General features: G+C 26.8%; 11 protein-coding genes and 1 long non-coding RNA gene across 35 annotated transcripts in view; 4 read left to right on the top strand and 8 right to left on the bottom strand.

The window, feature by feature from the left end:
• Positions 1 to 1,224: 1,224 nt before the first annotated feature.
• On the bottom strand, positions 1,225 to 4,569 carry LOC112686066. Of its 7 annotated transcripts, XR_003148858.1 has the most exons (7): positions 4,113 to 4,569; positions 3,770 to 3,952; positions 3,375 to 3,591; positions 3,089 to 3,282; positions 2,507 to 2,564; positions 2,313 to 2,442; positions 1,225 to 1,421 (listed from the first exon to the last, which is right to left on the bottom strand). It is a non-coding gene; the product is annotated as an uncharacterized LOC112686066 (long non-coding RNA). The 7 variants fall into 7 exon arrangements; XR_003148856.1 differs by having other exon boundaries at positions 2,313 to 2,564; XR_003148860.1 differs by lacking the exons at positions 1,225 to 1,421; positions 2,313 to 2,442; positions 2,507 to 2,564 and adding an exon at positions 2,636 to 3,004.
• Positions 4,570 to 9,209: 4,640 nt separating this feature from the next.
• On the bottom strand, positions 9,210 to 42,002 carry LOC112686116 (galactokinase-like). 4 transcript variants are annotated; one of them, XM_025558255.1, is made up of 9 exons: positions 41,925 to 42,002; positions 26,481 to 26,658; positions 17,973 to 18,168; positions 15,268 to 15,397; positions 15,056 to 15,181; positions 14,555 to 14,736; positions 14,318 to 14,474; positions 9,665 to 9,785; positions 9,210 to 9,563 (listed from the first exon to the last, which is right to left on the bottom strand). In XM_025558255.1, exons 2-9 carry the CDS (start codon positions 26,649 to 26,651, stop codon positions 9,450 to 9,452), a joined length of 1,197 nt encoding a protein of 398 aa, XP_025414040.1. In that variant the 5' UTR covers positions 26,652 to 26,658; positions 41,925 to 42,002; the 3' UTR covers positions 9,210 to 9,449. The 4 variants fall into 4 exon arrangements, with proteins under 4 accessions (XP_025414040.1, XP_025414041.1, XP_025414042.1 ...); XM_025558256.1 differs by lacking the exon at positions 41,925 to 42,002 and adding an exon at positions 30,537 to 30,557; XM_025558254.1 differs by lacking the exon at positions 41,925 to 42,002 and adding an exon at positions 30,677 to 30,995 and having other exon boundaries at positions 9,211 to 9,563.
• Positions 15,420 to 17,173, top strand: LOC112686118. Its single transcript, XM_025558258.1, has 2 exons — positions 15,420 to 16,486; positions 16,565 to 17,173. The coding sequence occupies exons 1-2, from the start codon at positions 16,322 to 16,324 to the stop codon at positions 17,114 to 17,116; spliced, it is 717 nt and encodes a 238-aa protein (XP_025414043.1). The 5' UTR covers positions 15,420 to 16,321; the 3' UTR covers positions 17,117 to 17,173.
• Positions 42,003 to 46,420: 4,418 nt separating the features above from the next.
• LOC112686114 (serine/threonine-protein kinase/endoribonuclease ire-1) lies at positions 46,421 to 55,192 on the top strand. Its single transcript, XM_025558251.1, has 19 exons — positions 46,421 to 46,518; positions 48,130 to 48,551; positions 48,643 to 48,769; positions 48,847 to 48,889; positions 48,954 to 49,099; positions 49,162 to 49,290; positions 49,369 to 49,479; positions 49,553 to 49,811; positions 50,718 to 50,920; positions 50,982 to 51,238; positions 51,303 to 51,496; positions 51,561 to 51,747; positions 51,825 to 51,924; positions 52,218 to 52,423; positions 52,494 to 52,618; positions 52,689 to 52,833; positions 52,894 to 53,088; positions 53,191 to 53,544; positions 55,113 to 55,192. The coding sequence occupies exons 2-18, from the start codon at positions 48,465 to 48,467 to the stop codon at positions 53,521 to 53,523; spliced, it is 2,847 nt and encodes a 948-aa protein (XP_025414036.1). The 5' UTR covers positions 46,421 to 46,518; positions 48,130 to 48,464; the 3' UTR covers positions 53,524 to 53,544; positions 55,113 to 55,192.
• On the bottom strand, positions 53,633 to 67,385 carry LOC112686115 (uncharacterized GMC-type oxidoreductase Mb1310-like). 2 transcript variants are annotated; one of them, XM_025558252.1, is made up of 9 exons: positions 67,012 to 67,385; positions 55,788 to 55,990; positions 55,492 to 55,666; positions 55,050 to 55,321; positions 54,785 to 54,955; positions 54,576 to 54,729; positions 54,357 to 54,517; positions 53,892 to 54,280; positions 53,633 to 53,821 (listed from the first exon to the last, which is right to left on the bottom strand). In XM_025558252.1, exons 1-9 carry the CDS (start codon positions 67,175 to 67,177, stop codon positions 53,635 to 53,637), a joined length of 1,878 nt encoding a protein of 625 aa, XP_025414037.1. In that variant the 5' UTR covers positions 67,178 to 67,385; the 3' UTR covers positions 53,633 to 53,634. The 2 variants fall into 2 exon arrangements, with proteins under 2 accessions (XP_025414037.1, XP_025414038.1); XM_025558253.1 differs by having other exon boundaries at positions 67,032 to 67,121.
• A 1,692-nt stretch (positions 67,386 to 69,077) lies between these two features.
• On the bottom strand, positions 69,078 to 93,724 carry LOC112686008. Of its 4 annotated transcripts, none has more exons than XM_025558103.1 (15): positions 80,161 to 80,357; positions 77,961 to 78,436; positions 74,398 to 74,568; positions 73,762 to 73,859; positions 73,442 to 73,696; positions 73,250 to 73,360; positions 71,991 to 72,092; positions 71,690 to 71,926; positions 70,749 to 70,946; positions 70,614 to 70,664; positions 70,270 to 70,520; positions 69,942 to 70,164; positions 69,768 to 69,855; positions 69,581 to 69,683; positions 69,078 to 69,508 (listed from the first exon to the last, which is right to left on the bottom strand). In XM_025558103.1, exons 2-15 carry the CDS (start codon positions 78,367 to 78,369, stop codon positions 69,394 to 69,396), a joined length of 2,412 nt encoding a protein of 803 aa, XP_025413888.1. In that variant the 5' UTR covers positions 78,370 to 78,436; positions 80,161 to 80,357; the 3' UTR covers positions 69,078 to 69,393. The 4 variants fall into 4 exon arrangements, with proteins under 4 accessions (XP_025413888.1, XP_025413890.1, XP_025413892.1 ...); XM_025558104.1 differs by lacking the exon at positions 80,161 to 80,357 and adding an exon at positions 93,038 to 93,724 and having other exon boundaries at positions 69,394 to 69,508; XM_025558105.1 differs by lacking the exon at positions 70,614 to 70,664 and having other exon boundaries at positions 69,084 to 69,508; positions 80,161 to 80,356.
• Positions 93,725 to 100,258: 6,534 nt separating this feature from the next.
• Positions 100,259 to 106,311, bottom strand: LOC112686178 (NAD-dependent protein deacetylase sirtuin-7). Its single transcript, XM_025558375.1, has 7 exons — positions 106,187 to 106,311; positions 105,313 to 105,410; positions 103,331 to 103,546; positions 102,659 to 102,830; positions 102,341 to 102,577; positions 101,951 to 102,071; positions 100,259 to 101,422 (listed from the first exon to the last, which is right to left on the bottom strand). The coding sequence occupies exons 1-7, from the start codon at positions 106,286 to 106,288 to the stop codon at positions 100,479 to 100,481; spliced, it is 1,890 nt and encodes a 629-aa protein (XP_025414160.1). The 5' UTR covers positions 106,289 to 106,311; the 3' UTR covers positions 100,259 to 100,478.
• A 1,086-nt stretch (positions 106,312 to 107,397) lies between these two features.
• Positions 107,398 to 110,938, top strand: LOC112686179. Of its 3 annotated transcripts, XM_025558377.1 has the most exons (7): positions 107,398 to 107,489; positions 107,838 to 107,992; positions 108,062 to 108,119; positions 108,195 to 108,311; positions 108,777 to 108,899; positions 109,960 to 110,092; positions 110,849 to 110,938. In XM_025558377.1, the coding sequence occupies exons 1-6, from the start codon at positions 107,450 to 107,452 to the stop codon at positions 110,088 to 110,090; spliced, it is 624 nt and encodes a 207-aa protein (XP_025414162.1). In that variant the 5' UTR covers positions 107,398 to 107,449; the 3' UTR covers positions 110,091 to 110,092; positions 110,849 to 110,938. The 3 variants fall into 3 exon arrangements, with proteins under 3 accessions (XP_025414162.1, XP_025414161.1, XP_025414163.1); XM_025558376.1 differs by lacking the exon at positions 110,849 to 110,938 and having other exon boundaries at positions 109,960 to 110,152; XM_025558378.1 differs by lacking the exons at positions 107,398 to 107,489; positions 110,849 to 110,938 and adding an exon at positions 107,615 to 107,774 and having other exon boundaries at positions 109,960 to 110,152.
• Positions 110,516 to 119,565, bottom strand: LOC112686177 (transmembrane protein 94). 2 transcript variants are annotated; one of them, XM_025558373.1, is made up of 24 exons: positions 119,286 to 119,565; positions 118,962 to 119,230; positions 118,406 to 118,599; positions 118,031 to 118,303; positions 117,773 to 117,967; positions 116,556 to 116,717; positions 116,324 to 116,492; positions 116,018 to 116,249; positions 115,862 to 115,955; positions 115,559 to 115,788; positions 115,205 to 115,428; positions 114,834 to 114,958; positions 114,356 to 114,525; positions 114,073 to 114,207; positions 113,885 to 114,007; positions 113,695 to 113,824; positions 113,429 to 113,637; positions 112,276 to 112,453; positions 112,070 to 112,190; positions 111,618 to 111,742; positions 111,242 to 111,506; positions 111,075 to 111,168; positions 110,834 to 110,995; positions 110,516 to 110,746 (listed from the first exon to the last, which is right to left on the bottom strand). In XM_025558373.1, the coding sequence occupies exons 1-24, from the start codon at positions 119,390 to 119,392 to the stop codon at positions 110,674 to 110,676; spliced, it is 4,059 nt and encodes a 1,352-aa protein (XP_025414158.1). In that variant the 5' UTR covers positions 119,393 to 119,565; the 3' UTR covers positions 110,516 to 110,673. The 2 variants fall into 2 exon arrangements, with proteins under 2 accessions (XP_025414158.1, XP_025414159.1); XM_025558374.1 differs by lacking the exon at positions 114,073 to 114,207.
• A 3,913-nt stretch (positions 119,566 to 123,478) lies between these two features.
• Positions 123,479 to 124,201, bottom strand: LOC112686027 (craniofacial development protein 2-like). The gene has a single exon (XM_025558129.1). It carries the CDS (start codon positions 124,199 to 124,201, stop codon positions 123,479 to 123,481), a length of 723 nt encoding a protein of 240 aa, XP_025413914.1.
• Positions 124,202 to 125,719: 1,518 nt separating this feature from the next.
• LOC112686062 (JNK-interacting protein 3) lies at positions 125,720 to 140,208 on the top strand. Of its 7 annotated transcripts, XM_025558174.1 has the most exons (26): positions 125,720 to 126,243; positions 126,583 to 126,703; positions 127,205 to 127,394; positions 127,467 to 127,623; positions 127,757 to 127,947; positions 128,010 to 128,104; positions 129,078 to 129,113; positions 129,295 to 129,333; positions 131,085 to 131,102; positions 131,182 to 131,296; positions 131,539 to 131,683; positions 131,787 to 131,968; positions 132,145 to 132,339; positions 132,746 to 132,980; positions 133,573 to 133,752; positions 133,820 to 133,997; positions 134,335 to 134,565; positions 134,661 to 134,774; positions 135,697 to 135,856; positions 135,940 to 136,159; positions 136,227 to 136,398; positions 136,463 to 136,576; positions 137,011 to 137,175; positions 137,454 to 137,585; positions 137,669 to 137,792; positions 139,793 to 139,880. In XM_025558174.1, exons 1-25 carry the CDS (start codon positions 125,950 to 125,952, stop codon positions 137,752 to 137,754), a joined length of 3,765 nt encoding a protein of 1,254 aa, XP_025413959.1. In that variant the 5' UTR covers positions 125,720 to 125,949; the 3' UTR covers positions 137,755 to 137,792; positions 139,793 to 139,880. The 7 variants fall into 7 exon arrangements, with proteins under 7 accessions (XP_025413959.1, XP_025413955.1, XP_025413956.1 ...); XM_025558170.1 differs by lacking the exon at positions 137,669 to 137,792 and having other exon boundaries at positions 139,793 to 140,208; XM_025558171.1 differs by lacking the exon at positions 137,669 to 137,792 and having other exon boundaries at positions 134,664 to 134,774; positions 139,793 to 140,208.
• A 1,624-nt stretch (positions 140,209 to 141,832) lies between these two features.
• The window catches only part of LOC112686133 (serine/threonine-protein phosphatase 6 regulatory subunit 3), an 8,677-nt gene continuing 6,330 nt past the window's right edge, over positions 141,833 to 144,179 (bottom strand). The window contains exons 12-17 of one of the 2 annotated variants that reach the window (XM_025558290.1): positions 143,465 to 143,666; positions 143,205 to 143,374; positions 142,902 to 143,141; positions 142,741 to 142,838; positions 142,372 to 142,605; positions 141,833 to 142,294 (exon numbers count right to left, since the gene is read on the bottom strand). In XM_025558290.1, the coding sequence (XP_025414075.1) occupies positions 142,101 to 142,294; positions 142,372 to 142,605; positions 142,741 to 142,838; positions 142,902 to 143,141; positions 143,205 to 143,374; positions 143,465 to 143,666 (1,138 nt within the window). In that variant the 3' untranslated portion in view covers positions 141,833 to 142,100. Of the gene's footprint in view, positions 142,310 to 142,371; positions 142,606 to 142,740; positions 142,839 to 142,901; positions 143,142 to 143,204; positions 143,375 to 143,464; positions 143,667 to 144,179 lie in introns of both variants that reach the window. The other variant, XM_025558288.1, reaches the window with a different exon arrangement.

Raw genomic sequence — 144,179 nt, forward strand, 5'->3', positions numbered from 1 at the left:
TTTTTTTGTTTTTTTTTTTATTTTTTCTTTCTACCTAAATCAAGATTCCTTCGTGAACCAAGGAAACCATTTTCATATTTTACTCTTAATGTTTAATGGTATATATAAAATAAAAATCATAATAGTTTAACATACATAAAATATCTTTAGGCTTTTAAATAATTTGATTAAAATAAACCAATAATAATACTCTTTATAAAAATTATAAACAAATTAAATTAATTTTAAATAATTGTCCAGTCTCATTTAATTTTAAAATTTTAATTCAATTTTTCTTGTTTCTTTTTAGAACTTGGATTTTTTTTTTTTTTTATATAATAATATAATACCACAGCTACAAATAAAAGATGTTTCAGTAAGCTATAAATAATTAAAAACCATTAAAAAAAAAACTAAGAATAGGTCCAGATTAAATGATTTGATTATACTGGATTCTAAGGAAGACATTTGATAACATCGAAATGAAAAAATGATTAAAATATCATTAAATGAAAGAAGAATTTCTGTATTATATTCTTTGTAATATTTGTTTTCTTTTTGAGATGCACAATCTAATAATGATTTGTATTCAATAATTGTTTGAATTTTTAATATATCAAATTTAATACATAATAATACTTATAATACTAATTTGGTACAAAAAATAGTTATTGTTTTATGATACCAATTAATCATTTAAATCATATATCAATTAAATCAAAGTATATATAGTCAAATAGACACTAAAATCGGTTTAGAACAAATACTCATAAAAGTATAAAGGCAATTTTATTATTGGTAAATGCAGTTTTAAATATTGAAAATTTTCTCTATGATTATGTTAATTATTTATCCTATGATACAGAAACATATTATTATACTGTTATTGTTTTATATCACACTAGCTGAATTACCCGGCTTTGACTATGTGTAGTTTTTGCTTTTTCTAAATTAAATTCTTAATTCTTATAATTTACTTAATTTAATCAAGTCCTAAAGAATAGTAGTAGCTAAATTAGGAATAAAAAATAATAATAATAGTAATAATAATATTCACAAATTATTATAATGATTCTATACTACTAAATCATTTTATAAATAAGAAAATATTTTTTAATAAATAAAATAACTTTTCCAATTTTTCCATTTAAATTATAAAAATCTATACTGCCATTTTTATTTTTGATATTTCAATTGTTTACATTATTAATATTATGTTAAATTAAGTTTTAAATTAAAATTATTGCATATGTATATTTTATTTTATGTTTACAATAGTTATTTAATCATATTAAAGTATAAGCGTACTAATGAATTAAGAGGAATTGACTGTGGACATGGAGAAACGTTCAGCCACTGATGGATCACTTCGCCGAATTAATACGCCAATATTTGCTAAAGGCCATTTCATTACACTAAGCACACTCTGCAGAGGAGCATTTCTGAAAAATATTATTTTTTAATATGTTAATTAATATAAATGGTGGTAGTGGATATAAAATAATGAAATGGTATTTTTTATCTGATAGGTATAAAAAATTAATACTTTAAGTAAATAATGAATATTAGGATACACTACTTTTGAAATTATTTTTTTTTAATTCTTAACCAAAATTTGGTTCTAACTGTATGGAACAGTTGGTTGTTACAGCATTACAAAACATAATGCTTCTTTATCAATAGAAGAAATCAATATCTAATAAAATTAATTAATAATTTCAATTATAGATATATTAAATATTTATTTTCTTCAAATTTAATTTAATAAAATTTACTATTGAATTAGCAAGCTCAAAACTCTATTTTTAAAACATTAGTTCAAAGTGACTTATAATGGCATCTAATATAGAATAATATGCACGAGAACACTAATATTGTTTATTGTAATTTGTTTTATTCGTGTAAAATCCTTGGTTATAAATGTAATTTCTTTCAACGTCAATTGTAACAGGAATATGAAAACTTTTAAGTATAATAGATCCTATTAATTGCAATTACACATAACAAATTCATAATAATAATTCAATGAATATCAAGTATATTTTGTATACTTTATAAAATAATTATGTTTAGAAAATTAAAAAGCATGAATCATATTACATGTAATCATATTACATGACAATATTATATTTGATAAGTTTTTTTACAATTGTACTTCCTTTTTTTTATAATTTCTTACTCAAAATATTTATTACTTTTGAGACTTCTTCAAAAACGAACAAATATAATACATACAATATATTCTATATTTTAAAAATATTTCTCATACGTATACTCATATATTATACATAATAAATTAATATAAAATGATTTGTAATATATTATTATATTACCTATGGCTTGAGCCCTTTCTTTAGTTGTATCTTTGTTTATTTTATTTTGTAAAAAATTTATTATTAAACCAAAACTATAATATACTGCTTTACAAATTTTAAATGACAAGACCACCATGTTTCACATAATCTAAAATTGGATAATGATTTTATTTACATGGATTTTTGCAAATCTTATAATAATTTATCTTTACTATATTGTGAAAAATGTATGTAGACTACTTCTAGAGCACTAAATAAAGTATTTGATTCCTGTAAATAATTATAAAAAAGAATAATTAGTAGGTACAAATAAATTGAAACATAATGTTAATAAAAATGTATAAAATATTAAATAAGTATTTATTATTATTTGTATATGCATCTTTATGGTTCTACAAGTATTTATTACAACCAAATTCAATTTATAGGCCATACAATGAATAAAGTGCTTCATGGTAAGTCTCTTATTCTTGTTTAAGCACCAGATTTGGATCTTGACATAACATTTGTAACATTATATGTTTAAACCACAAGAGGAATATGAAAATACAGAGTTTTTTAAAACAGAAAAAATGTATTTAAGGATATTAATATGTTTGGCTCCTCTTTCATTTGATACATTATAAATTCCAATAAATTGTTTACATACACTATAGCTATTAGGAATAATGTATTTTACATGTAGGGATACATTTTCTGTTTCATAAGATCTAATGAAAAAAAAAATTATGAAAATAAAATTACATAAAAATGTATTAATATCTCATTTCCAAGTAATAGCCTAACTTTCTAACCTTCCTTGGTCACACATAATGGAGTACATTTTACAGACTTTAATTTCACTAATAATAGTATTTATTTTCATATTTGAACAAACTTCAAGTATACTATTTTGAATGATCAAACTTGTATAGTTAATTGTTCTGTTAAAAAAATCTGAAAACTATATTGTTCTTGACAAATAATAAACACTGTTCTTTAATATTTCCTGTAAACAAGTAATTTACTATTTACAAACAGTGAATGTTATTAAAATAAATCTTAATAAATTATATAATATATAATAGTATAGATACCTACATATATAGAAACTGTTGATAACATTTCATCATGACCTCTTAGAGCAAGTCCTTATTTAGCACATATTATAAATACTTTCATATTTTGTCTATTTTTAAAACTTCATGCAGTTGATAATTGAGTAACTAGTCAATTTTGAACTGTTATAGCTCTTATACTGAGTAGTTAATTTTAAATGTTGAAAAGTTTTTTATTGTTTTAACAATCTCCCATTCAACTAAAAAATTAATTAATAAATTAAAATAAGAAAATTTAACATTTATATAGATTGAGATACACAATTCTTATTAACTAACGTATTTTCTTTCTGTATAACATTTTATTGTTATGCCTAAGATTTATGAACAATAATTACTTTTAATCTATATAATTAAATACTCAAATAAAAAACATACTTTTCTCCAATTATTATATCCAGTTTTGGTTAATTTTTCAGTTTATAAATTTTTTGCAAAATAAATACAATCCAAACAAAAAACAGCATTACAAGAGACATTATTTTCTAGCCGTTCAAATTCACTGTAATATTCAGCATTTGAACATCTATTACAAATTTCAAATTTTGTTAGTGTAAATTTCTAGAAAAAAAAATTGATTTAAAATTGTCTGTGTCAAACAAAATAATGTAACGTAGTATATTAAAACATTTTAATACATTATATTATTTATCAAGAAACAAGTACTTTCTTGTTTTATTCTTATTACACTTAATTTATTATTTATGTATTTTCTATTTACTTGAAGTTTAGGTTGATTGGGATCCGAATTAATATCACTCAAATCATCAAATTATGTATTCAAATTTAAAACATATTTTTTCATCATCGTCATTATATTCATACCGTTCTTGATTACCTACATATTTTCTTTGCTTTAGATTCATCACAAAGAACAGTCTTGTCAAATTTACTTTTTCGTGTACATGTACTTTGTATTATTTCATTTCTAATGTTAAAAATTGAAGACATACCTACTTAAAATCAATCTAACTACTTGTCATTTTATTAGTCAATGTAAGTAATTTCAGAAGAACAACTTTTACTCAAAAAGGGTACTGCGTCACTACAGGTAGGTATACTGATTTACGACATACGAGTGTTGACAATACTTTACATAGGTATCTAATATGTATTCACGTTGTATAAAATATAAAATTAAAACATATGAGACAATATTAAGATGATAAGATTTATCCGTTATAATTAAAGAATGATTAATAATAATAAAATTAGTTTATTGATAAGGGATAATGTCGATATTAGAAAAACGCGCGTAATTTAAATTGGGCCAATGAAAACACGATATTAAAGTGCTGCGCTGTGGCGTCCGTATAAATACAATAATATCCACAATTCTACTACTAAGGACTCAAGTGAATTTTGATAAATTTAACTGTCAAAAAAAAAAAAAAATTATTACTTTGCAAATTTTTATACAGTAAAATTTCTATCTGCATTTTTTATCAATGTTAAATGAAAAGTCTTAAAGCTTTTCATCAAAAAATATAATTGTGGAATGAAAAGTTGCAAAGTGTGTTGATGGAACAGGCCCCTGGGTTAACTAATACGCAACAGGTTCGCGAAAATATAAAAAATAAAAGAGAACATATTAAAATAAAGACATTGACTACAAAACGCGTGACAACTGGCTTGTGTATATTTTCGTGAAGCATCAAAATTTTCAAAAACATTTAACAGAAAAATATTTTATCCATGTAACGAGTAACAAATACATCCCTACATTGATACTTCTATTCTAGCACATGCTAAATGAAAATATTTAGAAACATTGAAAAATAATTAAATAGAAATGGACATTCAAATGAGGATGAATAGAAACCATTCAATCTACAACTGACTTCAATATTTCGTTGGTTAATATTTTTTTATAATTAAAATAAGTTGTTGTATATTTTAATAATATTTATATTTAAATAATATTTGTTGGCAGCAAACCACGACGCTAAATATGTAGTATTATTATTGTATACTATAACTCTAAAACTCTAGAAGAAAATAAGAGACTCGGTCTTTCTACCATCAATAACTTCCTCATATTGTAAAAACCACCATGCCCAATTTCTCATCAATTTTCATACAAATCATTACTGTTTTTTCTCTCTTTTTTTTCTAATTTGCAAATTTAAACTTTTAACTAATAATCTTTGTTGAATCCTATAACTCAAATGAATTATAGGTGTACTTATTATTTTTCTATGTACTGTATTCTTTTTTTTTTTTTGTTATTTCAAGAATTATTCTAAAATACACAGTTAAAATTATTTATTATTTTGATGTTAAGGTGACGCAGTGTTTTATTCTAATGGCTAAATGTGACATGAATGAGTAAAAGATGAGAATCACTATTGTAGAGTGTTATCTCCTGCTGTTTTATGGCGTTGGGAAAGTGGCGTCCCCATCTCCCAATGCATTACAATAGCTCCACAAGAGTCCTAATAGTCTTTTGTGGCTGGTCCTCCAGGTTAGGGGTTGATCAGAGGACTAAGACCCACCATCGTAAAGAATTATTGATCAAGAATTCATCAATTCACCTCGGAAAGTAATAGAATGAAGACTGGAAAACTAAAAATTGGTTCTACGCTATGGAACATGGTACAACCGCACATTACATCAACCAGTGACAGCTTTAGTATTAGTTAGGCATTTTAAAGAAAAAGGTTAGAGATTTAAGCTATACCAGATATAAAGTGAAGCAGACAAGGTTCTATAGAAATAGAATCCAATGATACTTTTTTGTAAATGTGACAATTGTAGACGAGAAGGCACTGTTTGTGATACATTATGGGTTTTTTTTTGTATTTTATAGTTTAAGAAAAAATATAATAATAATAATTTCATTACGTAAAATATCTTACAAATTTAAAAAAAACATAAATATAGACAAATAATATTCTCATCAATATCTAATTAATATTTAGAAAATAAAAAAATTTTAACTTTTCATACTTTAATAACATTTTACAACATTTATATTAAGTATATTTTTTTTTTATCATAACTAACTATTGTTTTATTTACACATCAAATATAAGATTGTCCAGCTACTAATATCCCTTTAATTTTCAAGCTTAGTATTTTAACGATTAAATTATAAATATTTGTACAAAATATGATTTATCCAATATTACATATTATTTATTATTGTACACTATATTAATTTCTTTTTAAAAACGAAATAATAGTTGAGTATTTTACTATATATGTTACTATTATATAATCATTGAGAATAGGATTCAGATTAATAGGTTTTTTTTTAGTTTTCGAAGATTTTATCAATGTAGAGATTTATTGAGGTGTTCTAGAGGAGTGAAAAGGTTTTATGTTAAGTTTTGAGTACATTATGAGTAGGATTATGGTTTTTAGTTCATCAATTCCCACTATTCTTAGTATAAACATATAATATTACACATTAAACATATTTTTTTGTTTTCATCTAAATCACGTTTTCTTCTGGAGACATGGTCCCTCTTTTATTTTTTATTATTAATTATATACAAACTTAAATTATTTAAAAGTATAAAAGTCATAAAAATGTAATTTACATTGCAATATTAAATTTTTTTAGTAAAATTTTTATATTTACGTATAATATCTATCTCATTATCAATGATGTGAAATTCAGCACATACCCTAGGTACGTGAAAATGGTTTTTACATAAATGATAAAATTATAATAATATATTAGCTATAGGAATTTTTAATTTGATTAAAAGAATTATCTATCAATGCTATTTCAACCTACAATATTATCTCTTGGATATATAAAAATATATCATATTGCATTAAAGTTTTTCAGTAGGTAGGTACACTTATATGTACTTAAATTTAAGGAATTTGACTGTATAAGAATATACCAACGATAATCAAAAATTAGATAAAAAATCAGTTGTAGAATTTTTTTATTCTACAACTGATTTTTCATCAATAAATGTCATTCGAAATACAACCGATACTATTTCGTTTAGTATTATTTGCACTGAATGACATTCAAAAATATTTTATTTGTTTGAAATTACATGTGTAATGCTACACATTAAGGAGCTAAGTTCCATGTATATATATATTTTTTCAATTCTTTCCTCCTTAAATACCAACTTTTTAATTTTAATAAGTTGGTTAAACATAAGTTAAATTATAAAATATATTATTTAATTTATTGAAACTGAATTAACACAGTCTTCAAAAATATATATATATATATCATTAACTTAGTGTTAGAACCACAGTACGTCTAAGCATTCGTAATGCAGATCGCACTCGTGAATCACCGGGAAATTATACTACCTAGTATTTTTATCGCACCTTAATCATCTTCGTATTTAAACGCATAGATAATAAAAATAAATACATTTTTTTTTTTTAAATCGTAGACACTGAAATTAAATTTTTAAAACATATGTATGCGAGATCGAAAATAAAACCTTGCAAAGCAAATTTATTGGATCTACTGTTTTAGAATCGGCAGGTCACGCAAAATAACCAATATCACTTGGGGAAGCAGCTACTTTTTGCAACACTTAATTGTTTATTGATTATTGATTATTTAATAGAGTTATTTATTTAAGCTGGGTAATTAAAAATTGTGTTTGATTAAAGTAATATTTAAATTAGACAGGTTAGATTTAATTATATAAAACAAATATGGCATTGATTTAAAAGGAAGGGGACAAATACTTTTATGGACAGGTTAGGTAAAAAATGCTTTGAGAATTCATCCCTACCCCAACAAAAATTATTCAATTTCGATTCAATTAATTCCAGTATTCTAAAACACCTAGTTTAAATAATATTTATTAAAATATAATTAATAATAATAAATTAATGGTGGTCAGCTACGGTAGCATGGCCAAGATATAACATGGTAACTAAATGAAAAACACAAATTACCATTTAGATAAATTTAAAAATAAAAACGATAAAAAATTGTCAAAAGTATCATATTTCTTGATTCTAAAGTATTTTACAAGGTAAAATAATAAGAAAAGTATTTTTCTAAAAACCGATAAAATAGTTGACTATACAATAGTTCCATAGTAAATTAATAAAATAAATGTAAACTGTTCAATAAATCACTTTTAAGATACATATAAAAAGATTTTAACCTCTTTAGGTAATTCAAGTATTTTTCCATAAACAATGAAATTAATTTCTCTTCAAAATTATTTGCTTTTACACTATAATTGAATAATAATTAATAAATAAAACTATTAGTTACATAAACATATTTAACTGCACTTACCTACTTGAAATTTTGATAAATTAAGTATAATTTTTAAAACTAAATTCATTCAGTTTCACCATTAATAACTCATGTAAATCTAAATCGCTATTTGTGCCAATGGTAATCGAAATTTTAAATAAGTGAATTTTTTTTTCGACGGTAAAATGTTTAAATGTCGAACATGATTAATTTTATGGCAGCGTATATCGTATATCCTACAATTAATACCTTTAATTTATTTAAGCTTGAAATACATTTTTGGGCCACTTACAGGCTTTTATACTTTTCCAACCACAAAAAATGTTAGAACTTCAAAAAAGTATTTAAAATAAATAAATAGATGGCACATTGCATTTAACACAATAATAGCATACTTGAGTGTTTAAAGAGATAATATTTTTATGGTGCTGATAGTCGAAAAATAAATAATTTAAATATATTTCTCTTTAACATTATTTGAAACTTCAGTAAACAAAATATAATTATAAGGCTGAAAGGTGAATTCACAAAAACTAATACACAAGTATTAAACATCTTATTGAAAATAATAAATACTTATGATCAATAGGCATTATTATAATAATTGATACAATAATTTGAAATGTTTGGCTTATATTACTGATGTTCACTTTATCGTGTATACCAACTAAAAACATTTTTACTTATATTTAATATTAAAATACAGTTCTTATTTATGTATCTCGTAAAAAACACGTATAAACATAAAACAATTAACAATAAATTTACAAATTAAATACATGAGCAATAATAATTCAATATAAAATTGCATGGTAAAAAAATAAAACTTTAAACGGTTATAAATAAGAACATGGTCTATAATCTAACAATTTTCGCTCCACATGACGGCAATACCGTATAGAACTTAGGGTTTCTTTTGTACTCCGAATTAATTATAGTAACAACAGAGTTAACGGCATTCCGGTCCACCTGAAAATTACAAAATAATCATAATAATAATAACAATGATAATTATATACAGTATGTACACGTAATTTTACGCAATAAAAAAAATATATAATTGTCCTAACCAATGTCACTGTGCATCCGCCGAAACCTCCTCCAGTCATACGAGACCCAAGGACACCTGGCACTTTTCTGGCCAACTCTACTAACTGATCCAATTCTTGGCAAGACACTTCAAAATCATCTCTGTAAGTTAGTTTTTAATTTTATGATTAAACAAGTTATTTATTTTGTTTTAAATGATTTGCAGTAAATAATGTGCTGCTTAATAAATATAAAACATTAATACAGTAACGTATATAAATTTTCATTTTGGAGGGCGCCGATCACGTGTTTGATTTTTGAGGGAATGGAATGAGGAAGCATACTATTACGACAAAAATTACTTGAACACAATAAAACTTCTCGACTGTCTTTACACTATCAGAGAAATAAGAAACTCAATTTTTTTAATGATTTATAATTTTAAAAAGAAATATAAAAACTACATTTTAATAAACAATTTTTTTTTATTAGAGTCACCCAAAATTCACCATTACCTTTACATTCACCATATTTTTTTTATAAAAATAAACATATTTTATAAATATCAAATTTTTCGCATTATAAATTATCGCATAAGCAACATTCTCAGTGTCGTGACCAATTTTCGGAATAACCCTCAGCCTAAAGACATATTCATGTCAACAGGACCGGATTAAGCACGAAGCTTAGGAGCCCGGGCTCCAGGCCCTAAAATATTTAAGGCCCCAAAGGGGCCTTTTATCATAAACCCAGTTCAAAATCTTTTAAGTTTAAATTTTATTTTGGTTATACATTTTTTTAATTTTCGTACTTGTATTATTTGTATTTGTAATTGAGATCTCTAATAAAATAAATAAATACAGATGAAATTATTGTGGAGTTCCAAAAAGAGAAGAGAAAATAAGAGAATAAAGTTAATTTTAAAATATTATAATTATATTTTTACATTTAAAGAATAATATTGTATATTTGCATATAACGAAAATTGATAAATATTAAAAATTGTTAAAGATATTTCTGTATAATCAATTACTTTGTATCATTTTTTTTAAGAAATAAAATTTTGTTATCGGTAATAAATATTATAAGGATTAAGAGCCCTTTGACTTCTAGACTCCAGGCCCGATAAACTGTTAATCCGGTCCTGCATGTCAAAAATAACAATTTTTTAACAATGGTGTTTTTCATTTTGAGGAGGGGCTCCCCCAATAAATATGCCCCTGCATTAATACAAGTATAGTCTGATGACAGTGTTTCTTTCAGAAAATTATCTCCGGGAGAAGCATTAGAAAAAAATCGGGGTTCACTTTTTTTTTTTATATATATATTTTTAAATAAGATGTTCCTAGCCTTGGCTATCTACATCTATTGATGATTACAATAGGGGTTCACTTATATTACATCAAGAAAAAATGTATTTTTTGATAGTACTCGAATTACTTTTGTCTGATAATTATAATTACGAAAAATATAATTAAATACACACATTTTAATAAGCTTAATACACACATATATTATTATTATATATCAACATTATTTTTTAAATACATTGTGTATTAAGTTAAAAATACAAACAACAAAAATATTCAAAAACAAAATCTTTTAATCTTACTTTTATTTTTTACATTTTTAAAGGAACTGAATTTGGTGATTTTTTTAAGCTGCGTATAAATCTACCATTTAGTTTATTGTCTAACAATATAATCTATGCGATGACCAATTACTGATTTCCACCGGGAAAAATAACTGAAAAAATAATAAAGTATGGTATTGACTTATATCTAATGACTGTAGGTCATTCACCGTGGTATTATATTTTTCTAATATTTTATATATCTTTACTATTTTCCAAATTTTTCCCGGGCGGGTTTTGAAGATTTTTCAATGGACTCAACTCCCTTCCCATAGAAATTCCTGAAAGAAACACTGTCTGATAGTCATAGACACGATTAATAAAATCATAAGAGTATAAATGTTAATCCATTTCGTAAATTTAATTAAATATTTAACAGCCAACCAATCATGTGAACCAATAAGGTTATATTGCAATGTTCTTTGTCACGCATTTCTCAGTAATGCATACAATTCAATTTTGTTAATACCTTATATTATTAACTATAAGCTGTTGTCATTGTAAAGGTAATTTCTTATTAATTTTAAATTTTATTTATTATTCCTAATTTCAATGTTTACTGAAACTCATGTTTCCATTATAAAAATTGAACATTACAATGTTTAATAACACTTAAAAATGAGTAATTAATTAACAATAAGAGATAATGTTTTTGAGTGTTACAAATTGATTCATAGAGTTCGATAAGAAATAATATGATTTCGTTTGTAATAACTAAATTGTTGTTATTCAATAAAATATTGTTATGCATCTGTAAATTAAAAGTATTTATCGAACGATTTGACTATGCGAGGATGGATTCGATGAGGATAGAATTGCTCGTTGGGTATTTATTCAGTTAACGAATGCACTTTACTCTGAAAAATCTTAATTCAATCAATAAACATAGCAACAAAATCTGGGATCATCTAAATGTATTTGAAAATATAGTTTATTTTTAAAAAAAACCCGAAATTGCAAGAATATTATCCATTTCACAAATAAAAATATTAATTATATGATCAATAATTGTCGATACTTAATTAAAATTATTTTTAATGGCATGTAAAAAATTTTATTTTGAACGATTTCTAAACTAGAAATGGAATTAACTTAACTCTAATTATCTCTTGCCTAATCACTGAAATTTACAATTACAACTATACATAATCGTTAAATTAAAAACAAAAAATTTGACCATTTCAACAATACGAATTATAAATAAAATAAAAAGTGAATAAGTGTATGAGATATAATAAAATCCATGATTTTTTTATTTATATATAAATAAATAAACAAATAATTTATATATAAAAATAAATAAATAAATAATTAAATAAATGCTTATGCTGTAGTGTTATTATATTTATAAAGTACGACCGATTTATAATTAAAAATTCATCACCAAGTACATACAAATACAATAAAATCTCGACCTCATGCTAAGAAATTGTTTAATTATTTATATATTTATCTATGTATAAATTATTTATTTATTTATTTACATATTAATTTACGAGTATTAACCATTTACTCATTTTAAATTTTATTTATTTTTTTATAATTTTTTATTAGTTATAAAATAATTTATTAATTTATAAAAAAATATATATAAAAAAATATAATAAAAAAATAATTATAATAATATTATAATTATAATATTACTTTAATTTTATAAATAGAAGTATTCGGAACGAATTTTTTTCGCGTGTTTACTTTTACTTTTCCATCAGCTAACTTTTTTAACTAATTCTAGCATTCATTCTCAATGAATTGAGCAAAAAAATAATGATTATAATATTATAACTGAAAAAGTATCATTTGATTGAAGCTAATAATTTTTCACGTAAACCATGGTTAAAAAAAACTATTTAAAAATTTAACTCAGGATTCTGTAAAATAATGTTAGTTTATTTTATACGAAATAAAACCGTTTTATAAACAGGTGTTGTATACAAATACATTTTAATCATTAGATAAAAAATTGTATATTATAGTTCTAACAATACAATATAAACTAGGTCAAAACAAATGTGGTTTTTACAAAAACTCGTTTGTACTTAAGTATGAGTGAGAAAGTTTACACACACCAATAGCACCTCCTGATATTATTATGCACAGCTTTAAAACTATCAATCAATAGAAAATCTATTAACAATACACGCAAAAAATCTGACGTTTAATAGGTAAAACTATATAGGCTTAAAAACTATTATAATCACGATCGTACAGAATAAAAAGAAAATATTGTAATATTTTACATAGGGAATATAACGATCTTGTTTTTATAGATATAAAATAAAATAAACCTAATATTAATTATTTTATTTCAATAAAATAAAATATAAAATGTAATCGATAATTTGCAAAATAGTTTGCTCTAATTTCAGAGTATAAAAGCATTTAAAAAACTGTAACATTGAGGTAAAATTATTTTTAATAAATTATAATATGTGCGCTAGTGTCATTGTCTTTTTTTTAACGAATGACCTTGTATTGCCTGCCGATATTTAACGAACAATAAAAACCGTTACAATGAAAAAAAAATCTGTACATTTAGGTTGATATTGTTAACAAAATACACAGTATAAGCAACATTCCAATAGAGTAAAAAAATTATAATAACGATACATTTAATTATTCATTAAGTATGAACTTTATAAGTTTATATAAATAAGAATAAAAAGCGTATAGGTATTAATGCGAAAAAAATTCAAAATATACCATAGACAACAGTGATGCATACGACTAAACCATTTTTCTTTGGAAATTACCGTAGAATAAACAACTACCAACATTTATCTCCCATTTATTAATCTCTTAAGACCAACCACCCGCTTTAAATGATATAATTTCATAGATAATATTCGAAGTACGTTGTATACATTTTTTTTCTTGTAATTACCTACTTACACATGTATACTTGAATATTGTCATAATGCGAAATAATTAAATAAATATTTCTAACTATAATAGAAGCACATTGTTTACACTTGAACAATATAAAATCGTCAATTAAAACAATTAAAGAATAAAAATCGACACGGCGTCGCGATAACATATACGAAAATGAATAAATTACCTCAGAGAATTATGGCTAGCGTTCATAAGTTCGCCAAACGTTTTATAATCTCCACGTTTTAGTACCTCAGCAGCAGTTATGGTTCGCTCGATTTCTGTTATAACATGCCTGGCCCGTTTGTAGATTATTTCATTCATTTTCCCGTTGGAATGCGCTTCTATTTCAAAAACAATCAACATCAATAATTACTAGTATTCTAAGAATATGCATTTTATCATAACATTAGTTCTACATTACTGTTCAAGGTTTCCATCGTGGCTGATCTGAGACTTTCAACGTTTATCAAGTCACTGGCTTCTTCGCACTGGTATCGTCTCAACTGGTATTGGCTATTACTAAGCTCGTGATGAACATTCGAATTTGTTATCAAAAAAATGTAATTGGATTCAGTCAATGGAACGGGATCATATTCTAATGATCTGTAAAAAACAGTTACATAAACTAAATTAAAATTGGTAAAATAAAAATCAATTAACAAAACATTAACCAAGCAACAACATATTAAAATATAATATGCTGTAAAAAAAAACTATCAGCTTAATTGTACACCATTACACGTAAATATCAGAAAACAGAAAAAATCCTTTCGGATCAGTATTATATCAAAATGGTCTTTTTTCATATTGAGAGTGGGGGAAGGAATAAAATTGGATAAACTAATTATCTTACATAATAAATTGGCTGCGGTTAAAACTGTATAAAATATAGTACGTTAAGAAATACATAATATGCACTGACTTGCAGTCTATGAGTAAAGCATGACCTTCTATTCCCATGACAGAAATAAATTGATCCATTATACCACAAGGGACTCCGGCGAACATGTGTTCTGCTTTTTGACATACCATAGCTTTATGCACCAATCTGAAACATATGAGCGCACATTATTGTAATTTATGTTGGTAACCACCGCACGTCGATATCATATGCGATCAAAAAGTTTTCATTACTGATTTGTTTTATTTCCGGTAATAGCTTCGATGAACGAATAGGTGGCTACTTCTAGGGAAGCACTGCTGGACAGCCCACCACCCAATGGTACACTGGACAAAATTACGGCATCGAAACCTACCACTATACCTAAAATACACAAGCGGAAAATGTTCATAATAACAATACGTATACATTTTATTGTACACAAAATTATTTTACACGTAATAGTAAATATAATCCAACGTGCATATATTGTCATTATTAGGGTTCGGGACTTGTTGCATTTGTATATTGTTTGATAACAATTGCAGAATAGTCTGAATAATATATACATTTGTTTTAAATCATAACGGATCGAAATACAAAAATTTTAATTGCATGTTTTCGCATATTTCGCCGTTTTCTGAACGAAACGCATATTTTTTGACCAATGTTGGCAATTTAATTGTTCTTCATAGCATATTTACGCAGTTTTCGTTCGATGTTAAGCAGATATATTTTAAAGGTTAACATTATTATTTTTTTTTTTTTTACTTTCATGCATTGGTCAATAGAATGAGTCAGGATAGGGCAACAAGTAAAATACCTAATTGTTCCTGCGTGTTCTATCAGTTACCGTATATCATTTAGAGAATTTTAAAGGAAAATAAGGGTACTTTCCTGTTATACGAGACTACCCTGTTTTTCGATCACATCACAATCCTGTTATCTAAGACTACAAAAATGATACTTTCCTGTTATACGAGACTACGGCTATTATCGCGACTACCACCCAAGACTACCTCCGTTATCGCGACCGGGATAATGTGGCATAATTTTAAACCGGTTTATTTTAGCAAATTTTAGGGAATTTTAGGCCTATCTCAATTCTCAAATGATATAAACGATATTCATAAACTACAATTATATTTATTATATTATATATATATCATTACGTATATTATCACCTTTTTATAAAAGTAGACTGTTCTGCAGTCATTTCGCTGTAGTCGTCTCGTCTGTCTCGTATTCTCGTTAGTTACGTTTGTTGTATTTTTCTAATTTTTTTATTAATTAATTAATTAATACGATATGGACATGTGGTCTCTACCTCAAAGTGAAGAGGATACAGTAAAGCTGCTTCAGGAACACGGTATTTTACTTACGCAAAGACAATGCAAGAATGGTCATGACGCTAAATTATACTTCGGAAAATTGATATTTTGGAAGTGTAATATTAAAAATTGTCAAAAAAAAGTAAGTGTCCCAAATAACACTTGGTTTGAGCACAGTCGTCTTCCATTTGTTACTGTTTTGCGGTTTATTTTTGCTTAGAGTCAAGAGTTAACTTCAATAAAATGGTATGAACAACATTTGAAAATAAATAATAATACAGTAATAGATTGGAATAACTATTTGAGGGAAGTTTGTGTTCTAAATATTGAGGCAAGGAACCAAGGAAAAATTGGAGGACGCGGAAAAATTGTCGAAATAGACGAAAGCTTATTTTCCAAGCGCAAAAATAATACAGGCAGAATTCTTCCACAACAGTGGATTTTTGGAGGTCTATGTTGTGAAACTAAGGAATGTTTTTTGATCCAGGTTCCTGATCGGACCATGTCTACTCTCCTAAATGAAATATTATTAAATATAAAAAAGGGAACAAAAATGTATTCTGATTGTTGGCGGGCATACAACTCTAGTGAACTTGAAACAGCGTGTTTTAAACATTTTACAGTAAACCACAGCAAAAACTTTGTAGATCCCCAAAGTGGAGCACATACTCAAAATGTAGAACGTCTATGGGGATCAGCAAAATGGGGGAATAAAAAACATCGTGGAACTGCGCGTCATCATCTAAAATCATATTTAGCTGAATTCATGTGAAGACAAAATGCAAAAGAATTTAAATTCATCGAAATTTTAAAAACAATAAAAATTCATTTTTTTAATTGTATTTTGTATTTAAATTTTTTCTTTATTTAATTTTTTAAAATTTGGCACTTTGTAAAATTTAAGTAAAATACATTATGAATAACTACTATGTATTTAAATTTTTTCTTTATTTCATTTTTTTTCCCCACAATACATATTATTAAAAAATAATTCAGGAAAGTACCATTTTAAGTAGTTTATGATAACAGGATTGTGATGTGTGACGAATATTTAAAGGTAGTCGCCATAACGGAGGTAGTCTTGGGTGGTAGTCGTGATAACAGCCGTAGTCTCGTATAACAGAAAAGTACCAAAATAAATATTCAGTTTGTATTTTTCATTGTAGGAGAAGATGAAGAAAATGAAATTGAACATACAAATAATATAATGTTTTAAGTGTTATCGTTGTATAAAAAATGCTGATTAAAAAAATGGTCTAAATTTAAACGAATAAATCAAATTTTTTAATTGTCATTAAAAAAATATTCAGTTGCATGTTTTTGCGCATATTTCGGTTATTTTAAGTGCATATTTCCTAAAATGTATGTGCAATAAGTCCCGAACCCTAGTCATTATTAATATACATAACGGTGTAATCAATGACTAAATATGGATGTACCGAAAGCATCAAACATTATAATATTGTCTATCAATTTTTCGAGGGAAAATAAAAAAAACTCGCACGAATGAATAATTCGTAATGGTCACTAATTTATCTACTATCGACTCATTGTTCGCTAACGACCAAACTAATTAAACAATGTATTATACTTATTCAAATAAATAGTACGTGCCTATGGGTACGCACTTTGGAAGCATGCGATCACTCCTTTGACGTAGTTGGCCCATTTAGGTGTGCCCACGTACAGTGGTTTGACGGTAGGAATTTTGAATTCGGTTTTGTTTGAATCCTTGATTTCCTCGAGACTGCTACATTCAGTAACCACACGACAAATGTCGGTGTTGTTGGCTCGGCCTAACACAATCGTCACCATCGGCAATGCCTACACATAAATACAGTATCACTTGTATGAATTATGACCGTCATAAACAAACATCCTAAGAAATATAGAAAAACTCTGCGTACTATAGGTATAATTTAATGAAAAACAGTCTGAAATGCATTGAGCAAAAAAAGAGTATTATCATTAGAAAAATTATATATGAAAACCGAATATCATAAAATTTAAGATTAAGATGGTTTATATAAGATGTTAGAGATTCACACTAAACATCAATTTATTATATTTTAGTTCAGAGGTCTCCGAACTACGGTCGCCAACCAATTTCAACCGGTACTCCAAAGAACGACAAATAATTTAAAAATATGTGTCATATCCAAAATCATTGTCATGTGTAAACTATCACCTGTATCATAATTAACGAGTTAAACGATTACATTTTAAAGAAACATTGAGAGAAGTTAGTCATATTGACAACATTTTTTTAGCCCGGATTCGCCTAAAATATAATTTCTCAACTTAAATCCAATGCCAACAACGATTTCCTGACCTTGATGCAAAATCTAAATAAATATTTTTTAAAATCCATTTAGTAGTGATATAAAATAATTGTCTCCTACTCTCTCCTACTTGCCTTCTTGCTTGCCTCCAAATGGAAACTATTGATTTGCAATTTAATGACGGGATGTACATCACGAAGAAACTTTTTGATTTTTATAAACAATTATTCTAGAAATACCAATATTCAAATTAAAAAAAATTGCAATCGAATATCTATAAAAAGCTATGGAGAAAAACGATGATAATCAATATTCCTAAACTTTTTAATAGTTAATAGTAGTTTAGTAGGTAGTAACTGTTTAATAGTTTTATAGTTTCAAAACTCAAAAAACTAAAAAATAAAGTATGAAATAGTTCAAAAAATAATAGGTGGTAATACAGCTAATTTTTGATAAAATAAAAAAACAAATTAAATTTACTTTTCAAAAAAAATGGCAAGATGATATGATTACAAGATTTTTTGATTTTTTGACTTTTATTGTTTTTTCCCCATATATACTCATATATGTATATCTAAATATTTATTTGAGTAAACAAACATTTTTTTTTAATGAAATTTAACAAATCAAAATATAGATCAGCCATGTCTGACAAACATTTTGAATCAGTTTAGAAAATTGAAACCAGTAACATATAACTTATAATATATTTATAAGTGTATATACTTAAAATTAAAAATTATATTTATTCATACATTTTTGACTCACTAAGAGCTTTTGATATTTTATGTGGCTCTCAAATAAGAAACTATTTTTTTTATTTTTAATTAAAATATATTTAAGAATTACATTTTAAGTCACTAAAAATAACTAATTATTTTTAAAGTATATATATTTAATTTTTTTTTACTAATTAGTTTACAATGTTTTACACTCTTGACATAATTGTTACAATGTATTTGGTTGGAAACAATCAAAGAAATAACAAACCAACAACGATATCAACACATAGTGAAACCAGTGACGCAAAACGAAGCTGCAGTCACCAACTCAAAATAAATTCACAACACATCGTGTATAGTAATCCAATATTCAGTTAATAGTATTAATGCTTCGAACCTGTAAATATATATACTTATAATCAGAATTAAAACTGATTTCTAAAGTTAAAAGAATATAGAACAAAAAACCAAAACTAAGCAAAAACTTTACTCGCGGTTACATTAAATTACTTGGTTAGTTCAATTTAACTTTTTCTGAGTTATTTATACTATTCACCATTGTAGTAATTATAACACTATAGAAAAAAAAAAGTCGAAAGTACATTTAACAATTTCCATTAAATTAAAACTTACTCGTGGAATAGTAGGGTCGACAAAATACCAACAGAATTGTGGTTCCTTCAATAGAAATATCAAGTTTCAAAAAAATCTCAAAGTAGGAGTATCATTCAAAAGAGATGAAAAATTAACAAGTTTTCCGACGTTACAGAAAAATTTAAATCTGTATTCTGTGTTTTGTTTGTAAACTTTGGAATTTAAAAAGTTTTATCTTCGCAATAGATAAAATAAATCTACTATAATATTTAACCTAATTACTATTATAATCTACTAATTAATGTATTGGTTTGTTTTCTTTGACTTCTAACTAAAATTATAAATATTGAAATATTTGTTAGTTTTCGTTCAAAAATTAGCTGAACATTCAAAATCATATTTAAAAACAAATTATCATACATAATATAAAAATAAAAACAATAATTCTCTTTTTTTTATATTATATAAATTATTACATCTAAATTTAATATTAAATAAAATGTTAATTTTTACTGAAATATTTTAAAGTCAATTTTTGAATGCATTTTGACTTGAACCTAATGTTTTAGATATTGAACGAAAAGAAGAATAAACCTTAATTTAATAGAAAACTATAAAAGATTTTTCAAACTTTAAAATTATCTGTTTAACTGATTTTTTTAGTATTTTAATTAGTAATTACTTTACCAAACATACTATTTGAGCATTTTTGATGTTTATTTAATATTTACATTTTGTTATAAAGTTATGTTTAGTTTCTAAGCATAAAAGTATATTACAAGATATACTATTCTTGTTATTGTAATAATGATATAAAATTAATTATAAGACACTACAACACACTATTGTTATCATTGTTTTATTTATTTTTTTGATATGTATATATTTATACACAAATAAACAAATGTAACTCATATAAACTCGTCGACAAGGATTTTGTTTATAAGAGTCGTTTGAAAATTACAGACTAGTACGACTGCACAAGTTAAGTAAACATTTTAGTTAGGTGATAAACGGTCTACACACGTTTAATCTTCAGTTCAAATTTAACTGAAAGTGTATGTATTTAGGCAAGTTGAAACGAAACATGAGACTGACTACACACTACTAATATTGTCCATACTATTATAAAACTAAAATCTAAAAAAAATAATATAAAAACGAATCAAAATGGATCAAAAATTGATTCGAAAAACAAAGTACTTTCTCGCACGTATATTCCATACAAGAGTTACGTTTAGAACTAGACATAGATACAATATTTAATGCATTCAATATTTTAATATAAATTAATTAAATAGTATTTTATCCAAAATGCTTAACTCTGTGTAATATTAATAAATAAGGATATACAGAACGTGATCATGGTCGTTCGCGCCAATTCGAAAAATCAAGCGTGACCATTTTCGTTCATGTCGTGCTTAAGATTAAACGAGCCTTCAGTTTTCGCATACACACGTTAAAACTTGCTAAAACGTACAAGCTACCTTTTTCTGTCAAATTTGAATGTAAAGTTTATACATAATATAATAGGTTATACATAGGTAATATAATATAATGGTTTATAACCTTAATCCAATTATCAATTTATAATAATTTAAAATACTTCGATGAGGTAAAAGAAATTAATAATCATATCTATATCACAAATCATTACATCAAAATTATTTGTATTAACTCTCCTATTGTTAAGAAACTATAATAAAATACTATATTCTATGGATGACATAAATGCAAATTAGACATTTTGAAAATAATCAATAATAATTATTATTATAATATATGATAATGTATAAATTTAATATAATTACAATTAAATTATAAAAACTTTATCTGTCGTATAGTTTACTACTGACATTTTTCGATATATATATATATCAATTAATATATATCAATTAAAACTTGTAGATAACTTTTTTAATATTAAAAACAACAAGTTATAAAAAAACCGATTACTGTACAATAACAAAACAAAACAATTTATAAATTTGTGTTTTATTGGTATTAACAGTAAGTGTTAACAAGTTTGTTTGGTTTGTTTGAAAAACATTAATTTATTTTTTATAGAATTGTAATATATTTTCCTAAAAATCTAAAATGCCTTTTAATATATATTTATTTTAAAAATTCAAACATTTTTTAAAAATTATATAGGTAAGCCAAACTGCTGTTATACACTAACGTGTTTAAATGTAATATAGTTGAAATTTATAAAAAATTTTAATATAAACAGATTCGAAAAAATATGGAATAAAAAAAAATATTTTGTAAGTACGTATTATCTACGCGACTATACAGGATGTAACATTCATACGATAAGGTATTTAACTTACTTATTTACCTACATTTATCAGGTTTTTATACATACTTTCAAGTATATTTAAGTCATAAACAGCTCTCGGTGTTAGAAAAAAGGAAAGGTGGCAATGATAAAATATAATAAAAAACTGTAATAAACTATAAACAGTTATTCGAAGATACACACACAAAATACAATAAATACCGATAAACCAACTATTCATGTTTTTGAACGATAAAATAATTATGTGCCGAAGACTTGTACCCCGTGAAACTTTCTACTAATCTTAAACATTATAAACCAAATACTCAATACCTACAAATATGTTTCTGATAAACATTAAACGAACACTTTTTTTTTTTTAAATAAATTAGCTGACTTTGTAGATTACTTTGATAAATATTTAATTGATGCTATTTAATGAGTTCGTTTCTCATTATAAATACAAAGTAAAGCAAGAAAATACTTTGAAGTTTGAATCTGCATTGAAGTATATATAGTATATATATATATATATATATATGTGTGTATTAGATTAAGCATTACGTGAAAATTAATTAATATAGTTTATGATTTGAATAAAGGAAAATAATATTTGATTTGTAATACCTATCTAACCCAAACCTATATGTTCATTTATAAAACTGTATTGTTGTATTTATTTACTATAATATAAATAATATCAGAAATATAAAAAAATAATTGCTATATTATTTTTCACTTATTATTAATATTACATTTATATTATGTTATGGGTAACTTTTATTATAACAATAAATTTACTATTAACTACACAACACTTGAATTTCTAATAACATATTTAATATATAAAAAACACAATTTTTATAAAGTATTTGTTTTTGTTATTATTATTATCGTTATTATAAAAAGGAAACGTATACAATCTGTGTACACAATTTTATGCAGGTAAAATACCTAAAACTTAAAAGTCAATAAGTTTTAATTTAAACCATATCCTATAAAATACACTTCCAATTGCACAACAGTATTATCCAAGTTTATACTAGGTCATACGTTTTATTTATTCATAACGAATACAGTCAAAAGTTAAAAAAAAAACTAAGTATTAATAATGAACGATTGGGCATAACATTACAATCTATTCTATTTCTGAAGTATACTGACAGTGTAATAAAATTTAAGCATTTTTAAAAAGTTGTATATGATACATATATATATATATATAATTATATACTATAAAATCGTAAGTCTCCGTATAATCAATTAAACTTTAAGTGAGTAAAAAATAAATGGTTGAACAGTTCCAAATTTAATATTTTGTGTTATGGTTATATCACAACATATATTATATAAAATCTAAAAATAATTGTCCAAGAGAAGTTCTTAAAAAGAACAATATCACATAACACTTCTTTAGATATATATAAAAGGTAAAAGGTATAATTTATTATATAGGTAATAAGCAGGGCTCGGGAGTTAAAGCATTTGCTTATTTTTATGAATTGACTTAAAATGTAGCAGAGTGCTATAAAAGTGTATGTCAAGTTATTGACACGTACAATTATGAAATTTGAAAGTGCTTTTTTTTGTTTTTTTTTCAGCAATTTTTAAAAAAAATGCTTATTTCCAGTTTTTCTGATTATTTTTGTTTATTTGATCAGTTTTTTTACGTTTTTATAGTTTTCAGTTACAAAGTTGTTTTTGATAGAATTAAAATTAAAATTAATTCTAATCTACGTTATCACGTAGTTCGTCGTCATCTAAGGCATCGATGTAGGGTCAACATAGATATTCCAACGCTGAAAATAGAACTGAGTGTCAAACGTCAGAATGATCAAGAACAGAGAAAACAGTTTACATTTTATTTTTCAGAAAAATCCCTTAGAAAATCTATAAAATCCTTTGTCTTGAAAATGAAGATTTATTTTTATTTTGTTTAATTTTTTTAATTAGAATTTTATAGTTTTTTTTTTAAATAAATATTTTTGCTTAATTTATAATTTTTTAAATACTTATTTTAGTGCTTATAATTTTTAAGGGCTTATTTTAATAATTGTACGTGCTATAAGTCCCGAGCCCTGATAATAATTAATAAAAAATATATATAACACAAATGTCTAAAAATCACCTTTTTTTTTTTTTTTTTGTAAAATCGTTTAAAATAAATTATAATTTATATGGATAGATTAACAAAAATACAACTAAACAACTAAAAATCACCTTCTTAACCATAACTATGTTTATTATGATGGTATTTATTTATTTTTTAAAATTATAAAAATTAATATTTCAATGAAATATAATGTATACTAAACTGAACAATATCAATACTCAAACTTCAATAATTAAAACAAATATCTCATATAATTTTATATTTAAACCTAAAATATGACGAATTAAAAATGTATACGAATACATCCAAAAAAAATTAGTATCGAAGTAAAATCAAAAAAACGTGAAATTTTCAAAATTCTCTATAAGTTACAATGATTACTAAAAAATTATAAAAATTAATTGTTTGCGATAAAATGAAGAAAATAAAAAAATTAGTCGATATTTCAAATTTATCGAATTCATATTTTCAGATTTAAAATAGAATATATCAAAGTGAGTTATTTTGCCGTAAATAATAAAATAAAATTATTTTGGTTAATTTGCATTCGTTATTCGAAAACTACCTAGAAATTCTAAGTATTAAGAGCATGAAAATAGATTTTATACAATAACCATAGCCAGGATTTTTATATGGGAGGGACTAAACAGTTTTTAGGGCAGATTAGGTAAGAAATTCTTTGAAAGGTCACCCATAACCTTCTCCCCAATATCAAATTTAAAAAATGTATTCTCAACATTTTAAAATAGTTTTACTAATGTTTATAAAAATATAATTAATTACAATAATAAATTAACGATGGTCAGCTGCGGTAGTATCGCCACGACATAACATGGTATAAAAAACTATAGTGCTTATAAAATGTGAATCACCACTATGTTCACGATAACCACCAAAAAAATAGTAAACACGATATAAGTACGACTATGTTTGTACACTAATGTATTTATTAATGACAAACACCCGACATTCGTCAACATTTAGTTACTACCAAAATTTTAAAATATTTAAGTATTAAATAGTAGTATACCAGTTTAGAAAAACTACCTATAAGGAGGGCTATAGGCTCTTCTTTTGGCTACGCCATTGCTATATTTTCACGGTTAAAGAGAAATTTAACTCAACAGCTAATAAAGATTACCGTACAAATACTCCAAAGCGTTATCGCAAAAATTTTAATAGGAGGAAGGGTATTGCACTGGCTTTGAAGATTCTGAGAGAAGCGTAACGTAAAAAAAAAAAAGGAAATGAAGGCGAGATTAAAAATGAATAATACAAATATTTTCGACGAAAATGATATCGATAAGATGATAATGGGTATAATTAGGTTATAATTATATAAATTAATATATATATATATATATATATATATATATATATATATAATTTTATAATAATAATAATCATTTATATAAATAAGTATATAATTTCTTATTTTGTGCGGTTAATATTATTTAATTCAAAAGGCAAAATAGTTTTCTCAGAAAATGTGGCATTGAATCAGAATTTCTTTCTCGAAGAGCCTTTACCGTAACATGAAACATACGGTATTATATATTATATTGATCGATTCAATATTAAATAAAAATTGTTTAACGATTAGAATTTAAGCCATTACGACTACGTCGCCGATAGTTTTATAATGTATTCTTTAAATACAATACTCTAATCGTATAAAATGGCTCACGTCACGTGTGTCATATGATTAATTTATAAGTAGCGCCTCACTCTATTAGTTATACTAAGTAATTATTAGTTATTAACTAAGTTATATTAGGTAATCTTAAATACTTCATTTAATATCATAAGTATGACTGACTAGATACTATATTAATTAACTAAAATAGTCTTAAAAATAGTTTAAATTATTGTTATTCGAAACTTCTAAAAAAAAATTAAACACGAGTTCTAAACAATACTAATTATTATTATGCATACCTAAAATATGGTATTAATCGTTTAAACAATAAAATAAATATATAGCTGAGTATAGAAGCTAGTATACAATATAATAATAAAAATAAAATAATATTCGCCACACAAGCGTATGACATATTATGTCAAAAATTACTCAGTTCTTATTATACTTTAAAGGCCACTTTAATCTCTACTTAAGTTTCTTAACATATAAAATATTTACTCACCATGGGTAACACGAATCCATCGTTATAGTCTGTGTGTTCTCCAATTAAATTTACTCGTCCGGGTCCAATGCCCAATTTATCAGGTTTTCCACTATCTGGGAAATGTTTCACAAAGAAATCGAATCCTCTTTCTAATAGCTCGTCTGTTGTTTCTGTTTTAATTATTGACATATTGAATCTAAAAAAAAAATATAATTTACATTTAATACAGAGGGATTTTTTATTCGATAAAATAACAAATGCAAGATACAATTATATTAACATTTGAAAACTAACCAAATGTAAGTAATAAGTAACAAACCAAATGTACACCATGTAATATACAAAAACAAATATTAAGATTAATTATTTCGTTGGTTGATGGTTGGTTGGGTGCACTGGGAACGGATGAACTATAATTGACAAACTCCTAAACTGTCTTTTTTATAATTTTTATTGATATAATATATTAGCTTCGACAAATGATACTTTATAATTTGATAATAGAAAATAATATTTTATGAAAATATTTCTTAATTAAATTACTTAAATCAATAGATCAATTAAATCACATTGTTTTCAAAAATAAATCGTAATTTAAATTTAAAGCATGTTCACTTGTACTTGTCTACATAACAGTAACTAACCATTTATCATTTCTATAACAGACAATTGAAATTTTTTTACTGAATAAAATATTTTGATATACGTCATAAGTCGCTATTTGTGGTCTTAATTTATTACCCTGACGTAGCTGAGATTCACATGACGCATTAATATTTTATGTTCTTCCTTATATAAACATAATAATAATATGACCTAAGTTATTTTCAAATTTAAATTTAAGAAAATCATCTAAATATTGTTTAAAATTAAGATATTTAACAACTATAATTTTGTTCAGTACATTCGTTTTAACCGAATAAGTAATGTTGTATATTTTAATAATAATAAAATTATCGCATAATTCTTGTAATTCAATGTACAACATTACAACGGGTAAACATTTTACGAAAAAAAACTATGAAAATTTATTATTTTTTTCTATTTCTACTACGCTTTGTGAACATCAACTTCTGTAAGTACATACCTAAATCGTGTAATTTAGACGATACTTATGATATTAATAAAGAACTTATATTATAACTATAAAGTATAAACTTCCAAGCGTATATAAATTGCTTATAAATAGGGTACTTCAACCCTTTAATTAATTGGAGACTTAAAATATATTTTACGTATTTATCGTAACATAAATACAATGACGTCAAACCCAATATTGAGGTAAAGAATCGGTGAGATCCATAACGCAAAATCGCTATTTTAAAACTAATTGTATTGGGTTTCATTAAAAAAATATTGTTCCTAAAGTTTAATGAATATTTATTAGGAACATAACACATACGATAATATATAGTAACAACAAAGCTACAACAGAACTACAGTAATATAGGAATGGAACCTTTTTCAGATGTATTTCTTATATTTTTATAAGCTTGGCACTACAACTGGATTAATAAACGAATAAAAGAAAACAAATTATAAACACAGACCAATTGTTTACAACCAGAATAGAATATATTTATTCCCATAAAAATCGTTATTTCAAGCTCAGGTGGCATTTTTTTAATGAACACCGATTACCAATAACTAATGGCGTAGCCAGGATTTTTAAATGAGAGGAGCTAAACTCTTTCACGGGCAGGTTAGATAAGAAATCTTTGAGATTTCACCTATAACCTCCACCACCACCACCAAATTTAAAAAAGTATTTTCAGCATTTTAAAATAATTTTAACAATATTTATTTAAATATAAAAAATTGACGGTTGTCAACTGCGATAGCATCGCCACGACATAACATGGTATATAAACTATAGTGATAATACAATTTAAGTGTTAAACGAGAGTTGCCATAACGTTCACGATAATCACCAAAATGATAGTAGTAATCACGGTAAAGTCTTACGCTTATGTATTTACCAATGACCAACACCCGTTATTCGTCAAAATTTAGTTAATACTAAAGTTTTAAAATATTTACATATCAAATAATAATATACTAGTTTAGTACATATACATAAAAAAGACTCATAGGGGGTATAGCCCCCTTAGCCATCCTAACTACGTCACTGCCTATAACTATATTTTAAATATTTTTAATTATTTCACTTTGAATTAAAGGGAAAATTAATTCCCGTTGCAAGCGTTATTAATTAATTTATTAAACACTAACAAAATAACATCTCGATATATTAATATATCTAAATCGTATATTTTTATCAGCAATTTCTAATCCACGAATAAAATGCTAAAAAGTTACAGGATGCAGGACATAATCAAAATTCCTGTACCTAATGACAGGCCGGCATGGCACGCGTTCACTGTGGTAAAATTTTAAGAATACTAAACACGATATTATTCATGTAACAAAGGAACAAATATGTAAATTGTGTGCAAAGCGGCTATTAGTTATCAGAGTTGTATACATACGAAACTGATCTCTACCTGAAATAATAAGGTACTTAAACAGTGACAACGTTAATGTTTTAATTAAAATTACAATTAGATATTCTGTAATAGAACTTTATATGGTAAAAAGTATATAATTTTGATGATAATTACATTTGCATTTTTTTCCGAAACGAATATAAATCATATGCGTGAACACAATATTTTTTTCAATGCAAAAAGTTTTAACTATCAGGAATTTTGCATAGGCCCACTAAAACTTGAAGTGACAGACATATTATTCATGTTATAGTTAACAACAATGACAACAAACTTTAAAATTATTTTCAAAAGTAAATAAAATAACTATCACGATAATGACTATCAATCGTACTATACAAACTATTGTTACCAGTAATAAGCAGTAGGTATATACATTATATTATACTGTTATGTAACTTATTTAATTTTAGAAACGAGTTAGGTAAGGTATTTTTGTGATTAAACTGAAAAACGATTAGGTAGAAACCTACCTACATTAGTGTTATACAGGTTAGAGCTGCCTACATACCTATTTAAATTTTTATTTAACAGAGGTTTAAAACTAAATTTAAATGGATAAAACGCCATTAATGCCTACAACTCACAATTTTCTGTTTGTTACATCATTTTGCTATAATATAAAATTATAATCACTATATTGTTTTAGAAAATATAAGATTAAAAATAACTGCAGAGCCGTTGATAACAAATTAATCATAACTATTATTGATATTATTTACCATAATCGAATTTAAAATTTTGAAAAACGTTTGACGTAGTCTTAATTGACTATAAATAATTAACATCATCAAATCATGTAAGATCACAGGAATCATATTTGTGGATTTAATGATAATCATATTTCCTTAATATTAAAAACTGAATGATCATAATTTGAAAAACCTACAAGCCCGGAAACATATATTCAAAAAAAAATCCAATGAATTCGATTTATATCAACCTACTACAGGAGTTGTTTCCAAATTGCTAAATTCCAATAATATAACCATCGTTTTATACTAACTATCCTATACTTCAATGTATAAACAATAATAGGTACCAATAATTACAGATGCCATCCCGCTGTACACAGGAGCGCCTAGCACACGTTGCTAAGTTTTATAAAAGATAAAAGGCCTAAACTACGAATCCACCGTCATACTAAATAGTATAGTAGGTGAGAATAATTAATTCAACAAAACCGTGTAAAAACTAACGTTTGTGTTTATATTTGTGTATACGAAAATAGAATGCAGAGGTGCCCCGATGTTACGTGATGTGAGACACAAATTCACATTTGAATAATTCAAAATAATATGTAAACACACATATATATATATAAATATATTTGTTAGGTATATGTGTATAAAATAACGTGAGCAGTGGGTGTATATTGTGGCGGTCCGGAGAGGAGGTAAAAACGACGAGACATAATTTCAATTCTACAACACGCTGTTGATTATTACTTATATATGTTACAAAACACGTTGAAATCAACGAGGCGACCGCTGTGTTCGCACAACGCTTTTTTTCATTTTTGAATAACGATTAAAAAAACCACGTTAGTCTCATAACCGACCACTACCTGTCCTCGACCGAGACACTCCTGTTGCCACCGGTACCGGAAGTCCAAAACCACGTACTAACCCCTATAAGTCGTCAAAACGGGAAATTCGTGAAAATAAGTTATGTTGTATGACGAACGATCGTAACGTACTGACTTACCGTGTGCAAGTAAACGACGATGACAACCGTTGCGGGTGGACGCGTACAAGACGAGACGCTGGAATTTCACGACGGCGGCAAAACGGATGCGAAAAAACTGTAGTGGAAAACGACGAAAAAAAGACAGGGGAGGAAAAAGAGAAATAACAGAACGGGAGAGAGTGAGGAAAAAGAGGAAAAAAACTTAAGGAAAAGGGACGTAAACAGTTGACAGATTTCGCAACGCGAACGGTCAACGGACGAACATGCCGGTCGCGCGGGCAAACCAGACTGAAAACTCCTCGGAAACCGTAGTGATACGATAAAACCGACGGGGAAAGAGTGAGAGAGAAAAAGAAAAAAGCGTACGCACACACGGTTTTATTAGACTGCCGGCCTGCGTGCGTTCCCCCCCACCCTATACTCGCGTACACGAACGTACACGTACTCACGTACGCACACACGCGCGCGCCGCACGGACGACTCTGGGCGCGCTCTCAACACACACACACGCACGCCACTGATAATGGTGAAACATAATTATCGGAGATACGACGACGCGTACACGATAATAATAATAATATATTATATATCCGTATGCGTCGTCCGTCGTCGCGCACAGTGTACGCTCACATAACAAAATTTTCGTTAAAATAATTATAACGTTAAACACGTTTTGTAATGCGTCACGATCGTGTAGGGAGGTGTTCTCTCGCACGCCGACGATAATCGTTAACGATGACCAGTAGAAAAATTGCCGATGACCATACGATTTCGCGACTACCCGTCCGGGTGTTGCCGTTGCGCGCGTTGCAAATTAATAATCGACATGGTCGTGGGGAGATTAGGTTACTCCGGTACATCGTTGAGATGTCACGTTTCCGGAATTACACGCGTAGTCGACGAACAATTTACCTCTTTCGGTGTAAAAGTACCCGTCCGCGGAAAAAGACGCGGTTTGTCGTACACAAATAATACACTTGGGCCGGTAAAACAATGCTACGGAACGAGTTACGACTCGGCCGAATATCACGAAAAATCAAAAACGAAAGAAAATAGCCACTGGATCCCCGCCGTAAATGATCGTGATGTCGTCATCCCCGCACCGTTACACAACGGAAAAAAACGTTCATCGCACTCGAGTAGGTTCATAATAATATATTTATTTGGAAAAGTGGGAAAAGTGCAAATTACAAATTTACAAAGCGTCATTCGACAGAGAAATTATCTTGAAACCTAATTGCACGTTTTCATACACATTGTCCACATTGTATGATTCTGACCGCTTTCGATATTCGACTTTCAACACTTCGGTATGCGGAACAAATAATTATACAGAAAATCCGACACAGTTGATGAGTTTATGCACTGGTGTAACGATTAGTACAGAAATAATAATAATAATAATAATATTACATACTCTAAAGACGATTATAACCTAACCGTATTTATTTTTCTTTGCGATTATTATTCTGATGTATACGTGCGTACGCGGGACACTTCTGGACACAGCAAAATCAGGAGGGATATACCAGTACGTATATGAGTATATTTATATTTTTTCGCGTTCCGAACAAGAAGCACTCGCAGCGCGCGTTCCCTTCTCACGCGGATCTGAAAACAGCAGCGACATGTGCGTGCGTACACGAATTTTTGGGGCACCGGACCGTTTGTTGATAATAAATTACAATATACGTATACGAGACCTTGCACGAGTTCACCGGAACTATGATGGTTGGTGGAGGAGACACGAAAAGTCGGGATCCCCTTCCTCTTGGGCAGAGATGAAATATCTCGCAATACGTACGCGGAATGCACCGACAACGGTTTCTCACGTATTCTGCACCGCACACGAGAATACGTCTACTACGCGCGCGCCTATTCGATTTTTCGTTTTCTTTATGTGATATGTAGTACCTACGTATATTATATTCAGTCCGGAGATTTGAACGGAATTTCGTTTAAAAGACAACGCACCACAAATAATCATGTGGATTTCCATCGATGTTCCATTATTATCATGAGTCACGGTCGTGGCGATGGCCGACCCTGCGGAAAGGGGGAATCGCTGCGGGCTCCTCAGTCGAATGTTTTTACAACAACGTTGAAATTGAAAACGCGGTGTATAATATACGCTACGTATGCAGCGGCATGTAGAGAAACTTTTAATTTGTACACAAGACCATTTTGGTAGGAACCTACATATACTTAAAAGTTATGTGTGGTAATTGGTCGAAGTAGTAAACGAGGTATACGAGAACAACACGCGACGACCGGCAACCTTTTCCTACGTGAAATATAATTAGAAAAATATCGTAAAAATAAATGACTTATTATTATTTAACTCTTATGTTTTGAAATGTCGTTCCTCCGTTGGGGTTCAAACCTTGAAAAAGAAGACCACGTGCTGGGTACAAAATAAAATAATAACTTTATTGTTTTTATACTTACTACTGCTATATAGACCACACTCGACTGTTTCCATACGCGAAAAGGTGTTTATTTTATTTTTTCAAAATAAAACAAGTGTATTATTGCACCAGTCAAAAACTTGCCTTTCCATAAGCACTATTATATTAACTATATACTAATTTAAATGCCTGTCATTGCTCGAGGAATGTTTTACTATTTTAGATGAAAACAATTACTATAAATTAAATTATTTCAATGTAATAAAAAAATATAAGTTGAAAAAAGTTCAAATTGTATTTACTATTTATATTTATTTCTATTTTTATATTTAATTATTTATACTTATTAATTTGCTATAATTTACTACAGTTAGTAATTATTGAAATCAACATATTAAACAAACAAAATTATTTCCTAAATAACCACAAAATGAAAAAATTTATACATCCCAGCCCAAAGCTCAAAACTGTTTCAACTCTTAAAAAATGTAAATAATAAATTTCCGATCATTTCTTAGTGATCCTATACATAGAAATAAGTACATTCCCTCAACATTTCAAATGAATCGGTATGGTTGGTCTGACTGCTTGCTGATCAGTAAGTTATTGAATGGTATTTGAACTATGTATTATACCTATATATATATTTAAATTGAATATAATATAATCAATCGCTAAGTATAAAGTTTTGTTTTTATACTTAAACTACAGTTTGTTGGCAATTATTATTTTATTAACAAACTTGTTTTCTAATGTAATGCGATTACTTTCGCGTTGCAGAACGATGTAATTGATTATTAACTAAAATAATATTTTATATAAATGTCTATACTTACGATGTTAGCTATAAGCAAATAAAGGTATTTTAATTATACACGTTTATACATATGAATAATTTTTTCTCATAAATATGAGTATTGGTTTTCGTCCGATCTCGTGAGGAGGTGTTCGAATGAGAAAGACATAGATTGAAAACGATTAGGAAGAAAACCGATCAATTTATCAAATGTAATATCAATATCAGCACATCAAATTGTTTTTGATTCGCTTCTACATTACTGGAGAGTCCTACAAGAACTGAGTCTACTGGCTAAGTCTACTATACTGAAAAATCGCGACTCGCTGGTTTTTATTTTTAGGCAATAAATGAACCTGTTTATTACACACGTTCACGTCGTAACAAAGAACACATATTATAGTATAATTGCTTATTACTCGCGACATAATAACGACACATACTCCATCGTCGATGTTTAGGATTTAAAAAAAAAACTGGATTATAATTTGTTTGTTCAATAATTTTTTTACTCGAACCCTCTAGATGTTCAATACTATCTTAATATCTTATCATTATTCTAATCGCCACAATGCCAGACCATTAACATTCATCACTTTTTGTATTATTGTATTACTATAAAAAGTGTGTTCTTCTTATATGCTTGGTTTTCAAAGATTATAAAACCTATTATTGAGTCATATTGCGGTGTAACATAGTGAGTAATCACGGTCGCCGACTGGTCCGCTTCAGTTAACTATGCACTCCTTCAGTAACTAAATTCATGGATGGTGACCCATCCCAGAATTTAGCGAAATATATATAAGAAAATCACCCGCGAACTGAGGCCATGTCAGTTTTCAACTACCTTCATACTCAGTATGCACTTGTATCTACTGCTACAAAAAAATTGTGTTTCTTACATACTACAATTTTTTTTAAGGAACTGTTGGCTATTGTTCATAATATATAGAAAATAAAAATATTTTTAACGATTCATAATAATATTTGTACTAAAAAATTAAAATAGGACAGAGGATAAAAAACATTTAATTCAGCCCATAAAATATGTATACAACAAAAATTATATAGATGGTATACCAATGTCAACTAGATAATGGATTACCACGTATCATATATAAGTATCATATGTACTCGTAGGTACAATTGTAAAAATAAACGAATTTCATTCGATATCTTGTGATTTCCTTCATGATATGACAGTAAAATATTCATCGATTTAAAACTTAATGATAATTTTATTTAAATGTAATTTTAATTAATCGTATATAGATTGCACATATAAATTTCCTAACAAGGCTGGATTATTGATATAATATGTTAAATGTTTTTTAATTGTACTGTTATCACTCACTTAATTTATGTACTTCACATGTATTTTGTAAATTGCCGTTTGGCGTAAATAAAAAAATAAAATAACATTAAAGGGTTATTACTTTTAGTGAGGCCCTTTCACCCAAAACAATTTCATTTTTTTATTCAGATTTTGTAATTTGTAATAAATATTAATTAAAATAAGTAAAGTATATTTGTATATTGTAGTATAGTCACAATTAATTATAAAACACTACTCTATACTTGTTAGCTAATGATTATAAAACCCATTGGACCCCATTCAAGATATGGCCCGGGTATATATCCCCCCCTTGATTCAACTCTGTTGCCTAACATAACCAATAAATCATCAGTGCAAAAAAATAATATCAGGTACCTATTCTGTGCGCCATGTTGTAGTTTAAAACATTATTGGAGATATATATATATATATAATTTAAAATTAATAATTAATAATAAAATAAGCTACCCCAAAATATAAATACACATTATAGTTACTAACATAAACGAATACTACCCAGGATTAGATAAATAAATATACGTGTATAAGTAATCGTCTAATGTATACATTTTATAATAATATATTCGTTATTATAATCATTATCGAATAAAATATAATACTCGTATTCTGTAATTTACGTTTGGCCCATTCAAATCTATAATTCGTATAACGCATTAATTTATAATGTAACCATTTATACCCATTATTATAAAAAGCTTTTTATAAATTATAATATAGAAAAAATTCAAATGTCAATAATTTATTATTTACTATTCAAAGGTGACTATTGAATGGTTTTTATGTATGTGGTATTTAGGTCTTAATGAAACCTAAATAGTAACCAAATTTAATCATAGTATTTAAATTCGTTTTACTTAGGTACATAATTGCAATCTTAAAATTGTATTAGTTCTTATTTACCTAACAGTATTATTATTTACCTTATTTACCTACCTAACAGTAGTGTTTGCTTTTAAGTGCGAATATAAATGTTGATAATTTTAACTAAATTTAAATGCATTATTTTTGAAAATAATGAGTTGTTTTCAGTTAAATCAAAAACATAGGGAGGGGTCATAAGTTTTTATACGCCATTAATTGTAAATATTTTTTGTTCTAAACATTCGTATAATGCATTTGACTTATAGAAGTGTAAAGCTGTATATTTAATACTTTTCATTTATACTTACAAATAACTTCATTAATAGCTTTATGTTATTTCAAATAATATTTACTAGTGATATATTGAACACCAGTATAACAGTATAACAATTATTGATTTAAGTTTTATTATCACATCATCATCGTCATTGTGTTTATAAACTAAATAAATTAAAAAACAAAACAAATTAATTAAAATATATGTGTTCTTGTTTTATTTTAATATAGCTAGCTAAATGTTTATTGTATTTATTTATTTTACTTGTCAACTAGTAAAAATGATTATGATAATAACATTGTACTATTACGAATTATGATATGGCGATTGACAATGATCGACAGACGCTGATTAAAAACAACCATTTTCATTTAGTGTATAATAATAATTTCCAGTTCCGCAATAAATTTATTAATATATGTTAATCACCTACTATGAATTTAAAAATTATGAAATGTTTATGGCATAAAATTAGGTTACCGTGCCAAAGGCAGATATGTTTGATCTCTGATGATTGTCTTTTAATATGAATTCTAATATTCAATAATATGTACTTCTGCATTTACTGTTTCTGACATAAACAATCGTGATTTACATGTTCTAAATACATACATATACATCATATAATACATAACATGATAATTTATATCATAATGGTTTTGTTTTAACATATTGATACATATTTTTATGAGCTTATTTGCTCATATTTCTGCATTTTTTTTTAGATTTTGAGCATTTTATCCTAAACGTAAAAATATAATTTCATGCATTTTTTTTAAATGTTAATATCCGGTTTATATTTATACAGACATTAAAGATAATTTAATAATATTTTTTAAAATTATTTAATCTATTTAATCTGGAACGTTTTCATGATTGAATAGCCCCGTTATTAGTAGTTTATATTTTATCTGTAAAATTATTAAATACTACTTATCAATTTTATTATTAAGCATTAGTTGAAATTATTTCAAAATTATTCAAATACATTTTCCGGTCATCAGTTAATTTATCAATTATCGGAAATTATAAGCAAATTATTGTAACATAAATCACACATGTACAGTAGAATAATTCACATACAAAAATAATTATTCATCAAATAATATGACTAGTCATGTACATATAAAAGATATGTTGTTTTTTTTTCATTTGGTTCCATGAAACATATCGAATTCATATATATTTCTGTGAACATTTATAAACAATACCTACTTATAATAATTATAAGTATAACATATAGAATACAATGTCTATACGTAATGGAGTTTCGTCAAAACGTTTCACCGTGTACCTACTTAAAACTGGCGTGTTGGTACTTCATACACTCTGATTTTTGGTTGCTACATTTACATATTGTTATAAATTAATATGATTGTCATTTGTCACAACCAGTTTTAAAACAATGTATATATGGGACTAAGATCGTACCTGGGGGGTTTTAGGGGTTTAAATCCTCCCCCTAACATTTTTTTGGGTTATATTATGTCAACTAATATGCAATAAACATTGTACGTTTTCGTCACATAAATAAATATAATATTCTTGTGTTTTTTGTAGTGTATTTGAATACTCAACGCATATTCTAACTGTAACCAACAATTTTCTAAATATTAGAAACTTTACCAATAATTACGGAACACCGAAAAACTTTTTAAACACAAAAAAAGAATAAAAAATAACTTAAGAAATGCAACCGGAGAAGACTAATTGACTAGCCTGGCATAACTCAGGATACATAGGAATATTGTTGTAGGTCCAAAAAAAAGTTATAATTCATTTTTCAAATTACAATCAAAGAAATATAGAGTTTTTTACATAAACCATTTTTCAAATTAAATGTATAGAATTAAGATTTATAATTTTAAAATGCAGTAATAAATATTTTTAGATGTCAATTTCATTAAAAAAATATTAGTACCTACTACAATATTATGAAATTGATAATGTATTAAATTATTACCTACTCCCATCACATTATGCATTGTAATAGAAATAATCGATTATAAATGTATTTGAAAAAAAACTTAATAGTCGAGCCATAATGTCCTCATGGTAAAGAAAATTAAAATAAAAAATAAACCTCCCCGAAATTAATTTTCAGTTACGGCCCTGTATGGGACCAATTATAATTGGTATCCGTGTAATGTTATAAATATGTACAGTGTATATTATACATACTATAAGATTTTTGGTCGAATGTAGAATAAATAAAATATTAGTTCACGCGTTAACAAAACATAAACAGGCTACAGGTGTTTGGAAACTAATTACGCGGTGCTTAATATGATATATTACAAAAATCGGGCAAACTATGTCGTGTATCTATTCAGCAATAATATATGTATATAGTGTATACAAATGCATACGTACAAGTGTATATACACGCCGTATACTGCAGCAGTGTATGTATATAATATCGTTTTACTTTGATTTTGCCATTAAATACATAATGTTTTATGCACGGATATAATATTAGAATTGTTAATTATTACACCGATGAAATAATACTCGTCCTCAGTATAGGTACCTATTATTATTGCGTGTACCGGTGCATATAATATTTTAGTACCACTCTGTGAGTATATGTACAGCTTAATACGTAAACAAATAAGAAATCTCTACGATTTCATCTAATATACATCGTATACATATAGTTATAGTTACTGTGAGGATATAAGGATATATATTTAATATTAGATATATCGTACGCTAACAGCGTTTGAGTTGTAAATTACCAATAATAATAACATAATAATTATATTATATATATACCACACACCATACGCACTAAACAAGGTTTTACACTCGACGACAACAGACGCGACAACTGTCATTAAATTTATTTTTCAGTTAAAAAAAATCTATTTGAATGGTATTTAATATTTATGTAAATAATATTTAGGCAATTTATAATAAATTTAATATTTTTTTAATATCATTCAATACAAGGCTTTTATTTTGTGAAACAAAAACATATAACCTACTTCTTCAAGAGATTGCCTTATAATTTAATCGGATTTCTATAGGTAACAAATACCAGTAAACGATAACGACAGCAAATATGTATATATATATACGTTTTATTGGCATACTAACACCTGCAGCTACTATACTATACTAAACGTATACGTTTGCACACAGATTTTTTTTCCCCCGGTTAATTTCCTCGTTATTTGAATATCATTAGTCACAAGGCACCACAATAATATTTCATCTCAAAGATGTTGTTAAACAAGCAATTCAATATTCGTATTTATTTATTTTATGTACAAGGTTACAAAAATATAATAAATATATAACATATGTGTGCAATATATACATACATATATAACATAGATTCGTTCTATAATATAATTATATTATATGCGATTATTTAAAACGTTATACCTCAGATAAAGTGAATCATATGACGTATTGTACTACGTATTTGTATATTTTTTGTGATTCTTGGTCTTGAAATTTTAAACAATTTTAACTAAAATATAGAAGGTGCGGATCTAGAAATGAAAAAAAAATGAGGCTATAGTAAAGTGAGTTACTGCCATAATTCGTTGCGTAAATCAATTTGTACGAAATCTTTCTCACATCTAATTTTTTAAATATTTTAAGTACCTACGTCCGATATGGTTCTACTTTATATCTAAGGGGGGGGGCTTCAACTCCATAACCTTCCCCCTTGTATCCGTTCCTGGAGTATAGTATTTACTTTTCTGCATCAGTGCTGTAGTTACGTGGAGCAATGCATATAAAACCCTGCACAAGTGTTTTTACTTAATACATTACATAGGCAAATAATAAAACAATAATAGTATTAAGTGTATATTCAATAAACACGTAATAGGTTACGATACTAACGTTATTGTAAACGTCTTCATTGACTTATCCAATTACAACAGGTTCCAGTGAACAAGTAAGTTGAAACTGTTAAACAGAATTTGCATTCTATTACAGCTTCAAACTGTCTCAACTCATTAGTTGATATTTGAATTAATTGTGAATAAGATATTTTCGATGAAATATACATAAATGATGTTGTAACAATATGGTCTTCGACCAAACAAGAATAATAAAAAGCTTAATTTTAATATTTGTATTAATTGTTTACACTATTTTATACTTTTTATTATTATTTCAATGCTAATAATCTAATTTAATATTTATATTCAAGTAAGGTATACTGGTTAAGTATGTATAGAAAATTTAAAATTATTAATTATCATTATTGGCTGTAATATTTTTTATTACCATCTTTATCGCACTCGTATATTAAATAGCTTTTTATTTAACTTTAGTAAATTATAATACTATATATGCTATAGTTGGATTGATATAATTAATTATTATTTATATTTTTAAATATTATTAAAAATTATAGGAATATGTATTAATAATAATAATAAATTAATAATATATATATAAACAAAACTTATAATCATTATAATTAACTCGAACTAAACCAAACTATTAAAATGTACTATCAAACTAAAATTATAACTCAACATTTTTTTTCTTTCACAAAAAGATTGTGGCTATAACATTTTTACTTACATTGGGTATATTATTATTTAGGTAATACACCTAAAAATATATAATAATTGATAATACGTATTAATTAAAATCGAATACAATTATTTATTATGATTCTTGCATTATAATTACTATAAAGTAGAGAAAATTAATTTTAGATATTGTTTGATTAAGTATTTTTCGCGTTCAAATTTCGAACTTACTTAAATGGTAAATAGTTCGGTTCAATTTAATTTCATTCGGAGTTCAAATTACGAACAATTCGACCCATCATTAATAATTTTATATAAATACATAGATTATATGAATATCTTATTTTATAAAGTTATGGCATAAGTAATCTACGGTATCCTATGAACATTTTTGGTTTAGGTATATAATATTGCTACAGTTATATTAATTATTAATTATAAAATACAATAATACAATATCAAGGACAATCAATATTGGTAAATATGTAATAATAATGTATAATAATAAAAATGGTAATAGATATTTGATAAAGTTTCATATTTATCAGAATAAATATTGAATTATATATTACTGATTATAACACATACCGTATCGATTTCAAGGAAACATACATTTATGTCATTTCATTTATACTAAGTATACGCATAAGCATATATGACATATACGTAAAAGCACAATCAAACTGCATTTTTTTACATTTTTAAATTTAATATTTGGTATAGCGATGAGAATATGACACGCTGTGTAGGTAGACCAGAGGTTTCCAACCAGAGTACCGCGAAATTATTTGAAATACATATTTATTTTTTTAAATGCCTTCATAATATAGCACTTTGAGTAATAAAACAGACTATACTCAATATCTATAGTATAAAACCTATTGTGTATAATTAATTAGGTATATACAATATAATTTAATGTATTAATTATATAATACATATAATTTTTACATAGTAATACTGCGATAATCAATATATTTTAATTTCTATACTGGTTCGATTGCTATCGATTTGATGTAAACTGTAATTTATAGTAGTCAAAGATAATAACGTGAATCATCTTACCGTATTCGTACATATTTACCGCATCCTATATGACTGTACCTATTGTCATAAACCGGTTCTCCAGTTTTTAGTGATCAGATAGTCAAGAGAACAAAATATTACTGAATTCTTTTTAAGTGTCTGAAAACCAGATATTTTATTATATTACGTAATCAGTATACCCCTTCTAATGACAATTATTTTCCTTAATAACAAGGTTTATGCATAAATCATCCATAATATATTGTAGGCGTCTACCAAATAGCGTTCTTGTTTTAGAATACGTGAAGGTCAAAAAATGATTGTAATAAATAGGGTTCGGGACTTATTGCATTTGCATTTTTTTTAATTATGACTGTAGAATAATCTGAGTAAAATATACATTTGTTTTAAGACAAAACGGATTGAAATATGAAAATTTGTATTTTGCCATTTTTGCAATTTAATAACAATTATTTAGAACATATTTATTCATTTTTATGTTTTAAGTGAAGTAAATTTCTTGTAATGTTAACTTTTTTTTTAGATTTTTTTATAATAACAAACTTATTTTCTTTGTGGGAAATGAAGATGAAAAAATTTAATTCGATCATATAAATTAATATCATAGTTTTAGACTTGTAGAGTTTTTGTTGTCTGAAAAAAACTAAACAAAAAAATTGTCTAAATTTAAAATTTACTAAGTCAAATTAAAAAATTATTTGGAATTGCTATTATAAAAAAATTCAGTTGAATATTTTTGCATAAATTTCGGTTTTTTTTTAAATATATTTATACATAGATATTTCCTAAAATTTGTTTGCAATAAGTCCCGAACCATAATAATAAACATCAAATTTTCATATTTGATCAGTTTACTTAGCTTAATAACATTTTAATAGACTTGAATTTTGTCCTATAACTATAAAGTATAAATCATTGGTTTTATAATAGACTAAATACTTGAATACTCAATATTTAAAAAGAAAATTTGAAGGAGGGGATGGTCGACTTTTTTCACTATCTAATTTACCGGGTTTGAGTTTGAACTTGTTTCCGACCAATAATTTAAAGACCTCACTTTTGAATGGAGCTCTGGAAAAATGACGCCCCTATCAGTTTTTCTAAGTTCTAATCAAGTTTTCTCTATGAATGAAACGTCGTTATGTATTGTCAATTTGAATAACAACGTTTTAAATTACATACATATGTACAATCAATAACCCTGAATTACATTTAATTTCAACAAAGGATATGTAATACAACTGAGAAATCAAGTATTCATCATTCACATTTTTATCACGAATAAAATTTACTAGAAATATTTTTTTTCTTTTTACAACAAACTTTCAAGAAAATGTAGTTCCAAATAACCAATCTTGAAATAATTCATACACCACTGGGAATCACCTTAATATAAGCTCAGATTAAATCTGTGTTAATGGTTTCCTGTGAAAATATAATTTTTCCATCGTTATCGTTATAAAAAAATTTTTTTCTAATATTAATTTTAATTAATAAATACATTTTTAAGAAAATATTATCCAAGACCTAGAAAAACATCAACCTTCCCAATTTTAAATATAAAAAACTTACAAAATGTATTTTACTCACTAGTCAATCCGTGGCTTACTTACGTACTACTTATAAGTATAAGTAGTAAGTACTATAGTAAGTACATATTAATGCTATTATGCTGAACCATTAAGTAATCAATGGCAAATTACGATTAGTACCCAAATAATAGCACAATTTACATTAGATACAGATTATTAATTGTCAATATCAAGTATATAATAGACTTGTAGAAAACTTCGCGATCAAACCAATTTAATTTTTCTGATGGTAAATTAAGTCTAGTGAACATAACCGCATGGTTATTTAAACATGTGTAGACACTACTTTTATCATTAATAGCTGAACCAGTTTCTACTTCTACTAAGAAGATAGATATCAAAATGTTAAAGTTGCCATATGTATCCTGTATGTTCACCATCTGCATACCATCTGACTATCGTGCGTTCAAAAAATTTCAAAAAACTTGAAATCCTTAGATTTTACTGCCATCGACACATTTCTTACAGTTTGATCATCTCGTTAAACAATAATATATGACGTAAGTCATATCACTTGTTGAACCACATTATTCAGTAAGTCGTAAGTTACATATTGGTCTACAGCCATAGTTTTTTACGTAAACTCAAATTTAACTTGGTAATTTAATCTATTATTATACAATAAGACATACTAATTACTATTATTCAAATAGGTCGTCATCGAGAGGAATAATGGTTCTTAATTAGTTACAAATTACAATCACATTGAAATCAAACTAAATTAAGATTGAAATGGTTAGTAAAATACAATGTTTTAAAAAAAAACTTTAAATAAAAACTGAGCATCAAAATAATTATTGGCCAACGTTAACGTTTTTGATATGTATACAATGAATCGGAAAGTTGAAAAATTCGAAATAGCTGACTAAAAGTGTAGAAATTTCAGTGGTAAATATTGTTTGGAAGAAATATAAAACTCTCAACTAAAAAGAACATCATAATAATATGTAATACGTAGGTACACTGTTGAGTAAACCTAGTGCAACTGTTTTCTAGATAGATACACTTGGTGGATCAATGCACAGTACTTCTCGTGTCCACCTGAATATGTTATAGTTATATTTATAAATAAACAATGAACAAGTTATAACAATTATCATAAACGCGAAAAACATTTGGATCCCAATCACGCAATCGCGATTACTTGGCTAAATATTTATATAATTAATTGAACATATTTTACGCTGAGACTAGCCAGTGGTAAATATTATATATGAGGCACCACAGTTGCCAGCCGGGATCAACCGTAACCGAACAGGCCCTGCTCAAGAGATAAGCGACATAAGTCTTCGCCTAAGGCGGCATTTAATATTTTTAAACTATGGATAATTTTTAAAAAAATATTAAATTTACTAATATCTACTCATATCAAATTATGTGTAGTAAAAAATAAGACTCAAAAAAACTGTTTTGTTTTATTTACTCGTAAATTAGAAGTGGTTTATTTGTACAAATGTATTAATCTAATAAATAGTTAATTTTACATAAATAAATATAATCATATACAGTAATATAATATATTACTCAGAAGTAAGTCTATTTTAATATTGTTTATGTAAAAACAATATTTGATATATTTACATGCAAGGGGCGGTAAAACTTAAGTTTGCTCATAGGCGGACATTTGGTTGAATTTTGGGGGGGGGGGGGTATAATAATTCAATGTAAAATAATCCGCGGGGCTTCGCTCCCATACCTCCTTTGAGTGCACAAGTAAGACTTATTACTATTGAAAATATAGATATGTTTAAATTGTGTTAAAAAAAACACTAAATAACATATATTTAAAAATAATTAATATTTTATTTTAATGATAAATATTTATTTGTATCAGCAAATATATTCAAAATATCATCGCTTTTTATATTTTTCGATTTAATATTTTCAATATATAGTATTGAAAGATCGCTGAACATTAGCCAAATTTTTATTTTTTTCATTGAAACTTCTTTTGTAAGTAGCCGAACCAATTGGTATTGTTAATGCTATTGTAAATACTTATTTTTAATTATTTCTTATTTTACGATTTTCAAAAAAGTAAACAGATAATTATAAAAACGACGAATAAAAATTCTAACAAAGATTCGATTTTGGGGGGCTATTACAATATTTGGGGGGGGGGGGCTAAGCCCAGGGCTCGGCAAATGCATATTTTTCTTGGTTCATCCTAGAATATCCAAAGTAAGAAACAAATATGTTTCTCACTACTCGGATATCATACACAAAATTTAATTTTGCTATATTTTTCATATTTACGGGTTTCATTGCTATTTTGCTAATTTTGGGTTTATAGCAGGGGCGCCATTTGGGGGGGAACAGGGTATACTTTGGCTCCCCTATTTATTTCTGTGTCTAATTGGCCTGGATTAAAATTTACAATGTGCCGACGGCGCACAGGCCTGTGGTCTTATGCGTAAACATTAAAATATATTGTAAAAATAAAATATAATATTATTATGTAGGTAAATACATAATATTAATTATTTTTAGTTTTTTATTAGATCATAGCTTGCACTATGCGTCTATGCATGATCATTGATCAAAGCTATTTCCAACTTTTCAGATTATGTTTTTATCATTGCCCGTTGGTACGTATAAATGCGGTATAATAAAATATAGTATAAATATAGATTATATAAAAGTATAATAGATGTTATTACAGACGGTTATACGTTTTAACAATAATAATATTATCTAACTACGTCTGTCGACTGATTACCAGAAAAAACATTCTTAAGATAGCTCAAAAATGAAATGTAAGGTTATATTGATTCTAATAAATTGAAGTTTTCATATTATGTTAACGTAATTTACGTAAAAATGTTTAGTGTTGTCATTAAATTTAGTTATCGACTATTTATTTAATTATTTTAATTTTGCCATGAATTTCCAAAACAAAAAAAATAGAAAATGTGAAGCTGCTCGTTTACGTGACGAAAACAAAAAAAAATGATTGTACATCATCCAAATCTTACAGTATAGAACAAATGTTTACAAAAAAAACGCAGTCAACAATTACAGTAAGTAAATTTTCAAATTTCAATGCAAAAATATGTTTTTACTAGCTGGTAATTACAACCAAATAACAATTATTAAAGCAGATAAATTATTAATGAATAATTTGAATTCGTTAAAATATAACCTTCAAGAGTTAAGCCCCATACAAGTGACTTACACACAAACGATATCTGTATTTACTATTTTTTTTTTTTTTTTTAAAGTGGCCTGCTTAAATTTTGGCACCCCTATTATAAAATTCAAATGACGCCACTGGTTTATAGTGATATTCTCGGGTATATTTTCACATAATGTAGGAAATAATCATATTTTGTTGATAATAATTGTATTTACTTGATTACGTTTTTAAAAATATTTCAATTATTAGAAATAAATAGACTTCATCAAATATTATACTATGTTTTCATTGACAATTTGATGTATTATTTCATTGACAATTTGATGTATTAATAGTTAGTGATGTCATTGTTATTCCCTTATTATATCATTGCATTAGATTATCAAACATTTTAATAATCTAGGATAATTTCCAAGGTAAATATATAAGATAATTAATAAGTACATTTTTACAAATTAATTAATTTACCATTTTTGTTAACATTTTATAATTCAATCAGTACAGACTGTGTCTAATGAGCCTAACAATTTGTAAAATTACATTTTTTCAAGTTAAATGCATGTTTTTTGATTTTTCGTGTTCTTTATAGCGCATATTTTAGAATTTTTAAGTGCATATTTAAGAGCTAAAAAGTAATATTTTTAGTGCTACAACTTTGGAACATAAGCGGAAATTTGATGAAATTTGTGGGGGGCCTGAGCATTATTTACTTATTATACCTATAGATACCACTGTGCGTAATTATTTATTTCAACAAGGCAATTTACGAAGTTAGACAATTTGATATTTTTAATCAACAATTTAAACAAAAAAACAATTAGGTGCCTTATCTTAAACATTTTTGGAGTAGGTATTTTAAACAGAAATTATTAATTAATTAAATTAAACAACCTATACGGGTATTATTACATATTATTAATATTACATTAATTTCGATCGTTCCAAGTCATGACAAGAAGTTTGTAAAATCTTACAAATTTGATTTAATTTTTATCATATAATATTTTTTTTTTTAATTCAGTTATTAGAAATGTATTATAAAGTTATAATAATTATTGTATTTTTAGTCACTTACAAATTTTTAGGGCTTAGTCCCCTCAAGCCCCCCCCGCCCAATTTCCGCCTATGCTTTCGAGCCCTGGTAATAACATAACTATGTTATAACAATTAAACATCGTAGAATTGGACTGGCAATAAAAAAAAAAAATCATTATTACCTTTGGACAGTGGTGGTCGTAGACAATGACAATCAAATAAACCAAACAATAATTTTTGGTTTGTATTCATTTTCAATCAACCGCTGAAACTCGAAATGACGACCGCGAACGCGTTTCATTTCGGCACAATATGCCTATATTTATTTTATATAGTAAACGAAACCGTAAGCGCGAGACGTTTGATTTGGCACCACTGGCCCGCACTCCACTCCGATCATCAGGTCGCGTTATCAATACAGAGTATATGAACATTTATTTTTGTGTTATCACCGCGATAGCTGCGTACACTATAGTTGTTGGTCTTATCTCCTCGTTGTGCACCCCTTTCGTTGGATGTTTCGCCCGCACAACGTGATTCGCGCCGTTGCAGTCTGTTTACCGTCGTCCGCTTATCATATCGTTATGCGAACGACAACTGATTCGGTGATACCGACTGGCTTTCGACACTGACCAGATTTATTTTCCAACGGCGATTACTCGAATTTGGACGATCTCAGTGCGCGTGACCGACCGAATGCGCTGAACGGCCCGACACAACTATGCACACGCGACCGTTGATCAGACCTGCGGATCACGAGAGACGACTTACTAACGAACAACAGGTGATACAATTATGGCATCAACCGTATTGCGAACGCTGCTGGTACTGTTGACCGCCATTGGCTTGTTGTGTAGTTCCCATGATCAAGACCGTGCAAAGGTTTGTTCTACATTATGTGTGTAATCGCATTGGCTATTTTGACACAAAATCCTTAGATAGTGTGCATTAGTGTTTTGGTTTTTGTTTTCAGGAAGTCAGCAGTTTGGCCAAAGTCAGTCTATTACAGTATGAAGGTATCATATTCTTGTCTACATTGGATGGCTCATTTATCGCCGTAGACCAAAGAACTGGAAAAACTTTATGGAATTTTCTTGATGGTACATAATCAATTTAATATTTATACAATAATCGCTACAATTGAAATAAAAACACTGATATTTTTTTTCTGAAATAGATCCTCCGGTCAAAGTACCATCTAATATAAAAGATGCTCTTACGTGAGTATTTTTTTTCTTTTGATCTAATGTATAGAATTAAGTATATACTTTACTCTTTTTACAGACCACTATTTGTGCCCGATCCCAGAGATGGTTCCCTTTATTTAATACATAATAAAGATAAAGTAGGAGTTAAGAAACTGGATGTTACTATTCCTCAGTTAGTTGCTAACTCTCCATGTAGAAGTTCAGATGGAATTTTATTTTCTGGTATCTATTTTATTGCCTATCATTATATAAATAAACTAATTTTTAATTATTTGTATTGTTAGGCAAGAAAATTGATAGTTGGTATTTTATTGATTGGAATACTGGAGAGAAACATCCGTTCATGAATTTCGAAAATAAAGGAGAAATATGTACAGCAATTGCTTCAAAATCCATCTTATTAAGTAAATCTGGTATGTGTTAACATTAAATATTATAATTATATTTATTTTATGTATGTAATTCATTTAAATTGTTTGAATATTTATTAGAATATAGTGTCATGATGGTTGACAGTTTAAATAATGACCAACGCCAATGGAATGTAACATTTTTTAGTTACAACTCTAAAACCATGACAGAAGAACAAATTTATAATCATGGTATTAAGATTTTTAATATTGGTTGAAATTGAAATATTGTCATTATAATATTATCTGATATTGTTTATTTTAGGTATGAAATATTTTGCTGGTAGTTCATCTGGTAATTTTGCAGTTTTTCTTAATCCAAAAGAAAAGTTTAATGAATCTCCAATAAACTACCATAACTTACTTTGGGAAAGAGAATTTGATTCACCAATTGTTGGGGTTTATCAACATGATGGCGAGAGTCTTCTATCATTACCATTGACTAATATTGCTAAAGATTCTATTAAACACTTGATCTCTAACATTGCATTAACATCAAAGGATCCAAATTCTGTTAGTTATTTGTAAGTAAATTATACATTATTAAAGTAACAAAAACATTTAAATTTTATTATTATACTTTAAAATTCATTATTACCATTAATAACTTAACTTGTTCATTAAAATGGTACTTGTATGGATATTAAAAATTACCAAAAAGTTATAAATCTTCAATATCATTATAGCAATATTCACAATAAAATAGGTTATATCAAGAGGTAATAAAAATAATAATTATAATCAGAGGAATTAAAAAAGTACTATTACACTAATTATTGATGGTTTATAATTTTAAAAAAACCATTTAAATACTTATTTTGTTACAAGATCAAAACCAGAAGAAAAAATATTTTCTAGCTTAATAGTTTTCACTTCATAGTGCAGTGTTGTACACTTCACCAAGTGTACAAAATACTAAATACCCTATAAATCATCCAATTTTAGAATTATACTCCATGCTACGATAAAATGTATTTGATGTGCTCAATAAGTCAACTGATGTTGAAGAATAATCAGCTAACATTTACATTCTCTCATGGCACAAGGTCTAGTACAGTGGTGGCCAAACTTTTTTTTCCTTGGGTCATAAAAAACAACTTTTTTTTTATCGCGGGCCATAAAAAAATGCTTTCTAAATTTTTTTTTATGTAAATGCAAAATATTACAGTTATACAAATAAGTGCTGTAATATAGAAGACTTTCGCAGGCCAGATATTAAATGATGACGGGCCGGAGTTGGCCTGCGGGCCGTAGTTTGGTCACCACTGGTCTAGTACATTATAACAAATTAACTATAGTATAGATGTTTCAAGTGTGTGTCCTATTTTTTTAATTTGGTTTTATGGTTTTTGTTAAATATTGTTAATAATATTTAATTATTCAATATTTAAAATTTTTAAATATATATTTATATTTGTATTTTTTTACAGCCATACACTTTATATTGGTCATCATATTAATACAGGCTTATATGCTATACCAGCCATTGCGGACACGGGTGAAGTTAATCCATTAGTAGATAGAGGATTAATTGTTCTCTTGGATAAAACTTCATTTTCAGTATTACCATACTATAGTGGTAATGATTACAATGTAGAGCCTGAAAATGTTGAAAACCACACTATCTTATTGGGTAATACAAATAAAAAATTATTCTGTTTTTCCAAGTGTTTCTTACATTATAAATCATTCAGGACATTACCAGCTGAATCAAGAATTAAATACTGGTATACCGAGAATAACAGGAAATACTGATTCAATAATTTACTATCACAACATGAGTGGATATAACTACAGTAATAAACAAACAAGTACAATATCAACTCAGACACCTCAGTATTTAGACACCTGGTTTATTGTCCAAATGCTTGGAGATGATGCTGGAATTAAACTATTTATGATAATGATAACATTATTAATGAGTTTAATGTTCTGGTATCTCCGAAAAGAAGTAAGCCAAAATTTAGTCAAGTTCTGTTTTATTTGTTTTTGTAATAATCATGTCTTGTTTCAAGATGAAAGGTTTAAAGAATAAATCAAATAACAGTTACAATAGCTCTCAGGGAAGTTCAAGAGGTTCAAATAATTCTAATATTAGTTTATCACAAACAGTTGAAGAATTATCTGATGGTAGTTTTTCAATTGGCAAGATAATGTTCCGTACTGATGAAATTTTAGGAAAAGGATGTGAAGGAACATTTGTGTTTAAGTAATTCATTTAATTTATACTTTATAAATTGAATTTTAATAATTTATTTTTACCATTTCAATAGAGGAGAATTTGAACGTAGGCCTGTGGCTGTTAAAAGATTATTACCCGAATGCTTTATTGCTGGAGAAAGAGAAGTTCATATTCTTCGAGAATCTGATTACCATCCAAATGTGGTTCGTTACTACTGTACTGAACAAGATAAACAATTTCGATATATTGCACTTGAACTATGTGCTGCAACTCTTCAAGTCAGTTGATGCTTAATATTTTTATCAAAAATTAATTTGATATTAATTAATTAAAAAATATTTTAAATATTTTATAGGATTATGTAGAAAAAAGAGAATTGAGAAATGAAATTAGCCCAAGGGAAATTTTATCCCATTCAATTAAAGGTCTGCAGCACCTTCATTCACTCGGAATAGGTAATAAAATTGATTATGTTTAAAAATAATATTTATAAATCTATTATACATTTTATTTTATAAATAATCTTGTTTTGGTGCACAATTTCCTCAAAAAATGATTAATGTAGTTTATTATTTTGGTGTAACTAAATTCATATTACATAATTATGATTTATATACAAATATTTGTTGAATTATACAAAATAAACTAATATTAAATGGAAAAGTATCCAAATTCAAGTTGCATGGGTTAAACTACATTGTATTGAATTTCACAGTTATTAAATATATTAATTTATTTAATTTATTAGTTCACAGGGATATTAAACCCCATAACGTCTTATTGTCAATACCAACACGTGGAAGTGGTAGTTATAGTAGTGTCCGAGCACTAATAAGTGATTTTGGTTTATGTAAAAAGTTACAGGGTGGAAAAATATCATTTTCTAAACGATCAGGTGTTACTGGAACTGATGGTTGGATAGCACCTGAAGTGTTTGCCAATAACGCATCTATTGTAAGAATATACATTATTTAATCTATTGATCAAATTATCGCTTTTTATGCATAATTATTTTTCTATGTAGACTAAATCAATTGACATTTTCTCGATGGGCTGTTTATTTTACTATGTCCTCAGCGAAGGAGAACATCCATTTGGTGAATCATTGTGGCGCCAAGCTAAAATATTAGACAATCGTCAAGCACCTTGGTAAAAACTAAAAAAAAAATAATTATTAAATATAACATATATATGTAAACTAAAATGTAAATGTATGTAGTCTTGATGCATTAAATGGAAATGAAATTTGGAAACGTTTGATATTTGTGATGATTAGTCGAAATCCAGAAGATAGACCTACTGCTTCAGCTGTTCGATATTATCCAGCATTTTGGGATAGTTCTACATTACTATCCTTCCTTCAGGTGTTTATTTTTTATAAATATATTCGCTTGTTGAAAAATTCCATCTATCAAAATTTTTAGGATGTTAGTGATCGTGTTGAAAAAGAAAACGCTACGAGTTCGGTAATGCTAGAACTAGAAAAAGGAGGAGAAGGAGTTATTGGAAAAGAAGGCTGGCATGATCAAATTGATCAAGAAATAACTTCAGAATTAAGGAAGTACCGAACATATAGATCCAACAGTATTAGGGACCTATTAAGAGCTTTTCGAAATAAAGTTAGTTATATGAAATAATGATTTATAAAGATAAGATAAAAGTTTATTTTTATTTAAATTTGATGATTTACCATTAAATTATTAATTTTTTTTTTTTTTTAGAAACATCATTTTCGAGAATTATCAGAAGATACTCAAAAGTTATTAGGCGATATTCCAGATACATTCTTAGAATATTGGACTTCAAAATTTCCATTATTAGTTTATCACACTTGGACATCTATGTATTGTTTATCAGATGAAATCACATTTGTGAAATACTTTACAAGATGTTATAAATTTCCTCGTACAGAATTTACTAATGTACCTGCCTGGATATATGAAGAACAACCATCCGCATTTAGTAGTTTACATAAAGTACCAAAGCGACCAAATACTGGGATGAGTTGGCGACACAAAAAACGTGGAAAGACTATAGAAACTTCAGAACATTAATTTTTTCACATTAAAATAAAGGTAAAAATAAAATTATTCAAGCCTGAATATATTTTAATACATACTTAATATATTTAAAATAATATATAATTAAAAAGATTAAATTAAAATTTATTTTAAAACTACACCATAAAATAAGTCTAACATTTTACATTTTTGAGTTCTTTCATAACCATGTTTTTTTATGAGATCAGCACCTTTTTCTGCAATCATCGCTACAACAGCATTTGTATTTCCACTTGGCATAGATGGCATTATTGATGCATCAATCACATACAATTTATTTAATTTATGAACTCTTAAAAAAAAAAAATTAAATTAATATTAATTAAATTAAAATAATTGAACAAGAATACGTTTATACATACTTCAATGAATGGTCTACTACACTTTGTTCATTAATATCTCCCATTTTACATGTCCCAACAGGATGATAAGATGTCAACGTTATATGCCTTACGTAACACTCCCAATAAAGTTTTGATCCAAAGTTGTAATTTTTACAGCCAGGAATATGTTTTGTGTTAAATGTTGCATCAAATTTTGATAATGCTTTTGTTTCTACAAATTTTTTCACTAGCTTCATTCCTTGAATTAATGAATCAACATCTTTTGATTTTTGTAAATAGTTTGGTTGAATAACAATATCATAATTCTTATTTAACTTAACATAACCACGGCTTTGGGGATGCAATAACACAGGTGCTAATGTAATGACTTGCTTTCCTACAAGTGATTGAAAGTATTCATTCCATAACTAAAATTATATAAAAAAATTCAATATAGTATTTGCTGTTTATTTTATTTAAAAAAAATGTATTATCTTTGCATACTTCATTCTTTAAATTCACATGATTAAAATATGCAGCACCTGCATCAGACGATGCACCAAAGGGTAAAAGCATTAATTGTAAATCTGGGGATGATACATTATTATTGTTTTTATCTAATTGTAACAAACCAACTACTTCACATCCTGGATGTGTCCATACACCTAATAATGTTTACCATAAATTAATACTATAAAAAAAAACTCATTAGTTTTATCTTACCAGTGCCTTTATAAAAATATCTATAAACATTTATTGGTGATATAAAATCTTTAAAAGATAGTCCTAGTGATTTTCCTATAGTTATCATGTCTAATCCTGTAATAATGTGATCTTGTAAATTTTCTCCCACTGCTAAATCAGCAATCACAGGGATCTATTAATATAAATAATAATTAACACTTATTAAAAAAAATCAAAATTTCAATTACCTGTAATGATCTAAGTTGGTTTGCTGGTCCTACACCACTTAATATAAGTATTTTTGGTGTATTCAATGCTCCTGCTGAAATGACAACTGATTTTAATGCATAAACATTAAATATTTTATTGAATTTACTATATTCCACACCATTTGCTTCATAATTATTTTTAAACAACACCTACTTTAAGAAAATAATATTTAAGAAATAACAGTGTAATATTACTGATTAAATACAAAACAAAATTTTAAATTAAGTTTATCTTCATAATTACCTTTGAAACGTATGCATTTGTAAGGACAGTTAAGTTTTTTTTCTTCTTTGATTTTAAATATAGATGTTCAGCACTTAATCTAGTACCTGCTCTTATTGCGACTGGTGTCAATGAAAAACTACCACTGTTTTGTCTAGAAATTTGAAAATTATCGGTGTTCATACTTAATGAAGTATTATAGCCCAACTCATTAGCTGCTTCAAGTATGGCTGCTGCAATTGGTGTCACGTGTGTTGGTTGATGACTGAAGAATTTTTTTTTATTGGGTGATCCTGGTTGTATATTATTTTATTTTTAATGGTTTTATATATTTATTTTATAAACTTTTATGTTATGGATATTTTTCATTTGTACACATTTGTTTGTATAAAATCAAAACTCTTATTGATAAGTTACTTGTCAACTTTAATGTTATATATTTTTTTAACATAAATATACCTACTATTACATGTACCAGTCTTTTCATACTTATTGAAGTAATAAAGAACATCCTCTCTGGACCAATCTTGACCAGATTGCCACGATAAATAATCAGTAGGAATATATCCTCTAAAATGAATATTGAAATTGATGCGACTACTGCCTCCCAAAACTTTTCCTGAGGGCCAGTGACTAGACTTGAGAAACCAAAAATAATTAACAATTTTTTAATTTTTTAATTGAACAAAAAAACATTAATCGATGGATGGAAAGATTTTAAATTAAATTTTATAAATACAACTTATAGGTATTCTATACATTATTTTTCATAGCAAGACATGCATTGAACTGTGGCTCCGTTCGATGTTGCCAATCGATTGGTGACTTTTGAAGCATTGATGTAGCAAGTGGTATGTCATGAAATACTGATACTTTGGGTCCAGCTTCAATTAATAAAACGGTATGGGCTTTGTTTTCTGCTAAACGTGAAGCTACAGCAATACCTGCTGTTCCGCCTCCAACTAAAAATATATATAAGTTATGCATATTCTTAGTACAATAGTGCAAATACAGTATTTGCTGCATTGTGAATTAAATCTATATAGGAAATTGAATAGAAAATCATCATTGAATAGAAAAGAAGAAAAAACATCACATTTGTAAAAAAAAAAATCTAAGTTAATTTTCCTTGGCAGTATTAATTTCTCCGCTCTGTATAAGCCTAAAAAAAACCATAAGGGATTGAACTTAACCGTTATCATTGCTTTCCATATTCTCACTATAAATAATTATATAAAAGTATAAAATTAATATAAATTAAGAAAAATATTTCAATAATAGCCAAAAGTCTTGTTCAAACAGTTTAAGTGATGAAGCCCCTAACATACTACTAGTAATCGAATGTAACTGGACAAGGTTTTGATTACCGAAATTAATTTAACTGTGATAGTTTGAGCAGTGGTTCCAAACTTTTTTATTCTACGTACCCTTGCAGATAAACAATATACGTAATGACTAGAGCTCGGATGTTTATGACTTAGCATATTTTTTTCGTGCAACCAGAATTATAACCTAATATGATATAAATTCGAGTCATGAAATCTTGATTACAAATATGCAAACTTATTTTGCATATTTGAAATTTTTGAGCATATAAATGCATATACTTATCGATTGTTTCTAGTTTAAATAGCATACATTTTATAAAGTATAAGTATAATAATAAAAACTGTCCATTTTATTATAAATTATCAATCATTACCGTTAATTGTGTTATTTTCAGTCTACAAAAACTTCTTGTTGGATCGTCGAAGGTCCTTCAAGTTTGAAAATATCAGCAAAATTATTATTGTACAGTGTAATACTGATACTTAAAGTGCTTAACCTATGTAAAATTTAACTTTAATAGATCGAAAACTAATCAATACGTTTTTTCATATTTATAAGCTGTGTTTTTTGTAATACAGTATTTTAAATACAAATTCAAAAGAGTAAATACATTGAATTAATGTTAACTATATTTTTGCATATATTTGATGAAAAAATAGGTATATTTAATATATTTTATGGCATATAATAGCATATTTTGACATTTTATAATGCATATTTTTATGAAATTTTGGTCACTAACATCCGAGTTCTAGTAATGACTAGGTATTATTTCTTTCAATTATTATAATAATTTGTAAACTTTGTGCTTACTCCCTAACACAGCAATATATACACGTCCCGCAGGTTGAAAGAAACTGACCCAGAGTGAAGTCTATAGTTACTTCACTGTTATAAAATATAGATTATAATGCATTATAGTGCATTTTTACTCAAATATAAAAAACAAAAAAATGTTGATTTCAGTACACAAATGTTGAATATTATTATGAATGAACGTATCACAAAAATTTAAAAAAATTAGGTTTCTTATTTTCATACTTAAATTTAATATAGTTCGTTCGTTTAAGTATATCTCAAAAATAATAAACTTTCAAAAAATAAAATAAATAAAATAGTAAATGATTAATACTCGTAAATAAAATCGTGATTGAATACGAACAAATAAAAAATGAATTATATATACATATAAAATATAAATATAAATAATTAAAAAATAAATTCTTTATATTCAGTCGCGATTTTATGAACTGTATATATCTGATGATATATTTTTAATTCGAAATCAGTCATACAATAGAAATAATACTCCAAGCTAAGCATTTATTTATTTATTTTTATATATAAACTATTTATTTATAGATTAAAAACATTCAATTACATTTATGATTTAAAATTGGTAAAATTGTAAATACTTTCGTAAAATCTTATAATTTTTTTTTCGTAGCCATTTTAAAACGGAATTTGATAAAGTATTTTCGTTAGTATATATTTTAGCAAAATTGCAATATTTGAATATAACTTTGATATGTTCGATTAGATAATATAAAGAGTCGTAACAATAAATCGCAATCATAATATATATCTTTTGATTAATAGCAGTGGCGTATTCATGGGGAGGTTTGGGGATCTGAACCTCCCCATGAGCTTGAGATGGTAAATTAACTTTTACATGAAACACGGTTTTTTCTTTAACATTTTTATATTATAGAATTTTAACTAGGAAATCATATTAATAGTTTGTATAAACATTATAAACGTATTATAAACACGCTGAACACACACACACACACAAGTCATAATATTATGATCATATTTAGATACTTTACTACTACTTTGATCATTTTTGCTTGGGAAAATATTATTTAGGTTTTCTACAACGGTTGATTCTAAATCGGTCGTCTGGTCCCAATAACAGACATAAAGCGATAAATAGTCTATATTCAAAGTTTATTTTGGGTATACCTATTGCATTCGCGGCTCGTCGATCATTTAATAAAAGCACCTTATTGTGTAAAACTAATAATCGTTGCCCGTTGGTGTCTCACTGTTTTACTTACTACTCGTTTATTCGTTTATATTTGATATTTATATTCCATTAAATTTGTTTTATTTTAATTTCACATCATTATAAGACGCCTAAACTTTCCATTATGGTAAGATATTTTTAAAATTTAATTTTTAGTATACCTAAGTGATTGGACAGTAAATATTCTAATATCTAATATTTATGTTCCTATATTAGTTCCTAGTTCCTAAATTATTATTATTATTATTATTATTTTATTTATTGTTATAGGCAAATTCTCTAACAAATAAGCAGATTAGAAAAATTAATTATTTTTTTTTTACCCGAGTCAAAAAAACTTATGTTAACTAGACTTAAAAATACCAAGATCAATACAAATAGTAGTCAAAATAATAGTGATAAGATTAAATATACATAAATTTGCTGAACCCACCTCCCCATAAAAAGTTCCTGACCACGCCACTGATTAATAGTAATTAATAGTTTTTTAAAATGTAAAAATAATCGGAATAATAATAATTTATTTTAAAATATTAATTAATCAAGAGATTAACAGCTGTGCTTTTCATACGTACAATTTGCCGCCATAGTAGCTATTTGATATTTTAATTACTCGAGATTTGTATTTAATTTTATATACCTATATAAAAGATTACAGTTAAAATATTAAAATAATTTTCTTTTTTGTTGGATAAAATTAATTTTGCCAATTAAAACTTGTTTGTGTGTACTTATTTACCGGATTTTTTTTTTTTTTTTTTAAGAAAAGTCGAAAGGTCGAGTCATATGTTGTTTTTATGTTCTAACCTATGAAGCGATAAAAAAGAAAAAAATAGGAAAAAAGTAAATATTTAATGCGTAGATGTGTGAATAATATTTTTTAAGATCCTATATCTGCCAAGTGCAGGTTATAAATCATTGCATAACGTCCCTTGTAGAATCCATTTAAGTAGTGAATCTTCTACGCCTCACATACAAAATTAACAAATCGATAAGATACATACTATAGATACATTATATTTTGTTATGAATTACAATTGTTTTTGAAAAAATAAAACCATATGAAAATTATGGGACTTTCGGGACTGAAACATATTCAATAAAATATTAGCAGAATAAGACAATTATTTAATCCTCTATAGAGGTAATAATCATAATAATAAAATATATATATATATTATATACCTATAATATAACAAAGTAGATGAACACAACCGAGAACCCTGTTAATGTTTTTGCTGAAGCCCTCTAAAATTGTAAAACCCACACTGACGTTGCCCACATAAATATATAATCTACAGAAAAGAAAATATACACACAAAGAAAAATAATTAATACCATGTTATATAACACAGCGGTTCCCAAACTTTTACGACCATAGAACCCTTAAGAAATAGTTTGTTTTTCGTTGAACTCCATTATCTCCAACTACAATTTAACCCCTATTTTTCAATTATTTATTGAAAAACCAATACTTCAAAAAATGTTTTAAAAATAATTTGTGGTTATTGTTTAAGTAGGAAAATTACTGCTCTACTACTCTACTCACGTACATCTTGTGAAACCTTAGGTTCCGCGGAATACACTTTGGGAATCACTAATATAACATATGTTAATAATATATTATAACATGAGGACGAAAGTTAAAATATATACTTGATGGAAAAAAATTATGTTAAATACTGATTTTTCTTTTAAAGATCATGTTAGAAAAGGATTCACGTGAAAAAAAAAGAACAACTTCTATGGAAATTTGACAAATAGCTACAGCCGCGTTATTGCACAATAAAGATCTAAGACTCAAAATTGTTATTTATTTAGAGCAAAGCAAAAATTAATTGATTTCACTACCTATAGCATTTATTTTATTTTTATTTTTTATTACAATAATATATCAGCTCAAATAATGAATTACTCAGCTCACAGTCGAATTTATTTTAGTAAATACACGTTTCCTATCAATGTACGAAATTGTTGTATAGAATTCGTCAGGTATTTCAAAGATAAAATGAATGCAAAATTTGTGGCATGTAGATCGGGTGGGCAAAGTGGGCTCACGGCTAAAAAGGGGCCTCAACATTTTTTTAACTATTCGTAATAAAAGCATTACATATTGAAAATATTATATAATATTTTTATTTGAATATTTTATTTTATTTGAATAGTTATTTTATAATTTATGGTTTAATTACAAACAAGTAACGTTATTTTATTATTGGAACTCAATTTTTTTTTATATATATATAAGCAACCCATTTTAGTTAATGTCCACGAACATTCTTTTTCTTTTTATGCTACTGTATAGAATGTAGAAGTGCTGATAACATTGTAACATAGCAAAATTATTATCCAATATAGAATTAATCCTAAACTATGAGTAGTTTAAATAAAGTCTAAAAATTTAATTCAACAATTATAAACTTGAAAAAAATAATTGATGAAAACAAGATGGATAAATTAATTTTACATACTGTACAGCAGATACAATACAATTGAAATTAATCTATTGAATCCGCTACCCCTACATGTAACAATTAGGTAACGGAGGAAAAATATTTTGGACAACTATGCAAGAAAAAGTCCCCAGAAATGTTCATTATAGTGCAATCGAAAAGATGATACATCCAAATACAATGGGCGCATCCCTCCTTTTTATATAAAAAGTAACCATGCTTCAGGCCATTTAGAACCGGGGTCACCAACCAATCAATCTTTCTATGAATATGAGTCGATGATAACGAATATTAATTAAAATAATATCAATTGATCTTAACCGCCGTTCATAACTTTATCTTCAATTTGGACTGTTTTATTGTACTCTCCGTCGTGGTCTTCCAAATAGTTTATTAATATAATTTATCAGTTGTAACTCGATCATCGGATTAGTAGTATGCAACGCGTCTCCGTACATTTAAACAAATTTATGTAGTTTTAATTTTAATTTTTTTACAAATAAAAAATATGATGTACCTAAATGGGCGTTACAATTTTTTTTTTATAAAATTGTAAATGTTTATTTATTATACAGAGATACTCTTTCAATTTTCAAACGTGAAAACTTAGAAAGGCATTAATAAACAAAACATGCTAACAAAATTCTAGTTTATAACAAGGGTAGCTAAAAATAATGAAAAAACTGAACAATGAGTAGTCGGCTTTTAAAAATTAAAATTAATTTGGATAAAATGTAATTATTGTTTCATTCAAAGTAGAGAAGAAAATTAATTTCATGAATTTAGATTTACAAATAAAAGAAACAAATTATAAATATGTAATCAGATGCTCAAGCGTTTTTTTTAGTAAATTGGCAAATTAGGAAAATAAATTACAGAGTAGTGATCTCTAATACTGACTTTAAAATAATTAAGACACTATAGATATAGTTTTAAATTTTTATACCCAATTTAAATTAAATTAATTTTCCGGGGCTATTAAGATTAAAGTAAATGTAATTGGAAATAACTTGATTTAGATAAAATTATTTTAGAACTGGAAATATTAACATAACAAAATGATTCAATATTTATGGTTACTTCAGAATTTTATAAGCATGCATGTCTTCCAAAATATTCAAATCTAAACTGAAATTGTTATTTTCAAAAACTATAAAAATCACATTCTGCGTGACGAATATATTCTAAAACCACTTAGCCATAAGCTATGTCTTATATAAATTATAAATCTATAACTAGATGCTGTTTATTATAATACTGCTGTAAGTATGAGTTTTTAGATAGTACAGGGCTGAAGGTATACAACCACCACAATCTCTTTTGTCATCTTTTGTACTGAACGATTATGATTTCGATTATAATACTACAATGTATTAGTACTTAAAAGCTGACTTGGACACAGCCGTCAACCGTAATTTACAACTCATGATATACATATCTCCCAAAACAATAGATTGTTAACTTGTTTCGATGACGACGTCAAATTCAAAGGCTATTGTGGGGTTAAGCTTCCCTCCTCTTTTTTAAATATGTCATGTCACAATCGTATAAGTTTATGACAAATTTGATTCCGTAGAAAATACTAGATAAACTGAAAAAAAACCGGAATAAGACTGTTATAGCCGTTTTTTAGCAATGTAGGGACATTTAAAAACAAAAGTACAATTATTATTTCACATTACTTAAAAAAATTCAAATTGTAACAAATATTTGGAATTCGAAACGATACTTTTAGATCTATCTCTTTGTTCAAAAAATGTATCAACGACAATATTTTACCAAGGAAATATAATAATAAATTATCTTGTAGCAGCCTGTCACTGTACGTCAATAACTTATTGATCAAATGTATCGCTAAAGAAGTAATCGATATAAATATATAAATACAAATAGCATTTAAATTTTGAATTGAACATTATTCAATATTATTTTTAAATTATAATTTATTATTTAAGCCTGGCGATCAAATATTTAGTATAGATGTGTTAAAACGTAAAGACGTAAATTATATTTTTCAAAGTCTTCGTTGGTGGGAGGCCTTGGACTCGTGGTCCCACGTGCTCTTAGTGTAAAGATGACATTGGACTTTGTAAATTAACCAACATAGTTGTACATATATATATCTTTAATTTTGCATTATCACGGTATAATTTAATACTAATAACACATAGGTATGTTACGTATACTACGATGAACTTGAAATGTCATCGTTAATGGTCAATTCGCCATTTCATTCCAAACACTTATTTAAGAATGTACGAATTTCTAAAGCCGCCTAAGCCAAATCTTTTCGAGAAAGAAGCAGCACGCATTCCCAAGTGCGCACGATCACGCGCGAGTATGAACGTTCTCGTTCAGCATGGGGGGAGGGCAGTGGCATCGAACTATAGAACTCCACTCGAAGTGAACATTCGTAGCAAGAATACTGAACAGTCGTGGCTCCAGAGATATGCTATGGCTAGAGTCATGCATGGGGGGGGGGCATATTTTTGAGGATTAACATAAAATAGAAAATATATAATTACAATTTTTCTTGTATGACTGTACAACTATAATACATATTAATTCGTTCATAAAAATCACGAAAATCCGCAGTCTACCACTGCATGTCACAGGACGACAGAGGCAGCTCCAGAACCTTGGTAAAGGGGGGGAGGGGAAGTTATAATTTTACAAAATCTCATAACAAAAAGAAAACAACAATTTTTACAACACAAATTCAAGTCGTCTATTTTTAAAATTGGCAAAAATATCAATAATATGAACTATTTGATCCAGAATATCTACTTTATGATATAAATTAATTAGACATAATGCTGATAGTCTATCTTCAGTCATCATTGAACGAAGCCAGGTTTTTAGTCTCCGAAGTGTGAAGAAACTACTTTCAACCGTCATACCTCATGGCTCTATATACTCGTACTAGTGCGTGTCGTATGATAGTACATATCATATGCATTTTTTGTTAACAATATATATTTTTTTATAAATGCGGTACGGGCTTGGGGGCCCTAGGTCTCCCCTGGAGCCACCCCTGTAAGGCGATAAGAATCCAGAACTTGTACGGTAATCGTATAAACGATTTTCGTTATTCTTGTACGTTTTTTCCTCGAAAATAGTCCGGTACAAGTACTCGTTATATTTTATCTCGACAGTCGGCACATTGCACAGATGTGTAAACTTCTTTTTAATTTGACGATTTTATTTTATTTTTTTGACGGTTAAAATATTATTTTTCTCAAGGGCGACATATTTTAATTTGCCCCCAGGCAGCACTTGTCCAGTGGCGGTTCTTGAGAAATCACATGGGAGGGGTCGAAAACATTTTGCATATACTTACAATTTGCATACATATCCCATTTATTTTTCCCTATTGCTTGATACATGAGAAGTAATTTTAAGTTCTATAAACTTTATACCAAAATGGCATAACACAAAAATATAGGAATCAATAAAAAAATAAAATAAAAATTAATTTTTTATTCAAACTTCATTAACAGTCAAACTTCTATAAGAGCAAACATTTTTGTAAACAGTAAACAGTTTTGACAAAAAATTATCGACAAAACGTTTGGTAAACTGATCGTTCATATTTTTAGTTTTTACACGACTCAAAGAAGGGGCGGTCCACCAACGCTCCCTCCCCGGGTACAACCACCACTGTACTTGTCATGAGCCCCCGCCGATGTGTGAATCAATTCTCAACGGTTTTTAGATTGGACTGCAGTTGTGCGACGACCGTAAACGACGGTTAAAACCATAATATTTTTTAACGCGTGCGAGAACTGTAACACGGCTCACAAGCGGGACGTTTCAAGTATAAAATAGTCTACATCAGCGGTTCTCAAACTTTTTTTTCTCGCGTACCACTTGAGTATATTATCAATCAGTCACGTACCATTAATGATTAAAAATAGAACCATACAAACTTCACATAGTAAAATACATTTATTTTAAACAAAAAGGCAGTAAAATACTAAAATAAAATTATTATTTATTTATTAATAAACAAATTTATTAGTGTTTTTAAATTAATATATGAATTAAATATTGAATTTTTAATTTCCGTTCTACTACTACCTGGCCTTTCGCGTACCACCATGTAGTCTTCAGGCACGGATCTAGAACTCAAATTGGGGAGGGTCATTTTTTCGAAAGTACAAAAAGATAATACATAATTACAAAAAAATAAAAGTAAATTTTTAATTCAAATTAGAACTTTATGAATATATGAAATTTTCAATTTTTAAAATTGAACAACAAAGTTTAATCTTCTTTATTTTATTTTTCCAAATTTAGAAATAATATTATCAACATTTATGCGTATATTCTTGTAAATATTGAACAAAGCGTTCCTTTCCCATGTTTAAACGAAGCCATGAAAGCTACATGAAAGCTTAAACTTTAAAACGCCCGAGAGTAGAGAATGATCGCATGTATAGTATTTTTTAACAAGTTATTAGAACCTAAATTAGCGATCAGCTTTACTATAGCAAGTATATAGTACAATATTATATAAACATACGGGTAACGAATTGGGAGTAACCGAATTGGTTCCCGTTTGAAAACGGTATTCTATTAGATACAGCCGAATTGGTTCCCTTTTTATAGAGGTTAGGCGAGCCAGAGCATCGAGAGCAAAAAACAAAATTTTAAAAACTATATGTATGACATATAGACACAATTATTATATCGATAAAACAGAGTATGGAAATATAATAGATATAATATAGATTACTAGATAATAACAAATTACTAGCAAACAGGAAAGAAATAACAAATATTTGGAAAATTGTATGACTGAGTACATTAATGAGAAGATTACGAGAATTTAATATTTAAAGAAAATTAGCTTCAAATTTGCAAATCACTGGTTTTAAAATGTATTTATTATATTTTATTGTTTTTATTTCGTACACCTGAGTGATGACTAGTTGACTTCCAAATCAACGATTTAAATTTGTATATTTTTATCATTTTTTTTTTTTTTAACATGCTTTAACGCATATTAACCAAGCCTACTTTAAAGTTGACAGTCCTAAGCCTGTAAAATTGAGAAGGGAAATGTGCGTAGTTAAACGGAAACCAATTCGGCTATAGCTAATAAAATACCTTTTTCAGACGAGAACCAATTTGGCACGTAGGGTTGGAGCTCGGGAACCAATTCGGTACCAGCCAACGGATTGACAGTAATCTTATCTAAGATAAGTCATCTTAGATAAGTTATCTTTCCGTCGAAGGTCAAGCACTCAAAAATTTCCGCATATTTACTATTATGTTTATATTTATTCGCCAACAATATTATAGTCTATCAGTCAGTTTATACTCACCAGTGGCGTACATACGGGGAAGGTTTCCAAGTTCAAACCTCCCCCCAGGGCCAAAAAAAAAAAAATTGTTTTATTTTTGATGACGTGTAATATATTCGTAGTTTCATTATTACGCTTTGAACATAAAATATACAACTATACAAATATTATGATAATTAAATAATTTTATTGATAGGTGTTTGAAAAGTTTTGTTAACTATGCTGTTTTTATATTCCAATAGCTATTAATTTACTTTAATGTAAAAGTAAACTGTAAATTGGTAAAAAAGTTGTATAAAATAATAACTGTTTATAGCAGTTATTTATCTTATTTATCTGTACAACGAAAAAAAAAAGGTAATGATTATGTTAACCCCCCCCCCTAGAGCAACATCGAATGTACGCCACTGATACTCACTGTTAATATTCTTAGAAGTTGGATGGAAATTATGATTTTATGAACAAGTGGTGATCTAGTTTAAATGTACATGAATAAAATACGATGTTGTATAACATTTTTATTGCAAGAAAAAATCTAATCGAAAAAAAAAAAAATGAAAAACGCATCTTAAGCATATTTTAATTTTTAAATAAACACGAAGGATCTAATCTTGATGTTTTTCTGGGGAGGGGGAGTCATGACCCCCATGACCCTCCGCCTGGTAGTGTCTCACGTACCATTAGTGGTACGCGTACCACAGTTTGAGAACCGCTGGTCTACATGCGTGTCGAGAAGCGCGCCTGAACACACAACACAGACGTTCGGGGTACTCGGAAACCGTCGCACAACGTTCTTTTGCCGACGGTTCGGCGGGATTCTCGAAACAACGGTCCAGGGAACGCGCGGGGCGAGAGATATTTACCGACGATGTGATCGAAATACCGGTGGTTTTCGACGCGCTGCTGCTGTTCCGCCGGCAAGTACTCGTCCATGAACACGTTTAGGGAATACTCGGTGTACACGTAGAACGCGAAAACGTTGGCCAGCGCGGCGTAGAGCACGTACATCAGCTGCGAGCACGCGCACATGGTCCCGCCGAGGGTCACGTCCGACCCGAACGCGCGGTGCCCGGGAAACGTTCTGGACCGGAGCGAGTGCGGGACGTTTGGTGCGCGGGACACGGGGACGGCGCGACGGGCATGGCGACCCGACCGGGATTGACTGTCCGGCCGGCCGCCCGGTGCGAGTGGCGCCCGTGAAAAAACCTAACCGTTCACGGCAGCGTTGTACGGGTGCGAGGTTTATAGATAATAGACAATATTATCAATAAGGTTTGTAGATAATAGGTGATATTATCTGTAAACCTTGGTACGGGTGTACGTGCGATTAATGCGTTTTGCGTTGTCCGTTACGTAATCTCTTATCTGACGTTTATCGACGAATACCGTCCGTGTGCGAGACCCGGAGGTCACGCGCCATCTGGCGGACACATAACAAGGAAATAAACGCTACGATCACGACGTAGAGAAGGTGACACCGTTAGTACCGCGGAATAGATTTAATCTATTCTGTGTTTGTACTGCAATGTACATATATATATATATATATATATAGTATACCTATAATATTATTTTTTAATTACATATAAAATAGTCTTGTCACAGTGTTTGATACCGAACTCCTCTGAAACATCTCGACCGACTTTCATGACATTTTCTGTGTATATTTGGTAGGCCTGAGGATATCTCCTACACTATTTTTCAAACCTATAGGGGTTTAGGGCGGCCCACCCCAAACATATACATTAAATACTTATAACATAGGTAGAGTCGTTAATCTAAAATCCATGGAAACTGCAAATTGTAAATATCACACATTATTACATTATTTATTTAAAATTTAGATACTAATAGTATCAGATAATGATTTAAAACAAAACTACTAATTGTATGAGGAGAAACACATATATGTTAATTCGTCCAGGATGCCAATGACTCTACTGCCAGTAGAGTCTGACTCCACTGTATGATACATAAACACATTTTATTTAAAATGTCAAGTGATAATAATAAAATATTTTGCTTCCTTTTAATATTATTTCAACTCCAACAAAACTATACATCATAAGTTACAAAAAATAAATACAAAAAATATTATTCAAGATTGTTTATTAATATACATAATAAATTGTGGTATAAAAATCTACCAGTATATAAATATAATAAAATTGTTATTTTCAGTTTATATTATAAACCTACTGCCATAATATACAAATGTTTAGATTCTAAATATTATTTAATCATTAAATAACATCTTACAAACTCAAAAATGTCCGTGTGCACTGGACATTACTTTTTTCAGTGTATTTTAATAAGAGCTAATAGCTGCATTTTTAAATTTAGATACAATACAAAAATTATTACTTTAATTCCAAAGGAATGAAAATGCCCATAAAGAAATTTAAAATCAAATTCACATTAGGCGAAACATTTCACTCAAATTTAATAATAAAAATTAATAATAACTTTTTCATAATTATAAATAAATAGCTCGTCAAAGTATGATCAAATGACTTATATTTGTATTAATATTAACTTAAATATTATCCATGGGTGTAAGATAATATTATTTAAATAATAAAAATCTTTATGGTTTCAAAATTAATAACTCTGCACCTGTCTCTAATCAGTCAAATATTTTGTCTCAAAAGTAGTTTATACAATATTTAATTTTAAAATAATGCTGAATACAATTATTCAAAAATCTTTTCAAAGTATCTACTTATAAACAATAAGTTAGAAACCTACTATAATATTTTTATATAACTTCGGTAAAGTTTTAGAAATCATAAAAACAAGATAAATTTTAGATTTATTAAAATTATAAAACAGGAAGACGTTCAAGGTGATATGTCTACACTATATTAGTAAAAAACATAATATTTTAGTTGCATAAAATTTTTATAAAATTCAATACCTATTCAAATTTCAAAAGCCTTTTAAAATCAAACAGATAACAATATTTAAAGGTGAGTTAGATAGGCTTAAATCTAAAACTAATTTAAGGGCAAGAGTGTATATAATTAATATTGGTGTTTTCTATTTCATAGTTAAATAGATACATTTACAGATTTAATAAGAAACAAATAAGAATATAAAATATGCTTGTTTTGAATTTTAAAATTCACAGAAACAAAAAAGGAACATAAAAGTTATCTCTTTTTTCGTTTAAATGAAAAAAAAAACAATGGTTGACAATTAGGAGTAAATAAAATCAACATTATCCCTACAAATAATTAATTTATCTAATCATTGAGACCTTGTCTTTTTTCTTCTTCTAACATGGCATCTAATTCATCAGTTAAATTGGCCAGCATATTTCCAATGTCATTAAGAACATCTGCTGGTTCTTTCTTTCCACTGTATTAATAAAAAAAATGGCTATTTACACATAACGAATATATTTAATTTAACTAATAAATATTTTCTTACCTGGGAGGCATAAGAGAAAACTGACTAGTTGTCGAGTGCATTGAATAACTTGTAGTTGTATGCATAGAATGAGATCCTTCAGCAGACATGGGTTGAATTAGTTCTAAAATTGTATACAATTAAAAATATATAAGTTCATTGTTAATACTTGAATAAAAAAACCAAATTAAATTAACATATAACTGACCATTAGTAGATCTGATGGTTCTCTGTTTAATAGTACCAGCATTTTCATTAGCAAATGGAATAGTATCTGATTCAGTACTTGAATTTGACTATAAATATATTTAATTAATTTTACACGACTATTTAGTGAATCAATAACTATGTAATGTATGATTTGAAATAAAAAGTAATTTACTTTAAAACTTGCATTTGAACCAATATGATCCTCTAAGTTATGTTTAGTAGACATATTATCTGTTGTCCATTTGCTTAAAGATTTAGATTGTAATGCTGGAATACAATGTAGATCAGCAACAACAGTTATTTGATGACATTTTAAATTATCTTCACAAGACTGTTGACGTTTGGGTGGTGATGGTGGTCTACGTTTTAATGTATTTAATCCTGAACAGTCTTCTCTATAAATTGGAAAAACACAACACATAAAACATTTTTTAAAATTAAAAAATAAAAAGTTATTAAAGTTATGTTTTTTTTTTTTTTAGTTTTTTATGTGATCTTACACATTTGGCTGAGAAAGTAAAGCGGGAATCTTAGCCACTAGTCTTGGCTTAACTAATCCTCTAGGTCTTGGTAATGTACCACCACATTCATGAAGAATAGTCGTTTCATTTGTGGGTGTTAAATCACCATCTTCAAAACTTTTTTGCTGATGTCTCCATTGAGGAGGACCAACAAAACTACTAGTTCCTCCATTAGTCGAAGTATTTTCATGTAAACTTTCCAGAGATTTACCACGGTGTGTTCCTCTAAGCTAAAATAATGAGTCACATTATTTTAAAAAATATTAACTTAAATTGTAAATTTATAAATAAATTCAAGATGGGAAAATGATAATTTTTTTTACCGATTCCTGAAATTCGAGTGTCCAGTTCGAATCCGGAGAAGGTCTGAGGGACTTGATAAATTAACAAAAGCTCAGAAGTTGATAAAAAGCAACAAGACATGATAGCAAAATATAATTTATAAAATAGATGTATACCTTGATGGGGACAATATCTGTTTGACAGTAAAGTTGTTTGCTACTCTCTAATTCCCAAGGTTGATGAAAGCTGTGATATGTGGCGTGCACACGTGGCAAATCAAGTTCAACGCTGCCAGTACCGGAACTTATGTTTGTAATACTTGTTCCACATCCAGAACTGCTGCTTACAATGCTTAATGGCGACTCGATGCAGGCCTTTTGGATGCAATATATGGTTTAAATAAAAGAGTGAATGCAAATTAAAAGCATTACAAAAATAAAAATTAGGCATGAAAAATGAAGTAAACATACAATTGAACACACCATGCATTTACAAGACAAAAAATTCAAAGAAACGAGCAATAATTTGTAGTACTTACAATCCCTATTTTCATAACTCATAGTGCCACACTGTTTACTATATAAATAAAATTAAAAAGTTTGGCCACTAAAAATGATATAAAAACAAGGGAAAAATTGAAGGGTAATTTAAAACAAAAAAGGGTAAATGCAATGCAGTATGTTTATGACATTTTATACAAGACAAATCACAATATCAGTTTTTTTTAATAAAAAAAAAATTAAGAGGAATTATACTTTATTAAAAATATTTTTTTAGTTAAAATAAATAAAATATCATCAAATACCAAGACATCAACTGTAAATGAATTTGCATTGTGCGTAATATTTCATATAATTAGAGGAAATATGATAAAATAGTGTTTTAGTTAGAAAAATTTAAAGTATTTTAATTTACTTCTTTAATAAAATAAAAATAATTTGAATACATTTAGCTAACTGCTAAATTAAAAAATACTATAAGATAACATGAAAAACATTTTTAAACCAAAATAAAAAAAAAATACTTCTAAATATCAATATAAATATATTATTATTTAAAAAATGTGACTTTTTCCAAATTGATTTTAACACTTCATAAATATATATCTTGTACTCACTTGAGTTTGAATAATATAAGGAGAATGAGGTACAAATGATTTGCCAGCTTTGATATCTTTAACTCGTTTGATTGCTAGTATTAAACGTTTTTGATGTCCTAGTTTAACTATTCCAATATCTTCTAAATCTTCCCAAGTTAACTGAGTTACATCATCTATTGTAGAATATCCCTGAGCTTCTAATGCTGATCCATATTCTTCAAGTCGTAGTAATCTAAGCCATTCATCCAATGATCCCTAAGAACATACATTTACAATATTATTGATAAAATATAATAGGTATGTAAAATAAACTACTTACAGGAATATAATCCAACAGCCCATCAGATATATTTAATAAGCCAATTTCTGCTTTTAATTTTTTCCTATGATTTGGTTTTTTAACACCAATAGCTGTTAAATCCTATAAACACAAGTAATATTAGTTATAAACAATAAATTAATGATTAATCACGAGTTGTACTATAAAGTTTATTAATAAAAAATGACAGTTCAAAAGTTTTATTTTCTAACATATATATATTTTTTTTAAAATAAGTATTTTTAGTAAATAATATCATTTTAAATATATAAAATAAATGAATGCTTCAATTATCTTAAGTATTTAATTGGGTTATTAATTTATCAACAAAATATATGTATAAACATGTAAACTAGATACTAATTGTGTTACTATATTTTATAAAAAATAGTCAATAGATAATAGTAATTTAACCTTTTAATTATTAGTCGGGTTTTAAGATTATTTTATGCTTAGTTATTGTTTTACAGATTTTTTTTATACCAATCTAAACCTTTAAATAATTAAAATAATATTAGTCAACTAGACCTAATGAACAATTTTAAATACTTAATTCAAATGATGATTAAATAATACTATTAAAATATAAATTATTTCTATTAAATGAAAATTTATTATTCCCATAATTAAATAACATGAGTCATCCTAAACTTTTACAACCATTTATTTAATTAAATATTGAAAACATAATTGATTAAAAAAAAAAAAAATTAAAACCAGTTATTTATAAGTTATAAAATTAATTTTGAATACACATTCAATTATACATAATTTCATTTATTTATAATATAAAATTGTTGTCAAAAGTTAAATATTTATGTTTACCATTTTTATTCTAATTCTGAATCAATTAAATAATAGAGGTAGATTAAATATAGAATTTTTTTTGTATAAAATATATTATGAGTTCGAACCATTCAGAAGTAAAAAAAAAAAAATTAAAAGATGCATCAACCAATCAGTATATTTTACATTTTAATTTGCAACTTTATATAGTTATTGGAAGGTGTTGTGTCACATATTCACCTGCATTTAGACAATTTATAAAAAATAAACTTCAAATTTTATTTATGGATTTAGGTTTAATAATAGCTAATAAAATAATTATTTTGTTATACTATCAATATAGTTTAGAAAAAAGAATTTTCGTGTTTGATAGTATAGATATTTACAGATTTATAGGTTTATTTATTTAGTTTTAACAGATGTTAATAAGTAATTATTAATGACTAATTTTTAATCAATATATAATAACTTACTTCTGGTGTCATTTTCGAAACTGTTCTCATATCATATCCAGCTGATAAAAACAATGGTAAATACTCTTCTAAATGAAGATCAACTAACCAGCTATACATTATATCTTTATCCTGTGAATAAATTTAATAAAATGCAATATAAATATGAAGAAGTCATTAAAAATTATGTATGTAAATATCAAATAAACTAACAGGAACTCCTTGATTGAGAAGTCTTTCGACTCTAGTAGATGGACTAAGTTCTGGAGGCCAATGAGAGTTTCCTCTAAGATGACACCCTGAAGCGCGACCACTATCTAAACTAGCTGTTGAGTGACGAGATCCAGAACCAGAACCAGAAGAACCAGGACTATCACGACCAGGACTTTGGGTCATATCAATTCCTTGATCTTCCTGAAGTGAAAGTTGGTGGTAATACATTTTCATATTTCCACCGGAATGATGATACTAAACAAAATAATAAATAAATAAATAAATGATAATTCAGGATAAAAATTGTTAATTTTATTTACCGAAGTTGAACCAGGGAATATAAAAGCAGGATGATTAAATTGTGATGATGGCGATTTATTTCCAATAGGGCAGTAAGTATCTGTTGCATCATAAATATCTAAATTTTCAAAATTATTTTCATAAACATTAAAATAGAATAAATAATAATATTAAATAATGTAACTTATGGAATCAAAAGAGAGCTAATCCTTAAAATGTAAGTATATATTTTATATTACCATAATACTAAGTGAAATATATTAAACTTTTTTTCAAATACAATTATGTTCAAAGATTATTCCAGTATTTATTTTTTTGTTAGGTTTTGATGCCTAAATATAATTTTAAAGGTATTCAATTTTGAAGGATTTAAATTTATAATTAAAATTGAATAGTTAAACAGTTTTTAATTTAATTTGAATTTAAAACTTAAGTAGGATTTAATACATGAACAGTTGAAAGTAAAATATAGGTATACTACAAACATTAAAACAAATAAATACAATGTAAAATGAGTTACATCAATTAGCTTACAAAAATGTAAAATATTAAGCTATATTTTATTAATCTATAATATTTTTATCCATCAATAATAGTGCTTCAATAATTCTATTATTCTAGAAATAAAAATAATAATAAATTTAGAATAATTTTACCTGGTTTGATACAAGTATTTGGATCAAGAAATGCATCATCACTAGAACTACTATATCCAGTAGATCCGAAACTACTGCCTGAATGTCGGCATGCAATTGAATCTGGAATGGCTGGCGGAGGGACTTTCTTGACTTGAGGAACATTCTTCTGGGTTTTATTCATACTGCTAACTGAAATATCATATAAGTTTAGAATTATATAAAACATTTTATAGTAATATATGTTTTATAATGATGTATTTCACACAAACATATAGTCATAAAAGATTTTAAAAAGGTTCAGCATTCTATTACACAATGGCTCAGATTTTACAAAAGCTAACTACTACTTATTTGAAACTCAAGCGTCTGTCAGGGGGTTAGTGTTGTCGACATGTAGAGCCTTGTAGAAGGGAGTCAAAAGCTTTTGGGAGGGTAGTTGAAGGATGTAAAAAATCACTATCCACATGCGGAACAACCTCAGTTTATTTATATGAATATACAATACAATGATTTCACCATATAAAAATAATAATTTTGTTCATTACTATTAATTTTTCTAAAAAAAAAACTATAATTTTGATATTTATTACATACAATAAATTTAAATACTTTGATAGATATTCATTTTTTTGTTACCTACACTTATACTAATTAATTTTACTTAAAATAAAACAAGTCCATAAGTTCAAGTAAATATTTGTACGATTAAACACATTGTATACGATGTAAATATAAACAGTATCTAATTTGATAGAAATAAAAACATACATATGTTCAACACTATCAACTTAAGTCCACTGGAAGTATTTATATTTATAAAGCCATTTTATTTTTGAAAATAATCGTAAATATAATTTATAAATTCTATAAAAGTAATAAATTGGTTGAAATGTATAATTAAGATAAATGGATAAATCTATATTTTTGAAAATAACACTTTAAAGAATATGTGTAATGCCCTTGATTTGATTTTCAGAATAGATTTGAATACATGCAGATTGCAACTATACTATATACAAAACCTGTTTTCTTAAATTGGAAATATGCGTGGTTGCGAATATAACTAAGATGTAGGTGTTGCATATTTGAAAAAAAAAAAGAAACATCTGTTGGAAGTAATATAATAATAATATTTCTGCCGATACATTTTTTTATAATGAAGTACATTAAACTGTAATATACTAAATGTACAATAAAAATAAACTGTTTCAAACTACAGGCGTAATATTGAAAAAAAACTTTTATTAATAAAATAAACTAAGAAATCAGCATAGGTTAACACTTTTCATAGGGTGATTCATTGTTATATTACGTTAATATAACTAAAAATAAAATATTAAGTACTTTAACATTCTGGTAACCATAAATGATAAGAGACAAGATCTGAAAACTTAAGTTCACAGCCAATAGCCGTACTAAATAATATCCTGTAAATAACATTAAACTAAACAGATGTTTATTTTGGTTTCAAAAAGGAGGGTGACATGTAGAGTAAGTTGAAGCTCAATAAAATTAGCCACTTCTTTAACTCTGACATTTACGGAAACTTCACATGAACATCCATTAGTATTTGAATTAATAATAATATGTTATTTTATATAATTTAAGCCAACAAGTTTTTATGTGAAATACGAAGTATTTTTTATTTTTTTATAAATACGAAGTTATAGTCTATATGAGAACCTTGTTAAAATTATAACCATAACATAAAATTAAAAATTGTTTTAGTATGAACCTTATAAAACTAACAAATTTAATTTAAATAGTCTTTTAATGCTTTATATTATCATAATAAAATATATACTTAGTCATGTAATATTTTATAAATTAATAGAATAATCCTGCAGATGTATACATTTTATAATTATTTATATAAGTTAAGTACCTACTGTAAATTAACTATCAGTTATTAGGTACTATCATCAGTACCAGCAAAAAGTAACGGTCAAATATGATTCACGATTATATGCACACTTCGTTATTAACATCTAATCATAATAACTACTTTTTGAAATAATTAATTGTAGATTTTTAATTATATACCTTAATGGCAACACTATTATTATATTGATACATTATTAAAATACACTAATGAATTCTTACGAAAACATTTCATTGCAAATGAATTATCTTTTTAAACTATTATTTTTACCGTAGATATAAAAATGAATACATAATTTCCGATAAACTGTTTGCTACAGTCAATATTTGAAAACTAGAAAATATACTTGAGAACTTAAAATAAACTTGAATTAAAAAAAAATAAACACATAAATATGAAAACCCTTTTTCGTATTTAGATAATAATAATATTTATTTATTTATATTCTGAATATTAGGCTAAGTTCTAGATCACTAATATTCACGGTTAAAATTTAGAGGTAGTTCCCCAATTTGATCAGCTATTCTTGATAGTCGCGTTTAAATAAGCACGAATATCAATAGAATCACTAGAATGTTCTATTAATGTTAATATAACATAAGGATAATTATAATTAATTTAAAAGATTAAAAACCATAAGTTTTGATAAACTATTAAATAATTTAAATGATGTCAATCAACTATTATCGTTAATCGGAATTATTTCATCAGTAATATTTAATAGCTGCTATATATGTACATCGTAATTATAATAGATAGGTAGGGTTCAATTTTCGAAAAACGTAAAAATAACGATTTCGTGTATTTTCGATTCATATATATGTATGAAATATCATACGTATTAAACCACATATATTCTAAATACGAGTATAAGTATATTTATAATTATTATAATAGTAAGAAAAACGGGGAAAAAACCAAAACAAATCACAAATATTAATGTACTTAATTAAATATACTATACGAGGGAAAATAGGAGCAAAATAACAAAATTATGTTTAATAACCAAATTTTAAAGCATAACAGTCGATACTTTTCATTTCCATATTATATTACATTTAGAATATTTTTCTAACTCGTAATGTTACGTGTTTGTTTTTTAACGACGACTCGACGCCATCGTTGTTTTATCGATTGCCGATGATCCGAAGTCGCGTACGTTTAAAATAATGCGTACATAGTATTGTACCGTATCACAATTAAATTGCTTGCGGTCGTCGGTACGAGGGGAGAGACTCGGAGAAGACGGAAACACGAGTACATTATGTTTGGACAATGGGTGCATGCGACTAAATACAATAATACGAATGTATTATTATGCACATACAGCTTGTATTTTTCGTATAATATGATCGAACTATAATTTTTTTGTTTTCAGTCACAGGTCTTGTCAAGTGTATTTTTAATTCATTCGTTTTAAATATATAGGTACGTGCCGCCGTACGACATAGGTATATAATATTATACTTAGATATCGTACGTGTACCGATATACATTACATAATATAACATAAGACATTACGTTCGTTAAATATTCAACTGATTTTAATATTTGTTACACTGTTAATAATACACACGCGCACATTATACGCGTTTGACCGGGAGCGAGGACCGACGATGTTTACTCACTCATTCCGTTGTTCTATTCTCGTACAGTATTTTTTTTTAATTTTTTTTTTTTACTAATATCGTCCACTTACTGTTCAACAGATTTTTCCAACTTCCGCTCAGCACTCTCAAATACTTGGTAAACCCTTTGGGTTCCGCCGGCTCGCGGTACGAGCCGTGCATGGACGGAGACCCGGCTAGGTTGCCGTCGGATCGGCTTCTGAACATGGACGACGCGAACGGTCGTTTGCTCCGGACCGAATCGTCCACGTACTCGGTCCCGACCAGCACGATGTCGTTGTCGTCGAATAGACTGTCGAAACTTTCGTACGTGGTATCCATGGCGGTGTCCTTCTTGCCACCGTTGCGACGTACGGACGGGAATTTCCGCATGAACCCGAAGGTAGTGGATTTCCTGTCCTCCGAAGTCGAACGATCTAATATCCGTTTACCGGGCGGCAACGGCGGATGAGCCCATAAGCTGTTCGGTAAATCAGACATGACGACGATGGGATCGTTAGACGACGATCAAAAACGTTCAAACGCACATCCGTTTTCGGCTCGTTAACTACAACGTACATACACGTATAAACAATACGAGGCCAAGTAACACAAGAAGAGCGTCGTAACAGTAGTAGTAGCAGTAATTATTAAACGTAATCGTCCAAAAGCACTACGCCAATGCCTATCATTAGTATACACCATAAAACAGTATAGGCGGTTAAAAAGCATGTGCTCCGATAGTGGCACAAGGGCGATCCCGCGCGACCGTTTTCATCGAAAACAAAACACTCACTCTCTCTACTAATGCAATATTACAATATAATAGTATATTATTAACAATGCATCGCTCCGTATCGAAACGTTTACTACTGTACAGATAAAGTTGTGAGAGATAAGTTGTTCGGATGCTAGGTATAGTAAACTTTGAGTAGGTAATTTATGAAAACAAACACAGATCAACATCGTTAGAGCTATAACGTTACGGTTTAATAGTTCTGTTTTTTTTTTTTTTTTATGTATTTCACAATATTAAAGAAGAAATACAAAACCTGTAATTGCGAGTTTTAATTTTTAAAAGAAACTTGTGTAAAGTTGCCAAGTAAATATTATGTAAGCATAATATTACTAAACATGGTGGTTAACAAGTGCATACCATAGAATAAATTTACTAAAAATATATAATTACCAATAAGAATGTTTAGTACAGGAAATTTTAAAAAATACTTCATAAAATCGAACGATATAATCAATATATACATTTTTCAATTTCAATGGTATTGAACTTGTCACTTGGATTATTTTTCTTAGAAAAAACAAGTATGGCCAAGATGAATGATGGGTTTAAAGATAATGTTGTTCCGTTTGTTTTACTCCAGGTTGTTGCATTCCTTTCCTATTACGGAGTGGAATGTTTTGACACGAAATCACGTAAGAATAATCTTTAACACCCGCACGCATGTACGAAATTAACATTAACTGCTCGAAGTATTGAACAGCTAACAACAGCCAATCGTTTTTACAAACAAATGAAAACCAATGACATTGAAAAACATACTCAGTTTTATGCAATATATTGACTTATGTACTATTGATAAATAGCTAGTTTGACATTCTGAATTGAACATTTAAGCATAACAACAAATTTAGAAAATAAAAAACTACAATTTTGCTAAATACCTAAAAATAATTAGTTGTGTGGTTTCAACAATTCAAAAATAAAACAGTTAATTTAATAAAAGAAACAATTGAAAAATCCGTCAACATTAACTATACAATTTATCAATACGATAAAGGAACCTGAATTAAGGACATTACGAAGGGTCGTATTTTTGGGGACAAAAACGGCAGAATTCGAAGGGTCATGTTATTTTCCCGCCTTTATGTATTAAAAACATATTGTTATTTGTTACCATTAAACCAAACCAGATGTTAACTGAAATTGGTTCTGAATATATTGCAATACTTTAAGAATTACTGAATTGTACATTAAAACAAACAATTAAATATATATAACAAAACTGGGCTATAGATGAATAAAAATTATTTATCATAGATTAGAAAGCCGAAAAATATTAAAACAATTAAGCCATTGGATAAGAGAGAAAATAAGGTAAACATTTGAATAAAACCAATAAATGTAGTTAATTAAACATCTATTAGAACAGACAATTAGTATAATATTTATTTTGTATAGTAATATAGATTATAAATAGAAAATATAACTAGATTATAAATCAATTAAATGCGTATTAACTAATCAAAATATCACAGAAAATGCTCAACACTTACGTTTTTAAAACAATAAAAAAATAATGCACTCCTACAAAAAAAAAAAAGTTAAAAACTGACAAAAACAGTCCTTTGAGCACTGACCGTACACTAAATCCATATTATACAGATTAAACGTAAAATAAAAAGGAACGACCCACCATAAACGAACAACAACCTACAGACAGAAGACAACTGGTCTCTACTAACAGGCTGCGAAGCCCACGCGGACACTGAACGGGAACAACCAGCGACATCTACATCTATAACTCTATATAATAATAAAATACGCAATTATAATAATATATTAAAAAGTACATAAAGTAGTCTTTTTATATTTAAACGAAACAAAATTTAAACAATACAATTATGGAAAAAACTAATTAATACAGAACAAATTAATTAACAATTGTATAGAAACACAGTTTTAAAAATATATATTTTAAGATTTTATTTGTAAATAAAATTTTTTTATAATTATGTTTTTTTATTATTCAGACTATAGTTACGATATTGTCTGTGCGTAATATTAATATGGCTTTATTTGCATAACTGTCTATGCATACAATTAAGATTTACCATATGTTTTGAATAATAAATAGATTAAGTTATACATATCATACTGATAATGATTTGATTTTTACAAGTTTGTGATCAAATTTACATTCAGTAAAAAAAGTACAAACGTTAGGTAAGAGCGATAGAACCTTGTTCTTACCGGTTAAACTTTGGTTATAAATCGATATTCGCACTTTTACCGCACCAAGCATACATAACAATATTGAATAAATAATACGTCATACAAGTGGAGATATTTTTTAAGTGTTAATATATGTTTTGAAGTACCTACAAACAGTTGAAAACTGCAACGCGAACATTTTACTAGGAACGATGAATAGCATATCACAGAATTCAAAAATTAATTATAATAATAACGAACTCAAAGTGATTTCGAAATTTAAGTTTATTTCTGTATATGTAAATGCACACATAACGGATGAAAGTAGCTTATATGCTATAGCGCCAGGTACAATATAAATGTGGGCAGCTCAGGAATTTCACAACACACCATATGGTCGTCATCCTGATTCTCCCCTTCTCTTCCCCTCGTTCTATGATTTAGGTTTAACGAATTATGCGTACTTTAGGCAAAACAATGACCTTGTTGTTTGAAAACAAAGATGATCATAAATGTTTTTTTAAGTTTATCATTGACATAGTAAAAAAAAATAAACTCACTTCAAGAGATAGACGATTAAAATAAATAAGTGGATAATTAAAAAAAAAATGTAACATAATAAATTAAATACATAATAATAAATTTGTATACAACCAAATGTAAATGCATCGTAACTTGAAATAAAATACAGCCTGTAAATAACGCGTAATGTGCGTAAAAATTGGACTATCGTATTTTCGGCGAATTTTATAAGTGAAAATAAGGAACCTAGTGATGGGTAATCGATAAGTATATTATTTACACATTATTCTACTGATTAGCTTCACTTTCACGTCTCTATTATTGTACCACCAGGACATTCTTTTTGGTCATGGTCAATTTTCTTTTTAACAACTGTTGTTAATAATGATTATTAAATTTATATTCTTAACAGTAAGAGTTGCGGAGTATCAAAAGGTTCTAATGCATAATAAATACGAATATACGATAGTACAATACAAACAATGACAATTCATGGCACATTAATATAGCAATAGAGACAATAATAAACTTGAAAATATACTTGCTGAAATAATATAACATATAGTAGATTTACTTACTATAGACAATTAACAATATTTTAACCACAATATTATTATTGAGCTCCGTTGATAAAAATCAATTTTTTTTTAATATTTTGAGAAGCTCTATTTTGTAAAAAAAATAAATGAAATATAAAGTGTTTACTCGTTATATAATGTGTTAAAAAAGGAACTCGTGTCACCAGTAAATAATATTATTAAGTAAATATTTTACGTTATTCTGTTGAATACGAAAATAATAATTTATACAATATATGGTCTATTAAAAACAAACCATTTTCATCGTACAACGAGTAAGATAAACACTAGAGATAATACAACAACTACAATTTAATTATATAATGATTAATTTCAAATATCGTTGATCTTATGCAAGTATGATATTCTATGATTACCCAAAAAAATCAATAACTAAACGGAAAATAATATAGAAATAACACTGTAATGTATGGTAAATTATTAATTAATATACACGGAGTAGTTGTGATCCATCGTGGTTTTTTGGATTAATTACACGGATTAACGAAAAAACACAATGGATCACCCAAAATACAGATGTACGTACACAAAGAGTATGTAAATAATTATTAAAAATATAAAATACAAAAACATTTATTTTTATTTTTGATACGCCAAAATTTTTGCATTTGATTTGAGAAATAGCTTAGGGATTAAACGAATTCCAACAGTGTGGAATCATATAACTGAAATCCTTGACGGAATTAAGTACTATGACACATGCACACCGTTGCGATTTTTTTTTTAATGCTCCATATTTGAAAGCAAGCACGGTAGAGTCCAAAACATATATTGTCCCGTAGGGAAAGTATTCACACTAAAATCTCGTTTTACGTGACCGGCCTAGTTGTCACAAACAAAATGGGGATATACATATATATTCGTCAGCACGTTTCCACCATTCAAAATATTATTGCCAACTTGAGTCGTCTTTAAGAATAAGTCAAAATTGCAATAAACGTCGAACGCTTAGAAATAAGATATAATGTTATATATATTTATGGGATTAAAAATATTATTAAAATATAGTTTACGAATTATTTTTTTAACGTTAAATTGTGAATTAGTTTAGAACACGAAAGCCTAAAGAAATACACCAACGAACAAGTTATTAAAATATAATACAATTTTACCACACGCCAACGCCCTATAGCATTAATATCAATAATATATTTTAAATAAACTTATTATTATATCTTGCTATGCTAACAGCATGTAAACACTTTATCCAATAATTGCAAATTGTATCCAAAATTAACTGAAAAACATTTAAACATTTTTTTTTAAATTTTCTTCTTTTAGGCGTAAAAAAAATAATAGTTCATATATTATTACAATTTAAAAACAAGTTATAATCATATATATGTAAAATTATAATGATTAATTACTTATGAAGAAAAAAACAAAATAAGATGATTATTTTCGGTACAAATGTGTTTTATTTTCTTATGAAGTAATATACTTTTTATTTTGCATTCTTTAAGTTTAAAGAACTTTTTACAGATGTAATTATTATACGATTTTTATCGGAAATCTGATCAAGTTTTATTAAAATAAATTAATACATAAATATGATATAAATGTAATTTAGTGTACTATTACTGCGTTAATTTGACAGGATACGATTTGAGGTTATTGCCTAGCACGAATAACTCAAGTTAATTGTGTTATTTATCAAAGAAAATATCTTTTGTTCGAATCACAAAATATTTAATTTTAGCATATCAATATTTTTTTTTATACTTTTAAGAGGTATAATACAATTTTATTTTATTACTAATTTTTAGAAGAATAAAAACACTTTTTTTTCATCACTGTTTAAATATATTTTTAAAAGACTATAATGAGATAATTATTCACATAATCATATTATTAATATTTATATAATTATAGTAGTTATGATAGTGAAAAAAAATATCAAATAACCTAAGAATAAGTTCTGGGATGAGTTAATATCGAGGTTAATATGAAGGGAATATAACATTATACCTCGTGTGATTTTAATAGTTTCAGGATTAGTAACCGTATAACTACATAACTCATTCGACTTATACCGTCACTCGAATAATATCCTTAGCAAGTTATATACAACGGATATTATAAGTTAATAATAAACTCTTTTAAGAAGTAGAAATGTAATACAATATCTAAATGGTTACGTATATTTTTTTTAAACCATTTTAATTGAACGAGACTTTTTAAAGCATTTTAACTAACCAACAGTTAGAAAAATAAGAATATTACAATTTGAACAGGTTAAAAAAGTTCTGATGCAATCTTCGAACCATATAGGTAGGGTACTTGTTGTCCAACATGTCTTAGATTGCTTGAAATCCATTATCCAAACACTGGTACCAACTTTCTTAATGAACATACATCATGTTACAAGTATATTATTATTATTAATAACAAAGGTCTTAAAACCCAACAAATAAGTACAAAATTTAAATAATGTAAATAAATACACAATTAATTATTTATGAAATTAAAAGGTCCTTGATACATTTTTAATATCCTATTGTTTTACCGATATAAAAAATAAATAATAATATGATAAGCACAAAAATATGTACACAAAATTATATTATGTATGTATACAATATCATAAATAATTCTACTCAAATAATTTATTATTGATTTGTTTTTTGAACATATTTATTTTAAATGCATTTACTCAATTGTAAAAAGAATATTACTTGACTGCTCTCGTATTTATCAATTTAACCCAAGGTCTGTATGCATCAATAATAAACCACTTAAAACATAATGACTCTGTAATGTTGTAACATACTATTTTATTTGACAAGCTAACTGAAGCAATAAAAAAATATTGAATAAACTGCACCTTTTAATCATAAGTCATAACATAATTTTATTATTTATTACATAATAATAATTTTTTGTGTTTTAAATGCTATTGTGCTAAAATTTAGGTTTTAAAGTGTAATAACTGACGTCAATTATAAATGCAATAACATATATTTTTTTATTGGATTAATATTTTTATAATTTAAATCCACACATTTAATAAGCGTCGACATTTTTTTTTAGTAGTACTTCTTACTGTTTGATAGATTTATTTTAATTCTACAGTATAATTTCAAAAAAACCATGCGAAACAATAGAAAAATAGTGACAAATATAAACAAGTAACTATATTTTTAATACAATTTTGAATTATTTAACTTATTTTAAGATAAGTCAAATTGTTCTTTCTAGAACTATTTTTCAAGAACGAGTTTTAACATTCACGTTAATAATGATTGTTCACAATATACAGCACCAATATTTGAACGAAATCATTGTAACCGTTTAAACTTTTACTAGTCTGGTGCACAAATCATACGATTAAAAGAAAATTATACTTCATTATTTCAATTTGAAATATTGTAAGTTTAGAAGTTAATAATAGTCTTATAGGTTTATGTATACTGAAATATAATACCACAAATCAAATTTATTGAGATTCATATTCTTGATAGAACTTGATTATGGCATAATCATTAATAACCTTAACATCAAATAGGTACAAAACAAAATTATAGATAACTTAATTCATAATAATAATTCAACAAAGCATGATAATTAGGCCGTTCATCTCGATTCGACCGAGACAGACCCGGTGTCTAGTTCGATCATTCAGTTTATCCCGATTAATAGAAGCTGAGAGAAATAACATTTAATATTGTATTATTTAATAATAAAACATAAAACAATATAAATTATTGTATATCATATTATGATTAACTAATCGACATGGTCATATACAATAATAATGTATTTTTGTATTTGCTAATAAATATTTTAATTCCAAAGTTATATACTTATTTCTGTTTCCTCATGAACGTTACATAAAAAAAAAAAAAAAAATAGGGTCATTCTATATGATGTCCCATTTTAGGGATTTCAAAATCTGGCATCTCTAATGATAATTGGTTAAATAAAACAAATACTAATAAAATTTAAATTTAACTTATCAGCAACGAGCAAGTGCGAAAATAATAATAATGGTTCCTAGTAAAAATACCATATAAATAATAACAATTATAAAAAATGATTAAAAATATATATTATACGAACAATTTTAATGAATTTTTTAATTGAAATTCTGATATGCAAAACAATTACAATTAAACAAGTAATGAGAAAACCGTTTAAAAATTGATAAACTATAATTATATGATATTCAATTTTGTGAATATTATATTATGTATAAGTAAAATTACCAAACGATGTTAATTAATAATAATAACAATTATAATATAATAATAATTCATGAATTCAATATTTTCGGTGGCAATTTTTTCCAAACAAACCAATTCTAACAATTCATTTATATTGAATATAAATATAAATGTACAATAAACAAAAAAATGCAAATAGCAAAAAATAAAAATATATGTGAACATAACGTAATAAAGTAATTACAACATTGATATGAAAACTATTTCAATATGATATCGACATACCGTTATGGGTAAAGATAATGCAAAAACTTAAGTTTCAACTATTACACCATTTCTCTTTTACCGTAAAGCTTAGCATGTATTTACAAAAGTAAATTATATAAGTAATATATATATAATAAACTTGAATATTTTTTCTAAATTTATTAATACTCAAAAAATATCTGTGGCTATTAAATTATTTGATCATAAATACGTGTTAACTTAAATACAAAGCAAAATTTTTTTAACATTTTGAACATAAATTATGAATAACACAATAAAATACAATTAAAAATCATACCACAAAAAAGGGAAATGAATAAAACGAATTAGAATCATTTAATATTTATAATAAGAAAAAGTATGTATAGAAAACACTATTTTATTCATTTTTTTTTACAATTAATTATTATTAATTTTTTAATTATAAAATAAACAATTATTTAAAACTTAGTTATTGTTTACACATCGTATATTTAACAAGTGAATAGAATATTTTAAATGTGCCACGGGGTATACCACATAAGAACATATGGCCTCACACGAAGTCAATAATAATTTAGACTATTAATGTAATAAATATCAAAAATAATAAAGTTTTAATCAAAATAAATGAATAACACTAGTAGAACACAAAAAAAAATGTAAAACTATTATACACGAATGAATCTATTTAATTTTGGTAATTTGTTAATAGATACTATTGTTTGTGGAACAACAATTTTGAAATAGAATATTCAACTCAAAATTACCATTGTTCAGAATTAATGGCATAAAAATTGAACATACTTTTACAGTTGTATGCCTTGAATTAATTATGTTTTTTACATACAAACAATTTTCATCAATCATATAATTTATTCATTTAAAATTTTACTAATATGATTTTTTTAATCTGAACATAAATATAAAATTTTTATTGAATAAAAAATGTCAATGTACTATTTTAAGATTTAAACTTGAATATAAAGCAGTTATAAGTAAACATAACAAATCAAATAAAAAAATTATATAAATTATTGAGGAAGTAGTTTAGTAGATTACTTAGGGCTGTTCGATTATTTTTTTTACCACTCGATTATTAAATTCAAGTTTTAATCGATTATTTCAATTAATCGAAAATTAATATTCAAACCGAAAATAGATTTCTTAATGACTGATTAATCAATAACCGAATTTTTTAATATCTGAATAATCGATTAATCGATTTTTTTTTATTGACTGATTAACCTATAAATTGATTTTTTTAATGACTAACCTATTAATAGACTTTTTTTACAATGGATAAATTGATTCCTTAATTTCTACACAATTTTCAACAAGATTTGCAGGATGAAATGTTGATGTAGATGTCCACTTTTACAATATTATCCTTAATAAATTTACGGTTATCTTCTAGATATTTATAAAATAGTCGTGAATACATTCCGAATTATTGAACTCAGAAAATCATATTAGCATTTAGCACGGATTTAAAATTTAAGTATGTAATCAGGTAATCTAATATTAAATATATATTGATTAATCAGAAATTCGATTATTTTGATTATTTGATTAATCGGAAATTCGATTATATCGATTATTTGGCTATTAATCGAATTTTATAAAAACTGTAAAATAATCATCGGGAAAAAAAATAATAGTAATAATCGATTAATTCAAAATAATCGAACAGCCTTAGAATTACTAAATAAATGTCAATACATTTGATGACAATGAATGATCACTAAACCACATTCATCACAAATGGTTTTATAGCGGATTTTTTTACCTATGTCAACCATATAGTGAAATTTAATAAGATGTTTTGGAAACTAATTAAGTATAAAATAATTTAATAGTACACCGACTTATAGCTGTTTATTTTAATTTTAATTAATTTAATCCTAGTCGTATTTAGGTATGTATAAGGTTACTTGACACGAAAAAAAAAATTAATAGTACAATAAATATTAAACCCAATATTATATACAGTGGCATAGCTAGGATTTTAAAATGGAAAGGGGCAAATCTAAATACTAAAAAAACATAATCAACAATTAACAATAACATTTCATTTTTATATTAAGTTTAATGTGTTTTTATTTTATTAATTAAATTTCAATTTATTACCTTCATTTAGACCAATTTAATGATAAGAGACGTCGATGAGATTTTGAAGAAAAAACTTTGATTACTTCTTTGTGATTTTTTCGGATTGGTTGAAATAATAATTACTATTCAACAAATTGATAAGAATTATGAGCAAAAACATTTAAAAATTCCACGAATTTTACAAACGTATAAAATAAACAATAATATAATTATGCAAAATGTTGAAAAAGCCATTGTGGGGGCATGGCCCACTGTCACACCCTTTCTACCATGGCTATGCCACTGATTATAATATAGTATAATACAATTGTATAAAACAGTAAACTACGTCATGATTTTTAAATGTTTTTTTTAAACAATTTAAAACGATCGTAAAAAATATTTTTACTAATTGTTAAAATATATGTTAAAACTTGAACTATTATTATTATTATTATTATTAATAAACAAAAATTATAATTTCATCACATAAGATAAAACTACAAACAGCGCTACTGATACAGATACAATAATATTTAAACTAAAATATATGATAGTATGATAGTGCATAAATATCGAATCAATAAAATATCAAAATAAATTATTGCTCATGTATTTAGTCATTTCAAAGAAAGTTACAAAAAGTCCTCATGAAATACTATCGAGATCTCGTATTTGACACTCGACTTGCTTTGATCACATTCGCATAAAATAATGATGTATTATTATTTTAATTCGAAAGCAATAAGTTTTTACGTTTGAAATTCAGTTTTGAGTGGAGCTTGGTTAACTTTATTATGAATATGTCTTTTTAAAATGTATAGGATAAAATAATATTATAAAAATAACTTTTATATTAAAAAGTCAAGTTATAAAAAGAAGCATAAGTTTATCAAACGCATAATATTTAATTTTTATTATATTATATATAAAAAAAATAAATAGAATTTCTTCTTTGGATAGTGTTAAGCCTTGGTTTTTATACATAAAAACATATTTTTTGAGAACATAACATTTAGGACGGATACATTTTTCCAAAAATCCTTTAAAAAATCAAAAAAATCACTTTTTTTCCAGAATTGATTTTTAAGTAATTTAAAACAGGTCTTAATTTTTGTTTTTAAGTTGTTATGATTTATTGTAGTATTAAAAGAAAACGGCGAAAAAAAAGTTGTTATGAAGTAATAATATTGAGATCAATGCGAACATTAAGATAGCGAACTCATTGTGTTGACATTTCGTAATAGGACCGTAATCGTCCTTTGTTAATACAAAATAAAACACTCATACATACGAAAATTAATATTAGTTTATCTATTACGGTATTAGACGTATATATGTGATCAATTGAGATTTGAAAACATTTTTGTGCGGTTTTTTTTTTAGGTCTTTTGAGGTATTCATTTCACATTTACTTAGTAGGTTTTAAAATTATTTTTGGCATAAGGCCATTACTCATGTCCAATAAAGCCTAATGTATTATCTCGAATATACAATCCATAAATTTAATTAATTTATTCATTTTGCAACTTAACTAATATAATAAATCGTAAAATATAGTGTTTTAAAATGAAAAATTCGTAGTTTTTCTTAATTTTAATAAAACATTTTGAAACATAATTATAACTCTTATATATAAGGGATAACTTTTTGTGCATCCAAAAATAATAACACACAATAGTATTGTAACATAAAATAAGAGTACACGAAATGTAATTTATTTATTAAAGATAATTTAATAATAGCACCTGAATGCTGCTTGTATGTGTCACATTACATTTTGTGCATTTCTTTTTTTTTTTAATTTATAATTGAGTCAAAGACCATAAGGGTTATAATGTTATCAATAAATAGTGTGGTTAGCATAATCAGTTGTGCTAAAAAAATTTGTATGTACTCATATATGATTCAGTTCCTGAAGGAGTCATATAAAACAATGATGATCACTACACTTACAATCTTACCACAAAAACAACTTATTGTTACAATTTTTTAAAAAATCATATTATTAAACATAATTATTGTACTTAGCTATTGAATGTATTAATTAATAATTTTATAAACAAAAATATCAATAAAAACACTATAATACATCTATTTAAAAAAAAAAAAACTAAATTGTTAAATTTTTTTTGAAGAACTTTTGTTACTTAGGTAATTCAAATTCATAAATATTCATGTACTTACTTGTATATTTAAAACAAACTAATTTTGAAATAAAATTGAACATAAAATGTACACATGTGATTTGGTGCACGTATACCAAGATAAGAACCAAGAACTATTATAAATTATATTAATGGAGTTTAAAGGTCAAATAGAAATACGTCATTGTTTCAATATATTTTTTTTAATGTTTCAAAAACTATAACTTCAAATAAATGTGTCTAGTTGTTGTTGTAGCCAAAGTCTCTAAAAATTGTTATTTTTTTTTTCATGATCTTCCAATTAATATTAAATTACAATATATTAAATGGCATTTTACAAAAAATTGTAATTAGGTCTTTGTAAACAACCTTAGCATTGTATACCTATTCTAAATATTTTTGAACAAAAATCACTTACATTCAGACCAATCTTTTATTTTTAAAACACAAATTAGTTTTTTTCTTCAACCAATTTGAACAGTTAATAAGTGATTTAAATAACTATAAACTTTCAATATTCTATCTTTTTGCATACAAATATACTATTATTTGCCAGTAAATATCAACTTATCAATATCATTTTAAGTATAATCTATAATAAAAGTTACTATTAACTATGTTTTATATTAATTATGTTTCCGCTAGTACGAGAACAGCTATTGAATGGCAACCGACAGGGGAAAGACAAAGAGGAAAGTTTAGAAAGCAATGGATGGATGGAATAAGGAAGGACTTAGAAACACTTGAAACGACGGATTGAGAAAATAGAGTCCAGGATCGTGATTACTGGAGAACGGTGACGGTGGCAGCCAAAATTCTTAAAGAATTGTAAAGTCAAGAGAGAGAGATAAACTATGTTTATAGTATTTATGTAAGTGATAAAAGCAAGGTTTAAGGTATGGATACATAACTATACATAAATTATTATTTATAAGATTATTAATGAATAATGAAAAAATGTATCCACATTTATGTTTCATATATTAATATACTGTTTATGAAGTATTCAATCTAAGTAAAGTACTTTAAGATTTATGTTACTTTTTTCTACTATAACATTTCAACATTATCTTTCGCAAGTCTTTTTGTATGAAAACTTATATAAAACCAAGGAGCATGATGGATTAAAAATCATGATAAATCTAGCTATTTTTATTATGACTATCATACTTTAATTAACATTAAAACTGTTGAAAAATAGCACAACAATAAAAATAAAAGAACTATTCAACATTTAAGACAGTATTAATGTTGTGTTAGTGTTTATTGTAATACATTTGATTATCTGAATTTTCTATTAAAAAAAAAATTCTACTTAAATTACTTTTCATTCATCTAGGTATTTTTGAAAAAAAAGAAAAATGATGGTTTTCATTGTAATGAAAATTTAAAATCAAACTTACTAATGAAAAATTATTTTTTTCTAATATACATTTATACAACAACCAAACTAAAATATTTTACACAATATATAATAGTAACTAATTTGATCCAAAATAATCGAAGTACCTATATGTTATAAATATTACTAAAGAAAAATGTGCTTTATGAAAATGTATATGCATAAATTAATACTAATATGTCAGCAGACAATGAGTAGATTATGTTAGTAGGTAAAGTTTTAATATGATTTTTTTTTAAGTTTTGCACATAATATATTAACTCATCATACTCCATAAAATATTGATTTTTAGTTGAATAAACCTCAAAATATTACATGCCTACATAAAAAAAAATTGGTTGAATATTAATTATTTGTACCTACTTAGTGTCAATTATTACAAAATGAAAACTAAATACACATTCCTATAAATTAAATTATTTATGAAACAAATTAATACATAGATGACCTTAACTATTTTTTGTTTTAACATACCCATAACACTCACACCCATGAGAATTGAGCATAAAAAAAAAACATTTTATAAATATACCATCTGTCTAACATCTGTCCGACTGAATGTTTATTAATTACACTTAATATTAGAGCTGCCACATAAATAACCAAAGACAGACAAACTAAAAATTATATAATATTCTAATATTGAGGTTGAAAATGCTAACATTAAAATTATACATGTAAATAATTAATTGTTACCAAAAATTCGGATGGGGAACATTGTCTATTTTACCTATAAAAATTCATAATAATATTAAGGGCATGTACCTACAATATACGCGTGGAAAACAAATACTTCAAAAGAGCTGAAAAGGAATCCTACCCGAATAGTTACGGATAAAATACAAAACTGATAAATAACCTAGACCTCAACAAATGTTAAATGCGGATAATATCGTAACAGATTGATGTACAGAAAGAAGATCGAGGACAGGTTTAACAGTCTGGTATTAAACAGAACCGGCTATCACGAAAAACCGGCGGTGTCAAGACACGCATCCGGGTGGATGGGATGTAAAGGATAAATGTATTGTAGAGACATGAACACTTACCGCTGAGCTTCCTCATCGCGAATCCGGTACGAAACCCGACGGCGAACGGAGCGAGGACGTGAGAACCGCGACGCGACGTCTTCTCACCGGGTGCTCTTGATAAGCGGTTCTAAGCTCAGCAGCGCTAAACCCGGTCACTGGGCGGGGGTGCGTTTCGACGGTGGATTTTATCAACCGCGCGCGATGACAACGATGACGTCCAACGGAAAACCGAGATCGCGGTCGTTTGTCGAGAAATCTGGTGGGCGCGCGAACGGCATAACAATAATAACAATAATAATAAAGAGAAGAAGAAAAGCAATCGACCGCAACACCGGACGATTTCGATTCGACCGTCTCACGTTTGTTTATTTTTTTTTCGTTTTTATCTTCATCGGACCTACGCACCACACGTTTTGTAACCGCGCGGACGATTATCACGAAAACACCCACTTACGAACTCCGTTTACCGCGGACTGCGCGACGCGTACGAGCGAATACCGTAGGCACGCGATAACATTGACGTGAGCGGTGCGGGATACAAGTTATTATTGCGTTATCATGACGCGGCGGCGACGACGGCCGGACGGCGGCGAAGAAAAAACCGTATGTGACGACATTGCGCGCGTAGAGGCGTACGCGTGTACATTATTATTATTATTATCGCGTTGTACGGCAATGCATATTATTACGGGTTGGTTGACACGCGCATGCGTCACAATGAAATCACAAACTCACGTCGTCGCCGACGGCGGGAGGAGGGAATCGTATAAAACAGCCGTCATCACGCGGTGGCCGGCGGCATATCCCACCTTCCCAGACCAGTTGCATCCGCGCCGCCTAACCGTTACAGTAGCGACATCTACCGATTGCGATTTGCGATGTTGTCGGCGCATTTTCGGACTGCAGCGCATCGCTTGCCGCGCACAACACCTTTCCCTTACTATGGAACACCAAAACATCAAAGGCTGGTATAGCACTAGAACCGGCTATAGACCATAGAACATAGATAATAATGTGCTAGACGTCGAACAACTCTACGTCCCAACCTTGAAAATGTTATTAGCGCAACCGCTTTGGTCGTGCGATTACTTGCCACCTGCGACTCATCTTCGTCGGGGCTATACACGGCGGATTCCGCCGTGTATTTCGTGGCGTTTTCCGTCAAATTCAAAATGCATTGATTTATATCGGAGTAGCTATACACAATCAGGCCCGGCTTAAAGGGTACGCGACATAAGCCCACGCCTAGGGCGGCATTTTTCCTAGACAATTTTTATGTATAAAAAAAAATATTTGATAAAATATTTACACGTACGGGGTGGCAAAAACTAAATTTCGCCTATGTTAGTTTAAACACTTGAGCCGGGCCTGTACACAACGAATGTAGAACGCCGCGTTTTCATCCGCAGTGGAAAATGCCGGTTGGATTGCGTTTTGGCGGACGAACGCCGAAGTAATAAAAACGCAAACTCCTAATTTTACGTTGTTTTAAATTAGGATGGGCTATACTGGTGACGGAAAACGCTGCATTTACACCATAATTTTATTAATACGATAATTTTCAGTGGATATTCAATATCTCACCTATTTAATTTAATCCTACTTATCTAGTAATTAAATAATAAATGGATTATATATTTTATAATTAGGTTAGGTAATATATAACATTAATAAAAATGTTTAATTATTTCATACTTGATAAGTTGTATCATCATATCTAAGTAAATAAATTATTTTAATTTATAATTGGTATTTACAATTTGTGTTTTTCACATAATTTTAATTTATTGAATTATTAAGAGTAGTTTTGTAACAATGTAATAATTGTAGAAAAGTTCAATAGGTGGTGTCGAAAGAAATTGGTAAATAAAGTGTATTGAAACTTCGTAGTTTCTCCCTTGACCAAAATTTGAAAATGGGGTGGCTCGAAGACATTTGGGGAAGAATTTCTAACTTGGAATAACTTTGTGAATAAAATGATTTATGTTAAAAACAAAAAAATTATAATTTACCAATGTATACCTCAATGAAAGTATGAAACAATATAATATTACCCATCATATTATGTTATAAATTTATAATATCTTCTAAATTTATAAATTATATCAAAATTATGAGTTCCCAAACATGAAACCTGCTAATAATAACACGAAATTAAAAACTTTATTACTATCGTTAATCTTTCCATTGTCAGTATTGTATCACCTTTGATGTTTTGTTCTTTTTCCAAGTCACTTTTTACAATATTTAAAAGTTCATCAAATGTTTTTATAGACATTTTGTAATAACTAAAAAAATTTTCCAAAAATCATCGTAAGTCTTCATATATTATTATGAATTGACCCTTTTCTATCCTTTTTTTCCCGTAAGGATGTATCGCAAACTTCCTGTGTATAGTTTTCTCTCTTTCTTCTTCCAATGCCTCATTTATGGCAATTATTAGCGCTGGTGTAATTTTCGGCATAATGATAACCTGGTCCTACTAATGCAAATGATCGATCGATGAGTGTCTATTATTAATTTGTGCTATTCGATTGTGATAGATATGTTTATAATACTGATACAATAATTATGGGGTTTACCATTTTTTTTTTAATATTGTATAGATATATGAGGCGGAATACGCTCGGCGGATACGTCTTGTATAGCTTGTCCGGCGGAATCCGCCGTGTATAGACCCGGCCATATTCCCATCTGGTTCAGACTTCCGTAAAGTAAAATAAATATAATATTATAATCAGTGATGTAGTGCTAAAAATATAAGTGAGTATTCGCCAAACTCTATCAAAAATAAAATTTCCACATTAAAAATAGAGAGGTAACTTGATTTAACAAATATCTAAGTAGAAAACATAAGGTTGGTAAGTAGTCAAATAACAAATTCTACATTTCCATTTTTTCATTTTGGCAAATTTGTTGATTGTTTCATCAATGGATACAATAATATTGTTATGTACATGCAGCAAATTTGCTGCAAATTTGACTTAAGTCAAACCTGTTAGTCTATGCTGGCTTATTCTTGATCTTAACTATATTTTCATTTTACAAAAACATATTTTTGGCCAATATTTGCAAGTTAAAGAATATGGAAAAAAATATCAGTTATTATGATTATTATTTGGGTTAGGGGCTTCTAGCTCTATAAAGCACACAAATATGCATGCATTTGTGCATAAAAAAATTACTAAATACCTATGCACAACAAAAAGTACCAGATATTATGTTGTTTTTTTACAATTTTGCACATAATGTCGGTAATATTATTTTTTATTTTAATGTAAAATACCTATAACTTTGTATTGAAATATTGATAATTATTATGGTTATTTCATTTAGCCGTATATTAAGATAATACAAGTATATTTACTATCAGTGCTCGACTTGGCAAAATTAAAGAAGGGGGACTCTATTTACTTTAGAAAAAAAAGTTGACTGAGCATCATTATTATAGCATAATAATAGTAGGGGGACGCTAAAATTTCTGAAAATTAGTTGGGGTACTCCGTCCCCCTGCGTCCCCCCTCAAGTCGAGAACTGTTTACTATGGTTTAGCATAGAATGTTTTATCGTATATGTTGCTACAATTCCCAAATATTTGTTATCGTTCAATCGGGATCACGTCGAGTCATCGTGACTCATGGCTAAAAATTAGACGACAATAAATGATGTACAAGTTGAGCATAATATATCATTTTTTCCAAGTATAATGATATTACGGGTTATTGTATGAAAAAGGCACCAGTTGGCATTTTGACCTCAGGCATCATTTAGCCTTACGCCAGCCCTGCGTTTGGCTTTTTGAGTATTGCTACAAATGTGGATTGTAGCCAATCATTTGGTATGTAACCAGTAAAGTTCTGCACGGGCGATACTTTACAGCCCGGTCCGGCCCGGTAACATTTTTAAAAAGCCCGGCCCGGCCCACAAATAGTTTAAGGCGAGTAAGCCCGGCCCGATTAGAAATTAAAAAAAAATGATAAAATACTCAATCTTTTGTATAATAAATTAAGTAGTAAGCACCTAATATATTATAACTAACTTTTAAATCTTATTAATTTAAAACAACACTTTTAATACAATTTCAAAAAAAGTTGTTTATCTTTAACAACATATTTAATAATAAAAAAATAACTTATAGAATTAATATTAAAAATTTAAACAACAAATATCACATAATGTTAAGTTCAATTTTACTTAAGAAAAGTTCGGGCCGTCCCGGTCCGTAACTTTCGTGCTAATTGAAGGTCCGGCCCGGCCCAAAGTCTGTCCGGGCCGGTCCGGGTAAGCCCGACCCGTGCAGGTCTTTAGTAACCAGTGTCGCATATAGTATTGAAACGTTCTGTTAAACGTGAAATACAATGGGAATTGATTAGGGCCTTAAGTAATTCTCAGTAATAGCTCATCTGGATCTTCTGCTTTCCTGCTTTTTGACTTATTTATGGCATTCTACACTTCAGTTACCATTTTTTATACAGGAGTAGGTATATACAACATATTTTACAATATCAGAAAATCTAAAAACGTATATAAATATAATAATATGTAATACCATAAAACGTATAACCTTCAACAATTTGCCGCTATAGGCACGCTCCTATTGTGCCTTCATATAAAAACGAAACTAGCTGCTCGTAGTTGGTTCTAATGTGAGGCCGGCCTTATGGGCGTCACTTAAGTCCAAATTTTGGGATAGCAAAGTTTACTTTTAGAAATTTAAAAAATACATTTTTAAATGTTTAACATGATAACTGGCTTACTGGCTTACTTAAACGGCTAACTCTTCTTCATAAATTGGTATGACATACAGTGTATACACTGTTTTATTAACCGTATTGGACATATCACAAAATATAACTATTTTGAATAATATCACAATAATAAATGATCTATGTTTGTACACACTTGAATAATAAACTTCGAATATATTTTTAAAATCTATACATTTTTTTGGGGTAGCAAATGTTACCCTCGCTACCCCACAAAAATGTCTGGAGTAGCCAAGATACCCCTCGATACTCCTTAGTGACGCCTATGGCCGGCCTTATAATGTAGTATCGAACTTAGAGCCGTCCCGAAGATGAAAATCAAGGGGGGAGAATAATATGAAAAATGCTTACTATAATTTTTTTACTCAATGTATGAAGTATAATTAACTATAGTAGTCGTATTTTTACTTTTTAACATGTATATATGTGTCAGTGCCGCACGTTATTAAAATTGACAGTTAATTTATATGTATAATATTTTATATTGTATAATAAGTAGTTATATAAACTTTATTCGTGTATATATACTGTATTACGAAATATGTAATATTTGTTTTTTGTAAGTAAAATTAGGTCCTTCTAGGCTATAATGAAACAAGTCCGACTGCCGACTGGTGTTTTTGTTGGGAGGGGGTGAGACAACCCCTTCGGGACGGCCCTGATCGAACTCAATTGTTAAGAACAATTTACCAGCATCAATGAACTATTTTTCTGTACCCATGGCTGGATCTGGGGAGGACTATATTCCAGGTCAGTAAATTAAAAGGAGCCACAAATGTTTTAAAATCATTTGCTAACAAATATAAAATACTGTTTTAATAATCAATTATGACCAGTGGCGTATCCTGGGTGGGGTATAACCCTCCTCCTCCCGAAAACATTTAATGTATGTATATTGTCTTTTGATTATAATAAAAACACACAAAATTCAAAAAAAATGTAATATTACATTTTTTATGGACCCCCCAAAAAAAAAAAATTCTGGATACACCACTGATGATGACTATACTACAATATACAAATATAGTTACTTATTAAACTTATTTTAATTAATATTTATTACAATTTACTAAACCTAAAAAAAAAATTATTTTGGGTGAAAGGGCCTCACTAAGAATAATAGCCCTCCCTCTTATAATATGACCATAATCCGGCCATGTCTGTATCTCATCCATTTTAATTAATATTTTTCTATAGTTTTGATATTTCATCAGAAAAACAAAAGATAGATTTTTCGAGGTCTACTGTTGAAATGATCACTAAGGATATGCTACAACTCTTATTTATTGAAAATAGTGTATTTCACACGTCATTCGATTACTTGAATCAAGGTACTTAGAACTTCTACCAAGTCGCTGAAATCTAACAAGATACATCTTACATATATATACACTTCGACCAAATATAAATTACATGATATTTTGAATAAATCAAATTGCATGTCCATTACTTTGGATATTTTTTTATCATTAAGCACAACTATCCGAATATTTACAATATTTCAATTACAATTTTTAATAAAATTTTTTTAAAGAAATAGAATTCTGAATCATTTAAACAAATACAAAATGGTAAACAATTTGTTTTTACTGTAATTTAAATTTAGAACACAGTTGTGCAACTTTTAAAAACAATATTATAAAAATAGTTTAATTCTTGAAAACTGCATGATGCTTTATAAAAGATATTTTTAACATTTTACAAAAAAAAAAAAAAAAAAAAATAAAAATTCATAAATAATTTAACTATACTAATTATTCATAGATTTAATAACAATTTTTATTTAGTTATATGGTTTAAATTATTTTGTGTACATAAAAATATTAATTATAGTTTAACTATAAGATTAATAAAAACATACTCAGAATACTAAAACTCATATTTCTAAAGTTGTATTAAAAACTAAATTTAATCCGTGACTTGGTAAAATATTACTAAAGCATTACTTTATTTTTAAACCATAATTAATAAAAATGAAAATTTTAACAAAAACATAAACTACTACTTTTCTGTGTATGCATTAAATACATTTTTATAAATGTATCAAAACAAAAAATCAGTTTTCAAATAAATAAGTGTACTAATTTCAAGCAAAAGTCTAAAAGCACAAGTATAAAATATACATAGACAATAATAATAATAGTTAATAATACAAATTCATAAATCATAACAATTCATTATTGCACTTCAGTAAGCTACATGTAAAGCTTATTGTAAATATCCTTTTCTAATAGATTAATAACATAAATATTGAAGTATAAATGAAATAAATAAATTAAAGTGATTACAATTACCTCACTCAGAAGAATTCTAAGCTTTAAAATATGAATAGAAATTTGTTTTAAGTTATATAATAAACAAAAACCTAAGCGAAATTAATTCAATTTTTTTTTTAATAATGAATATAATTATTATAATTAAACCTGTAATTAATCAAATTCACACAAGGTATTTGATTTGAATACAAATTTGAATAGTATAAATATGGAAGTATTTACGAAATATAGATATCTGAACTCTAAATAAACAATAAATTATTTTAGATAAGAGTATCTATACCATTAGCTATGTTTAAATTTATACAACCATTCAAACATTACATAACCTAACTTAAATACTGGAAGGTTAAAAAAAGAATGTTTCAAATAAAAAAATAATTAAAATAAAATGAAGTAGATAATAATTAATTATACCTATTTTTTTTTCTTAATTCTTTTTTTGTATCCTTTCCCAAACCAACCTGCAGTAACTTTGGCTTTTTCTATAACTTCATCATTTTTATCAGCAATATCATCATTCTTTGGTTCATTTTCATCTTCATCATCAGTATCATCATCACAACATAGACAAGTATCAACATTTTCTTTAAATTTAGACTCATATCGATGATAAAATAAACATTTAGTTGAACCATATACTGGATGACAAAATGTACAGTAACGACTGATAGAAACATCGGTTTTTTTAGTATCGTCTTTTTCTTCAGCAACGTCTTTTTTCTTTTTATTTGAATTATTTGTCAGCTTTTTTTCTATTTGTAGTTTTTCAACTGCAGCTAATCCTATACATGCTTGATATACAAAGTTTTTGTAAAATTGATCAACAGGAGTTGGAGACAATCCTAAGGTTTCCATATTGTTGATGAAAAATGAATTTAAATATGGTACTATTGGCTCTACCAATGAAAGCATATTACGATTATCCAATGAATTTTGCTCAACACCTTCAATAAATGGTCTCCAAAAATGACTCAAATTTGGAACAATATCCATACTTGAACAAGATGGTAAACTAAGAGACTCATTTTTATCAACTATAGAAGTAACATTTTCTAATTTTATTGAATTGAGATCAAATGGTTGATTAATTGATTGATCTTTTGATCCTGAACACATTTTGGTATTATTTTTATAGTTGCTTAAATCTAATTCTAATTTTTCACATTTTGTAGTAATATTTATATCATTTTTTTTAACATCATCAGTTGGAACAGCTAAAACAGGATGTACAGTAGTATGTTCTTCGGCAGGTACCAACATTGTAGCATGGTGAAATATAGGATCAAGACAACGTTGATACTTAGGTATATCCAAATTTAAAATTGACATGACTTTTTTCATAATTTCATCACATTTACCTAAATTAAGAACAATACTATTATTTTTTGTTTATTACTAGGTAAAAATTATAAATAGGTATGATGAATTAAATGAGACTAGGAAAATGAGAAGGAGAAAAATAAATTGATATTTTTCGATATTATTTTGAGAGATTACTGAACAAGGAGAGTATTCAAAAGAAGCTTTAGAAAGTATTTCATGGAATAAAGGATTGATTGATTTAGTTAGTGACAAGGAAGTGAAGGTTGCGGTGAAGGTGATAAAAAAGAAAAAAGCGATAGGACCCGATGGAATGCTTGTAGAGGCGTGGAAAATGTTAGATGTAAGCATTGGGTGGTTGAAAGATCTTTTTAATCAGGTGTTAATAAAGAAAGAAGAAAGATGGTTGAATACGATTGAGAATGATATGAGGCCTATGTGAGGTAGTGTGTGCATAGGGCATGTAAAAAATCGAGTCACGTAGAGGTTTAGGACAAGGGTGACTGACCCCATATTGTTGGAAGAATGGCAAAGAAGATAACAATATAAACATTTTGATTGTTTACCATTAATTTTTAAAGTAGCTTGATCATCTTTAGGAGTCCATTGAAGATTGACAATATATAAATTTGGTCTTTTTTTAGCTGGTCTATCCATAGACCAGAGCCATGGATATTTTTTAAGAACCTAAAAATAATAATAAATATAATATTTGTACAAAAAGGATCGTTTAACATTTAATAAAAGTAGAATAATATATTACAATAGATAATTAAAGAAAATTTTATAGTTAAATACAGTTTTGAAATCTGTTAATATTGAAATAATATAATTTAAATTACATGGTTGAAATTGAATTAAAAGACTATCCATAAACTAATTAACTATTAATATATACAACTCTAACTTCCATTTATTGAATACTTTTAAAATTCAATACTTATTCATAATGTTACCTTTAAACTAGATCCTAAACATAAGATCACATCAGTTTTCTCGGCATGTTTACAAGCTGTTGACCAATTAATTGGCCATTGAAGTTTACCACGTTCGCCAAAATGAACAATTGTATCTTTTAAGGGTTTATGACAAGCATAACATAATCTTAATGTTTTATGATTGTACCTTGCTGTATGTTCAGTCACATCAAACATCCGTAAATAGTGTCTATTTGGCTTACAGTTGTTGCATACCTAAAGGATAACATTTTATTATTCATATAAGTATATAAATATAGTGAAAATAATGACTCATTGATTAAAAATAATTAATACCTCAATAAACATATTCCCATGGACTTCTGATAATGCTGGTCTAGGGAGACCACTTCTTAAATGTAACCCATCACAATTTTGAGAAACAACATGTCCAAGTAATCCTTCACGATATAAACGATATAATGCCATGTGCGTTAATGTTGGTTCAGCTTGGCTTAAATCATGACATCTAAATATATGAAAATGGTTTTTACTTGAATTATCCATTTTTAAAACGTGATAATCAAGGTATTCAATATTCTAAATATATTATAATTTTACATGTGTTATGAACAATAATCTAGCCTAAGTCAAAATAATAAATGTTAATTAAGACATTTTTTTTTATTCTAATTTACTGATTAAATTTTAAAATTATAAAAAAAATATTAATATACAATTTGGGTATAATATACAATTTTATACAAAACTTGGGTGAAATTTAATAGAAATATTTATTACATTTTTATTTCAAATTGTAAAATATATAAACAATTATTTAAGTTTTTTAAGTTATGAAATTTAGTTTAATAATATAAATGAAAAATAAAAATAAGACTTTGGAAATTGTACAGCTATCAATATTGGAGACAAAAAAAATTATTATGATAATAATAATAATGATTATATTAATGTAACCATGCAAACCAAAATTATTTATAGTCCTTAATTTACATATTCATTACATACCCAATATCTTTTCCTTGATCTAATAATGTCCATATTCCATTTGAGCCTCTATAATCAGGTATTTTAGCAGCTGTACTTATTCCTGCGCCAGTATAAACTATGAAACTGGATGCAGAAGCAATAGCTTTAGCTAGTTCTTCACATTTTGAATCTATTACTTCAATAGGATCCTCAAATTCTTGTAATCGTTCTTTCAATTTCTTTTGTCTATCTAATCTGAAAAATAAATGACTAACAATCAATATGTATTTACCATAAATTTTAATTTTTGCTACTTATCTAAAATAACCAAGAGGAAGTCATAATTTCTAAGATTGTAAGACAAGGTTAAATCTATCACCAAAATTATTTAAAAAATAATAAAACAAAACTTAATAAATAAATATAGGGCGCTTAAAATAACTATAAGTGATAGCCAAACATTGAGAGAAGCATCAATCATTTAACCAATATTCAGATAGAAAAAAAATATGTATACAATACATTTAAATATACAGTTTATGTGACGACCATAAATATACTACTATATAGTTTCATATTTATGAGAAAGACAGTATAAGGACAAATATATTTTCATTACATTAAATTTAAAAATAATTGTAAGGTTATTAGTACATAAAAAGAATTTAACTTTAATATATGAATTATAACATGTTCAAATTAAATCCTAGCATAAATTTATTAAGTAATCATTAGGTAAAAATGGATGTACTTCCTAGATAAGCCCAGATAAAGTTATTTACTAGTCATTCAAGTGTTGTGAGCTGGTACAGTTGAAACCGTCAATTCTACACAACCTATATAAGTTAGCACTTTCGGAAAATAAGAAAATAAGTAAATAAGAATTTGTAGTTACAGACAAATGAAATAGTCAGTATCGCAAAAGTTTGGTTTTAAAAGGAAATAATGTTTAGTTGTGTTGAGTCGTACAATTAAATTTAAGTTTAGATATGTTGTCTGTTTAATTGCTCAGCTATAATACGACTGTCTAAATAACTGGTATTCGAATGACTGGCTCTTCTCTGCTGGGTGATGTTAGTTGTCCAAGCTTACTTAGCATTTAACCCCATGCACGCTAATTTCCAATTTTAACAAATTAATATAATAATAATAGAGTAATAATATTAACAATAATAACCATAATATACTAATCATATTGCGCTTACAACACAAGTGTATTAATAATGAAATATAACGTTATATAAATTAAATATAAATACAATGTTCAATGTTGAGTAATGAAAAAATAAAATAAAAACTGTATAAACTAGAGGTTCTCGAACTGTGAGACATGCTTTCCTTGAGAAGAGCGAGTACTTATTAGGGGAGGTTCAAGACAAATATTTATATCATATATCGTAGAACCATATATACATTTTTTGATCCACAATAATTTACTTATAATTAAATAATAAAAAATGTTTCATTGGGAGACGTTATTAATTTTTTTTTGTTTTGGGAATGCGTGACCCTAAGAGTTTGGAAACCGTTGGTATATACTATACATTTTCTATTTTTGGTTGTACAGATTTATCGAATGATCTTAACTATATTTTTATTGTTTTTTCATTTAATAATTAGATTCTGAAAAAAGTGTTATATTGGATTTACTAATTATTTTTTTATTATGATGATAAAGTTATATACATTAATAATACATACAAAAATATAATGTAATTATTTTCTTCATATTCTTCTCCTTCACCCTTTTCCTAACTATTTTTTTCCTAACTATTTAGGTTGGCCACCCTTGTTCTTAACATCTATTTGTCTCGATTTTCTATATCCCCTACGCACATACCAACGGCTCTCATATAATTTTTAATTGTATGCAATTATCTCTTTTTTGGTCTTATATTTTTTCTTTTCCCTTCAATTTTCATTTTCATAACAACTCTCAATACAGTTGTTTCCTCTCATCTCATCACATACCCAAACAAATAATTACTAACATTATTGATAAGTAAAATAAAAAAAAATACCTTTGAGAAATTTTTTGTACTGTGTCTTTACATGTGTTGAGAATTTCTTTATCATCAATAGTTCTTTCGGCTAATGGTTTTTGAATTATTTCCAGTATCTGAAAATAAATAAATAGTCATTATTGATCGAGATACAAAATTGTGTACAAATTATAACAATCAATGATTATAAAATAATTTATTCTCAAAATAAGTTATTTATATTTAATATGATTTTTTTTTTTTTTTAATTTAATTATTAGTATAAATGAAAGTACTTACAATTTATTGAATATATTTACTATTAAATATACTATACAAACCAAATACATAAATTATACAACTATTTAATAATATTATAATCATTTGATATTTCTGCATTTAATTAAAACGTATAATGAAGCTAGTTTATTTTCTAATCAAGGGCGCTGAAACTAAAGTAGGTGTTGTATAAGTTTTTGGAGTAATCCTTCTTATTAACCACATTTTGTAGGTTTAACTGACTAGTTTTACATCAAGTTTTCAAAAAAAAAATGTGTGTCCACATAAGATACAATTTAGTTTGCCTTACAACTTTAATGTCACCGATTGTAATAATATAATGTGATATCAATAATTTGTTTATAAAATAACTACTGCTAATGGCAGTGCACTACTTTGGTATTTCTGAGAAAATAATAACCAACTGCTCTTAATCGAAAAAATACCTAAACAACTAATACTGAGCACTATGATAAATATAATTTAAATGAAAATAAATGTCTCAATAAAATAAAACATTATATTACAATATTTTCTTACATAGAATAAAAAAAATTTGAATAGTAGGTAAGTATCTTCGCAACACAAAGTTAATTATTGCTAATTTTGTATAAAAATTCAAAATCGTCCTTACTTTTTTGTTCGACGCATTTCTTTCTTTTTTCATGCAAAACGAAATATTTGATGCCGCTTTCCGTTTCCTGAACTTAAGTTTGCATATTTTCTGATTATCCATCACTACATGTGAAAAATGTTGTTTTTGGGTGGTTCAAGAGACTAATGCATGTCTTCTTTTAATGGACATTCGTTTGTCGATAGCGATGTGGATAGTACGACATACCTGCCTCAAATGTCGATTGAACACACATTGCAAACGAATTAATCCGTGAGAGGTATAAATAATTGTTGATAACAATAAAAAAAATAAAAAAGAACGATCTCGTTTCAAACGGGGTATACGGAATAGCGGAGAACATTGCTGGCGGCGTAGTTCGGAACCATCGTCATTGAATATCGCCGAAATGCCGAGTGGAAGATGATTTCGGTATTCAGGTATTCCAATAGCTGAAGTGGAAATCAAGAGAAAAGCGTCAACAGACCGCGATTGCCAAACAGCCTATGGCAGTATCGCATCGTCGCAGCAGATGTTTACTATTATTGTTTTTATTATTACTATTACTTTTCTTTTTTTTCGGAGAAATGTTCGTGATCGCAGACGGACGGAAGTCTATTACTACAATATAACTACATCACTGCACGCGCACTCGTACACACCATAGACGTACGCACTGATAGCACAAAGGTAGTGTTCACGCGGCAGAACATCATAGAACCGACGCTTACATAGGTTATTGTCAATTGGTTTATATTTTTGTGAAATTTTCACCACCACATCAGTTGTGCAGGAAGCGTTTATTTCTGATTAAGTATCGTTGAAGTCTTGAAAAAAACAATATTTGATTGACCGGTTGGCGCCGGGTACGCACTATAAAATGATGATCTCAGACTTTTTCGAATTTAAGAAAACAATTGATTCAAACGCGTGAAAACATCCATTGATACGTACCACATTTTCATTATATCATTGGTATTTTTGGTTAGCGAGATCACTGATTATGGCCATGAGATTCATGGCCGTGATTACAATTTACAAGCACTTAGATCCGTTTATCTGTTAGATAGGCTCAGAAGTGCCTACTATTGTAATAAAAGTCAACAGTCGTCAATTATTATAAATTATTAACATACGCGTTGTAACGATTCTACCTTTATCTCTTCTGTGTTGATAATTATAATTACATGTAGGTTTAAATAGTTCTGATCATTAATATTGTATTCGACCGTTTAATCGAATTAGCTATAAGTTACACTCGTCTCCTACGAAAACTGTCGAAATATGACTGAACCTCGAAACGCGAGTTCAAATATTTATCAAGGTAAACTGGACAATCTTTAATTATTTGGTACACTCGCACTGCACTACAATGACGTGTATATTTTAGAAATATATCATGAATATATACGTCTGTGTACAGGTTTGAATTATTTTTTAAATGAATATTGTGTATGATTAATTGATAATATTATGTTTATTCAATTGTATGATAATATTTATAAATGTGGCAAGGGTCAATGAATGTTATTATGAATAGCAAAGATTAAATAGTTGAGAATAAATATATTTTATATGCGTTTGTTAAAAAACGGGCTTAATAAATATTGTATATATTTTTTTGGTGTAATTCTCAATATCTGAATGCCTGATCGGTTTGTTTGGTTTTTAGGTGGTGGTTATTTTGAATTCTCTTCTGAAAAAAATTGGGGAACAGAACAAGATGACTGTAGAATATTTGATTCTATTGATATAACACACTTAGCTGACAGTATAGCTAGTGTACCATTTAATTTGCGGCATAATATACCTGTTGACTTATTCACTGTACGTTAATATTACATTCAAGATTATTCTATGACATTAAACTAATTTTTATTAAACATTTTAATTTAGGTAGAACAATTGGAAGAATTTGAAGTAGAATCATCTCTTGCTTTAAGTCGACATTCATGTGTGTAAAAAAATAATAATAATAGTTAAAATATAATCTATTAATATATAATGCATATAATTTTTTTATTTTTAGTTCAATGCAAATCAAAATTAAGTAATAAAATTATAAAATCAACATCAACTGAAAGTAGTTGTGTACCAGAAACAGATAAATTATTGGAATTAATCATGAAAAATGATTCTAGAGCCGGTATTAATAATTTGTTATATACTTATATTAAATTTTTTAAACACTTATAAAATTTCAGGTCATGTAGTACAACTATACATTTAATTTTATTTAATATTCTTGTATGCTATTAGATTTGAAGACTAAGGTTTTTATGGCATTACTCTTCTATACATTTTTTATCAGTTTTTTTTTTTTGAAAAGGATGATTCTTAGTAATTTTTGAAAAAATCATATAATACTTTTAATTATAAATCAGTTTTTAAAATTTTAAAATTTTAACCCATTATTTATTCTATGGCAATAATACCAGTATATTTAATCAATGGTAATACCATCTAAATTATTATTTTTAAATTTAAATTTTTTATAATTTAAAATGTGAATAGATAACTTTTAAATATGACCCAGTATAAAATATTAATTTTAGTGAAATATTGTAGTTATAATACAAATATTTTATTGATTACATGTGCATCTTTGTAGAAGAAGATAATAATGATTTGAATTGTGAGTTACAATCTAATGAACAATTATGTGCAATATTAGGAAATAAGAAGCCATTCATTAACATCTTACAAGATGAAGCTAATACAATCCATAATATAGGTAAAATAATATTAATTTGTTTATACAGTGAAACCTTTAACGGATACCTCTGAATAGCGGACATTTTTTTAGTAACAGAGACATTTTCACTACTTTTATATAGGAAAACCCCTAAATATCAGACACTCTAAATTACAGACATTTTTATGGCAATTTCATTTTGATTTTTACAATTTTTATCGTAAATATAGAATAATCGTTGAATGCCAATTTAATCTAATCTTACTACTATGTGTTATAATTTATTATACAATTATGGTCTATCTGTCCATTGGTTCATTGCGTCGATTAAACACTTTTCTAGAGTATGTTCTATGAAGTTGTATTTATGTATGGTTATACAAATTGCCATTACTTTACCTGCAACTTCATGTTCAGTAGAAAGATCTTTCAGATAATATTTTCTCTATTATAGTTCTCATTTTTTATTCGGTATTTTATTCTTATATATTTATTATATAGTCATTATATATTTAGTGATTATATTTTTAGTACATTGCGTCATTTAAAGATATGGCTGAGAAACAGAATGGGAAGTGAAAGTTTAAATAGTTTAGGTCTGAATAATATTCATTGACAAAAAAACAAAATTAAAGAATTTTTTAACATCAATTAGAAGGTATTAATGAAATGTTTAGATTGAGTTCTAAGCGATTGGCATTGCTTTTCAATGATTAATATTAATGTATTAATGTAAACAATAATATACATTTTCATTAGAAGTAATAAATAAAATGAGTTATGTTTTAAATATATTTTATAATACCCATCATTGATGATAAATAATATATGTCATTTAATTAGTGTTAGGGAGTGTGAGGGGAAAACCCTAACCCTCACATAGGGTTATAACCTTATATTGACACAAAAAATATTTTGCACTTAGTGAGCTACATCTCTGCGAGCGTGTCTGCCCCTCCTCCCTCTGAATAGCGGACATCTCTAAATAACAGACAAAATTATGGCAACCAAGAGTGCCCAGTATTTAAAGGTTTCACTGTATTTATAAAAATATTTATTTTAAATAATATTATATGTATATAATGTTTATTATTTATAGATATTTCTAAAACTGATTCTAAAACAATTATTGATCAAATTACATCAATTAAACTTGATTCTGAAGTAAATATAACAAATCATGATTCTGGTCATTGGCTTGATTCTATGTTAGAAGACAGTGACGAATAAAAGTAACAAATTTATTTTATTGTACTTTAATATTTTTGAATGTGACTCATTTTTTTTTTTTTTTTTTTATGTAAATTTAAATATATTTTTATTTTTATTTTTTATTAACCCAATAAAAAAAAAAAAACTAACTCAATAACTAGTATTTATTATTTATCTCAAATACAAATTAATCATTTTTCAATTTTTATTAAAAAATTTTATTGGCAACATTTCTATTCAATAACCAAGAAAAAATAAAATCTAGTTAACATAATAACAATGTATTAAATTTAAATTTTAAACATAATTTAGCATATTTTGTCCATAATATTTATACTTTTTATTTCATAAAAATGAATGTACATTTATCTAAATAATAATTGTTATTATAATAGTTACATTAATCATTTTTTATAAGCACTATAAATAAGCAAAATATTAAATTAGTTTAAATCGTTTACTTTACTAATTTATTCAATTGTTTACAAAAATTATATAATTTGAACATTATAAAGTTCAGTCTAGCGCAATTAATATCACATAACATAACTACTTGTATTTTAATGTTAACTAACATGACAAATACATAAATGTTCTTATTTTAAAATGGAGAATTCATACCAAGTTTAGTTCCAAAGTCTAATCTTGCCCTTTTTTGATAGCGTACATTTGCCCTTAAATAAAATATTTACATAATATAAAATCTAATTCTTTAAATATTGATAAAATAACTATGTATATAATATATAATATATATATACCTTATTTCTTGCCAGTGAACAGTTTCATTAATAATAAAAACCAGAAACAGAGATATAAGTCCAGCAATCAAGATCAATATTGATAGTTTGGAAATACTAATATGATCACCACTGTTGTCAAAGTATTCGTAATGAATTGTATATAAGGATTGAACTAAAATGCTATTTTTTAAATATTAAATGATTGATGATTTGATATTAAATGATTTTTAATGTAATTTAATTTTTACATTACACTTACATAATTATTGATGTGATCAGGTAAGGTTTGTTTAGATATATAGTTCGTTTCCAAAGTAAATAATCACGATGGACAAAGCTCAAAGACACAGTAACTGCAATAAAATAATAATAAGTACATTAGCTTAATTTAAGATATTTATTAATTTATGATCAATAATTAATTACCATAATTCATTACAAGAAACAGTAACATTAATCTTTGCACACTAACAATAGTGGGCTCAAATTTTGACCAACCTCCCCATTCGGTTTCTTTAGGATCTGGGTACACATACCAACATTGTTGAATTTCAGTAGTTGCATTATTAGTAGTAGATGTGTTCAAAATCAAATCACATGCTTGGCTTAGTGACCATATAAAAAGCAGTACCGTATTAATCACAACAGGTAGGAATTTTAGACCGTAAAACCACATTACGTAATAGGATAACTATAATATTTAAATAATTTTTTTAGACAAAATATTACATAATTATTTAAGTTTTGTTTTTAAATCAGTTTTTTTAAAAATTGAATAATAAAACTATTAAAATAAACTTACTTCAGTTGTAATTGAACATTGATTTTTACCAGTTGGTTTTTGCATCACCCCGGGGTCGGTTGGACCTCCCACTAAAGATACTGATAGAAGTGGCACAACTACACACGTAAGCCATAAAACTTGACCTAAAGTTAAATTAAAATGGTATAATTTATACACATATTAATTTTAAATTGTTTACTAGTTTCTTTTATTTAATAATATTGTTAGTTCAAGGGAAAATTAATTTCTGAATTATTTATAAATATAATTAAGCGTAAAAAATGAAAAAAGTTATTATTAAATATTTTTTATTAAAAATAGAAATTAAATAATATCTACCAAGAAAATTATCTAATATTCGATAAAAAAAAAAAAAAATTTGAATTCAAAAAAATATTTTGGTACAAAAATATAAGCTTTTGGGTTGGATCGCATAAATTACTAAATTATAAAGTAGCTAAATTACAAACCAACTGATAAAATAGGAGGTAAAACAAGAGCAATTGCAAGTAGTTGAAGAAAACTAAGTGAAACCATGCAACTAGTCCAAAATTGAACACAGTTCCATATCCCCTGCGTTAAATATCTTCCCTGTGAAATAAAATAATGTTTAGATATTTATTTAACTTGCTGTTACTTCAATTAAGATTTTTTATTATTTTTTTTTATAATTTACTTCCATAATAAGATGGTACACTGGTAATGGATCTTGACGATTAAGTGTTAAGCAACAAGGAAGAGAGTTCAATAATTCAGAGAGACCCACTGGAGATATTGGAGCATCTATTGGATTTGGTTGGTGCATGATGCTAATTCTCTGACATACTTGTGGGTAAATTGGTTCAATAGCAAGACTAATTTATATAACAAAAAATATAATTAAAAATATTTTGGGTGATTAAACAATATAATGACAATTAAATTCTTTAAAATTCATACAACATACTAAACAAAATTGGATGTAATATATACTTTGACAATTTTGAAATGACTACATTTTCAAGAAAAAATAAAAAGAGTCAATTTGAAATTTAAAAATATGTTTTGAATATTAAAATTGTCCAACTTAATTCTAAATAAATCTGTTTTGTAATGAACATAAGAGCATAAAATATGACTAAATACACACTTTATTAAAATTCAACTTGATCAAAAAATCTTACAGTTCAAGTTTTGTCTTATGGAATTTAATTTTTGTATTTATCCCATTTTTATCCAAATAAAATAATTACTATATATTTAAAATTTAATAAGAAAACATAGTACATTTATTAATAAATTCAACATGGAAATTTATTGAAATTATTTAATTGGATAATCATCAATATTATTTAATAAATGGAAGTAAATTTAACAAATTTAATTTTAATTATTTATATATAATTTATATTATAGAATAAACTATTATATACTGTAACAATTCTAACATTTTTTTTTTTAAAAATGCTGTAAAAAACATTAGTTTTATTTTTTATTTCATATTATGAAAACTTTGTACTTTTCTACAATATAAGTTTTATAGTCAGAAATAATAATTTATGAAACAAAGAAAATATTTTTTAAATTATTATTTATGACTAGCAGTTTTTTTTTTTTAAAGTATTAAATTCATAAAAAGTAAAAGGAGATAAATAAATTATAAATAAAAATTCTGTAATCTGACAGGCAAATAAATAATAAATTATTAAATCTATTAGAGATAATAAAAAGTACAGAGAAGTGCAAAATATAGATTTATAAGTGTATGGAAAGAAATAAAATTTTTAATAAAATTATATAGATGAAATGTATAATTATTAAATTATGTATTTTTGAATATAAGTAACTACCTTGCATCAGCTTGCATAAATATACCAATATTTTCTGCATTGGGAGATGAACCTAGCACACAAACAACTTCTCCATACTGTTGCATTATTGATATCATTTCTTTAGTAGCTTCTGGGGTACAGTCAGTGAATAGTGAAACTAAAAGTGGAACATTATCTATACATTCTAAGTGAGGTCTGATATTTTCAATGCCACGAGGAAGTTTTGCCTACAAAAAAATTAACACTAGAAATAATAGAATAGAATATTAATAAGTCATATTTACTCGATTATACATATCAAAATTAACAGGAACACTTTGATCAGTACTATCAGACATGCAGCTTAATGAGTGCCATTCATCTCCACTTTTTTCTATATCAATTACATTGCTATTGTCATTCAAAATAGAATCCCTTAAAAATATTTCAATCAACACTAAGTACACAAATATTTCAGATATTATATAAACTTACTTTTGAACAAGCATTGGCTTTATAATTTTTTCTCCATCATGTTCAATTGTAACTTGAGCGTAGTCCATATTCAAAGCAGTTGGTGCTGACATACTTATTGTACGTGACATATTAAGAGCAGCACTATAAAATAGTTTTTAACAATTTATTTTTTTAATAAAATACATTTTCATTTAAGAAAATATTACCAATTAATATTCAAGGGAGGAAAACAATCAACAGATAGATTATGTTCGTATTCAGCTAATTTTTTCTTTGACTGACTCGTTGATGTTAGTGGTATCAAAAAGCTAGTCTCATCATCACAAGTTGCTGCACCCTCACTCGATTCAAATACAAAATACAAACACTCAAATTTACGTGCTAACAATTTTAAAAATCAAATAGTGCATTTAAATAAGAATTAGACGGATTAGTGTCAAATTAAAATCGAAATATATCTAAGATAGCATTTGTTAAAAATATTAATACCTAGGATCAAGACGAGTTCTTGTTTGACTATCACCTAATAATGATATATGACAATTCCATCCGCTCTCTAAGCCCATTTTTTCTGAAAAAACTCTTGACCGAAGTTCATTTTCTTTACTAAAATGAACAAACCGTATACAAGCTCTTTCTAAAAGCTCAATTAATTGGACCTGTTATAAATTGTATGTACTAATTCAATTATTAAATAAAAAAAATTAAACAATATAATTTAAACTCTTTAATCATAAATAAATGCTTAGCCTGAAGTATTATTATATTTGTAATGTACAATTGGTTTCAAATTAAAAATTTATCTTTAGGTACATATAAAGTTAATAAAATCATGATTCCAGGCTTAGCATTTATTTATTTATTTATATAAACTATTTGTATATTTATTTATACATAAATGTACAAGTAACCATTAACTAATTTTTAATTTTAATTTAATTTTTTATTATTTTATGAAACTATTTACCATATCATACTGAGGTTGATACTGCATAGTGACCATTCCTAAGAATATCTGATTACACTGTGTTTCAAAACAACAACTAACATCTTTAGAGTTATATTCATTGCAGTCACCAAATAACAATGAATCTAAAATATAATATTTTGGTTATATTTTTCATAATAGATTTATAGATACAAAAAAATAATTAGAAAAATAAATATAATTATAATTATTTATAGCTTAAATAATTAAGTGCTTTTTCTGAAAAGTACACAAATATTTTTTGATTATATTCATAATATTTATTAATTACAGTACCTACCATGGCTTTTTAATATTTATAGTCATGATAATAAAATATATTTATTTGATTGTACATAAATAATAATTACCTGAAGAATGAAATTGTGGTTGCCTTACTGAATGTGTATTCGATGTCCATGGATGTGGTGTTGGACTACGACATAATTTTGAATATAATTTGCGACAATCCGCAGGTAACTCTAAATATATTTCTGAGAAACTCTTATCTGGTGGTAATGGAAGAGGTCGGTATGAAAACGCTGTACAGTAAGCAGTTAAACTATTTCTTTGATAAAAATCTAGTACTTTTTTCCTGTAAATAGCATATCTTATTATTTATATTAAGAATATTTTATTCTTAAATAATTCATTAAATATCATTAAAATATTAAATATGCATGTAACTACTATAAATATATAGATAACAATTAGTAATTAATTACCTCACTGATGGAGAAACAGGACTAAGATCATGACCATCCCAAAAATCAATACAAGCATCTAATATTATGTCAGCTGTACCTTGACTGAATAGTTGTAAACTTGTTGCAGCCTTACCAATACTTCGCTCTCTTAATCCTACACATACCATATGAGGAAATGGAAACTTCAATTTGGTAGTATTTGGTAACGATCTGGCAAACTTAATATCCCTACGTACAGCATCAGCTTGCTAAAATTGATGTTCAATTACTTATTCAATTTTTCATCACTTCAACACTTGTATTTTAATATATAATACATACTACATGTCTATATGTTGATAACTGCAATTGAAGTTCAAAAATATCATCAGCTGATTCCGAAAATCCTATTTGTCGGGCAAGTTCACATAGACATCTTGCAGGAATTGAAAAAAAAATTAAATAAAATACTTTATTATTTTATCAATAATTATTTACCTTCTGTTGGTAACAGGAACAAGTACTTCACTATATAAAGCTTGACAAGATACATGAGCACAAAACTGAGCATAATGAGCATGTGTTGATGGGTTGCAAGTATTTAATAATACTGCTAGACCTAGAGGTTTTAATGAAGATATATGATTTGACCAACTTGCATCATCAAATTGTAAACGCCAAGCTGAACCCCTATCATGAGTTAAATCTAATACTTCAACAGCATAATTTTCTATTCAAAAGTAAATTTATCTCTTAAAATTACAATTGATTTTATGTAAAATATTTATTATTAATTTAGTATACCTTGAGTATGCAAAGAACCATCATAACATTTTCTTTGAGTCTCTTTACAATTATGATCTACAAAACTAGATCTTGATGATGATTTGGATGGATTTTGCAAAAAAAAAACTTTTTCAGCAGTTGGATTAGGCCAAGATAATATACCTTTTTTATCCACACAACATAATGCCTTTAACAAATAGTTAGTATTTAAATGTTTATTTTTGTATAAATAATAACTTTAAAGAATTACTGTAACAGATCCCATGACATGCAATAGATTAGTGGACCGATGTAAGAAATTTGCATTTCCCAAAACACAAGAATAAAAATTTTTCCACAAATACTCAAGAGAAAATTCCAAAGAATGGTTTTTCACTTCAGTTTCAGTTTCTTCAAAAATATCTTTATTTTTCTAAAATTGAAAAAAAATGGTTAGATGAAAAAAAAGTAATGAGATAATATTTATAAAATGTAAAGTAAAAATAATCTTTTTTTTAATTGTAATTATTATTAATCACATTATTATAAATATATATAATGATAATATATATTATCAGTACTTAATAACATTAACCAAATTACATTCATCAGAATTTTTATGATAAATTGGAACATATAAGAAGCTTGGCTAAATTATTTCTGTCACATTCTGTATATAAATTAAAAAAAAAAATATATAAACTTAAATTATTTTAAATCTGTCCAACTCTTAAATTGTTTGTCAAATTTAAATTATGTTAGATTTTAGTTTTCTTATAATCTAGTAAAAACTCAATTTTGTTCATTATATGAAGTATTTTATATATATACAGTAGAAGCCACTTAGAAACACTTTCGGACCAATGTGAAATGTGTCAATTAACCAATTATTTCAAATAAGCGATTGGTTTGATTTGTACTATGAAAAAAAAAAAATTAAAAAACGCAAATGTATTTAATGTGCGATGAGAAATGTTTAAATGAGCTGCGGCATCACGTATGATTTTAATAATTCGCACTTCTGTTTAGAACTTAAATCTTGACGTTTAGGAAAGAGCATTAGCCTTTTACATTGCATAGGACGTACTGCACTTAAGATAAAGGATAGTCAAAATATAATCGTAATGACAGCAAAAATAAGATTAAATTACATAGGTTATCGCATGGATAAACAGTGTATACGTCAACTGATCTTCGCCCAATTGTTTCAAATAACCGACATAATGTTTCAATAATCCGATTTATTTTCGATATTCTAATATACGACCGGTCCATTCCTGTACATTTTGTTTCAATAATGAGATTGTATCAATTATCCATGTTTCTAATAAGCGGCTTCTACTGTATATAATATTTACAGTAGTACCTATATTTATGTATTATTCATCATTAATTATTTGTGCTTGCCAAAATGTTTTATAAACATATTAATAATCACAATTACCTAATTAATAACTTAAAAATTATAAAACTAATAATTTGTATCACCTGAACTATAGTAGATGATTGCAATACTGCATTCCCATAACATGTCATGAGTGCCCATGCGATTGGTAACATCAAAGGTAAAAGTGGAATAAGTACAGAAATTGGGATTACAATAAACATTGATACCCAAGAACCAGATTTTAACCAAAGAGTAATATAAGACCAACGCCACCAAACAGTTAAAACAATACTTCCCTTAATAATAAGAGGATATTTTTATTAAGTTTTAATTGATAATTTGTTGAAAAACTTTCTTACCAAAAATGAGGCTAAAGCAAATTTTTGTATGAATATTATTTGTAATAAATACAAACATTTTGTGTAAAAACTGCAAGGTCGTTTTTGTGATAATTCTAAGGCAAGCTTTAAATTATTCAAGTATGGGGTTTCATTTAAGATGTAGGCAACATTCTTTAATGGATTACGAGACACCATAGTTGGTACTGTAGTTTTGTTTGTCATAGATGATGAAATATCTGGATTAAAAATTTCCCATCTAGTCAATTCAGCTGGAGCCCATTTATCTTTTTCCTAAGAATAATAAAAAATAATTAGAGTATAAAAATATAATGTATAATAAAAAAAATATGATTAGCATTGGTTAAAAAATATAATAAAAACCAATATACTTACCCTGAGTCTAGAAACATGACACGGAGAAGTCTGTCCTGGTTTTAAAAGTACTACGTCACCTTTTACTAATAAGGCCCATGGTAAATTGACTAATACACCATCACGCTGAGTCCACTGTAGAGTAACTGATGGTGAATATGGCATACATAGGTGTGGATAATTATCTTTCTTCCAAATACATTTGTCTTTATAATCTGAAGTTATAAATTAAATTAATTATTCAGAACTTTAACAAATACTTATAGTTTGTCTTTACATTGAATTTCAATAATCAATATAAGTAATATATTGGTAATTCTAATTATTTGTTTACATATAAATTGAAAAGCATTTATAAAAGACTGAAAATTAACTATTAATAGTGAATATGTAAATAGTAATGAAGGACAACAAATAGATATAACCAATATAATTTAAATTTTATAAATTTTAAATAATTTTAAATCTTTGGTATTTTGTGAAGTGTATTTTGATCTAATTATCTTATGGTAATAATATAAATAACCAATATAGTCCATAAATATTGTATCTTTAGATTATAGCTTCATTTTCTTACAATTAAGTTTTTTCATCACATGATCAAGTTTAATGAACATTTCTTCATGTCTTAACTTGTTATCCCATAATACGGTAGCAAGATTGATAATTAATAATACTAGTAATAATATTCCATCATCAAAAAGATACCATAATTCATCATAAACAAAACTAATGATGATAAATGTAAATCCACAAACAAAAATAATCAAAGCTGTAATCCAACAAATACTAGTAAATGGACTATTATATTTTAATGCATCTTGAATCCATAATTTGTCTTTGCCTCTGCAAAAAATTAAACATTATAATTTGTACTTGATAAAATATAATGAAAAATTACCCTTGAGTTTGTTGTTCTTTAATATCATTTCTTAGTTTTGATATTTCATTATATAATATGCGTAAAGCTTCAGTAGTAGTCAATCCCGGAAGCCCTTCAGTAACCATTGTTTTTATTTCACTGGAACTTTATTCTTTATCATTATTTTTAAAAGTTTCTTTTTAAGTCCAACTTAATTAAATTAATACTAGTGTAGTGTCTACTTAGTACTAGTAGTGTTTGTTTCAAATATTAATTTTTGTTCTTACATTATTATCAAAATAACAAATCAAATAAATATCAAAAATTAATAATTGATAATGAACTTATCACTCATATCACAAATTAAGATAATATAGAGGAACGTCTAAGTCAAAGACACAGATTATACAAATCTATTTTTTTATTATATTAAAATAATTCCCTAGGCTGTGATTGGTCGGATATTTTTTTAAATCCCAGCGTCCCTTTATCGTTTCGTTCTCGACCGTTTCCCGTAGTCACCTGGGTCCACTTTTATCTGTATAAATTGGTGTCCTTACTCCAATGTTCATGCCCGTAGTGTAATTATAATATAATTATATATCCATATAATCTGTGCCACAGATGTCTATATTATAATATAGATAGGTATCTGGTGGTCTAAACATAGGAATGCAAAATGCATTCTGCGCATGTTTTTTTCACCATTATTATTATGTTTGCTATTATCAATTAATTATATCAAATCATTATAATAATGATTTTTATACCTATTCTTAAATATTTTAAGTCTAAAATGGAAAGGAGCATAGGCGTAGGGTGATCAAATATATTGGGGGGCTGCAAAAATAACAATAATAATAATAAAGAAAAAAAAAACACTGAACTAAATGAAAATAAGACTACTCGACGAAATGAGCAAAAATAATACAAATAATTCTGGGGGGGCTTATATTCGCACTAGGGGAGGGGCTAAGCCCCCCAAACCTCCCTAGATAAGCCTATGGAAAGGAGTCTATGTACATTTAAAACATAATTTCTGAGTCAAAACCAATGATTGTGAACTCTTATAGTCTTAATTATAGTTAATTATAGTGTTAGTTTCATAATATGCAATAATGATAAGCTGTTAACGATTCAAGAATATAGACTATGGATAGGGGGGGGGGCTCTAGGGGCCGCGGCCCCCTCCTAAGCCCGTACCGTATTTATAAAAAAATGCATATTATAATATGTACTATCATCCAACACACAAAAGTATGTAGACATAGCCATGAGGTCAGGGGCGGCATGAGAGGGTGGGCAATAGAGGCAGTTGCCCTATGCGAGTCAAACCGAAATTCCGAAAGTCAAGATTTGATTCAAATTCAAACAAATAACTTGACTCGCTGATTCAGCTCATTACACTGGGCTAAGTTGAAAGATACGGTTCCCCAAAATGTATTGAAATTCGCATCCCTAGCTTTTATTAGACAAGTTTAATTCAACAGAAAAATTCTGTAGTTTAACTTATTTTTTTCCTTTTACTACATTATTTTCTGTTATTATTTCTTGAATACGGTAAGATTCGGTGATGTAATCGTATCGCTGATGTTTTTAATTTGCAATCTATTAGTTGTTTTGACTGGTTATTTGTTGTCGTAACCCGTAGACCGTAGTGGGGGTCTGCCACCGCCGCTGTAAAATCCACAACTCTGCACGTCGAAGGTGTAGCACCATCAGGGGGAAAAATCAAAATACGATTACGTAAATCATAACCATATAAAGGTCTTTATTTGTTTATGGCGTAATTATATTCTTTTTGGTTGACAATAAGTCACTCCAGAAAAGTTTTCAGCTGGGCAATATTTAAGATTTCTCCACCCAGGGGCAATATTTTGCCGCACCTCTTCTCTGAAGTGTAAACCCGAAAATAAGTGTCTCCAATTATTCATTAAAAAGCCGAACGCAATTCATTTTTCACATTTCAATGTAATATTACACAATATTTATATAATTTTTTTTTTTTTTTTTGGCTTATTCCGGACCTTGAAGGTCCATCGCCGCTTCTACTACACCTCTCCACACTTCTCTGTTCTTCGCCAGTTGTTCTCCTTCTCTAATCCCCAGGAGCTTGAGGTCTTCTTTAACCCGGTCTGTCCATCGCTGTCTTGGCCTTCCTATCGGTCGTTTTTTATTTGGTTTCCACATTGTGACATCATATACTGTTTGGCCCTCCGCTCTCCATACATGCCCGGCCCAGCTTATTCGTCTGCTTTTAAGTATTCCCACTATGTTTGGCTCATTGAACATTGCCCTTAATTCTGCATTAGTTCTTCGTTCATATACATTTTCCTCGTTTCTTTTGGGTCCATAAATTCTTCGCAGTATTTTCCTTTCAAATAGTAGTAATCTTTTCTCGTCCGACTTTGTTGATGCCCATGCTCCACAAGCATACAATACTATAGGTCTAATGAGTACTTTATATAGTCTTATTTTTGTATTTTTGGAGATTAATCTTGATTTAAATATAGGTACGAGCGCAAAATAGCTCTTATTTCCTGCAGTTATTCTCCTTTTAATCTCATCATGGCTGTTTGCTTGTTGGTTAACATCTACTCCCAGGTACTTAAAGTTTGTTAGCCTTTCAAAGGTAAATCCACCGACTACTAACGAATTTTGTACTTGTTCTCTACGTGATACTATTAAGTATTTCGTTTTTCCTTCATTAACTTGTAGTCCAATCTCTTTTCCCTTACTTATTAGTTTTTCTGCCGACCGTTTTAGGTCCTCTTCGGTTTCTCCCATAATTATTATGTCATCAGCATACGCAGCTAGTGTGATTTGGTGTCCTCCTCTAATTCTTAGGCCCGTGACATCATTATCAAGTACTTCTCTCACTACCGATTCTAGGGCTATGTTAAATAATGTGGAGGATAACGCATCTCCTTGTCTAAGACCTGTTTCAACTGAGAAATCTTCAGATATTTCTCCGTTGAACTTAACTATACACTTGGACTTTTGCACACATGTCTTTATCAATCTCACCAATTTTGTAGGGATTCCGAGTTGGGTCATTGCTTTCCATAATCTACCTCGATTTACGGAGTCATATGCCTGTTTGAAATCAACAAATAGTAGGTGCACATCTATGTCGAACTCGTGACTTTTCTCTACTATTTGTTTTATTGTATGAATTTGATCCACTGTAGATTTCCCTGACGTAAAACCTGCCTGATATTCCCCTACTATTTCCCTTGTGTATGGCTTAATACGGTTCAGTATGATGTTCGAAACTAATTTGTAACAAGTGTTTAGTAAGGATATTCCTCTGTAATTCTGGCAAACCATAGCGTCTCCTTTCTTGTGAACCGGGCATAGAACTGACATGTGCCATGTTACTGGTATTTCTTCTTGTTTCCATATATTATCTACTAGTCGTTTCAGTCGTGTCATTAGTTCTTTTCCTCCTTCTTTCAGTAGTTCTGCAACAATTGTGTCTTCCCCTGGTGCTTTCCTATTTTTCAACATATTTAATGCCCTTTCTACTTCTTCTAACGTGGGTTCGTCTAATCTCTGTTCAACCGTGTTGAGGTTTTCTTCCACTTCTACTCGAGTAGGTTGATTCAGCATTGTTTCAAACATGTTCCTGAACTCGTTTGCAGCCTTTTTTTTTATCCGTTATTAGTAATCCTTCTTCATCCTTTATAATTGTTGCTTTTGTCTTAAATCCATTCTTAATTTCATTCGCCTTTTCAAAAAAAAGTCTTACGTTGTTTTTATAGCTGTTTTCTATTATTTCAAGTCTAGAATTTTCCCATGCTCTTTTCTTTTTTCTAAACAATTGTTTAGTTTCCCTTTGTCTAGCCGATAGTACTCTCTTATTTTCCTCACTTGGGTCTTTTAGCATTTTTATTCGGGCAATATCTCTTTCATTATTCGCTTTTTTACATTGTTCATCAAACCATTTTTTCCCCCTTCTTCTTTCTTCAAATCCTAGGACTTCTGTGGCCACCGTTTTAATCGAGTTTTCGATCTCATTCCATAGATTATCTACGTTATTATCTACGTTATTTGAATTCTCCGTCAGATTCAAGGTCTCTTTTAGTTTGTTCTTGTACTGTATATTGATTTCTTGGTTTTTTAGGTCTTCTATGTTAAACCTTTTGATAGAGACGTTCTTTTTTCTCCATTCAACTGACAGACGTAGCTTGATTTTTGCTCTTACTATAAAATGATCGGACATTGCGCTGCTACCTCTCATGCTCCGGACATCCATGACGCATCTCTTGAAACGTCTGTCCACTACAACATGGTCTATTTGGTTTTTTTATTTGTCCTGATGGTGATACCCAGGTTTCCTTGTGTATATCCTTATGTGGGAATGTGGTGCTACTTATTATCATATTTCTGATTGTAGCAAAATTAACTAATCTTGTGCCATTATCATTTGATGTTCTATGCAGGCTCTCCTTCCCAATTGTTGGTCTATACTCTACCTCCTGCCCTATTTTTGCGTTAAAATCTCCCAATAAGATTTTTACCTTGTTGGTCGGTATCCGGTCGCACTCATTTTCCAAATTTACGTAAAAAATATCTTTGATTTCATCTTCTTTGTCTTCAGTTGGGGCGTACCCGTTAATTAATATCACATTAAACCATCGGCACTCCAGCTCCATATGACAAATTCTGTCATTCACTGCTTTAAACTTCTTAACTCTATGTAATATTTTGTCATTCACAATGAAACCAACCCCACCCTGATGTTCATCACCACAACTATGGAATACCGTCCAATTTCCAGTTTTTAAGCTTCCTTCTCCCGTCCACCTTACTTCTTGAATCGCAATAATGTCCAGCCGATATCGTTCAAGTTCCAATATCGCTGTCGTCAGATTTCCAGGTTTATATAATGTTCGTACGTTCCAGGTTCCAGTTGTAAAATCCTTAAGCTCCACATTTTCCATCCGAGGCATATTTTGTAGTTGTTTCGTAACCAGGTTATTTTAACACTGTAGGGTGGTTAGCCCTACGAGAAACCCCCAACCTGGAGGACCAGACTACCCCAATCAATTAAAGTCAGGGTAGGGCTATTGCGATGCATTTTTAAGATGCATTAGGCGGTGGGGGCGCCACTTTCCCTACGCCTTCATATTTATATAATATCAATATCAAATCCAAAATAATAACCGAGTTATCAGAAGCAGACTTGGTATTGAGAGGCCCGGGGGGTGGGTGGTCAACTGGACCTATTATTATTATGTTTTAATTAATAAATATTTTTAGTCAACTGTGCTTTATTCGTCCGAATTCGGATATTCTAATAGTAAACGATTGATGTATTACCGTTATAAGTTAATATTAAATTTTGTGTACGGTTAATTAATATGATACCGTTGAAGGCCTAGGAGGCGATCGCCTCTTTGCTTCCCTGGCCAATCTGCCCCTGTGAGTTATAATTACATAAATAAAGTTATAGAAAATTATCTTATAAGGCTGATGATAGCATCCTTAAATAATTTAGTATCTTTCGGTCTGAATGTATCATCCCTATACAGATCAAAATTAAACCAATATCTATATCTCAATAAAATACTGTGAAATAAAATACTATTAAATTTATATCAACTTTGTACGCTACTAAATATTACCTATAAATGATTTTATAGTAGAACATTTATTTTTTTTATAATTTTATTTTATTAAGAATTACCGTAAAAATATTGCCACCCCGAACCACCCCTTAAATGCGGTTCTGGTTTTCAGATAAAAATACATATACAAACATTTAATAGATTGAATTTTTTGAGGATTCCACGGAATCTTTTTTTGTTTTCCAAATATGACAGTCAATATTTGTATACGAGTGAACAATATTTTTAAAATTTTCAAACGATCCTAATTTTAGGGAATTCACTTTTTTAAAATAAAACTCCGTGATGCCTTCCAAAATGTTTTATTTTCATATTTAAAATGGTATTTTTGCGCTAAAATCCTTTTGGAGTAATTTATCGTTAATCAAAACAAGCGTGTTTACATAACTGTAAAACACTTGTACCACGTCCTGATTCAGTATTTCATTGTCATCTAATAACATATAGAAACTCGGGATAAATTAACAATTGTGAAGAAAACCATGGTGCTACCAAAGATTTACTGTAATAATTCATAATGTACAGAATGGGTAATAGGATTGTACTACTTTTTTTTCGTTTTAATTCTCAACAAACATACAAAATTATACCACATCATTTTATTAATTGTTGAATTTGAATTGATATAAAAATAAAAAAAGCATTTGAAATTTTGAAATATTACTATAGCACTAAAGTACTTCTATAGTGCCTTATTTTCTGTAGATGCATATTGGTTCATCACTAACATAATTATTTAGCAACGAGGTTAAGTCTGGCAACACTGTAAGCATATGTTTATTATTTGCAACGCCATTATCAAATATCAATGCGTTGTAATCAATTAACCAGAACTAGATCGGAAATCTAGTGGCTAGTAGTTACTATTTTTCAAAAATAATTCTTATGTACAAGTTTTAACTCATTTATATACGTGTTAATAATGCACATAATGTATATTTATAAAATGTATATTTTTTAATTTTTATCACATCAATGTATCTATGTGACTGTTATAATTGTATAAATGATAAATAGGAAGTGTTACTTTAACATTTAAATTTTTTTTATTATTAAGACATTATCCACAAATGGCTCAAGAAGTAGTATATGGAACTCAAGACGATACCCATGTCGTTATGTCGGAAAAAGTTCAATCGTTAGCCGGTAGTATCTACCAGGAATTTGAAAAAATGATATCTAAATACGATGAAGAAGTTGTTAAAAACTTAATGCCATTGGTTGTGAACGTGTTGGAATGTTTGGATCTTTCCCATACGGAAAATCAAGAACATGAAGTTGAAGTCGAACTTTTAAGAGAAGATAATGAACAATTAGTTACTCAATATGAGAGGGAAAAACAATTACGAAAATCTGCTGAACAAGTAAATCATTTACAACTATTATGTTAAACATTTCCTTTTTGTATATTTTGAGTGATTATGATACAATTTGACTGACAGTTATTAATTTTCTACTGTAAATTCATTAAATTCTATTAAAAAAAAATTTATTTTTATGTATATTCTTACCATAAGGTATAAATTCAAATATTATTCAGCAGAATAAATTCATAAATTCTGTATACTCGTCTTCCAAATTTTCTTAATTATTTTTTAACTTAAAAATGTATTGTGTTAAAGTAATTATATGAACCACAACCTAAAAATATTGTTTTTTATACATTTAAAAGTATTCATTTAAATTGTAAATATTATCTTTAGAAACTGCTGGAAATGGAAGATTATATAGAAGATGAAAAAAAAGATTATCAAAGTAAAATAGAGAGTTTAGAATCTATTGTGAGAATGTTAGAGTTAAAAGCCAAAAATGCTTCAGATCATGGTAAGTAAAAATGCATGTTTATTGTAAACTATTTAATGTTCTAGTAATTTAATAAGTCCATACTAAATATGGTAAAATACTTTATAAGAACATAATATAAGGCTATAAATGTTTATCAATTAATATAACGCATAATTAATACATATGCATAACATAATTAATTACTTATAGCTTTTTAATTGATGTTTCAATAAATATATAACAGTAATTAGTTAAATTGAAAATACAATTAATTTTAAAATGATTACATAATAATAATATTCATTAAATGTTTTTGAGTTTAGCTTACAATAATAAAGTGATTTATTTAACTTATTATATTATATATTAATAAGCTTGTGATAAGAATTAGTAAATAATGTAATTTTTTTATGAAAAATCAATATAATTTTAAATTTAATATAGATTGTAAAAACATTTTGATTATTTGGTTATGTTGTTAAATTTTCATATTTTACAAATATCTATTAAACTGAGAACTTTATTTTATTTTTTTAATAGTTTATAGATTAGAAGAAAAAGAGCAAGATATGAAACAAGAGTATACAAAACTGCATGAACGATACACTGAATTATTTAAAACCCATATGGATCATATTGAGCGCACAAAAATATTAATGGGATCTGGTGATCGTATGGACAATCCTAGAAGTATGCGCATGCCATTTATGAGTATGGCCCATTTAAATAGGTAAAATAAAATACTTTCATTAATATTAAATAATATATAATTTATAAATATAATATTTTTTTGGCTTTTTAGGTCTTCTGGACCAGTTTCATTTGGATTTAGTTCTCTTGAAAGTCCTAACCTTAAATCTATTGAGGGTTCAAATGAATACCCATTAATTATATCAAATTCTCCTCCAGGAAGTATGCATTCTAACTCTAGTCTGAAAAATGAATTACAAACTCCACACGTAAGAATTAATTCAATGTTAATAATAAAAAGGATTATTTAAGAATTTGATGGAATACTGTTTTGTTTTCTTCTAAAATATAAATATCTATTATATTGTATCATTATTTTACTATTTTATAACTATGTCTTAGGATACTGAAACTTCTGAAGCAGAAAACAATTTACGTATTGACCAAGTATCAGAGCGAGGTTGGTCTGAAACTTTGAATTCCATAAGCAAAGCTGATAGTAGTCCTGATGAAGTATCAGAAATTGCAGAAGAGATTGAGGCAACGCCTAAAAATACTATTATGTCACTTAGTGGGCGAAGTCATACTCAAAAGTATATTTGAATTACATTTACACTGAAAATATAAAATTTAAAATTAATTAATCTTGCTATAGGGAACAAAGAACTGCTACTAATGTTTTATATCAAGAATTCAGCTTCCAAGACAATGAAATTCAAAATGAAATAGAAGAAGTACCAGAAATTACTGGTAATATATGAATTTATTTTTTTTAGTTTAGTTTAGTATTTGTGTATATTAATGGTAGCGAGCAACCTTTTACAACTATAAATAACATTATAAATAATTCGCAATTATAGGATGAGATTTTACCCTTTAGGCCAGTGGTGCCCAATCCACGGCTTGTGGACTACATGTGGCCCGCAAAGGTAATCAATGTGGCCCATTATAATTTTTTTAAATAAAAAAAAAGTAAAATTACTATAAAATACAAATTTTTTTAAATTTATAAATTTCATTTTCAAATAGAAATTTCATGATATAACCTGTGCACTTGATCAACGTACTGATCAAATTAATTTTTACCTACAGTGTGTATTTCAATCTGTAATCTTTTCAGTATTCAATAAAATATTTGAAAACAAATTATATATGTATCTACACGTATATTGTATACCTACTACATGTAACAAAATAACATTAGATTAATATTGATATTATTCATATTTTTGTATTTGGTAGCTCGCTCTAAGATAATTGTTTACCAAAGTGGCCCGTCGTGGAAAAAAGTTGGAAATCATTGCTTTAGGCCATCAAAACTGAATTATAATTTGAATTATTATTTAATATAATAAGTAATTATTCTCTCTCTTTCATTATCTTATTTCATTCAGAATTATTTTTCAAGTTTAATATTTCAATTTTAAAAAAGGATATACTTGCATTTTATATATAATTGTTTAATTTATTAAATATGATAAAAAATATAATACTTAATAAATTATTCCTATTTATGTATTTCAATTAAATGTTATCCTTTGTTATTATTATTTCAATTAATACTATTTGTTTTACTACTATTATTTGACCTTAAACATTTGTTTTTTATCCAATTTCTAAATATTATTATTATAACAGTTCAAAATTTAAAAATAATTTTATTAATAATTCAAATATAAAATGTATTTTTTATAACTTTTGTTAAATTTAAGTTTTATTTCAGGAAATTGGGTGCACCCTGGAGACTATGCCTCATCTGGTATGAAATTGTATTATTATTATTTTATGCCTTAAATAAATAAAAGTCTATTTTTACTGCCTTTTAGCTCAGCTTTTTTTTAAAATTTAGTTTTCTTTCAATCGCACAGCATTTATTGTTAATTTCATTTATATATTTTTATTTTTTTGCATGGTGTTTTTGTGTAATTTTACATCAATAGTCAGCAGTGAGACTGAGTCAGAAACTCCATTCTCGATAGGTATGAGCTGTCTTCTAGTTTTTTTCTTAACATTGCTATAAATAACTAACTTGAATTTCAATTTTTGAAATTGAAATTATCTTATAATAAAATCTTAACATATAATCCATATTAATTACATTTTTACTAAAAAACTTAAATATTTTATCCTCAAAAATTAAAATAAATTATAATCTTTTTGATAATGACCCAGTTAAAAGTTGAAAAATACATATTTTTATTAATTTAATTTATAAGAATATTTAAAATTAAAAAAATGTATTTATTTTCATGTATTTGATAAATTCACTTAATACTTAAATTGTTCAAACCCTTCATATAATATTTTGTTTAAAATATTTAAACTAAGAAGATTCAATACTGATATGTGTTATCTCTCTCTTTCACACACGCAATATAGTTAATATAGTAAAAATTTCTCACATCATTTCTGGTTGTATGGTTACACAGTTGATGTATTGAAGCAATAAATATTCTGAAAACTATTTAATTCAATGTGAAGTCTACTTGAGATTATATATTTTTTACATCAATTATTCCCTTTGGGCACTAAATATATCTATTTCATTGTTGCAGTTATATTTTTTATCTGTATATTTTTTAAAATTTGATCATAAATTATAAAAAATATTTTAGTTCTGTCTGGATCTTTAATGTATCATATACACTTATTTATTGTTCAGATATATGCAATATATAATGAAATAAATAAATAAAACAACTATTCAATTTAACTTCTTTACGATCTGATCAAAAGATATGAGTTTATAACTATGATCAAATCTAGTTTTATATTGCCCGATAAATGGTAATTAAATGTATTTATTAAATCATAACAAATAAAGTATTATTTTTAATACTGTTGCTATTTTTAATCTTTGCATCATACTTAGCTTTCTTGCATTCACAAACTTATACTTTTATCTCTAATAGTTTGTTTAACAATTTTTATTTTTATTAGGGAATGAGTAACTGTGCATTATGATTATGATCGCTATTAATTTGAAATAAAATAAATATATTCTTTTATTTGCTTGTGCATGAAATATAATAACATATTTTTTTATGTACAATTTTTATATATTTTTATAAACATCTTTTATTTATTAGTACTTCAAATTGATAAATAAAATTAAAATGTTAACATACAATTTTAAATTTCAGTAAAACATTTACTTTATTTTATCTATTTTTATAAGTTATATCAAAATTAACATTTTAAATAACTTTATAATATATAACTATATATATATAGGTAATAGGCGATGCCCAAATTTGTTTGTTTTCTTCATATTGCCTACTCCACGATTGGCATTATACATAACGCCTAGGTATTTTATAAAATACCTAAGTTATATGTAAAATAATATTGAAAATCATATGTTTTATTTACATTGCCTAAAATGATTCGGCAATTCGCATAATGCCTAGGTATTTTGCAAAATATCTAAATTATCCATATTGTCGATAACATAAATATATTTAAGTTCAAATAATTTTATCTATAAAAAAAAAAATAGTGGGTTTTATAAAAAATAAATGCATTACTATTCATTCCTTTATAATATATATGTTAGTTTAATTAAAAATAATATTGTTATGTTAGAACTATTATTTTATAACTTTATATGTATTATATTTTAATATAAAATAACAAATTATACTTAACTAAACACAACTTATTTCATTATGTTTTTGCTGCTGTAACTCAAACCATACACTCTTGTTGTCCGTCTGAAATCATAAAACAGTAAATGATAACTTTTTCGGTAAGACTAACATCTAACAAAAAATTATGTAATTTAATATAAATAATATCTATAATTTTTATTTTTTAATAATTTAAAGGTATGGGAAAAGAAGTGGAAAATCTCATAAAAGAAAATACAGAATTATTGGCCACCAAAAATGCCCTCAACATTGTTAAAGATGATTTAATTATTAAAGTTGATGAACTTACAAGGTATTTTTTTAGTATGTTAAATGTTTAATAAAAAAAAATTGATTTATACTAAAGTGTTATATATATATAAGTGCTGTATTTTAAATAATTTTCAAATAATAGTAGTTTTATTAAAAAAAGTTCATAACTCTACTTACAAAAGTTTATCATCATACTTTTTAAACATCTAATGCTTTTAAACTATTATTAACTTGGTAATTTTTAATTTTATACACTGATTTTTATTATTTTGTTAAAATTAGTGAACAACATATTTTACGTGAAGAGTTGAAATCTTTGCAAACATTAAATATTCGTTTGACTCAAAAAGCTTCTGAAGTCGAAGAAGAATTAAAAAAAACCAAACAAGAATTAGAACAGCTTAAAGTTAATAAATCGGACTCTGATGTAATTAAGTTTTTATATTATTTAGAAAATTATAGTAGTATTTAAATTATTGATTAATATTAAAATTATTATTTTATTGTGGAACGTTTATCTAAAATTTCAGGAAGAAAAATCATATGCGGAACGTAAGCGTTTTACTCGTGTTGAAATGGCTAGAGTTATTTTAGAACGAAATAAATTCAAAGAACAACTAATGGATTTAGAAGAATCTTTACGTTGGCAAGAAACTGTACGTGCCATTCGATTAGAGCCAAATGAGAAAAAAAAACAGGGTGTGTGGAGACTGTAAGTGATTAATTATTAGGTTTCTGAATGGTGTAAAGAATATTCTTCATTATCTATTACACAATAAATCAAAATATATTCTAACTATGCACAAATCAATTTTAATTATTAGAACATCATGGTCTTAAAATTTGATATTTATCTAATCAGCATATTAAAACATATAATCTTTAAAGTTTTAGCAGCTTGTTTGGTACCAGTGCCAAGCCAAATGAAACCGGACTTGGAAGTGGAAATAGCGGAGGAGGCATAGCTGCACGCCCAAGATCAATTCATTATGATCCATCTTCTCATCAAGTTGGCCCACCTAGCATAATGAAAAGACGCAGTATGATTGAAGGGGGAAGGTATAGTCGATATGAAGATGATATGTAAGTATTATATTATTCAGTATAAATTTCTCCAGGACTAACGTTTGCATGGCTAATGGGTTTGCTAACTTAACACAAAATACAGTTCTACTGAAATAAAAAAATATTATTGCTGCTCATTGCTGGGGATTATAAACAAATATTGTATTATGTATTTTTTTTACTATTGTTGAGATAATTATCTTTATTTTATTCAATAATACTGGTAAATACTCGGTTACAGATTGGAATATTATTTTTATAACTTTCTTCAAACAATATCTCAACATAAACATTCAAACTTTATTATATAAATGTATAAAATATTTATACATTCAAAAAGAAATCTAATTAGGTTGGTCCTAGAGAAATATTATATTAACTCTTATATTTACAAAGGTATCTAGTTAACCAATTAAATATTTAGTTATAGTGATAAATCAAAACGTTCTGATCGAAGAGTACATTTTGGTAGAATACGTACACATATTCCTAGAGAAGATAGCTGGTTACAAGCTTATGGTTGGAGTATGCCAGCTGATCCATCAAATGGAAGACCTCATTTAAGTATGCCACAAACTAACAGTCCAAGTACTAACTATCCAGTTCCAGTTCTAGTAAATTGTTGTTCACCACTTGCTGATACGGAACCTGGAATGAAGGTAAATATTAATTAATTTATTTAAAATTCAATGAATCTTATAGAAAAACATTAAATTTAAATTTTTAAATTCAAAATATTTCAAATTAAAATGTATTTTAAATCAATGGTTTTTATTCCTTTTATTTTTATTCATATAAGAGTGGTTCTTAATTTTCATATTAAATTATTAGTTAAACATATCTGATTTGTAAATATTTTATACACATTATTTTAAATTAATTTCACAATATCTTTTATTTCTGTTCTAAGATAATAGATAAGTTAGTATTTTTATTGTTAACATTTTCTAATTAAGAATATTAACTGATAAATATAATAAAAATTTTAAATATAAGAATAATATAAATGCTAAAATATATAAATTTATTTCTTCTTATTTTAATAAAATAGCATTCTTGACATATAATTCTTTCCATGACTTTCTTGGTGTAATTATAATATTTTTTTGGCTATGAAAAGTCAGGATTAAATTAAAAATCAGTATAATTTTTTGGTTGTTTTTTATTGCTTTTAAATATTTACAATTAAATAAATAAATTTCTGAGTACAATATAATATTATGTTCTTTAATAATTTTGTTTATTTTATAGATGTGGTGTGCTACTGGTGTTAATCTTAGTGGTGGTGTTACTAAAGACGGCGGAGAAATAGTTGGGGCTAGTGTATTTTACAATGATAACAATGTAGAAGAACCAAATAATACACTTATTGAACTAAAATCTACAGTTGACGAAAGCATGGAAATGCAAAAATTAGATGAAGAGTTAAAAGTATTAATTTGTATTTATTTATTTTTTCAGTTTTTATTTATTAAATATATTGTTTTATTTTTCATAGGAAAATAGTAGGTCAAATATAGAATCTGAACTAGTATTATCATCACTTATCTGGATATGTACTACAACTAATAATAACACTAAAGTAGTTATTATTGATGCCAATAAGCCTGATATAGTGTTAGAAACCTTCAACATTTCCTGTCAAGCTCATATTGGTTGTATAGCTTCAGTACCAGGTAAAAATAATTGTATAATTTATATGAAATAAAACAAAATTAATTTTACATTTTTCCTAAAGACATTTCATTTTGATTGATTTCACTAATTATAAATGGTACATAAGGGTTGGTGTTAATAATTGTATATATTACCTATAAATATTACAAAAATATTTAAAATTAAAACAATATTTAGTTTTTTTTTTTTTTAAGTTGAATTAATATTAAAGATAGTATTATAATTTTATTCGCAATCAATGAATATATTTAATGTAATTATTAATAATAATAAAATAAAAATGATTCTTGTAATTTAGTTTTAATGTATATAAACAAAAATATTGGTATTTTATAGGTGCCTTGGAAAGTGATTATAAAGATAATGATATCATAAATTGTGAACCTGAGCAAACAGAAGAAGTCACTGAAGAAGATAAACAAGTTCCAAAAGAAAGTAAATCTGACCCGGAAATAGGCAAAATAGTGTTTGTTAGTTGTGCGGCTGGAAGTGAAGAAACTAATTTAAATAATACTCATAAAACAGATGAAATTTCAAGTGAAACAAATTCTGATAATCATGATGATGGTAAGAATATTACTTTTCTTGTTAGTTTTTTTTTTTTTTTATGCCTGAATTTGCTGCTTGTTGTGTTTGTGCTATTGTTTGTATTTTGGTCTTAGAAGATAGCATATCAGATTCTGTTCAGCCAAATATTAATAGCTGTGACATATCAAGAAGACCTAGCCTATTAAAAGAAGGTATCATAAAGGATGGATTATCTGACCCTCCAAATGGTAATTAATTTCTAAATAAAATGTTCTCTATTTTTAGAAAATAAATACTTTTTTGTGTGATAAATTATTAAAATTTAATCATAATTAATTTTATTTTGTAATTGAAATAGTAATAATTAATTAATTAATTTTAATTATTACATTATTATAAAAATATAAATATAACTATTCATTTTTATAAACAGAACAATTTTTATTTACAAATTGCAAGTTTATTTTAAAAACCTGAGAACTCAAAAAAAACTAGTTTGATGTTAATATGTTAATTTATTTTAAACCATAGTTGTGTATGTTTTTACCCGAAAATTTCTTGATTATATGAAATAATTACATTGAAAAAATTTATTAGGTATCACAAATAATCAATGTTGAACTATGTTTAATATTTATCACATAAAAAAAATATATTCTAAGTGAGAAGTTACTAATAATTTTTACGGGTTTAATTTTTTATATTATTGGTTATTAATTATATTTATAATATACTATCAAATTACTATTTTACACGAGAACATTAAAATATTAAAATCTGATTATGTTTTTCTATTAACTTCCTTAAATTAAAAATTTAAATAATTTGGAAAATATAAATTTAATATTTGTTGTCAATATGTCATATAGCCAAGGCTTTGCTAGCTTTATACTAATTGGTGTTTGTAAAATTTAATACTTAATAGTAGATATTATTTAAATACCGGTGTTATATTTTCAACTTTTTATTTAAATATTATTAATAGTATTCAATTTTTTTTAGTTTGGTTTTAGTATCTATACCTACTGAAGTATTTTAATAAATATATATTTAATATTACATTTGTGACTAGAGAACTTAGATCTGTTCAAAGTTTCAAATCATTATTGTTTATAAACATGTATATTAATATTTTAGTAAATCTTATTATTTGCATTGTTTTTATTTTAGATAATGGAATAGCTAAAGAAGATCTTGATAAAATGTCAAGTGTTTTACCCACAGTTTGGTTAGGATTTGAAAATGGTTGTATATTTGTACATTCTGCCAAATCACAATGGAAGCAATGTTTACATTCTGTCAAATTAAAAGATGCTGTTTTAAGTATCATGTGAGAACTCTTAATTGATTTGATAATAAATATTATTTTGTTATCTAGTATGCAGTTATTAATATCAATTTTTTAATTTTTAGTTATGTTGATGGTCGTGTTTTATGTGCTCTGGCTAATGGTACTGTAGTGGTTTTTCGGCGTGATCTTGATGGCCGATGGGATTTAAGCAAATATTATAGTGTAACTCTAGGACCACCTCAAAACGCAGCTCGATGTTTAGTATCTGTTAATAGTAAACGAGTTTGGTGTGGTTATAAAAATAAAGTGCATATTATCCATCCACGTTCATTGGTTGTTATAGTAAGTATTACAAAATACAGGGTAATAAATAAAATTATTTGTAATGAAACATTTTTAAATTATTTAGCATTCGTTAGAAGCACACCCTCATAAAGAGAGCAAAGTACGCACTATGGTTTGGGTAGGAGATGGCGTATGGGTATCTATTCGTCTTGATTCAACAATAAGGCTTTATCATGCATATAACTATAGTCATCTACAAGATGTTGATGTGCAACCATTTATAATAAAAATGCTTGGTAAATTTTCTTCCATTTATTATTTTAAAAATGTCAATATAAAAAATTAAATTTTTATCTTCAGGTTCTGATAAACCACAACTATCGTGTATTAGGATTACAGCAATGTTGGTTGCCTCTAATAGACTATGGATTGGTACTGGAATTGGTGTTGTAATATCAGTTCCTCTTTTAGATAGTAAGATTATTATTTGTTAACTTATTTTTATGAATCATAATATACATTTTTTTATTAAGAAAATTACATAAAAAAAGTGATAGTTTTTTGTAATATATTTTTTAACAAAGCAACTAAAACAAAAAAAAAAATAGTTTGATCAATTATTTGAATTAAAAGCATTTAATTTTATTGCTTATTTATCTATAGTTATAGGTATGTTTGATATAATTGTAATAATGTAACTAACCAACTTATTAAACAAAATTTAGTTTTTAATATTTTAATTTTTAAAAAAAAGTATTTATGATACTTTTGATTAGTTAGGTATTATAATTTATAAAGAAAGAAAAACATTATTCTTATTAACATTATACGCTTATAAATAAATTATTATTTTATTATATTTATTTATATTTTATTCTTACTGACTATTTTTGTTTTGTTTTATATAGAAGGTTTGTTAGGTTTTCCAATTAATAAAGAAGTAAAACTGTACTCGGAGCCTATAACTCAAGAGATTACACCAAGTAGCTTCATACCATATTGCTCAATGGCCCATGCACAACTTTCAGTGCATGGTTTTAGAGATTCAGTTAAATTTTTTGTGTCTGTACCAGGTGAGTTGAATTTTTTTGACAGAATATTATTTAAATTGGGTACTACTGAGTATTGTGAACATGGATATTCGATTTTCAAATTTTGTGTCAAAAATGTGTAAATAAATATACTTTTTTTTAATCCAAAATATTGAGACAATTAGTAAAAATATAAATCAGTTAAGAAATTTAAAAAATATATAACATAAAATCTATTGAACATATCTTCTTTTATAATTTATAATAAATTATGGTTATTTCTTTGAAAATTGTTTTTACCATTATTCTTAAAATTTTAGGATCTGGAGGTTTTTCAGCAGCATCTGCTATTCAACAAGATGATCCTATTGTTGAAAGTGTACCGGATGCCGAACATTTGACATCAACATTGATTATAGCTGGTGGTGAAGGTTATATAGATTTTAGATCTGGTAAATACAATATAAATAATAATTTAATATTTAAAATAGAAAGATTTGTAGGCAAAGAAATGTCTAAAATGTTTTGTCTGTAGCCGATGGGGAAGAAATGAATGATGCAACTTGCCATTTGCTCGCTTGGTCTATGTTGTCTAGAATTATTCAACAGGACAGTTGCTAAAAGTTAAAAAAAAAAAAATTCCCTCAAATATTAAAATGGTATTTATAACCGGTCCATAATTTTAGCTTGAATTTTTCTTTTGTTACTGATGTGGTTCAATTTCTTGATTTCTGTCTTAAAATATTGTCATATTTTTTCCAAGCACTAATTTTTATAAACAGCATATATTGATTATATATATTTATGACACTTACCACCATATATTAAAATTAATTTTTAACTAGTCTTTCTCTATTTTTTTAAAGTACTTTAATTTACCTACAATGAGTTCTTACTTTAATAATTTAATAGTTTTATTTGCCATTGCTTTTAAAGCGCTTTTACTGTTATTTTATTATTTATTTTTCTCAAGTATATAATTCAAATAATTAAGTTATTAAACTATTTAATTATTTAATTATTTCTTCAAAAAAAATAAAACAACTTTATATTAAAAAATGCGTTACATTGCTGTATAATTAAAATTACAGTATTATTTTGATATTTTCAAATTCTTAGATGAATATAACTATTTAATATAACTCATTTAACTATTTTTTATATTCTAAGTGTAATAAGGAATGTATTTAATTTATAATTATAATAATTTTTTCTTGTTAACACTTGACATTAAAACTGTACTACTATCGAGAGTTAAGAGTAAAAATGTAATTGTTTAGGTACATTCAATAGATAATTGGTTAACTCTCTTAGTCATTTCCATACAAATTTAAAGTAAAATATACATATACGACAAATCATAAAATTTACACTCTCATCATTATTTTTTTTTTATTTTAAAATTTGAAATGTGAAATTGTTAAATATATATATATATGTGTGTGTGATTAATGGATACACACAATTATTTTTACGAATAATGATTATTGAATATTATAATGTATAGTTAATAGTATCAAATGAAATAAAAATAATCTCAATTATTAACTTTTAACTATTAACTCATTCATACACGTATAGTTGTTGTTCATATATTTTTGTTTGAATACTTACCTGATATTGCTTTATTTTTAAGGTAATTAAGGGTATTTATTTTACTAAATTATTTTTTATTTAAAGCTATACCAATTATCTTGGTAGATTTACCTTAAAAAAATTCATTTTTTAAATATACTTTAAGAATATATTTATTTATTTTTTTGGGTTATTTTGTTTTAATTTAGATATTAGATCTATTTTGAACTTTTCATTAGTTTTATTATTTATAAAATGATTAAATATGAGCATAGCCAGTAATAATAAAATATTAAATGAGTCTTTGAAACTTCAGCTCTCAAAACCATAGTTTCTATAAAAGTTCACAAAATTAATGTGAAAATAAATTATATTTTTATAATTTGGTGAAATAGGGTATTTACTTGAAAATTGTTTAAAATAATATTGTAGGTTTACATTTATTTTAACAACTCAAAATCAAAGAGGAAAAATAATTTGAAATTTAATATTGAATGAATAGGTTTTATTTTTAAAATACAAATTCTAAATCTAAATATTTTTAAAAGAAATTGTTGAGTATATAGTAAAATGTTTATTTATAAAAGCAAAATAAAAGTGTAGAACTAAATTATTATAATATTATCTTATGTTTATTGCATACTATTAAATATTTGCAAAAAATTAATTAAAAATGATATAGTAATTTTATGTTATCATTATTCTACTGTAATCAATTAGATGTGACGATTTTATCAAATAATACAGTATATATTATACAATGTTCATTTGGGCACATAATAACATAGACAAGGTTTAATGTTGAATATTCATTAATATTTATTATTCTGTTATTCAATTAATATGTTAAAATAACAGCACTATTTAAAACAAGTATACATTAATGAAATTTTATAATTTTATAAATCAGCCTTAATTTTTGTTGGTTTTTGTTTACATATTGAATTTTAATAACTATAATATTGATTAAATATAGATACTATCTATAATTAATGATAATAATATAATACAATTATGACTAACATTTGAAACATTTTTATAAATATAAACAAATTTATATAAATAATATATTTAATAATTTTAGATGAACAAGGAGATAGTGACTATTTTGACCGGACAGAAAAAAATCAGTTATTCCTTTGGGAAGTTCTTACAGATTATAAAAATAAAGTAAGAACAAATGTTGAATTACTGAATAATACAATTTAGTTACTCTGGATTTACTGAAAATTTCATATGAAGTGCCATTTGTATTGTTTTATTTTAACTGATTTTATTCAATGGTATTCAAACTGCTCTTCCTTCGTTTTATTTTATTACTATTAACTGTTGCCTTTGTTACCTTATTATTGTCTCCGTTTGTTATATTATTATTATTATTATTTACATTATATTATATTGTGCTGTGATTTATAACTCATTTAGTACATGTTTGAGGTATTTTTTGTAACTGTTGTTTGTTGTTTTTTTTTATTATCGGACAATATTTTATTACTTTGTTTAGACTTGTTAAAAAGTTTTTTTTGTACATTTATGTATAACAAACATATTAGTCAACCCATATATATATATAAAATTATTTTATTTGTATTTCAAATAATTTGATTTAACCAAATTAATTATTTAAATTATTTGTAATACATATTTACATATTAAATAGTTATAAAAGTAATCATAATTGTATTTTTTTTTTTTATAAATTATTTTAAATTTGTACCTTAACTTTTTTAATATTTGCTTTATTATATATTGTATGACTTAAATATTACATATTGTTTTTTTATTTAAAATGCCTAGTGGTTTAATATGCATTTATTTTCAATTTGAGAAAATATATGATGTGCAATTATATTATTGTTTTTAAAATCTGTATATTATTATAGCTTTTGAACATGCATGTTAATTACAAAAAAGTAAAGTAATAAATGTTTTTAATAATAATTTAATATGGGTTACCTACAATTAAATATTTTGGTATTCTCTGTTAAGCTACAATAACTTTGTCATGTGAACATTTACATCTTGCTAAAACTATTTTTCTTGTCAAGAGTTGTATATTATTGTATATAGGACAACAATATTATGCTAGAATTTTTTTTTAAATTATAAAAAGCTACTAAAAAAAAATACTATATAACATTTAAGAAACCACAAACATTATTTCTACATAAGTATGCAAGTATTGCAAGTTTTGTAATTTTGTACTTGTTATTTTATTTCTGCTATAGTTAAGTTTATCTTATTTTTTTAATAAAAATATCATAAGAATCAAACATTTGGTGATTTCATTTACTCAAGTATAAGTTCTACTACTAAATCTCATTTTCTCACAGTGAATTTTAATACAAAGATAATAAGAATCAAGACATCTGGTGATTTCATTTACTCAAGTATAAGTTCAATAACATTTCAAAAAACTTAAGTGTTGATAGTAACTTCCAATATTTTTTCAAATCAAAATAAATTTGGTTTAGTAGAGAAAATGTAAGGCTCCTCAAGAAAAAAATAGAACAGTTGCTATAAATAATGATGTAAAACTTATATTTCACATAAATGGATATCCATATCACAGTAAAAGTATTTTGTACGATCTCATTAAACATCTTATAACCAGTATATGTGCACATTTTATAAAAATAATAAAAAATAATAATTTTACCATAATATATCTGTTAAAAATGTGTGTACATATATAAATAAATATTTACATACTGAAACACACATAAATATAACATAATCAACTCAATTTTATAATTCAAAACATGCACCGTGATAATAACAAAGTTAACTATATTTAAAAAAAAAAAAAACAAGTAAAATTTATAATAATTTGTCACAGTAACATAATAAATAATATGATTTTGAAGAAGTTTATAACATATTTTATACAGGTGGGAAAAATTAAAGCCAATGAATTAACTTCTTCAAAGTCACAAAAAAATAATCAAACATATTAAATTTATTTGTAATCATATTCCATAAAATTTAACAAAAATATTTATAATTTATTCTTATGATCCCTGTAATTCAAACACTAAACTAAACACACAGAAAATAAATAATACATAGGTAACAAAAGTTGTCTTTTGAAAAAAAATTAATATGTATAGGTATATAAATACAAATAAATATATTATATTTGTGTAAGTATACATTTTATTTAATAAAAATGCTTTATTTATCAGAATGATGTATCATAAACATGGAAGTTGCATATAAAAACGGACGGACAATTTAAAAACATATAAGTTGACTATTGATTATAGTAAAATTCATGTATAATTTAATAAGAAAACATTGTTTATAACATTTTTGTTTAATTTTATTTTGAAGATAAAATTATTCTTAAAATGATAATGCCATGGAGAGGGTTTGAAATTTTAAACTAATCATTACCTATCTAAAGAATTCCCATTATGCGAATTTTCAACTAAAGGCATATCTGAAGAATTAGATGTAACTGGTATTATCAAATCCTTAACATTTGATTCAGAAGAATTATCTGCCGATGGAGCATCTTCTGAAAACTGTTCTGGAATAGATGTATTTAATAAATCATCATTTGTTTTATCAGCCTTCTCTTGATCTTTTAAATTAGAATCTAAATCAATAATTTTTCATCATTTATACACAGATAAAATAAAATTTGACTAAAATTCTTACGTGGCAAATTGTCTATCAAAGAAAATGTAATATCTGGAGATTCAAATACAGGAGGAATATCTTCTGTACTTTGTTCTACCACATCAGAAAATAATTCATGTTCAATAATTGGATCTCCATTGGTTATCATTGATTCACCAAAACTTGAATCAAAATTGGCCCAACCGGTTTCAAGCTTTGGTGTAGGTTCTATAATATTGTCTCCCCAGGGATTTAAAGGAAAAGCACTAGATGCTAAAAACAAAAATACATTATTTAAATAATAAATGTATCATTAATCATTAGCAGATATGAAAATATAGATTTTAATTAAGATCTTAAAATGTCTTTTTTAAGTTATTTTTATGACTAATAAACAGTAATATTTACCATTGACAGAATTATTATCAATTTTCATTTCACTAGATGCTTTTGCATTTAATTGAGACCTAAAGGTTTCCCAATCAGAAGTTTCTGGAGACCAATACCTTCAATAAATACATTTGTATCTTTAGTATTATTTTTAGTAAAATATTATTTAAAAAACTTACAAATTACAATCCTTTGATGTTAAATTGCTTGATTTATCATAAGAGTTATTAAAAATATTAACACCATAATCTCTTTTTGATGCACCTAAATCAGGATCTTCCCACATTTGATTATTGTATAAACCTAAAGCTCCAGATTGATTATTTGTATCTTTGCATTCCGAAGAGTCAATATTCATTTCTGATGATCTCACTGAACACATACGATTAAACATTTCTGCCTGCATTTCCATTGAGTCCCTAAAAATAAATCAACAATAATTGTAAATTGTAAAATTAAATAAATTATAAAAATGTATTTACTTGTCATCATCATCTTCATCATCATCATCAAAATTTATATTCCCTCTTGATATACCAAGCTCATTGTCATTGCTATTGAATTCAATTTCAGAATGTCCAAAAATTGCTTCTTCTTCCATTTCTTTTCTGCTATCCATTGCAGCATTTTCATCTCGAGGATGCACTCCACCCTTAAAATACATATAATTAAGTTTCATAAATAAATATTGGAAAACAATAATATCTTATATGTAACAAATATATAACTAATATTTACACACCAAACAAGAAGAAATTCTTTCCTCATTATCTTCTAAAGTAGTAGATGTAAAAGAATCCCAGCGATTTACAATATCACTGTCTAATGTGTTTACAATAATTCCTCGAAAATGATCCGAATAAAATGCTTCAGTATTATGTAAACTTTTAGCAATTGTTGCTAAATGACCAACAAACCCTTTTCTACTTTTTCCAGGCTTAATACTATGACGAAAAAAAAGTATATTAAAAATAATTTATTTAATTAACTTTTTTTTTTAATGTATTTATTTAATTAAATAAAAAATGTATTCAAATCATACGTGACAATTTATTTTAATCATATACAGTAAAATTCACTTAAAACTTTGTTTTAGTCCCTAAACATTTTCAATACTAGTCAATGTAAAAACTATCCATTAAGATGCTCTTTTATTCAGCAGATTATAATAAAGTAGAGTCTTATGAAAATAAAAATAGAGGTTTTACTCGTTTACCTGTACTTATTGTATTTATCAGTTAATTTTGTCATATTACTTATAGTATCATAACGAGTAGGTACATATTTCATCGTTCTATGAGGTATCCAGTATCGACTCTTACAATTACTGCTGATTTACAACACCTATCATAAATTCAAAAAGTATTGTCTTTTGTAGAAAATGCAAAGAAACTTTCTAGCTGAAACGTTTTGTCAGAATCTTAAGCGAACAAAAATAGACAATTTATTTAGTATGT

Source organism: Sipha flava, unplaced genomic scaffold (genome assembly GCF_003268045.1).
Source record: "Sipha flava isolate LNK unplaced genomic scaffold, YSA_version1 2_pilon_pilon, whole genome shotgun sequence".
Lineage (NCBI taxonomy): Eukaryota > Metazoa > Arthropoda > Insecta > Hemiptera > Aphididae > Sipha > Sipha flava.

Excerpts from the sequence above, each read along its gene's own strand:
- LOC112686115 (XM_025558252.1), bottom strand. The coding sequence starts at position 67,177 with ATGTGCGCGTGCTCGCAGCTGATGTACGTGCTCTACGCCGCGCTGGCC. Across the intron at positions 55,667-55,787 it reads GTCTTGCTATGAAAAATAAT|TCTAGTCACTGGCCCTCAGG; the intron begins GTATAGAATACC and ends TGGTTTCTCAAG. Across the intron at positions 54,730-54,784 it reads ACCAACTTAGATCATTACAG|ATCCCTGTGATTGCTGATTT; the intron begins GTAATTGAAATT and ends TTATATTAATAG.
- LOC112686008 (XM_025558103.1), bottom strand. The coding sequence starts at position 78,369 with ATGTCTGATTTACCGAACAGCTTATGGGCTCATCCGCCGTTGCCGCCC. Across the intron at positions 69,856-69,941 it reads GTTCAAATGCAAGTTTTAAA|TCAAATTCAAGTACTGAATC; the intron begins GTAAATTACTTT and ends ATATATTTATAG. Across the intron at positions 69,509-69,580 it reads TTTTCTCTTATGCCTCCCAG|TGGAAAGAAAGAACCAGCAG; the intron begins GTAAGAAAATAT and ends TTATTAATACAG.
- LOC112686027 (XM_025558129.1), bottom strand. The coding sequence starts at position 124,201 with ATGCCTCGGATGGAAAATGTGGAGCTTAAGGATTTTACAACTGGAACC.
- LOC112686062 (XM_025558170.1), top strand. The coding sequence starts at position 125,950 with ATGGCTCAAGAAGTAGTATATGGAACTCAAGACGATACCCATGTCGTT. Across the intron at positions 131,297-131,538 it reads AAAGTTGATGAACTTACAAG|TGAACAACATATTTTACGTG; the intron begins GTATTTTTTTAG and ends TGTTAAAATTAG. Across the intron at positions 134,566-134,660 it reads TTCTGATAATCATGATGATG|AAGATAGCATATCAGATTCT; the intron begins GTAAGAATATTA and ends TTTTGGTCTTAG.
- LOC112686177 (XM_025558373.1), bottom strand. The coding sequence starts at position 119,392 with ATGGTTACTGAAGGGCTTCCGGGATTGACTACTACTGAAGCTTTACGC. Across the intron at positions 114,208-114,355 it reads AGAACTCGTCTTGATCCTAG|TGAGGGTGCAGCAACTTGTG; the intron begins GTATTAATATTT and ends ATTTGAATCGAG. Across the intron at positions 112,191-112,275 it reads TGTACCATCTTATTATGGAA|GGAAGATATTTAACGCAGGG; the intron begins GTAAATTATAAA and ends TTTATTTCACAG.
- LOC112686179 (XM_025558377.1), top strand. The coding sequence starts at position 107,450 with ATGACTGAACCTCGAAACGCGAGTTCAAATATTTATCAAG. Across the intron at positions 107,490-107,837 it reads GAGTTCAAATATTTATCAAG|GTGGTGGTTATTTTGAATTC; the intron begins GTAAACTGGACA and ends TTTGGTTTTTAG. Across the intron at positions 108,120-108,194 it reads TGCTTTAAGTCGACATTCAT|TTCAATGCAAATCAAAATTA; the intron begins GTGTGTAAAAAA and ends TTTTATTTTTAG.
- LOC112686178 (XM_025558375.1), bottom strand. The coding sequence starts at position 106,288 with ATGGATAATCAGAAAATATGCAAACTTAAGTTCAGGAAACGGAAAGCG. Across the intron at positions 105,411-106,186 it reads GAAATGCGTCGAACAAAAAA|ATACTGGAAATAATTCAAAA; the intron begins GTAAGGACGATT and ends ATTTATTTTCAG. Across the intron at positions 101,423-101,950 it reads AGCTACTTTAAAAATTAATG|GTAAATGTGATGAAATTATG; the intron begins GTAAACAATCAA and ends TTCTTAATTTAG.
- LOC112686116 (XM_025558255.1), bottom strand. The coding sequence starts at position 26,651 with ATGTCAATAATTAAAACAGAAACAACAGACGAGCTATTAGAAAGAGGA. Across the intron at positions 18,169-26,480 it reads ATGGATTCGTGTTACCCATG|GCATTGCCGATGGTGACGAT; the intron begins GTGAGTAAATAT and ends ATTTATGTGTAG. Across the intron at positions 15,182-15,267 it reads ACCGGAAATAAAACAAATCA|ATTGGTGCATAAAGCTATGG; the intron begins GTAATGAAAACT and ends CATATGTTTCAG.
- LOC112686114 (XM_025558251.1), top strand. The coding sequence starts at position 48,465 with ATGGCATCAACCGTATTGCGAACGCTGCTGGTACTGTTGACCGCCATT. Across the intron at positions 51,497-51,560 it reads GAAGGAACATTTGTGTTTAA|AGGAGAATTTGAACGTAGGC; the intron begins GTAATTCATTTA and ends CCATTTCAATAG. Across the intron at positions 51,925-52,217 it reads CCTTCATTCACTCGGAATAG|TTCACAGGGATATTAAACCC; the intron begins GTAATAAAATTG and ends TTAATTTATTAG.
- LOC112686118 (XM_025558258.1), top strand. The coding sequence starts at position 16,322 with ATGGACATGTGGTCTCTACCTCAAAGTGAAGAGGATACAGTAAAGCTG. Across the intron at positions 16,487-16,564 it reads TTAAAAATTGTCAAAAAAAA|AGTCAAGAGTTAACTTCAAT; the intron begins GTAAGTGTCCCA and ends ATTTTTGCTTAG.